The sequence below is a fragment of the Jaculus jaculus genome, chromosome 3 (genome assembly GCF_020740685.1).
Source record: "Jaculus jaculus isolate mJacJac1 chromosome 3, mJacJac1.mat.Y.cur, whole genome shotgun sequence".
Lineage (NCBI taxonomy): Eukaryota > Metazoa > Chordata > Mammalia > Rodentia > Dipodidae > Jaculus > Jaculus jaculus.
In genome coordinates this window covers 73,501,016-73,645,194 of record NC_059104.1, presented here as the reverse complement: position 1 = coordinate 73,645,194, position 144,179 = coordinate 73,501,016, and the positions used below count along the sequence as shown (strand labels likewise).

Genomic DNA, 144,179 nt, shown 5'->3' with positions numbered 1-144,179 from the left:
GTAAGAACATTTCCCATTCTATACTAACAGAGAATTCATAGTTCTAGAAGCTGAATATCTGCTAAGAACTTTTACCATTGCAAAGTAACAGTGAATTCAAAGTAGTATAATCTGATCATCTCCTAAGAATATTTCCCATTGTAAGCTAGCTGTGAATACAATGATCTAGAAGGTGATTGTCTACTAAGAACATTTCCCTTTGCAAAGTAACAGTGAATTCAAAGTAGTGTAATCTGATTATCTACTAAAAACATTTCTCATTGTAAACTAACCATGAATATAAGGATCTATAAGCTGATTGTCTACTAAGAGCATTTCCCATTATAAGCTAACAGAGAATTCATAGTGCTATAAGCTGATTGTGTGATAAGAACAGTTAAAATTGTAAACTAACAGGGAATATAATGATCTATAAGCTGATTGTCTACTAAGTACATTTCCTATTGTAAACTAACACTGAATTCAATGATCTATAAGCTGATTGTCTACTAAGAACATTTCCCATTGTAAACTAGCATAGAATACACAGTTCTATAAGCTTATTGTCTTCTAGGCACATTTCCCATTTTTAAATAGCACTTAATACATAATTCTATAAGCTGATTGACTGCAAACAACTTTTCTCATTGTTAACTAACCGTGAACTAAATGATCTATTAGCTGATTGTTGACAAAGAATAATTCTGATTGTAAGCTAACAGAGAATTCATAGTGCTATAATCTTATTATCAGTTAAGAACATTTCACATTGTAAACTAACAGTGAATTAAATGATGTATATGGTGATTGTCTACTAAGAACCTTTCCCATTGTAAACTAACAGTAAATTCAAAGTTGTATAAGCGTATTCTGTTTATGAACATTTCCCATTGCAAACTAACAGGGAATTCAATGATCTATAAGCTGATTGTCTACTAGGAACATTTCCCATTGTAAAATAACAGTGAATTCATAGTTTTATAAGCTGATTGTCTGTTAAGAAAACCTCTCTTTGCAAAGAAACTGAGCATTCTTAGTTCGGTAATCTGATTGTCTGCTAAGCACATTTCCCATTGTATACAAACACTGTATATAATGTTGTATAGGCAGATTGTCTGCAAAGAACATTTCATGTTTTAGACTACCAGAGAATTCAAAGTTTTATAAACTGATTGTCTGCTCAGTATATTTCCACATGTAAACTCTGAGTGAATTCTTAGTTTCATAAACTGATTGTCTGCTAAGACCATTTGCCATTGTAAACTAACTGAGCAGTCATAGTTCTATAAGCTGATTGTCTGTTAAGATCATTTCCCATTGTAAACTAACAGAGTTCATACTTCTATATGCTGATTGTCTGCTAAGTGCACTGCCAGTTGCCTATTAACAGTAAATTAATAGTCCTCGAAGCTAACTGCATACTAGGAACATTTTCCATCATAAAGTAACAGTGAATACATAGTTCTATAAGCTGATTGTCTGCAGAAAAAAAAAAAACTCCCATTGCAAATTAACACTGAATTCTAACTTCTATAAGCTGATTATCTGCTAACAACATTTCCCATTGCAAACTGACAGTGAATTAGTAGTTCTCTTAGCTGATTGTCTACTAGGAACATTTCCCTTTGTAAACTAACAGTAAATTCATAGTTCTGTAAGCGGACTGTCTGGTAAGAACATTCCCCATTGCATAATAACAATGAATTCGTAGTTCTATAAGCTGATTGGCTGCTAAGAACTTTCCCCATTGTATACTAACAGTGAATTCTATGTTCTATAAACTGATCATGTACTAAGAACACTTCCCATTGGAAACTAATAATGAGTTTGTAGTTCTATGAGCTGATTGTCTGCTAAGAACAATTCCAATTGTAAACTAACTGAGAATTCATAGTTCTATTAGCTACATATCTGCTAAGAACAGTCCCTATTGCAAACTAACAGTGAATTCAAATCTCTATAAGCAGATCTGTACTACGAGCATTTTCCATTGTAAACTAACAGTGAATTAATAGTTCTCTAAGCTGTTTGTCTACTAGGAACATTTCTGTTAGTAAACTAACAGTTAATTCATATTCATATAAGCTGATTTTCTGCTACAAACATTCCCAATTGCATACTAACAGTGAATTCAAAGTTCTATACGCTGATCGTGTTACTAAGAACATTTCCCTTTGTAAAGTAACAGTGAATTAATAGTTGTCTAAGCTGATTATCTACTAGGAACATTTCCCTTTGTAAACTAACAGTGAATTCATAGTTCTATACATTTATTGTCTGTTAAGAACATTTGCCTTTGCAAAGAAACAGGGCATTCAAAGTTCTATAAGCTGATTGTCTGCTATGCACTTTTCCTTTTTGTAAACTGCTAGAGAATTCAAAGTTTATAAGCTGATTGTCTGCTAAGAACATTTCCCTTTCCAAACTAACAGTGAATTCATAGTTCTATAAGTTCATTGTCTGCTAAGAACATTTCCCTTTCCAAACTAACAGTGAATTCATAGTTCTATAAGTTCATTGTCTGCTAAGAACATTTCCCATTGCAAACTAACAGTGAATTAATAGTTCTCTAAGCAGATTGTCTACTTGGAACATTTCCCATTGTAAACTAAAAGTGAATTTACAGTGCTGTAACCTGATTGTCTGCTAAGAACATTTCCTATTGTAAACTAACTGAGAATTCATAGTTCTATAAGCTGAGTGTCTGCTAAGAACATTCCCCATTGCAAACTAATAGTTAATTCAAAGTTCTATAAACTGATCATGTACTTTGAACATTTCCCAATATAATCTAACAGTAAATTCATAGTTCTATAAGCTAATTGATTGTTAAGATATAAAGGGAAGAGAATGGAAGGGAGGAGGGTACTTAATAAGTTGGAATTGTATATATGCAAGTAGAAGAATAGATTAACGGGGGTAAAAAGGCCCAAAGTGAAGTCAGGGGAAGAGATTGAGTAAAGGAATGGTGAATGGAGGGTTAATCAAATTCTAGGAGTATGCAAATAAATCATATGGAATCCTCCAGTTTCAGACAATGGAACATTCAGGAGCCATAGACTGTTGTTAGAAAATTTTCAGTGCCGGGGATGGGATACCTCCAGTGAGTTGGCCAGGGAGGTCCCTGATGCCCCCAGAACATTGTAAGCTATTGAGGAGGTCCTTGGTTTCCCACCAAGAATAGATTGTAAGACCCTATTGTTGAAGACTTCACATACTTGGGCTGCAAGGCCACTGAGAAATCCTGATGGAACTGCACTGATAACCTCCTCCATGTACACCAGCTGACAGAAACCTGAAAGAAGCCATTCTACATGTAGTTCAATGGGAGAAAGTGATATAACCAGTGAAGATACCCAATAGTGGACACTGCAATTCTTATAATTGGCCAGCCAGGAAAAATGAACCAATGGGTGCAATAGTGGCACGTCTGTCATGGTGGAAACCAACTGCCCTCCAATTGGACTGGAGGCCCGTTCCATGGGGGGAAATACATCCCTGATACTGAAAACTTAAAACAGGGGCATTCATGAGCCTTAGGGGTGTAACATCTGCTGATGTCTGGAAAAATATATATCGTATGCTTATCAAACTGCCCAGTAGGCATTTCTCTTAATATTTATACCCTTATATTTATGCTACTCTCACTTTGGGTAGAGAATCTTCTCTTTTCAGATGGCAGTGACTTTGGGATGACTCAGAAGGTATCATAGTGCTGAAAAGAAGTGGCTGGAGTACTGAGAAACATCTCGATCACACCTTCCAAGGCTCAGGGTGTAATTCATAAGAGGTGGCAGAAAAAAATGTAAGAGCCAAAGGAAGGGTAGGACTCCATACAACATGCTCCCTCCACACATAAAATGGCCTGGATATCCATGACCTCATAGTGCCTGACACTACCTAAACAAGGCCATCATAAGAGGAGGAAAAGACCATGACACAAAAATAAGAGAGAGACTGACTGAGATGGGGAGAGGATATGATGGAGAATAGAATTTCAAAGGGGAAAGTGGGGGGAGGCAGGGAGGGTATTAACATGGGATACATTTTATAATCATGGAAAATGTTAATAAAAATTGAGAAAAATAAATAAATAAATCATTGTTAATACTGTAAAAAGAAAAGAATATTTCCTGTTGTAAACTGAAAAGAATTTATAGTTCTATAAGCTGAGTGTAAGATGAGCACTTTTCCCTTTGTAAACTAACAGTGAATTCATAGTTCTATAAGCTGATCATGTACTATGAACATTTCCAATTCTAAACTATCAGTGAATTTGTAGTTCTATAAGCTGATTGTCTGTAAGAACATTTCCACTTGTAAACTAAGAGTGAATTCTTAGTTCTATAAGGTAATTGTATGGTAAGAACACTTCTCATTGTAAACTAATGGAGAATTCATAGTCTATAAGCTGATTGTCTGCTAAGAACTTTTCCCTTTACAAATTAACAGTGAATTCATATTTCTATAAGCTTATTCTCTGCTAAGAACATTCCCCATTTTAAACCGCCAGAGAATTCATAGTTTTATAAGCTGATTGTCTGCAATGAACATTCCGTGTTGCATACAAACAGTGAATTCAAAGTTCTGTAAGCTGATCATGTACAATGAACATTTCCCATTGTAAACTAACAGTGAATTCATATTTCTATTCGAAGATTACCTGCTAAGAACATTTCCCATTGTAAACTAACAGTGTTTAATAGTTGTATCAGCAGATTTTCTACTAAGAACATTCCCCATTGCAAACTAACAGTGAGTTCAAAGTTGTATTAACTGACTATGAATTAAGAGCATTTCCCATTTTAAACTAACAGTGAATTCACAGTTCGATAAGCCCAATGACTGCTATGAACATTCCCCATTGCATACTAACAGTGAATTCAAAGTTCTATAAGCTGATCATGTATGATTAACATTTCCCTTTGTAAACTACAGTGAATTTGTAGTTCTATGAACTGATTGTCATCTCAGAACATTTCCTGTTGTAAACTAACTAAGAATTCACAGTTAACCTGTGTGTCTCCTAAGAACATTCCCTTATTGCAAACTAACGGCGAATTCAAAGTTCTATAAACTGATCATGTACTATGAACATTTCCCATTGGAAACTAACAGGGAATTCAATGATCTATAATCTGATTGTCTACTAAGAAAATTTGGCCTTGTAATCTAAAAGAGAATTCACAGATCTATAAGCTTATGGTCTGACAAGAACACTTCCCATTGCAAACTAACAGAAAATTCATAGTTCTATAAGCTGATTGTCTGACAAGAACATTTCCCATTTTAAGCTAACAGTAAATTCAAAGTTGAATAAGCTGATTGCTTTTAAGAACATTTTCCATTTCAAACAGGGAAGTCCTAATTATTTAAGCTGATTGTCTGATAAGAACATTTCAAAGTTGTATAAGTTGATTGTGTTTATGAACATTTCCCATTGTGAATAACAGGGAATTAAGTGATCTATAAGCTGATTGTCTACTAAGAACTGTTCTCATTGTAAAGAAACAGAGAGTTGATAGTTCTCTAAGCTGATTGGCTGATAAGAACATTTCCCATTGCAAACTAACAGTGAATTCAAAGTAGTATAATCTGATAATGTACTAAGAATATTTACCAGTGTAAAGGAACTGTGAATTCAATGATCTGTAATCTGATTGTCTACTAAGAAACATTCTCATTGTAAACAAACAGAGACTTCATAGTTCTCTAAGCTAATTGCCTGGTAAGAACACTGACCACTGCAAACTACCTGTGAATTCAATGATCTATAAGGTGAAGGTCTATTAAGAATATTCTCCACTGTAAACTAACAGTGAATTCTTAGTTGTATAAGCTGATTTTCTGCTAAAAACTTTTCCCATTGTAAACCGACACAGAATTCATAATTCTCTAAGCTAATAGCCTGTGAAGAAATTTCCCTTTGTAAACTAACAGTGAACTCAAAGTACTCTAAACTGATCATCTACTAAGAATATTTCCATTGTAACCTACAATATATTTATAGTCCTATAAGGAAGTTGATGCAAAGAGCATTTTCCATTGAAAACTAACAGTGAATTCTTAGTCCTATAGGCTGATTGTCTACTAAAAACATTTCCTATTTTAAACGAACAGAGACTTCATAGTTTTCTAAGCTGAGTGTCTGGTAAGGACATTTCCTATTGCAAACTAACAGTTAATTCAAAGTAATATAATTGGATCATTTACTCAGAACACTTCTTATTATAAACTAACCCACAATTCAATGATCCACAAGCACATTGTCTACTAAGAACATTTCCCATTGTAATTTAACAGAGAATTCCCAGTTGTATAAGCTGATTGTTTGACAAGAACTTTTCCCATTCTAAACTAACAGTAAATTCAAAGTATAAGCTGGTTGTGTTTAGGAACATTTTTCATTGAAAACTAACAGTTCATTCAATGACATATAAGTTGAATGTCTACTAAGAACATTTCCAATTGTAACTAACAGAGAATTCACAGTCCTATAAGCTGATTGCCAGACATGAACATATCTCATTTTAAACTAAGAGTTAATTCAATGATGTATAAGCTGATTATCTACTAAGATCATTTGTCATTGTAAAAGAACAGGGAATTCATAATTCTATAAGCTGATTGTCTGATAAGAACATTTCCCATTGTAAATTACAGGGAATTCAATGACCTATAATCTAATTGTCTACTAAGGCCATTTCACATTGTAAACTAACATAGAATTCATAGTTATTTTTGGTGAGTGTCTGATAAGAACATTTCCCATTGAAAAGTAATAGAGAATTCATAGTACTGTAAGCTGATTGTCTGCTAAGCACATTTCCCATTGTTAACTAACAGTAAATACATTAATGTATAAGCTGATTGACTGTGAAAACCATTCCCCATTGTAAACTAACCTTGAATTCAATGATGTATAAGCTGATTGTCTACTAAGGATATTTCCTATTTTAGGCTAACAGATAATTCATAGTTCTATAATATGATTGATTGATAAGAACATTTCACATTGTAAAATAACAGTAAAGTCAAAGTTGTATAAGATGATTGTGTTTATGAACACTTCTCATTGCACACTAACAGGGAGTTCAATGATGTATAAGCTGATTGTCTACTAAGAAGTTTCCCATTGTAAACTAACAGAGAATTCACAGTTCTAAAAGATGATTGTCTGTCAATAATATTGCCCAGTGTAAAGTAACAGAGAATTCATAGTTCTATAAGCTCATTGTCTGACAGGAACATTTCCCATTGTAAACTAACAGTTAATTCAAAATTCTACGATCTGATTGTGTTTATGAACATTTCCCATTGCCAACTGACAGGGAATTCAATGATCTATAAGTTGATTGTCTACTAAGATCATATCCCATTGTAAACTAACAGAGAATTCATAATTCTATAAGCTGATTGTCTGATAAGAACATTTCCCATTGCAACCTAACAGTATATTCAATGTTGCATAAGCTGATTGTTTTCATAAACATTTCCCATTGAAAACAAACAGGGAATTCAATGATCTATAAGCTCATTGTCTACTACAATACTTCCCATTGTAAACTAACAGTAATTTCAAAGTTGCATAGGCTGATTGTTTTTATAAACATTTCCCATTGTAAACTAAGTCAATTCAGTGATGTATAAGCTATTAAGAACATTTCCCATTGTAAGCTATGAATGAGTTAATAGTTCTCTTAGCTGATTGTCTACTAGGAACATTTCGTGTTGTAAATTAATAGTGAATTCACAGTTCTACAAGCTGATTGTCTGCTAAGAACATTCACAATTGAAAAGTAACAGTAAATTAATGGTTGTATAAGCTGATAATCTGTGAAGAAATTTTCCATTGTAAACTAACAATGAATTGAAATTTCTATAAGGTGATTGTCTTCTAAGAACATTTCCCCTTGTAAATAGTGAATTCAATGATCTATAAGCTGATTTTCTACTATGAACATTTCCAATGGTAAACTCACAGTGAATTGAAGGTTCTATTAGATGGTAGTCTTCTATGAACCTATTCCATTGCAAACTGTCTGCGAATTCAATGATGTATAACCTTATTGTATAACCAAGAACATTTCTCATTGTAAACTAACAGAGAATTCATAGTTCTGTTGAGTGAGTGTCTAACAAGAACATTTCCCATTGTAAACTAACAGTAAATTCAAAGTTGTGTAAGCTTATTATGTTTATGAATGTTTACCATTGACAAATAACAAGGAATACAATGATCTACAAGCTGACTGTCTACTAAGAATTTTTACTATCGTAAACTAAGAGAGAATTCATAGTTCTATAAGCTGATTATCTGATAAGAACATTTCCCATTCAAAGTAACATTGAATTCAAAGTAGTATAATCTGATCATCTACTAAGAACATTTCTCACTGCAAACTACCTGTGAATTCAATGATCTGTAAGGTGATGGCCTAATGAGAGCATTATCCATTGTAAACTAACAATGAGTTCTTAGTTGTATAAGGTGATTGTCTGCTAAGAACTTTTCCCATTGTAAACCAACACAGAATTCATAGTTCTCTAAGCTAATAGCCTGTGAAGAAATTTCCCTTTGTAAACTAACAGTGAACTCAAAGTACTCTAAACTGATCATCTACTAAGAATATTTCCATTGTAACCTACAATATATTCATAGTCCTATAAGGAAGTTGATGCAAAGAGCGTTTTCCATTGAAAACTAACAGTGAATTCTTAGTCCTATAGGCTGATTGTCTACTAAAAACATTTCCTATTTTATTTTATTTTATTTTTATTTTTTGCTTTCCATATTTTATTTAAAAAAAATACAGAATGGATCAAAAAGAATCAAGGATATAGGTGCCAGACACCGGCCAAGAGGGTAGCAAGCAAATATACCTCAGCAACACGAGGGACTTCATCATGCCTTATTTTAAAGGCTATCCCTAACACAGCTAGCTCAGTTTTTCACTGACTTAGCTGCTTATAACCCACAACCATTGCCCCACAAGGCAGCAGCTAAAGGACCCCATGTTCACAAAGGCTTTTCTTTACAGCAGTACTCTTGGCCAAAAGGACTGCCATATGGTTTCATTCACTGTCCAATGCAGACTACCTTCATGGTGTTGTGAAAACTGTTTTCATTCTTATTAAAATGTAGCCACTTGAGCACAAACCATATATTTTTATAATGATTGGTAAATAATCTGACCCCAACCCCTTACATGCAACTGAAAAATAGGTTAGGGACTGAACATTGTGAACTTGCTACTGCTGGCTTTACCGACCATTAAATGAGTTAGTTAATTGTCACTAAATTTACATATTAAGGAAATTATATATAGAATACTGCAAAAATACAGTAAAAAGACTGAAGTTTGCCCCTTTCTGCTCAGGAAGTCCCTTCACTCCCAAGCTATTTCATAGTATCTTGACCTTTCATCGTATAACGTTCTATAATAAACTACTGTTTCTCCTCTTTCTGATCTTCCTTTTGTTCACCACTGCCAGAACTTCCAGACCCTTCTCGTTCAGATGCCATCTTTTTATATGCCATTTCTAAGAGCTTCAATGATGCCTGCTGAAGGGATGATGCTGCCTGCCTAATGTTTTCTCCTATTTCATTGTCTTTTTGAGCCAGGAGATTCATCATTGTGGAAATCTCTTTTAGCTTGTTGCACTCATCAGTAGGCAACTGGTCTTTGAATTCTTCCATCTTCATTTCTGTGTCATGAATAATTCCTTCAGCCATATTAACTGCTTCAACTCGTTCCTTCTTTCTTCTATCTTCTTCAGCATACTTTTCTGCATTTTTAACCATATTTTCAATATCATCTTTGCTTAGTCCACCAGAAGACTGGATTACAATCTGTTGTTCACATCCCGTGCCCTTATCTTTAGCAGAAACATGTACAATCCCATTGGCATCAATATCAAATGTAACTTCAATCTGAGGGACTCCACAAGGGGCTGGGGGAATTCCAATCAAAGTAAACTGTCCAAGAAGTTTGTTGTCTCCAGCCATCTCTCTCTCACCCAGACACACCTTAATTTCTACTTGAGTCTGTCCATCAGCTGCAGTAGAAAATATCTGGCTCTTTTTGGTTGGAATAGTGGTGTTCCTGTTAATAAGCTTGGTAAACACACCTCCCAGAGTCTCAATACCCAGAGACAGTGGAGTGACATCTAACAGCAGAACATCTGTGATATCACCAGCCAACACGCCTCCCTGAATGGCAGCTCCAATGGCTACAGCCTCATCAGGATTAACAGCTTTACTTGGTGCTCTGCCAAAAAGTTCTTGCACAGTCTGTTGAACCTTGGGCATCCTTGTCATGCCACCAACAAGAATCACTTCTCCAATGTCACTCTTGCTGACTTCTGCATCTTGCATAGCTTTCTGACATGGAGCAATAGTCCTGTTGATTAAATCAGTAACAATACCTTCAAACTGAGATCTAGTCAGCTTCATATTCAAATGTTTGGGTCCAGAAGCATCCATTGTAAGATACGGCAAGTTGATATCAGTCTGTGCAGATGAGGAGAGTTTGCATTTAGCCTTCTCAGCAGCTTCCTGCACCCTCTGCAGGGCCATGTTGTCTTTGGTCAAATCAACCCCTGTCTCTCTCTTGAATTCCTTCACAATGTGCCGTAATAAGGCTTGGTCAAAGTCTTCACCGCCTAAGAAAGTGTCCCCATTTGTGGATTTCACCTCAAACACACCTTTCTGAATTTCCAGGATAGAAATATAAAAAGTTCCACCACCTAAATCATACACAGCAATAATCTTATCTTCAGATTTGTCTAGACCGTAGGTGAGAGCAGCAGCTGTGGGTTCATTAATAACCCGAAGTACATTCAGTCCAGATATTTGACCAGCATCCTTAGTGGCCTGTCTCTGTGAGTCATTGAAATAAGCAGGAACTGTTATCACAGCATTTTTTGCTGTGTGTCCCAAGTAATTTTCTGCAGTCTCCTTCATCTTCATCAACACAAATGCTCCAATCTGACTTGGAGAATAGAGTTTTCCATGAGCTTCAACCCATGCATCACCACTGGAGGCACGAACAATTTTAAATGGAACGTTCTTAATGTCTTTCTGTATTTCAGGGTCATCATAACCGTGGCCAATGAGACGCTTAGTAGCATAGAATGTATTATTTGGGTTGGTGACAGCCTGTCGCTTTGCTGGCATGCCAACAAGCCGTTCTCCATCTGCTGTAAAGGCAACAACAGAAGGGGTGGTTCTGGCACCTTTGGCATTCTCCAGCACCTTTGCTTGTTTGCCCTCCATAACTGCAACACAGGAGTTCGTAGTACCCAAGTCAATACCAACAACTGCACCCTTGATTGCTTCTGATGCATAATCCCTCCTTGAAACAAATCTAAATGCCTCATGACTAAGGCCATTCCAGCCATCCTGATGACGGGCGGCCATGGGGCTCTGGGACCCGGCAGCGCCCAAGAGCCGGGCGGCTGCAGCACAACTGGCGCTTATCATGGCGGCTGGGAAGAGAGAGGACGAGACAGCAGACAGGCACTACGCAGGGCTGGAGCTCACATTTCCTATTTTAAACGAACAGAGGCTTCATAGTTCTCTAAGCTGAGTGTCTGGTAAGGACATTTCTTATTGCAAACTAACAATTAATTCAAAGTACTATAATTGGATCATTTACTCAGAACACTTCTTATTATAAACTAACCCACAATTCAATGATCCACAAGCACATTGTCTACTAAGAACATTTCCCATTGTAAATGAACAGAGAATTCATAGTTCTCTAAGGTGATATTCTGGTGAGAACATTTTCAATTGCCAACTACTAAAACCATTTTCTATTTTAAATTACAGTGAATTCAATGACCTATAAGCTGATTGTCTACTAAGAACATTTCCCAAGGTAAACTAACAGTGAATTGAAAGTTCCATTAGATGATAGTCTTCCATGAATGTTTTCCATTGCAAACTTACAGTGAATTCAATGATCTATATGCTTATTGTCTACCAAGAACATTTTCCATTGTAATCTAACAGAGAATTCATAGTTCTATAAGCTGATTGTTTGAGAATAACATTTCCTATTGTTAACTAACAGATAATTCACAGTTGTATGAGCTGATTGTGTTTATGAACATTTCCCATTGCAAACTAACAGGGAATTCAATGATCTATAAGCTGATTGTCTACTATGATCATTTCCCACGGTAACCTAACAGAGAATTCATAGTTCTATTACATGAGTGTCTGACAAGAACATTTCCCATTGTTAATAACAGTAAATTCAAAGTTGTATTTACTGATTGTGTTTATGAACATTACCCATTGCAACTAACAGGGATTTCAAAGGTCTCTAAGTTGATTGCCTACTAAGAACATTTCCCATTGTAACCTAACAGAGAATTCATAGTTCTGTGAGGTGAGTGTCTGAAAAGAACATATCCCATTGTTAACTAACAGTAAATTCAATGTTGCATAAGTTCATTGTGTTTATGAACATTTCCCGTTGCAAAATAGCAGGTAATTCAATGATCTAAAAGCTGAATGTCTACTATGATCATTTGCCATTGTAAACTACCATAGAATTCATAGTTCTATAAGCTGATTGATTGTCTGATAAGAACATTTCCCATTGTAAACTAACATGGAATTCAAAGTTGTATAAGCTGATTGTGTTTATAAACATTTCCTATTGGAAGATAACAGGGAATACAATGATCTTTAAGCTGATTGACTACTAAGAACATTTCTCATTGTAAATTAAGAGTTAATTCCATTATCTATAAGCTGATTGTCTACTAAGATCATTTACTACGGAATCCTAACATAGAATTCATAGTTCTGTAAGGTGATTATCTGATAAGAACATTTCCCATTGTAAAGTAACAGAGAATTCATAGTTCTATAAGCTGATTGTTTGCTAAGCACATTTCCCATAGTTAAATAACAGTAAATACATAATCGTATAAGCAGATTGATTGTGAAGAATGTTTGCCATTATAGACTAACCATGAATTAACTGATCTATAAGCTGACTGTCTACTAAGGACATTTCATATTGTAGGCTAACAGAGAATTCATAGTTCTATAAGCTGATTTTCTGATAAGAACATTGCCCATTGTAAACTAACATTAAATTCAAAGTTGTATAAACTGATTGTGTTTATGAACATTTCCCATTGCAAAATAACAGGGAATTCAAGTATCTATAAGCTGATTGTCTACTAAGAACATTTGCAATTGCAAAGTAACAGTTTATTCAAAGTAGTATATACTGATCATCTACTAAGCATATTTCCCATTGCAATCTAGCTGTGAATTAAATGTTCTATATGGTGATGGTCTATTAAGAACATTCTCCATTGTATACTCAAATTGAGTTCTTAGTTTTATAAGCTGATTGTCTGGTAAGAACATTTTCCACTGCAAACTAATGGTGAATTTAGAGTTCTATAAGCAGGTAATCTACAAATAACATTTACCATTGTTAACTAATGGTGAATTCATAGTTGTATAAGCTGATATTGATGGGCTCCTCTGGTGGGTAGGTAGTGCTGAGGAAGGACCAGGCCCCCTGGTCACTCCCAAGGGTTTGAGAAGAAGGTAAACGTTGGATGACTCAGAACTTCTCCTAGTCACCAGAGAAAAACCACACCGAGTTGGGACTCCTGAGTAGAGAGCCTATAATAACATATTTCGACCTGATGAAGTTTTATTGCCTCTATCCATTGTTGAATAAATAGTGTAATCTTGTTAATTATACAAGGCCCAACAGTGAGGAGGAGAAGGAGAAGAAAAGGCCCAAGTAGAGGGAGAAGGTAGAGTAAGAAGTCATGTAAGCCCATCCACAGTGGGCTGTCCTGGTGGTCCTGCTGCCTCCTCTCCAAGCCTTCCAGGAGCCTCTTAATCTTGTCCTGGAAAATTCCCAATTTACTGGCTTAGAAGCAGCATTTTTCCTGTAAAAACAAGCATATGCCTCCCTTTTAGACCATTAGTAGGTCTAGTCCCCTCCTGTTTTGTAGGACTACCTCAGCCAGGGAATCTAGCTGTTGTTGGAGATAGGTCTCCCTCCAATATGTTCAAAAGAGGGAATAGGGAGGGCCTCATCTCCAGGAATGCAATCTACATCTGGGATTAAGTTGGCTGGAACACAAAGGCCCATCCAATTGGTGGGTAGAAAGTCATAGGCCACCCCGCCTCCACAAACATAAACCATTCCAGAAGGCAGGCAGTGTTGAGCATTGGGCTCAGTTGTGTTAAAAGTATAGAAGGAAGGATCAATGTATCCCACATCTAAACCAGAATTATTAGGGGAAGGCAGGGCCCAAATGCAAGTATCCTGAGGAAAAGCTGGATGGGGATGAGGAAGATGGCTGAGCAATTTTTTAAGGTCATATGGTCAACTGTACTGCAAGCAGCCGGGGAGGCCCATATCCAGACCCCAGTCAATGGATCCCTCCATCTTACCCAGAAAGAACTGTAGGTAATGGAAGAGGACCATTGTTTTTGAAAAGGGGATAATCATTTATTTTCTTTAGAAAAATGTAAAATATTTAGGGTAAATAATACCTTTTTTAGTTGGTTGTGTGGGGGTAAGGATTCCCCTTTTGTTTTTGTAATTGAGAGTTGAAAATCTGATTATCCTATCTTTAAAATTTTAGTTGTACTATGGTAGTATAATCCTTATATATGAGGTATAGAAAGTAGATGTATCTTATATTTTAAATATCTAATACTTATAAATATCTCACATTTTAAATATTTAACATTTATAAACACAGGTAGAACCTGTCACCAGTCTTGAAACAGTACCAATTTATTTATAGACTAACTCATTTAACCTAGAAATTTTTAGTACCTGTGTTTGAAAATATCTCTGATTAGTTTACATACTTGTGTTGGTACAAATTACCCAGAGAACACTGGAAACAGAACCATAGAGTTTAATATTTAAAAAAAAAAAAATCAAAACAGCTAGCTAAATTTTAATATAACCCTTGATAAAGCTTTTTTGAAAGAGAAAACATTCTTTGACAACTCATGATTTTGGCTTAAGCTTGATAGTTATTGATTTCATGTACCACGGAAACTTTTGTTAATAATTTTATGTTTTACCCATGACTTAAGTTTGGAAGATGAAAGTTATCATTACTGAAATTAAATCACTTAAACCTAAGTGATTAAACCTTGTTATGACAATTTAATAGAATTAGCATAAATAAGACAGAAGCTATTTTTAAATTTGCTATGTCTTTAGATATGAGTACTCCATCTTTGGAAAATAACCACTTCTATATGAGCCTCTATCTTAGAATAGTTAAAGCCTTGATGAAAAGAGGAACCTAATTTATTTTACTGAGAGAGTCTTAAAGCCAGTTTTATAATGCTTAAATCATAACAAATAAGCATCAGTAACCTGTTATTGAGTGAGGTGTTATCATAAGACTCAGTTTCTCCACTGATTAAAACCTTGGCATCAGGGAAACATCAGACTTAATCCAATTAAATATTGTAATGAAGGGGCCCTTCCCCTGATATACACATTAGGTAAGTCTGATGCTTATCTTGTGTAAGGAGTTTGTAACCTGGTCAAATACTTTGTTAAATAGGTCAAATAGTTGACCTATTTAACATTTTGTCTAGTGAGAAATTTTATCTAACAGATGTGTCTTTAGGTGTTTAAAAGAGAAGAACTAAAGAGTACCACAGTTATAAGCTGTACTCCTTTTTCTTTATCAGAGGCAATGGCCATTTTGTCTCTAGTCAGAATCTGGGGGACACATGGCTTAAACTTTTTGGGGGTCTGAGATAAAGGGGGTTTTATCCATTGTTTTAGAATCCAGCTTTCCATGTGTTTAGTAGCATATGTTGGAGAGCAAGAGCAAAATGAAATTACAGAGCAGAGAGACATTTCTTATCCTATGCTGAAGTTGTTTGTTTTTACATAGAAAGTTTACCCATTTGGAAAACACAAGGTTATAGACTCTTGTCTATGTTTAACCTGGTTAAACCTCCAATTACATGTGTACTTATGACTTTGTGACCCACCTAGCATAGACATCACCTGTGTAATAAAAGATGAATTTAGATTAAGACTATGTCCCTATATAAAACTTTCAGAGTATCCTTAAGGGTCTGTAAACAGTTGAAAAATCTCTAGCTTTAGTCATGGCATTTAGGTTTAGCCTGAATTTTTTTCCCTACATACTCACATCAGTGCATATAAATTATAAATTTAACCTTGATTAAACTCTCTGGGCTGGGCAGCAGGATGCAGCCAGCCCTTATGCCAGTAGTCCAGTTCCAACCAAGTCCTCTGCAGTCTTTCCTTTCCCTTAGAAAGCTCATAAACCAAGTTTATTATTGTTTGTACTTAGCATTTTTAGACTCTCATTAAAATAGTCCATAAAATTTGGTTTACCACTCCAGAACACACCTTCAGTTGTAAGCACCAAGTCCATGCTTATTTCTCCAAAACAAATTTTCCAGAAGATCAACATCCACATGGTCAGGTTTATCTCAGTCCACTCCTTGGTATCAAGTTCTGTATCAGACAGCTTCAGGTTTGCTGAGATAAACTTCCAGACCAGGTACAGTTATGGAGGAAGGGATATTTATTGAAGCCTACAGATCCAAGGGAAGTTCCATAATGGCAGAAAACGCTGGCCTGCCTTCCCAGGCCCAAGGAGAGAGAGAGAGAGAAGCACAAGCCTAAAAGTCAAAAGATACACAATGTGTCCACTAGGGACATATGACCCATTTAGAAAAAAAGATGCAGCTTGCCAGTACCCATTCAGAAATATAAAAGCCACAGATGCAGCTTACCAGTGAATCAAAAGTGAAAGGAAAGAGAAAGATAACTAAGAGATGTTGACAAGCAAGTACAGGTTATAGAAGCAAAGTTTAGCACATGAAATATGAAGACTGCCTCATAACGTATGAGGATATGCTCGCCCGCACACTGATTGACCTCCTCAACAAATGCCTCTCAAAGGGCACTAGTCTGCCGGGTTCTCAGAGCCCCACGTTAGGCACCAGATACCGGGTACCTTTCTGGTGGAAGGACCAGGCCTGCTAGTTCCTCCCAAGGGGTTGAGAAAGAGGATGAATATCAGATGACTCAGAACCTCTCCTAGTCACTGGAGAAAAACCACGCTGAGTCAGGTGTCTTTTTGAAACAGGAGCTCGCTTTAATGTTACAGGTGGTTGCCTATGTAATGTTGGGAATGAAGGTGGGGATTCTAGGATGGGGGGAGAGGTAAGGGCCAATAGTAAACTGTGATTATTGAAATGATAATTCCAACTCCAGAGCAGAAGTAGCAGGCAAGAAGCCATTAGGCATCTTGCTGATTCCTACTTGGCCAGTGACAGATCACCAAACTTTAGCTAGGTTCAAGAAGTTCCACTAGGACTTGCGTCTGGTCCTCTCAAGGCCCAACAGATAGTGTGGAAGAAATTCCCATTGTAAACTAACAGTGATCTCAAAGTATTATAAACTGATCATCTACTAAGACTGTATCCCATGGGAAGGTAAAATTGAATTCAATGATGTATGAGCTGATTATCTGCTAGGAACATTTCCCATTGTAAACTAAGCATCAAGTCTTAGTTCTGTAAGCTGATTGTCTCCTAAGAACATTCCCTTTTGTAAACTAACAGAGAATTTATGTTTCTATAACATGATTGTCTGCTAAGAATATTTCCCATTTGAAACTAACACTGAATTCAAAGTAATATAAGCTTATTGTTTTCTATGAACATTTCGCATTGCAAAATAACAGTGAATTCAAAGTTCTGCAAGGTGATCATCTACTAAGAACATTTCCCATTATAAGCTAACAATAAATTCATAGTTCTGTAAGCTGATTGATGCAAAGGACATTACCCATTGTAAACTAACAGTCAATTCAAAGTTCTATAAACTGATTGTCTGCTATGAACATTTCCCATTGCTAACTAAAAGTGAATTCAAAGGAGTGTAATCTGATCATCTACTAAGAACTTTTCCCATTGAAAACTAACACTGAATTCAATGATCTATAAGGTGATTGTCTAATAAGAACTTGTCCCAGTGTAAACTAAACATGACTTCTTAGTTGTATAAGGAGATTGTCTGCTAGGAATATAAACCATTGTATACGAACAGAGGATTCATAGTTCTACAAGCTGATTGTCTGCTAAGATAATTTCTGATTGCAAACTAACAGTGAATTCAATGTATGATAAGCTGATCATCTACTAACAACATTTCCCTTTATAAACTAGTAGTGAATACAATGTTCTATTTGCTGATATCTGCTAAGAACATTTCCCATTGCAAACTAACAGTGACTTCAAAGAAGTATAATCTGATCATGTACTAAGAATATTTCCCAGTGTAACCTAACCATGAATTCAATGATCTATAAGCTGATTGACTACTAAGAACCGTTATCATTGTAAATGAACAGAGAATTCATAGTTCTCTATGCTGATTGTCTGGTAAGAACATTTACCTTTGCAAAGTAACAGTGAATTCAAAGTAGTATAAACTGATCATCTACTAGGAACATTTCTCATTGTAAACTAACTGTGAATTTAATGATGTGTAAGCTGATTTTCTACTAAGAACATTTCCCATTGTAAGCTAACAGAGAATCCATAGTTCTATAAGTTGATTGTCTGATAAGAACATTTCACATTGTAAACTAGCAGAGCATTCACAGTTATATAGGCTGATTGTCTTCTATGCACATTTCTGATTGTTAAATTATAGTGAATACACAAATCTGTATGTTGATTGAGTACAAAGAACTTTTCTTGTTGTAAACTAACCATGAATTAAATGATATATTAACTGATTGTCTACTGATAACATTTCTCATTGTAAACTAACAGTGATTTCAATGATCTGCAAGCTGATTGTCTACTAAGAACATTTCCCATTGTAAACTAACATTAAATTCAAAGTTGTATAAACTGATTGTGTTTATGAACATTTCCCCTTGCAAACTAACAGGGAATTCAATGATCTATAAGCTGATTCTCTACTTGGAACAGTTCCCATTGCAAAGTAACAGTGAATCAAAGTAGTATAATCTCATCATCTACTAAGAACATTTCCCATTTCAAACTTGAATTAAAACATGAATTAAATGATCTATATGGTGATGGTATGCTAAGAACATACTCCATTGTAAACTAACAGTGAAGTCTTAGTTCTATAAGCAGATTGGCTGCTAAGTACATTTCCCATTGTAAACTAACAGAGATTTCATAGTTCTATCTGCTTATTGTTGGCTAAGAATATTCCCCATTGCAAAGTAATAGTGAATTAAAAGCTGTATAACCTGCTATCAAATAAGAACATATCCCATTGTAAAATAACTGTGAATTCAATGATCGGTAAGCTGATTGACAACTAAGAACATTTCTCATTGTAAACAAACAGTGAATTCCATTATCTATAAGCTGATTGTCTACTAAGAACATTTCACATGTTTAACTAACAGGAAATTCAAAGTTGTATAAGCTAATTGTGTTTATGAACATTTCCCATTGCAAACTAACAGAGAATTCAATGATCTATAAGCTGATTGTCAACTAAGAACATTTCCCATTGTAAGCTAACAAAGAATTCATAGTTCTATAAGCTGACTGTCTGACAGCTGATTGTCTGACAAGAACATTTCCCATTGCAAACGAATAGTAAATTCAAAGTTGTATGAGCTGATTGTGTTTAGGAACATTTCCCATTGCAAAATAACAGTGAATTCAAAGAAGTATTATTTGATCATCTACTATGAACATTTCCCATTTTAATCTAACTGTGAATTCAATGACCTATAAGCTGATTGTCTACTAAGTACCTTTCTCATTGTAAGCTAACATTGAATTCAATGACCTATAAACTGATTGCCTACTAAGAATTTTTCTCATTGTAAAATAGCAGAGAATTCACAGTTCTATAAGCTGATTGTATGCTGAAAACATTTTGCATTGTTCAGTAACCATGAATACAGAATTTTATAGGCTCATTGGGTGTGTAGAACTTTTCCATTGTAAAATAAACATGAATTCAATGATCTATAAGCTAATTGTCTACTAAGAACATTTCCTATTGTAAGCTAAAGGAGAATTCATAAATCTCTAAGTTGATTGTCATATAAGAAATTTTCACATTGTGAAATAACAGGGAATTCAATGATCTATAAGCTGAGTGTCTATTAAAAACATTTCCCATTGTAACCTAACAGAGAATTCATAGTTCCATTAGGTAAGTGTCTGCTAAGCACATTCCCCATTGAAAAATAAAAGTGAATTCAAAGTTCTATAAGCTGATCAAGTACTATGAACATTTCCCATTGTAAACTAACAGTGAATTAATAGTCCTCTAAACTAATTGTCTATTAGGAACATTTCCCCTTGTAAACTAACAGTGAATACATTTCCCTTTGCAAACAAACAGAATTCACAGTTCAATAAGGTGATTCTCTGCTAAGCACATTTCCCATAGTAAATCAACAGTGAATATAAAGTTGTATAAGCAGATTTTCTGCTAAGATTTCCTATTCAAAACTGCAAGAGAATTCATAGTTTTATATGCTGAATGTCTGCTAAGAACATTTACACTTGTAAACTAACAGTGAATTCTTTCTTCTATAAGCTGATTATTTGCTGAGAATATTTCCAATTGTAAACTGCCAGAGAATTCATAGTTCTGCAGACTGATTGTCTGCTAAAAACATTTCCCATTGTAAACTAACAGTGTTTAATAGTTCTATCAGCTTATTTTCTACTAAGAACATTCTCCATTGCAAACTGACAGTGCATTCAAAGTTGTATCAATTGATCATGAGCTAACAACATTTCCCATTGTATACTAACAGTGAATTCATAGTTCTATAAGCTTATCATGTTCTATGAACATTTCCCATTATAAACTAACAGTGAATTCATAGTTCTATAAGCTGATTGTCTTCTTTTAAGAACATTTCCCTTTGAAAACAAGCAGAGAATTCATGGTTCTATAAGCTGATCATGTACTATGGACATTTCCCATTGTAAACTAACAGTGAATTCGTAGTTCTGTAAGCTGATTGTCTAATAAGAACATTTCCTTTTGGAAACAAACAGAGAATTCGTAGTTCTATAGCTGATTTTCCAGTAAGCACATTTCCCATTGTAAACCAACAGTGAAAATAAAGTTGTATAAGCAGATTTTCTGCTAAGAAGATTTCCTGTGGTAAACTGCCAGAGAATTCATAGCTTTATATGATGACTGTCTGCTAAGAACATTTCCACTTGTAAACTAAGAGTGAATTCTTAGTTCTATAAGCTAATAACATTTCCCATTGCAAATTGACAGTGAATTCATAGTTCCATAAGTGGATTATCAGCTAAAAACATTCCCCATTGCATACTAACAGTGAATTCAAAATTGTATAAGCTGATCATGTACTATGAACATTTCCCATTGTAAACTAACAGTGAATTCATAGTTCTATGAGCAGATTATCTGCTAAGAACATTTCCCATTGTAAACTAACAGCATTTAATCATTCTATCAGCTGATTGTCTACTAAGAACACTCCCCATTGCAAACTTACAGTGAATTCAAAGTTGTATAAGCTGATTATGAACTAATAACCTTTACCATTGTAAACTAACCATGAATTTACAGTTCTATAAGTTGAGTGAATGCTAAGAACATTTACTGTTGTAAACTGTCAGAGAATTCACAGTTTTATACGATGATTGTCTTCTAAGTACATTTCCATTGGAAAACTAAGAGTGAACTCTTAGTTCTATAAGTTGATTGACAGCTAAAAACATTCCCCACTGTAAATTGACGGTGAATTCATAGATCTATAAGCAGATTGTCTGCTAAGAACATTCCCCATTGCAAACTAACAGTGAATTCAAAGTTGGATAAGCTGATTATGAACTAAGAACATTTCCTATTGGAAACTAACAGTGAATTCACAGTTATATAAACTGAGTGAATGCTAAGAACATTTCCTGTTGTAAGCTGCAAGAGAATTCATAGTTTTGTAAGATAATAGTCTTCTAAGAACATTTCCACTTGTAAACTAAGAGTGAATTCTTAGTTCTATAAGTTGAATGACTGCTAAGAACATTTCCCATTGTAAACTAACAGTGAATTCATAGTTCTATAAGTTGATCATGTACTATGAACATTTTCCATTGTGAATTCATAGTTCTATAACAGTGAATTCATAGTTCTATAAGCTGCTTGTCTGTTAGAACATTTCCCTTTACAAATTAACAGTGAATTCATAGTTCTATAATCTTATTTTCTGCTAAGAACATTTAATATTATAAACAAACAAGAAATTAATAGTTCTCTAAGCTACTAGGAACATTTTTTCTTGTAAAATATCACTGAATTTATAGTTTTTTAAGCTGATTGTCTGCTAAGAACATTCCCCATTGCAAAATAACAGTGAATTTATAGTTCTATAAATTTATTGTCAGCTAAGAACATTTCCTATTGCAAATTAACAGTGAATTAGTAGTTCTCTAAGCTCATTGCCTAATAGGAATATTTCACTTTGTAACCTAATTGTGAATTCATAGTTGTCTAAGCTTATTGTCTGCTAAGAACATTCCCCATTGCATGCTAACAGTGAATTCAAAGTTCTATAGGCTGTTCAATATTAAGATCATTTCCCATTTTGAACTGACAGTGAATTTGTAGTTATATGAGCTGATTGTCTGGTAAGAACATTTCCCATTGCTAGCTAACTGAAAGTTCATTGTTTTATAAGGTCAATGCTAACTAAAAACATTCTCCATTTCAAACTAACAGTGAATTCAAAGTTCTATAGGTTGATTGTCTGCTGAAACATTTCTGATTGCAAAGAATAGTGAATTAATAGTTATCTAAGCTGATTGTCTATTAGGAATATTTCCCGTTGTAAGCTAACAGTGAATTCATACTTCTTTAAGATTAGTGTCTGTTTAGGAAATTCCCCATTGCAAACCAAGAGTGAATTCAAAGATCTATAAGTTTATCATGTACTACAAATATTTCCCATTATAAACTAAGAGTGAATTTGTAGTTCTAAGAGCTGATTGTCTGCTAAGAATATTTCTAATTAAAAATGCACAGATAATTCATAGTTCTATAAGCTGAGTGTCAGCTAAGCACATTTCCAGTTGAAAAACCAACAGTGAATATGAAGGGTTATAAGCAGATTTTCTGCTAAGAACATTTCCTGTTGTAAACTGCCAGAGAATTCATAATGTTATAAGCTGATTGTCCTCTATGAACATTTCCATTGTAAACTAACAGTGAATTCTTAGATCTATAAGCTGATTGTATGCTAATAACATTTTGCATTATAAACTAACCGAGAATTCAGAGTTCTATAACCTCATTATCTGCTAAGAACATTTCCCATTGCAAAATAACAGTGTATTAATAGTTCCATAAGCTGATTTTCTGCTAAGAACATTTATAATTGCAAACAACAGTGAATTAATAGTTATCTAAGCTGATTGTCTGCTAAGTACATTTCCCATTGTAAACTATCTGAGAACTCATAATTCTATAAGGTTAATGTCTGGTAAGTACATTCCCCATTGCAAACTAACTGTGAATTCAAAGATCTATAACCTTATCATGTACTATGAATATTTTCCATTGTAAACTTATAGTGAATTCATAGTTTCATACTTAGCAACAAAGAGTGAATTCTTAGTTCTATAAGCTGATTGTCAGCTAAGGACACTTCCCATTGTAAACTAACTTAGAATTCAGTTCTATGTGCTGATTGTCAGCTAAATACATTTCCCTTTGGAAACTAACAGTGAATTCATAGTTTTATAAGCTGATTGTCTGCTGTGAACCTTTCCTATTGCAAACTAACAGTGACTTAATAGTTCTCTAAGATGATTGTCTGTTATGAACATTCCAGATTGCATACTAAAAGTGAATTCAAGTTCTATAAACTGATCATGGACTAAGGACAATTCCCATTGTGAACTACAGTGAATTCATAGTTCTATGAGCTGATTGTCTGGTAAGAATATTTCCCAATGTAAACTAACTGAGAATTCATAAGTCTATAAGGTCATTGTCTGATAAGAACATTCCCCATTGTAAACTAACAGTGAATTCAAAGTACTAAAACTGATCATGTACTACAAACATTTCCCATTTTAAACTATCACTGAAATTGTAGTTCTATAACCTGGTTGTCTGCTAAGAACATTTCCCATTGCAAACTAGCAGTGAGTTAATAGTTCTCCAAGCTGAATATCTAATAGGAACATTTCCCTTTGTAAAGTAACAGTGAATTCATAGTTCTATAAGCTGATTGTCTGCTTAGAATATTTACCATTGCAAACTGACAGTGAACTAATAGTTGTCTAAGTTGGTTGTCCACTAGGAACATTTCCCCTTGTAAAACAACAGTGAATTCAAAGTTCTATGAGCTGATTGTCTGTGAAGAACATAGCCCATATCAAAATAACAGTGAAACTAATTGCCTGTTAATAACATTTTGCCTTGTAAACTAACAGAGACCTCATAGATCTATAAGCTGATTGTCTGCTAAGAAAATTTCTCATTGTAAACTAACTAAGAATTCATAGTTCTATAAGCTTAGTGTCTGCTAAGAACATTCCCCATTGCAAAGTAACTGTGACTTCAAACTTCTATAACCTGATCATGTACTATGAACATTTCCCACTATAAACTTATAGTGAATTCATAGTTGTATAAGCTGATTGTCTGTTAAGAACATTTCCCTTTGCAATCAAACAGAGAGTTCATAGTTCTATAACCTGATTATCCATTAAACACATTTGCCATTGAAAACTAAATGAGAATTCATTGTTCTATAAGCTGATATTCTGCTAAGAACATTTTCAGATGTATACTGCCAGGGAATTTATAGTTTTATAAACTGATTGTCTGCTCAGAACATTTCCAGTAGTAAACTAAGAGTGAATTTTTGTTCTATAAGCTGATTGTCTGCTAAGAACATTTCCCATTGTAAACTAACAGTGAATTCATAGTTCTACAAGCTGATTGACTGCTAAGAACATTTCCTTTTGCAAATTAACAGTGAATTCAAAGTTCTATATGCCAATTATCTCTTGAGAAGATTTCCCTTTGCAAACAGTGAATTCATAGCTCTATAAGCTCATTGTATGCTAAGAACATTTCCCATTGTAAACAAACAGAGAATTAATAGTTCTATAAGCTGATTGTCTGCTATGAACATTTTAATTTGCAAATTAACAGTGAATTCATAGTTCTATAAGCTGATTGTCTGCTAAGAACATTTCCCATACCAAACTAACAGTGAATTAATAGTTCTCTATGCTGATTGTCTACTAGGAATATTTCCAGTTGTAAACTAACAGTGAATTTATAGTTCTATAAGCTGATTGCTAAAAACATTCCCCATTGCATACTAACAGGGAATGCATAGTTCTAGAATCTGATTGTCTGTTATGAACAGTACCCATTGTGTAATAACAGTGAATTCAAAGTTCTATAAGGGGATCACGTAATAAGAACATTTCCCATTGTAAACTAACAATGGATTCCTAGTTCTATGAGCTGATTGTCTGTTAAGAGCATTCCCTTTGCAAAAACAGAGAATTCATAGTTGTATAAGCTGATTTTCTGCTAATCACATTTCCAATTATAAACCAACAGTGAAGATAAAGTTGTATAAGCAGATTTTCTTCTAAGAAAATTTCCTGCCTTAACATGCCACAGAATTCATTATTTCATAAGCTGACTATTTGCTAGGAACGTTTCCACTTGTAAACTAAGAGCGAATTTGTAGTTCTAGAAGCTGATTGTCTGCTAAGAACTTTTCCCATTGTAAACTAACAGTGAATTAATAGTTCTCTAAGCTGATTGTCTACTAGGAACATTTCCCATTTAAAACAAAAATGAATTCCTACTTCTACAAGCTGATTTTCTGCTAAGAACATTCCCCATTGTATAGTAACAGTGAATTCAAAGTTCTATAACCTGATTATCTGCTAAGAACATTTCCCCCTGCAAATTAACAATGAATTAATAGTTCTTTAAGCAGATTGTCTACTAAGAACATTTCCCATTGTGCACTAACAGTGAATTCACAGTTCTATAAACTTATTGTCTGGTAAGGACATTCCCCATTGCATACTAATAGTGAATTCAAAGATGTATAAACTGATCTTGTACTAAGAACATTTCCCATTGTGAACTAACAGTGAATTTGTATTTCTATGAGCTAAATGTCTGGTAAGAACATTTCCCATTGTAAACTAACTGAGAATTCATAGTTTTATAAGGTCAGTGTCTGCTAAGAACATTCCCCTTGTATACTAACAGTGAATTGAAAGTGGTATAAGATGATTTTGTACTAAGAACATTTCCCATTGTGATCTAACAGTGAATTTGTAGTTCTATAACCTGAATGTCTGCTAAGAACATTTCCCATTGTAAACCAACAGTGAATTCATAGTTCTACAGGCTCATTGTCTGCTAAGAACACTTCCTGTTGTAAACAAACAGAGAATTAATAGTTCTATAAGCTGATTGTCTGCTAAGAACATTTCCCATTACAATCCTACTGAGAATTCATAGTTCTATAAGTTGATTTTCTGCTAAGAACATTTCCCTTTGAAAATTAACAGTGAATTCATAGTTGTATAAGCTGATTGTCTCCTAAGAACATTACCCATTGCCTACTAACAGTGAATTCAAATTTCTTTAAGGGCATCATGTCCTAACAACATTTCCCATTGCAAACTAACAAAGAATTTATAGCTCTATGAGCTGATTTTCTGTTAAGAACATATCCCTTTGCAAAAAACAGAGAATTCATAGCTGTATAAGCTGATTTTCTGCTAAGCACATTTCCCTTTTTAATTTTTTTATTTTTATTTTTGGTTTTTCGAGGTAGGGTCTCACTCTGGTCCAGGCTGACCTGGAATTAACTCTGTAGTCTCAGGGTGGCCTTGAACTCTCGGCAATCCTCCTACCTCTGCCTCTCGAGTGCTGGGATTAAAGGCATGCGCCACCACACCCAACTTCACATTTCCCATTTTAAACCAACAGTGCATATAAATTTTATAAGCATATTTTCTACTAAGAATGGATGCTGGGCTCCTTCCCAGTGGGCAGGTAATGCTGAGGAGGGACCAGGCCAGCTGGTTCCCCCCAAGGGGTTGAGGAGAATGGTGGACATCAGACAACTCAGAAACCTCTCCTAGTCACTGGAGAAAAACCACAGTGAGTCAAGTCTTGTGGAAGCAGGAACTCTCTTTATTGTTACAAGCAATTGAGTATAAGATGTTTGGGTCGAAGGCTGGGATATACAATGGGGGGAAAGGTGATGGCCAATAGTAAACTGTGACTATTGAAATGATAATTCCAACTCCTGCGTAGAAGTAGCAGGCCAGAAGCTATTAGGTGTCTTGCTGAGACTGAGGCAGATCACCAATATTTGGCTATGCTCAGGAAGTTCCACTAGGCCTCATGCGAGAGCCTTACAGGGCCCAACATCTCCCCCTTTTGTTTTTGTAAGAGCATTAGTCACCATGGCCCCTGTCTTAGGTTGTCCCCCTCTGGGGATCTTACCCGTCACTGGTTACCAGGTGTTTAGCACACTGAGAACCCACTCCATGGCCTGTCTTAGGATGCCTCAGTCAGTCTGAGATCTTACCCGTCATTGGTCACATGGAGGGCAGAGGAGGTGGCAGTGGGTCATCTGAGGAACTTAATTCCTGAGTTTCCAGCCAGTGGTAATGTATCTCAACCTGATGGCGTTTTATTGTCTCTAGCTGCTGGTGAATGATATATGTAATTTTAATTACAGAAGGCCCAACAGTGAGGATCAGGAGGAGGGGAAGGAGGGGCCTAAGATAAGGGAAGAGGTAGGGTAAGAAGCCATGTAAGCCTATCCAAAGTGGGCTGTCCTGGGCGTCCTGTCGCCTCCTCTCCAAGTCTTCCTGGGGCCTCTTAATCTTGGAGTTCATTTGCAGTGGCTGGAAGCCCTGGCATGCCCATTCTCTGTCTCTCTCCCTCTATCTGTCTTTCTCCTTGTGTCTGTCACTCTCAAATAAATAAATAAAAGTTGAACAAAAAAAAGGAAAGAAAAATGGTTTAATTCTTTGTTTGAGTAGGGAACGAGCTTGAATTATCAGAGGAGATATAGGGTTGGAGTCCATTCTAATATGGGCCTCAACCAGGTTGGGTAATAAATTAGCAACATAAAGGCTGTCAGAAAACAAGTTAAATGGCTCTTGAATAGTGTCCAAAGCTAGAACAACAGCAAATAGTTCTTTGAATTGTGCTGACCCCTCAAACTCATGGGAGACTGACTTTATGGGCATAGACTCTTTTTCCTGTTTAAGGGAGGGTAAATGACGAGGGGAGCCCCCAGGTGCCCTCCATCGGTAAACATGGTAAGAAAGTCAGGGTCAGGTTGAGACAGACAAAGCCTGGGGGGCTTCCATTTTAACCTGGAGAAAGAACTCATCCATTTGTGGGGGCCATAATGGCAATCAATTTTACCTAGAAACCCCTCAAGAGCCATAGTAACTCTGTTATTATTTCTCTGAAGCCAGGTGAAATCTGTTATCTTAAAAGGAGTGATAATAAGGTGAGGCTCTGTGCCAAACAACTGGACAGAGGTGTCTCTGCCCTTAATAATGCAATCATCAACCTGGTTGGTTATAGAATAAGCTCTGGGGACCCCACTGATTGAGAGGTGGACCCATTGGATGTGCTCACCTTCCTGGACCAACAGTGCAGTGCATAATGTTTCTCCAGAGAAAATGTAGAGGGAGATGGGCAAATCAGGATTGAACCACTTTAGGGTCACAGCATTTATAGCCTGTTGTACCTTATGAAAAATTTGTTGATGACAAGGGGACAAGATTACCTGAGAGGAGAAGGTAAGATCCTTTAAGAGGTCAAACAAAGGGGACAGCTCTTCAATAGTTATGGGTATCCAAGGCCTCATACCATTAATTTCTCTCAAGAGCTTCTGGAGTTGAGGCAAGGTGTAAGAATCCTGATTTTAAAGTTGTGGTTTAACAGGTAAAACTGTATCTAGGGTAAGAATTGAGCCCAAGATCATAAAGGGAGGCACAGTTGGAACTTTGTCAGGAGCTACTTTAAAGCTGTGAGTATGAAGGATACTTAGACATTGGTGGGTAAGGTCCTGGAGTGTGGAGGAATTTTTGCACCCAAGAATAATATCATCTATGTAAACATAAAACAGGGTACTGGGGAGATTGATAAGAGAAGAGAAAATGGATGACAGGTAATATTGACAAATGGATGGGCTATTAGCCATGCCCTGAGGTAAGACAGTCTACTCAAATCTCCTATCTGGGCCACAAAAATTAACAGTGTGTACAGGTAATGCAAATTTTTCCATGTCTCCTGGATGGAGAGGGACAGAGAAGAAGCAATCTTTAATGTCAATGATAGTAATATGGTATATATTGGGAATAGCTGGGATCCATGGGAGTCCCCTCTGGGGGATTCCGAAGGGGATTATGTGTTCATTGATCTTCCTTTAATCACGTAAAAAATATCCAGGACATATTAAGCTTTTTTATGACAAACACAGGAGAGTTCCAGGGACTAGTGGAGGAACGGATATGTCCAGCCTCCAACTGTTGATCAATAAGTATGTGGAGTTGGTTCAACTTAGAAGAAGGGAGAGGCCACTGCTCAACCCATATAGGCTCCCCAGACTCCACTGGATTTTAAATGGGGGGCCTGGGCAGTGGCCCTTAGAATTGGGGGTGTTCATTGGAGTAATTGGGTTAACATTCCCTCCCTTCCTCAAACTATTGTTGATATTCTTTTTTATCTAAAAAATCATTATACAAGGCCTATGGTCAGTAGTGACAAAAGCCTCAGTATCTCCAAGGTTGTCTTGCCCCAGTAAGTTGACAGTGAGTCCCATCACCATGAGAGGGTGGAATTTTCCCCTGTCCCTACCTGGGTCAGTCCAAGGGAGCCACATGGCAGTCTCCCAGGAGGTGGACTGCCTGCCAAATCCCATCAGGGGAGGGCCAGGCACAAGCTCCCAGGAGGGGGGCACTTCCTCCTTTCTCTGGACCATTCAGTCCACTCCAGTGTTTGAATTTTTTATTGCCACTATTTAAAATACTTTTGGGTCTAAGGCCGGGGACAAGAGGGATGATAAAATGGGCATTGATGGTCTCATTCCCCTTACTTAACAGGGCTGGGGCGACACAATAGTAAACTATGACTATTGAAATGATAATTCCAACTCCTGCGTGGAAGTATCAGGACAGAAGCCATTAGGTGTCTTGCTGAGTCTGAGGTAGATAACCAAAAGTTAGCTAGGCTCTGGAAGTGCCACTAGGCCTCATGCCCAGGGCTTTCAGGGCCCAAGAAACATTTCCTGCAGGAACCTACCAGAGAATTCATTATTTATAAGCTGTTTGTCTGCTATGAATGTTTCCACATGTAAACTAAGAGTGACTTCTTAGTTCTATAAGCTGATTGTCTGCTAAGAACATTTCCCTTTGCAAATTAACAGTGAATTTATAGTTCTATAAGCTCATTACCTGCTAACAATATTTCCCATTGCTAACTAACAGTGAATTAATAGTTGTCTAAGATGATTTTCTACTGGGAACATTTCCCATTGTAAACTAATAGAATTCATAGTTCTACAAGCTGATTGTCTGGTAAGAACATCCCCCATTGCATACTAATAGTGAATTCAAAGTTCTATAAGCTGATAATGTACAAAAAACATTTCCCATTGTGAACTAACAGTGGATTCGTAGTTGTATGAGCTGATTGTCTGGGAAGAACATTTCTCATTGTAAACTAACAGAGAATTCATACTTTTATAAGGTCAGTGTCTGCTAAGAACATTCCCTTTGTGTACTAACAGTGAATTCAAAGTTGTATAAAATTATTTTGTAATAAGAACATTTACCATTGTGATATAACAGTGAATTTGTTTTTCTATAACCTGAATGTCTGCTAAGAACATTTCTGTTTGGAAACTAACAGTGAATTCATCATTCTATAAGCTGATTGTCCACTAAAAACATTTCCCATTGCAAACTAACAGTAAAATAATAATTCTCTAAGCTTATTGTCTACAGGAACATTTCCTTTTGTAAACTAACACTTTATTCATAGTCCTATAAGTTGATTATCTGCTAAGAACATTCCCCAGTGCACAATAACAGTGAATTCAAAGTTCCATAAGCTGGTTGTCTGCTAAGAACATTCCCCAATGCAAACTAACAGTGAATTCAAAGTTCTACAAACAGATCATGTACTAAGAACATTTCCCATTGTAAAGTAACAGTGAATTCATAGTTGTATGAGCTGATTATCTGTTAAGAACATTTCCTTTTGCAAAGAAACAGATAATTCATAGTTCTCTAAACTGATTGTCTACTAGGAACATTTCTCATTGTAAACTAACAGTAAATTCATAGTTCTGTAAGATGATTGTCTGCTAAGAACATTCCCTATTGCAGAATAATAGTGAACTTCTATTTTGCAAAGTGGAATTTTCTTAGCAAACAATCAGCTTATAGAACTATGACTTCTCAATTAGTTTACAATGGGAAAGGTTCTTAGCAGAAAATCAATCTGAATTCACTGTTAGTTTACAGTGGTAAATGTTGTTAGTAGATGATCAACTTATAGAACATTGAATTCACTGTTAGTTTACAATGTGGAATGTCATTAGCAGACATTCAGCTTATATAACCATGAATCCTCAGTTAATTTATAATGGGAAATGTTCTTAGCAGACAATCAACTCATAGAATTACGAATTCACTGTTAGCTCACAACAGGAAATGTTCTTAGTACATGATCACATTATAGGACATTGAATTCACTGTTAGTATGCAATGGGGAATGTTCTTAGCTGACAATCAGCTTAGAGAACTAGGAAATCACTGTTAATTTCCAAAGGAAAATGATCTTAACAGACAATCAGCTTATAGAACTGTGAATTCTCAATTAATTTACAAGTGGAAATGTTCTTAGACAATCAGCTCATAGAACTACCCCAGGGCCCCAGGATAATCCCTGGACAGAACCCTGAGGCTGCCAGGTTAGTCCCCCAGTCTACCCAAAATGCAACATCTCTGCCCTCTTTGGGCAAGAGCTGGCAGTGCAGGACTGGACCTCTGTCCCACCTCCAGATCAATACTAACTCCAGGGATGGGAACTCAGGTCCTTGACACAGGAGTTTTTGGTCCCTTGCTAAAAAACACTTTTGGTCTTATCTTGGGATGTGCCAGTTCAACCATTCAGGGCCTCCCCATTTCTCCAGTAGTCATTGATAATGACTATACTTGGGAAATTAAACTTATCACCACCGCCTTTCAGGGGCCTATTATCTTACTTCCTGGCCAAGGAATTGCTCAATTAATACTATTGCCCCTCAATGATAAGACACCTGCCAAAAAGAAAAGAGAGACCCCCATGGGTTTGGGTCATCAGACATTTACTGGGCAGAAGAGGTCCCTCAAACAAGACCCCTCCTTAAAGTTAAAAGGAAAAACTTTTGAAGGTCTTATAGACACTGGTGAAGATGCCACAATTATTTCCAGTAAAAATTGGCCTGTATCTTGGCCTCTCACCACTTCCATGACCCATCTCAAAGGAATTGGACATGCTTCTAACCCCTTACAAAATTTTGAAGTTACTCAGTGGGAAGATGAGGAGGGCAATCAGGGCACCATTCACCCTTATGTGGTCACAGGCCTGCCCATTAATCTCTGGGGCCAAGACATCCTCTCTCAAATGAAACTCATTATGTGCAGCCCTAATAAGTTGGTAGCCCACCAAATGCTTAATCAAGGCTTCCACCCAGGACAAGGATTAGGCAGACATTCTCAGGGAACGAAGGAGCCAATCTCCTTTACTATAAAAACTGATTGTGCTTGATGACCCACCAAAGGCCAGTTGTAAGACCCTATTGCTGAAGACTCCATACGCACCTGATGTGTAAAATGGAATGACATGGCTGGAAGCCAGGAGAGAGTCAGTCCCCAGACAGTCAGCGTGTCTAGTGCCAGAAGGCGCTACATAGGCGACTGGGGGAAATGACCAAGATCTGTCCAAGCAACACATTATTTAACCTAATTAGCAACAAATAACTGGATGTGATGCCCACACAAGTGCAATAGTGGTACACAGCCATGGTGAGGAATCAATTGCTCTTGATTTGGCTAACTGATCCACTCAGTGGTACTAGACCCATAGCTGGAGCTGGGAAACAAGTCAGAACCATACCCAAACACAAGCCCACTTTACAAAATCAATCACGGGGTATAAGAGGGCCTACACCTATCAAACTGTCTATCAAAAAAGTGTTATCTCAATTTTCCAGGTGCTAACTTACTCTCCGTTGGAGAATCTGCTTCTCTTTTCCAGATAGATGCAGATCCTAAGAAGAGAGCTGCCCCAACATACCTCAAAAGGGGCCCAACTGAAACTAAGGACAACTGACGAAATAAGCAAGGGTGATGTTTTCCTGTGAACCGGATACCAGCACAAAGAGGAAGGAGATCGACGTAGAGAAAAATCAACTCCTACCAAATCAGAGAGCCAGAGCCTCAGAGACCCCCAACACCTCAGCACTGAAGCAGACCAAAATAGAACCCAACATGGCTCAGGGAAATTTTGCGGAAGAGGGGGCGGAAAGAATGTCAGAGTCACATGTTGGGTCATGATTTGTAGAGACATTTATCATACCAATAACTGGGGGCTAACTCCACAATGCACGACCCATTTTCATTAACAAGGAGGGTCTAATGGGAGGGGGTAGATCACAGATGAGCCTAAATAATGGTACCAAACTGCCTGTATTTACTGAAAAGAAAACTAATAAAGTAAATTAAAAAAAAAACTGATTGTGCTGGAATAGGCTATAAAAATTTATCCTAATTGCTGTTGACATGACTGTAATCCATGCAGATAAGATATCCTTGAAAACAACAAAACCTGTGTGGGTTGATCAATGGCCCTTCTGAAAAATTAGCTGCAGCCATGATGTTAGTGCAGGAACAACTTGCTGCAGGCCATATTGAACCTATTACCACTCCTTGGAATACTCATTATCTTTGTTAAAAAGAAAAAGTCTGGAAAATGGAGATTGCTCCAGGACCTTAGAGAAATTAATAAAGCCATGGTACCTATGGGAGCCCTACAACCAGGCCTCCCCTCTCCAGTGGCAATTCCTGCAGGATATTGTAAAATCATTATTGGCCTAAAGGATTGCCTTTAGAATTCCCTTACACCCTGAGGATCATAAGCATTTTGCATTTAGTTTACCTGTGCTAAATTTTAGAGGCTGTATGCCAAGATTCCAATGGAAAGTCTTGTCCCAAGGGATGGCCAACAGCCCTACGCTGTGTCAAAAATTTGTGGCCCAAGTTATAGATCCATTTCGACATAGATGGGCCTCCTTGTATATCATTCATTATATGGATGACATTCTCCTGGCTGGACCTGATCCTACTGAACTCCTTATTTGCTCTCAAGAGCTTTCTAGGGTCCTTAGCAGAGCTGGTCTTTAGATAGCTCCTGATAAAATTCAATTAAAATCCCCTTACTTATTCTTAGGCTTTGAACATTTTCATAACAAAGTTCTTTCACAAAAGATTCAACTTAGAACTGATAATCTAAAAACTTTAAATGATTTTCAAAAACTCACAGGAGATACCAACTGGCTCAGGCATTATCTTAAGCTAAATATTGGAGAGCTTAAACCCTTGTTTGACAACCTGAAAGGAGACCCAGACCCTGCCTCAGGCCCCTCATTAACAGCCCCCACCCTAGAGGACCTGAGGATAGTAGAGGCCGCAATTCTGAGCCAAAGGGTCACTTTTATCTCTTATGAGAAGCTTCTTCTCCTGGTCATTCATTCCACTGACTTTACACCCACCAGGGTATTCTGGCAGGAGGAGCCCCTCTTCTGGGTCCATTTACCCATCTTGTCACCCAAAGTCCCTACCCCTTACACCTCGTGGGTGGCAGAATTAATAAAAATTGGACATGACCATAGCAGAAAAATATTTAGTAAGGACCCTGATAAAATCTTTCTACCCTATTCCACTAGCCAAATCCAGTGGTTAATACAAAATGATGACGACTTGGCAATATCTTGCACCTCCTTTCATATATCCCTTGATAATAACTACCCTGCTGACAAGCTTCTCCAATTGCTGAGAATTCAACCATTTGTTTTGCCCACATTGACTTCTCCCTGACCCCTTCCCCACGTCCCCCTAGTTTTTCACTGATGGCTCCTCTAATGGAGTGGCAGCCTTCCCTGTAGACAATCAAACCACTTATCTACAATCCCCATTCCACTATGCTCAACTGGTGGAACTTTTTGCTGTTTTACAGGTTTTTCAACAACTTCCAAATACTTTCTTTAATCTGTATACTGATAGTGCTTATATTGTTCAATCCATCCCCCTGTTAGAAACTGCCATACATAAAAGCCACTACAAATGCTATCTCTCTGTTTTTCTCCATCCAGCAATGCATACATTCTAGGCAACACCCTTTTTATATAGGTCATATTTGTTCTCATTCTGGACTCCCTGGGCCTCTAGCCACATGCAATGTAATAACTGACAAAGCCACCCAGTTTGCCTTCCTTGTTAAGCTCAATCCTGTGAACCAGGCCAAAGCAGCCCACTCTTTACATCACCTTAATGCCAAACCTTGCATCTTCTTTTTAAAATCACTAGGGAACAAGCTAGCCAGATAGTCAACCAATGCACAAAACTGTCACCCTCCTACCCGTCCCCCACTTGGGCATAAACCCTAGAGGTTTAATTCCCAATAAGGTCTGGCAATTGGATGTAACACATGTTCCCTCTTTTGGTAATCTTAAGTACCTCCATGTTACTGTGAATACCTTTAGTGGATTCATCTTGTCCAGTCTCCATGCTGGAGAAGCTTCAAAAAATGTCATTGCTCATGTGCTCACTTGCCTTGGTGTCAAGGGAATGCCCCAAATTATTAAAAGTGATAATGGTCCTGGATATACTGGAAAAATATTCCAAAATTTCGTGTCATCAACTACAAATTAAACATATTGCAGGCATACCATACAATCCCCAGGGTCAAGGAATTGTTGAGTAAGCCCATCAAACTATTAAACATACCTTCCAAAAATTGAAAATGGGGGATTTATATCCTATAAAAGGCTCTCCAAGAAACATCCTTCATCATATCTTGTTTGTCCTAAACTTTTTATCCCTTGATACTCAGGGAAATTCAGTTGCTGATCGCTTTTGGGATACAAACACAAAAAATACCTTTGCCAAAGCTATGTGGAAAGATCCTTTGATTCTAAAATGGAAATGCCCAGACCCAGTACTTATTTGGGGTCATGGATCAGTTTGTGTGTTCGATACTAAAAATGATGCTGCATGATGGCTACCAGAATGTTTGGTCAAACAAATCAACTAGCCTATAAGTTCCCAGTAATATATGCCCAAGAACACCCTGTTCCTGAGGCAACTCCCTCTTTTCTCTTCCAGGTTTCCAATACCCAAGATTCAAGATGAAAACAACTGACCCCTGACACCTTCTACACCTCTGCTCCTTGTTGCCCTTCATTCCCCTAACTATTGCTCTACTTCTTCATTGGGAATTTCAAGTAAAGGAGGTCCCCATCAAACACAATTCCATCACACTTATCAGTTCAGGGTGCTGCCCTTTTACAGGATGCCCATCAGCCTTCACCATTAAAATCACTCCCAAAACAATTACTGCTACATATAGGCCTTATGACTGCTTTTCCTATAACAATAAGGGCAGTTGTTTAGGACATGAATCCACCTATGGAGATTGTAGATATTGGAGCTTCAATATTCATGAAGGCTTTAGAAAATATGGTATCCATCACTTCCAAGGAAAAGAGTTTATTCTTGTTATTTCTGACCCTTGGGATGAGCACTGGCAAATAGGAGTCACAGGAAAACTCTATAATGATGGCTGGTCCTCCTTCCCTATGGGAAATACACACACACACACACACACACACATATAAATATATAGACAATTAGTCCCTGCAGACTCCAAGGATCGAGTAAACCAAATGATTTTAGAAAATGAACACCTACACTCTGTCTTCCAAGATAACAAAGTAAAATGGGACTCTTGGCCAATATATATCCAATATGCCATCCATCTACTTAATGCCTCCTAGGTAAATGCCTCCTCTTGTTTTCTTTGTGCTTCCCTTTCATGCCTAATCCTTGCTGCAACTCCCCTAAATGCTTCCTATACCCTCAACCTTTCCTTTAACCAATCTCACTATAAGACCACTCTTCCTGTTTCCCCAGCCCCACTACTCTCTCACCATCTAAATAACATTTTCATGTTGTGCTGCTTCCTTACTAACAAATCACTACCTACTGACCTAACATCTACACAAACCACCTCTGTAACTATGGAGCTTACATCCCTCACCCACTGATTTATTTCTGGTACAATGAAACCCTGTTTACTCACATTAATAACACCACCCTGGGACCCTGTATTCTGGTAGCTGTGGTCCTCCAGCTCAACATGTATAGCCCCAATGAATTTGCATGGCTCCTCCACACCACTCATAAGAGAGCAGGTTTCCTTTCATTAGTGGTAGGTACAAGCCTGGTCACATCAGTTGTTTCTGAAGGGGTGGCAGGTGGAGCATTGGAGCACTCTTTGTATTCTGCCAGTGAATTTTCTGAAAAACTACAACAGATGATTGACTCCACCACTAATAGTCTTGAATCCCTCCAGAGACAGATCACCACCCTAGTCAAGGTTGCCCTACAAAACCAATGCACTCTTGACCTCCTTACAGCAGAAAAAGGAGGAACATGTATGGCTCTCCAAGAGGAGTTCTGCTTCTATGTCAATGAATCTTGAATCATTGAGATAAACATAAAAAAATTTATGAAAACTTAGTCGAGAGTTGCATTCTTGATATGGTCCCTACTCCTCTCAACTTTGAGCCAATTCCCCTTTCTTCTCCTCTTTGCCATTAGTACTAGAACTTTTACTTATAATAATCCTCTTATTTACATTTGGACCTGTTATTATAAATAAAATCATGTCTTTTATACCTCAACAGATTGAAGCCATTAAAATGCAGCCCTTGAAGGTCCATTATCACAGACTGGAGCTGGAGGATCAAGGCATTGCCAATGAAGACCTACCACCTGCAGCTGCCACTCTCACTTGATCATACATTCTGTACTCACTTACTATGCTACTGTCCTCTACACCTCTGCTATCACTAAGGTCTACTTGTCTTATGGCCAAATAGCTACCCCTCCTTTATGAGCTGAATATGATCCAGACCTATGCATATCAGCTCACAATAAAGTGGGTGTGATATGGGCACCAACGTGGGTGCGAGGCAAAGCACTGCAGGGGAAGGTCCCTTTCTGACTGCTTCTGGATTCCCTGAGAGAAAAACCTGACTTGCATGGAGGTTGGTACCATAACTGTTATCACATAAGCCCTGCCTCCCCTCCCCAAAAGGTACCAATGTCAAGATTGTGGAAAAAAGACATCCCACAGGAAGAGTCAGGACACTACTACCAGGGTTGGTTCATGCCCACTGCTGCATAGTGGGCCTCCCCCTCTTTTTGTATAAAAGAACAAAGGAGATGTTGGGAGCTATGAGCCTAACCTTGGCCATGTTAACAGAAATCGCCATATAGCAAGTTCATTTTCTATCTCCTCATTTAAATGCTCAGTTACCAGAAATGAAGAAATAGTACACTTGGGTGATAACCCCCCCAACCCCCGTGATGCAGGTAACTGATAAAGAAACAGAGGCATTGCAGTTTAGCCAGTAACTCTGTGATCTTTGGCCTGATTACGTCCCCTTCCCCCTACAACCTTATATAAACCTACATGTAAAAATAAAGTCTTGAGGCCTTGCCAGAAACACAGCTTTGTCCCCTTCCTTGTGTCTGTTTGCCTCTTTCCATTCAGGTTAACTTCCCCTGGGGTCCTTGTTTGACTCCCCGCTGGCCTGGCAATAAACTAACAGTGAGTTTGTAGCTGTATGGGCTGACTGTTTGATAAGAACATTTCCCATTGTAAACTAAATGAGAATTCATACTTCTATATGCTGAGTGTCTGCTAAGAGCATTCCCCATTGCAAACTAACAGTGAATTCAAGGTTCTATAAGCTTATCATGTACTAAGAGAAATTCCCATTGTGAACTAACATTGAATTTGTAGTTCTTTTTTTTTTTTTTTTTTTTGGTTTTGCGAGGTAGGGTCTCACTCTGGTCCAGGCTGACCTGGAATTCACTCTGTAGTCTCAGGGTGGCCTTGAACTCACGGCAATCTTCCTACCTCTGCCTCCCGAGTGCTGGGATTAAAGGCATGCACCACCATGCCCGGCTTGAATTTGTAGTTCTATGAGCTGATTGTCAGCTAAGAACATTTCCTGTTGTAACCAAACTGAGAATTCATCAGTCTATAATTGGATAATATGCTAAGAACATTACCCTTTGCAAAAAAACAGAAAATTCATAGGTCTATAAGCTGATTGCTGCTAAGCACATTTCCCATTGTAAACCAACAGTGAATATAAAGTAGTATAAACCAATTTTCTGCTGAGAACATTTTCTGTTATAAACTGCCAGAGAATTTGTTGTTTTATAAGCTGATTATCTGCTAAAACCATTTCCAAAGGTAAACTAAGAGTGAATTCTAAGTTCTATAAGGTGATTGTCTGCTAAGAACATATCCCTTTGGAAATTAACAGAGAATTCATAGTTCTATAAGCTGATCATCTACTCAGAACATTTCCCATTGTAAACTAATTGGACATTCATACTTCCATAAGCTGATATTGTGCTAAGAACATTCCCCATTGCATACTAACAGTGAATTCAAATTTCTATTACCTGATCATGTGATTTTTGTCCTTCAACCCTTTTATATAATGTATTACATTTAAAGATTTGCGTATATTGAACCATCCCTACATCTCTGGTCAGGGTGGATGACATATTTCTCATGCTTCGACAAGTCTCCTGACTCATTGTGGTTTTTGTCTAGTGCCTAGGAGAGGTACTGGGTCGTCAACACTCACCATCCCGCTCAGCCCCATGAAGAGACCATTACCCCCACAGTCCTATCTCCTGGTCAGCCCAGCAGATGCACATTTCTTTTTTTCAAAACAGGCCCCATAATTGTGGACAGGTTGAAGCAACACCGGCCAGAGACCTGTAATCCCAGCAGGCTGTAATATCCAGAGGGTCAGGCAACAGAGCCTCATGTTAGAAGCCAACTTGTAATGCACTGAGTCCCTGTCTCACGACCACAAACCACCTGCCTTTCTGGCATTTTTAGGTCTTTCCCTTCTTTATCATATAAACTTTATTCATTACCAGAGATATCAGTGAGTGTCATTCTTATTGTCTGTTGGTTGTAAATACTCTGCAGAGACCTGTTAGCCCTCAGTGGCAGCTGCTTCTGTCCATGCATCAATTTCCTTTATTCAGTTTTAATGTATGTATTTAATATAAGATGTAATGAGTGTAAAATAATATTTTAAAAAATGATTATCAAAATGCTTTAAAAGATGTTAGAGAGGGTAATTGGGTCTAGTTAACAACATCTGAGCATGAGGACCTGACTTTGGATCTGCAGTATACATGTAAAAATGCTACTTGTGGTGTTGGCAAAATTTCATAGTGATTAAGGCACTTTCCTGCACAGCACAGTGGTTGATACAGATAGAGTGTGTCAGATGGATTTGGAATTTGTTTGCAGTAGGTAGAGGCCTTGTATACCTCCTCTCTGTGTCTTTATCCTTACAAATAAAAAAAATAACTTAAGTTATTAAAGAACATTTCTCTATCAAACAAAAACAGGGAATTCAAAGTTCTATAAGATGAGTGTCTTAAAAGAACATTTCCCGTGTGGAATTAACAGAGAATTCACTGTTCTATAAACTGACTGGGACAAAGAATGTTTCCCTATGTAACCTAAAAGTGAATTCAAAGAGCCATTACCTGAATGTGTGTTAAGAACATTTCCCATTGAAAACTAACAGGGAAATCAAAGTTCTATAAGGTGAGTATCTAAAAAGATCATTTTCCAAGTGAAAATAAGAGAGAATTCAATGTTACATAGGCTGAATGTCTACAAGGAATGTTTTGCTTTGTATCCTAACAGTGAATTCAAGGAAGCATTACCTGAATGTGTGCTAAGAACATTTCCCATGGAAAATTATCAGTGAATTCAGAGTTCTACAAGCTGAGTGTCTAAAAAGAACATTTCCCATGTGGAAATAACAAAGAATTCACTGTTGTATAAGCTGAGTGTCCAAAAAGAACGTTTCCCTTTGTAACCTAACAGTGACTTCAAAGAACCATTACCTGAATGTGTGTTAAAAATCTTTCCCTTTGAAAAAAAAAAAAAAAAAAAAAAAACCAGGGAATTCAAAGTCCTATAACATGAGTGTCTAAAAAGAACATTTACTCTGTGGAAGTAACAGAGAATTCACAGTTGTATAAGCTGAGTGTCCAGAGAGAACATTTCCCTTTGTAACCTAACAGTGACTTCAAAGAAACATTACCTGAATGTTTGTTAAAAATATTGCCCTTAGAAAAAAAAAACAAAACAGGGAATTCAACATTCTATAGGATGAGTGTCTAAAAAGAAATTCCTGTTGTATAAGCTGAGTGCCCAGACAGAACGTTTCCCTTTGTAACCAAACAGTGAATTCAAAGATCCATTACCTGACTGTGTGTTAAGAACATTTCCTGTTGAAAACTAACAGGGATTTCAAAGATGTATAAGCTGAATGTCTAAAAAGATCATTTCCCATGTGGAACTAAGAGAGAATTCCATGTTGTATAGGCTGAGTGTCCACAAAGAATTTTTTCCTATGTAACCTAAAGGAGAATAAAAAGAACCATTACCTGAATGTGTGCTAAGAACATTTTCTGTTGAAAACTAACAGGGAATTCAAAGCTCTATAAGCTGAGTGTCTAAAAAGAACACTTCCCGTGTGGAAATAACAGAGAATTCACTGTTGTATAAGCTGAGTGTCCACAAAGGACGTTTCCCTTTGTAACATAACAGTGAGTTCAAAGAACCATTTCCAGAATGTGTGTTAAGAATATTTCCTTTTGGAAAAAAAAAACAAAAAACAAAAAACAGGGAATTCAAACTTCTATAAGACGAATGTCTAAAAAGAACATTTTCCTTGTGTAACTAACAGAGAACTCACTGTTGTATAAGCTGAATGTCCAAAAAGAACATTTCCACTTGTAACATAACAGTGAATTCAAAGAAACATTATCTGTATTTGTGCTAAAAACATTTCCTGTCTAGTGCCAGAAGGTGCTACATAGGCAACTGGGGGAAATGACCAAGATCTGTCCAAGCAACGCATTGTTTAACCTAATTAGCAACAAATAACCTGATGTGATGCCCACACAAGTGCAATAGTGGTACACAGCCATGGTGAGGAATCAATTGCTCTTGATTTGGCTAACTGATCCACTCAGTGGTACTAGACCCATAGCTGGAGCTGGGAAACAAGTCAGAACCATACCCAAACACAAGCCCAGTCTACAATATCAAGCTACCATCAATCATGGGGTATAAGAAGGCCTACACCTATCATACTGTCTATCAAAAAAGTAAGTGTTATCTCAATTCTCCGGGTGCTAACTTACTCTCTGTTGGAGAATCTGCTTCTCTTTTCCAGATAGATGCAGATCCTAAGAAGAGAGCTGCCCCAACATACCTCAAAAGGGGCCCAACTGAAACTAAGGACAACTGGCAAAACAAGCAAGGGTGACATTTTCCTATGAACCAGACACCAGCACAAAGGGGAAGGAGACCAACGCAGAGAAAACTCAACTCCTACCAAATCAGAGAGCCAGAGCCTCAGAGGCCCTGAACAGCTCAGCACTGAAGCAGACCAAAAATGAACCCAACATGGCTCAGGGAATTTTTGCAGAAGAGGGGGCAGAAAGAATGTCAGAGTCACATGTTGGGTCATGATTTGCAGAGACATTTATCATACCAATAACTGGGGCTAACTCCACAATGCACGACCCATTTTCATCAACAAGGAGGTCCAATGGGAGGGGCTAGATCACAGATGAGCCTAAACAATGGTACCAAACTGCCTATATTTACTGAAAAGAAAACTAATAAATTAAAATAAAAAAAAAAAGTATTTCCCTTTGGGAAAAAAAAAAACAGGGAATTCAAACTTGTATAAGATGAATGTCTAAAAAGAACATTTTCCTTGTGTAACTAACAGAGAACTCACTGTTGTATAAGCTGAATGTCCAAAAAGAACGTTTCCACTTGTAACATAACAGTGAATTCAAAGAAACATTATCTGTATTTGTGCTAACAACATTTCCTGTGGAAAACTAAGAGGGAATTCAAAGATCTATGACATGAGTATCTAAAAAGAACATTTCCTGTGTGTATATAACAGACAATTCACAGTTGGATAAGCTGAGTGTCCACACAGAACATTTCCCTTGGTAACCTAACAGTGAATTTGAAGAACCATTAGCTAAGTGTGTGTTAAGAATATTTCCTGTTGATATGTAACAGGGAATTGAAAGTTCTATAACATGAGGGTCTAAAAGGAACATTTCCCATGTGGAAATAACACAAAATTCACTGTTGTATAAGCTGATTGTCCACAAAGAACTTCTCCCTTTGTAACCTAACAGGGAATTTAAAGAACCATTAGCTGCATGTGTGCTAAGAACAGTTCCTGTTGAAAACTAACAGGAAATCCATAGGTCTATAAGCTGAGTGTCTAAAAAGAACATTTCCCGTGTGCATATAATAGAGAATTCATGGTTGTATAAACTTAGTGTCACAAAGAATGTTTCCCTTTATAACCTACCAGGGAATTCAAAGAACCATTAGCTGAATGTGTGTTAAGAACATTTCTCTTTCAAACATAAAGAGGGAAGTCAAAGTTCTATAAGATGAGTGTCCAAAAAGAACATTTCCTATGTGGAATTAAAAGAGAATTCACTGTTGTATAATCTGAGTGCCCAGAAAGAACGTTTCCCTTTGTAACCTAACAGTGACTTCGAAGAACCATTACCTGAATGTGTGTTAAAAATATTTCCCTTTGAAAAAAACAAAACAAAACAGTGAATTAAACCTGCTGTATGGTTAGTGTCTAAAGAGAACATGTACTGTGTGGAACCAACATAGAATTCACTGTTGTATAAACTGAGTGTCCACAAAGAACGTTTCCCTTTGTAACCTAACAGTGACTTCAAAGAAGCATTACCTGAATGTTTGTTAAGACTATTTCCATTTGAAAAAAAGACCAGGGATTTCAACGTTCTATAGGATGGGTGTCTAAAAAGAACGTTTCCCATGTGGAACTAACAGAGAATTCCTATTGTATAAGCTGAGTGTCCAGAAAGAATGTTTCCCTTTGTAACCTAACAGTGAATTCAAAGAACCATTACCTTTTTGTGTGCTGACAACATTCCCTGTTGATATCTAACGGGGAAATTCAAAGTTCTATGAGCCTAGTGTCTTAAAAGAACATTTCCATTGTGGATATGACAGAGAATTCACATTTGTATAAGATGAGTGTCCATAAAGAACTTTCCCTTTGGAACAGAACAGGGAATTGAAAGAACCGTTAGCTGAATGTGTGTTAAGAACTTTTCTCTTTCAAACAAAACAGGGAATTCAAAGTTCTATAATATGAGTGTTTAAAAAGAACATTTCCAATGTGGAATTAAAAGAGAATTCACAGTTGTATAAGATGAGTTCTCAGAAAGAACATTTCAAAGAACCTGAATGTGTGTTAAGAACACTTTCTATTGAAAACTAACAGGGAATTCAAAGTTCTATAAGGTGAGTGAAAAGATCATATCCCATGCGGAAATCAGAGAGAATTCAATGTTGTATAGGCTGTGTGTCCACAAAGAACCTTTCCCTTTGTAAGCTAAAATTAAATTCAAAGAACCATTACCTGAATGTGGGCTAAGAACATTTCCCTTTGGAAAAAAACCAGTTAAATGTACACAAAGAATGTTTCCCTTTGTAACCTAAATGATTTCAAAAACCATTACCTGAATATGTGCTAAGAACATTTCCCATTGAAAATAACAGGGAATTCAAAGTTCTATAAGCTGAGTGTCTAAAAAGAACATTTCCTGTTTAGATCTAACAGAGAAATCACCACTGCATAAGTTGAGTGTTCACCAAGAACGTATCTTTTGTAACCTAACAGTGAATTCCAAGAATCATTACATGAATGTGTGTTAAGAACATATCCCTTTGAAAGAAAAAAGCAGGGAATTCAAAGTTCTATAAGATGAGTGTCTACTATAAAGAACATTTCCCGTGCGGAACTAACAGGGAATTCACTGTTGTATAAGCTGAGTGTCCACCAAAAATGCTTCCCTTTGTAAACTAAAAGTGAATTCAAAGAACCATTACCTGAATGTGTGCTAGGAACATTTCCTGTTGATATCTAACAGGGAATTCAAAGATGTATAAGATGAGTGTCTAAGAAGAACATTTCCCATGTGGAACTAACAGAGAATTCACAGTTGTATAAGCTGAATGGCCACAAAGAACGTTTCCCTTTGTAACCTACCAGGGAATTCAAAGAACCATTAGCTGAATGTGTGTTAAGAATATTTCTCTTTCAAACATAAACAGGGAATTCAAAGTTCTTTAAGATGAGTGTCCAAAAAGTACATTTCCTATGTGGAATTAAAAGAGAATTCACTGTTGTATAATCTGAGTGCCCAGAAAGAACGTTTCCCTTTGTACCATAACAGTGCATTCAAAGAACCATTACCTGAATGTGTGTTAAAAATATTTCCCTTAAAAAAAAAACAAAAAACAGGGAATTCAACGTTCTGTAAGATGAGTGTCTAAAAAGAACATTTACTCTGTGAAACTAACAAAGAATTCACTCTTGTATAAGCTGAGTGTCCACAAACAACATTTCCCTTCATAACCAACAGTGACTTTAAGGAACCATTACCTGAATGTTTGTTAAGAATATTTCCCTTTGAAAAAAAGTCCAGGGAATTCAAAGTTCCATAGGATGAGTGTCTAAAAAGAACATTTCCCATGTGAAACTAACAGATAATTCCTGTTGTATAAGCGGAGTGTTCAGAAAGAACATTTCCCTTTATAACCTAACAGTGAATTCAAAGAACATTTCCCATGTGGATATAACTGAGAATTCATGGTTGTATAAGCTAAGTGTCCACAAAGAACTTTTCCCTTTGGAATCTAACAGGAATTGAAAGAACTGTTACCTGAATGTGTGTTAAGAACATTTCTATTTCAAACTAAACAAGGAATTCAAAGTTCTGTAAGATGAGTGTCTAAAAAGAACATTTCCGATGTGGAATTTAAAGAGAATTCACTGTTGTATAATCTGCGTGCCCAGAAAGAATGTTTCCCTATGTAACCTAAGAGTGAATTCAAAGAACCATTATCCGAATGTGCGTTAAGAATATGTCCCATTGAAAACTAACAGGGAATTCAAAGTTCTATAAGGTGAGTGTCTGAAAACATCATATCCCATGTGGAAATAAGAGAGAATTCAATGTTGTATAGGCTGTGTGTCCACAAAGAACCTTTCCCTTTGTAAGCTAACACTGTTGTATAAGCTGAATGGCCACAAAGAACGTTTCCCTTTGTAACCTACCAGAGAATTCAAAGAACCATTAGCTGAATGTGGGTTAAGAACATTTCTCTTTGAAACATAAACATGGAATTCAATGTTCTTTAAGATGAGTGTCCAAAAAGTACATTTCCTATGGAATTAAAAGAGAATTCACTATTGTATAATCTGAGTGCCCAGAAAGAACGTTTCCTTTGTAATGTAACAGTGCATTTAAAGTACCATTACCTGAATGTGTGTTAAGAACATTTGCATTTGAAAAAAAGAGGGAATGAAAAATTCTATAATCTGAGTGTCTAAAAAGAATATTTCCCATGTTGATCTAACAGAGAATTGACTGTTGTATAAGTTGAGTGTCCAAAAAGAATGTTTCCCTTTGTAACCTAACAGTGAATTCAAAGAGCCATTACTTGAATGTGTGTTAAGAACATTTCCCTTTGGAAAAAAAAAAAAATTCAAAGCTCTATAATATAAGTGTCTAAGAACAACATTTCCCTTATGGAACTAACACAGAACTCACTGTTGTATAAGCTGATTGTCCAAAAAGAACATTTCCCTTTGTAAGCTAACAGTGAATTCAAAAAGCCATTACCGGAATCTGAATGTGTGCTAAGAACATTTCCCCTTGAAAATAACAGGGACCACCCAGCAGCACTACAGATAACAAGGAAAAAAAAAAAAGGCAAGTATTAGAGGGAAATTAGGAACTTTTTGAAAGAGGGAGGGCACAGATTGGGGTAAAACAGGGAAACACACACCCCCAAGACCCATGCCCCACACAACCGCCCGCCGCGACCCACCGCATTGGGCACTGCCCGGCGCCCCAGCAGACCACGCGCACGGAGCCCCACATGCCCCCCCAGCATTCCCTACCCCCCTGGGCACCCCACGCCCACTATCCCCACACAGTCTGCATGCCCCGCGCGTCCTGAGCAACCCGCAGCATCTTGCGCTCCGGAGTGCCCAGGCATGCCCCTTGCCCCCTGCACCCCTCCCGTACCCCCTGCACCCCCCACAACCCCCATGGACTCCAAGCCCCACGCACCCCACCCCCGCGCGCACCGCGGCATCCCACATGTCCTGCACCTCCCGCATGCTCCCACACACACCCCCCCAGCGCCCACCACGCACCCCTCCCCACCCCCAACCGACCGGCGTGCCCCCCCCCGAGGCCCCACCCCCACTCCTCTTGCGGCCCACAGCCTCCCACACACCCCGCCCTGATCGCCTGGTGCCCTGGCATGCCCTGCGGCCCCCCCGCCCCCTGCTGGGTGCCCCACTTGCTCCTAACACTTACCTTATGGAACTAATGCAGAACTCACTGTTGTATAAGCTGATTCTCCACAAGGAATGTTTCCGTTTGTAAGCTAACAGTGAATTAAAAAAGCCATTACCTGAATGTGTGCTGAAAACATTTCCTGTTGAAAATAACAGGGAGTTTATAGTTCTATAAGCTGAGTGTCTAAAAAGAACGTTTCTTGTGTAGATATAACAGAGAATTCATGGCTGCATAAGCTGAGTGTTCACCGACAACTTATCCTTCATAACCTAACAGTGAATCCAAAGAACCATTACCTGAATGTGTGTTAAGAACATTTCCATATAAAAAAAAAAAACCACAGTTTTCAAAGTTCTATAAGGTTAGTGTCTAAGAAGAACATTTCAGGTGTGGATATAACAGAGAATTCCCTGTTGTATAAGCTGAGTGTCCACAAAGAACCTTTCCTTATGTAACCTAAGAGTGAATTCAAAGAACCATTACCTGAATGTGTGTTAAGAACATTTCCCATTGAAAGAAAACAGGAAATCCAATGTACTATAAGATGTGTCTAAAAAGAACATTTCCTGTGTGCTAACAACAGAGAATTCACTGTTGGATAAGCTGAGTGTCCACAAAGAACATTTCCATTTGTAACCTAACAGTGACTTCAAAGAACCATTACCTGAATGTGTGGTAAGAATATTTCCCTTTGGGGAAAAAAAAAAAAAAAAAAAACAAGGAATTTAACATTCTATAAGATGAGTGTCTAAAAAGAATGTTTTCTGTGTGAAACTAAAGGAGAATTCACTGTTGTATAAGTTGAGTGTCCAGAAAGAATGTTTCCCTTTGTAACCTAACATTGAATTCAAACAACCATTACCTTTGAGTGTGCTAAGAACATTTCCTGTTGATATCTAACAGGGAATTCAACCTTTTATAAGATGAGTGTCTACAAAGAACATTTCCCATGTGGAAATAACAATTATAAGCTGAATGTCTACCAAGAAAGTTTCCCCTTATAACCTAAAAGTGAACTCAAAAAACCTTTACCCTAATGTGTGCTAAGAATATTTCCCGAAGAAAACTAACAGGGAATTCAAAGTTCTATAAAGTAAATGTCTAAAAAGATCATTTCCCATGTGGATCGATGTATAAGCTGAGTGTTCACCAAGAACGTTTCCTGTGTTACTTAACAGTGAATTCAAATAACCATTACCTGAATGTGTGTTAAGAACCTTTCCATTTGAAAAACAACAAACAAACAATAACAAAAAAACCAACAACAACAGGGAATTAAAGGTTCTATAAGCTGAGTATCTAAAAAGAATATTTCCCATGTGGAACTAACAGAGAATTTACTGTTGTATAAGCTGCATGTCCACAAAGAATGTTTCCCTTTTTAACCTAATAGTGACTTCAAAGAACCATTACTGGAATGTGTGTTAAGAATATTTCCCTTTGGAAAAAGGACCAGGGAATTCAAAGTTCTATAGGATGAGTGACTACAGAGAACATTTCCCATGTGGACCTAACATAGAATTCCTGTTTTATAAGCTGAGTGTTCACAAAGAACGTTTCCCTATGTAACCTAACAGTGAATTCAAAGAACCATTATCTGAATGTGTGCTAAGAACATTTCCTGTTGAAAACTAACAGGGAATTCAAAGTTCTGTATGCTGATTGTCTAAAAAGAACACTCCCTGTGTGGAAATAACAGGGAAATCACTGTTGGATAAGCTGAGTGTCCACAAAGAACGTTTCCCTTTATAGCCTAACAGAGACTTCAAAGAACCATTACCTGAATGTGTGTTAAGAAGATTTCCCATTGAATAATAACAGGGAATTCAAAGTTCTATAAGCTGAGTATCAAACAAGAACATTTCCTATGTGGAAATAACTGAGAATTCACTGTTGGATAAGTTGAGTGTCCAGAAAGAATGTTTCCCTTTGTAACCTAACATTGAATTCAAACAGTCACTACCTTTGTGTGTGCTAAGAATATTTCCTGTTGATATCTAACAGGGAATTCAACCTTTTATTAGATGAGTGTCTGCAAAGAACATTTCCTGTGTGGAAATAACAGAGAATTCACTGTTGTATAAGCTGAATGTCTACCAAGAAAGTTTCCCCTTATAACCTAAAAGTGAACTCAAAGAACCTTTAACCTAATGTGTGCTAAGATATTTCCTGTGGAAAAATAACAGGGAATTCAAAGTTCTATAAGGTGAGTGTCTAAAAAGAACATTTCCCATGTGGATATAACAGAGAATTCACGGTTGTATAAGCTGAGTGTTCACGAAGAAAATTTTCTTTGTAACCTAACAGTGAATTCAAATAACCATTACTGAATGTGTGTTAAGAACCTTTCCATTTCAAAAAAAAAAAAAAAAAAAACCCAGGAATTAAAGGTTCTATAAGCTGAGTATCAAAAAAGAATATTTCCAGACTTCCAGCCAAGATGGTGACCACCTAGCTGTGCTGCAGATACCGGGTAAGAAAGGCAATAAATCAGGGGTTATCAGGGTCTTCTTGCCAGTGGGAGGGCACAGAGTGGGGAAAAAACAGGGAAACACGGATCCCCCCTCAGGTGGGTAGTCTACATCCCCCAAACAGCTGCCACACCCCACGCCTCAAGCATCTTTTCTGATTGTGCACCCGCCAGCCCATCATGTGCCCGCCAGCCCACTGCACTGACGCGGGGACCTCCACCATTGTGCTCTGATCTTGTAGACTGGCTCGCCATGCTGTGCTCAATTTGCACACCCACGGGGGCCACTTCTGCCATGATTAGGCGGCTGCCAGACCCCATGCTACTGTGCTCTGCTCTCTTGACCACCGGCCAGCCTCTGCTGTGTCCCAATCCCGTGTCTGCATCAGCTGCTCTGCACTACAATTGCAAGTGCTGTGGACCCAGTCCCACAGCAAGGGCCACACAAGCCCACACTGAGTCACTAGTACCAGCTCAGGTGCCATCCCCTACCTGTCCGTCGCCACCCATCCCCCATTCCCCTGAGGCAGGAGAGCGCAGACTGTTTGCAGGTCCCAGTGTTCCCAGCCAGAGTTTGGGAAGCTTCAGGGCTTGGTACCTTAGTCCCCTTTAAAGATCTAAGGCAGGCAGCTTTGGTGCATTACTGGGTGAGAATTCAGGGAACATTGGGGCCCCTGTAAAAGCTGAGTGCTCACCAAAAGTCTTTACTTTGTAACCTAACAGTGAATTCAAAGAAGCATTACCTGAATGTGTGCTAAGAACATTTCCCTTTGAAAAAATAAAACGACACAGGGAATTCAAAGTTGCAAAGGATGAGTGTTTAAACAGAATATTTCCCATCTGGAATTGCAGAGAATTCACTCTCCTGTAAGCTGATTGTCCACAAAGAACCTTTCACTTTGTAAACTAACAGGGAATTGAAAGAACCATTACCTGAATGTATGCTAAGAACATTTGCAGTTGCAAACTACAGTGAATTCAAGGCTCTATAAGCTGAGTGTCTAAAAAGGACATTTCCCTTGTGAATATAACAGAGAATTCATGTATTTACAAGATGAGTGTGCAGAAAGAAAGTTTCACGTTGGAACCTAACAAAGAATTCAAAGAACCATTACCTGAATGTGTTCTAAGAACATTTCCTGTTGATATCTAACAGGGAATTCAAAGCTCTAAAAGCTGAGTGTCTAAAAGGAACATTTCCCATGTGGTAATAAGAGAGAATTCACTGTTGTATAGGCTGAATGTCCACAAAGTACATTTCCCTTTGTAACCTAACAGTGAATTCAAGGAAACATTAGCTGAATGTGTGCTAAGAACATTTCCTGTTGATATCTAACAGAAAATTCAAAGTTCTATAAGCTGAATGTCTAAAAAGAACATTTTCTGTGTGGAAATAACAGAGAATTCACTGTTGTATAAACTGAATGTACACAAAGAACGTTTCCCTTTGTAACCTAACTTTGAATTCAAAGAACCATTACCTGAATGTGTATTAAGAACATTTCCCTTTGGAAAAAAACAGGGAATTCAAATCTCTATAAGATGAGTGCCTAAAAAGTACAGTTCCCGTGGGTAAGTAACAGAGAATTCACTGTAGTATGAGCTTATTGTTCACAAATAACTTGTCCCTTTGCAACCTAACCTTGAATTCAAAGAACCATTACCTGAAAGAGTGCTATGAACATTTCCAATTGAAAACTAACAGGGAATTCAAAGTTTTATAAGCTGAATGTCCAAAATGAACATTTCCTGTGTGGAACTAACAGAGAATTCACTGTTGGTTATACCGAGTGTCCACAATGAATGTTTCCCTTTGTAACTCACCATTGAATACAAAGAACCATTTAGTTGAATGTCTGCTAAGAACATTTCCCCTTTAAAAATAACCGGGAATTCAAGGTTTGATAAGGTGTCTAAAAAGAACATTTCCCGTGTGGATATCAGAGAGAATTCACTGTTGGATAAGCTGAGTGTCCACAAAGAAGGTTTCCCTTTGTAACCTAACATTGAACTCAAAGAACCATTAGCTGAATGTGTGCTACAAACATTACCTATTGATATCTAACAGAGAATTCAAAGTTGTTTAAGATGAGTGTCTAAAAGGAACATTTCCTGTGTGGGAATAAGACAGAATTCACTGTTGTATAAGCTGAGTGTCCACAAAGAACGTTTCTCTTTGTAACCTAACAGTGAATTCAAAGAAAAATTACCTGAATGTGTGCTAAAATCATTTCCCTTTGAAACGTAATAGGGAATTCAAAGTTTTATAAGCTGAGTGTCTAAAAAGGACATTGTGTGTATAACAGAGAATTTACGGTTGTAAAAGCTGAGTGTCCACAAATAACGTTTCCCTTTGTAACCTAACACTGAATTCAAAGAAGCATTACCTGAATGTGTGCTAAGAACATTTCCTGTTGAAAACTAACAGGGAATTCAATGTTATATAAGCTGAGTGTCTAAAAAGTATATTTCCCATTTGGAAATCAGAGAGAATTCACTGTTGTATAAGCTGAGTGTCCTCAAAGAACATTTCCCGTTGTATTGTAACAGTGAATTCAAAGTAACATTACAAGAATGTGTGCTAAGAGCATTTTGTTTATATCTAACAGGAAATTCAAAGTTCTATGACCTGAGTGTCTACAAAGAACATTTCCCGTGTGTGTATAACAGAGAATTCACGGTTGTATAAGCTGAGTATCCACATAGAACATTTCCCTTTGTAACTTAACAGTGACTTAAAAGAACCATTACCTGAATGTGTGCTAAGAGCTTTCCCAATTGAAAACTAACATGGAATTCAAAGTTCTAAAAGCTTAGTTTCTAAACAGAACATTTCCTGTGTGGCAATAACAGAGAATTCACTGTTGTATAAGCTGAGTGTCCACAAAGAATGTTTCCCTTTGTAACCTAACAATGAATTCAAAGAACCAGTACATGAATGTGTGCTAAGAACATTTCCTTTAGATATCTAACATAGAACCCAAAGTTCTATAACCTGAGTTTTCAAAAAGAACATTTTTCCTGTGGAAATAACAGGGAATTCACTGTTGTATAAGCTGAGTGTCCACAAAGAATGTTTTGCTTTATAATCTAATAGTGAATTCAAAGAACCGTTACATGAATGTGTGCTAAGAACATTTCCTGTTGTTATGTAACAGTGAATTCAAAGTTCTATTAGCTAAGTGTCTAAAAAGAACATTACCCATGTGGAAATAACAGAGAATTCACTGTTGTATAAACTGATTGTCCACAACCTAACACTGAATTCAAAGAACCATTACCTGAATGTGTGTTTAGAGCATTTCCCTTTTTGGGAAAAAAAAAAACAAAACAAAACTGGGAATTCATCATTCTATAATCTGAGTGTCTAAAATGAACATTTCCTCTGTGGAAATAACAGAGAATTCACTATTGTATAAGCTGTGTGTCCACAAAGTATGTCTCACTGTGTAACCTAATACTGAATTCAAAGAATCATGAACAGAATGCACGTTCAGAACATAACCCTTTGATAAACGAAAACATGGAATCCAAAGTTCTATAAGCTGAATGTCGAAAAAGAATATTTCTTCTGTGGAAATAACAGAGAATTCACTGATGTATAGGCTGGATGTCCACAAAGAATGTTTCCCTTTATAACCTAACAGTGAATTCAAAAAACCATTACATGAATGTGTGCTGAAACATTTCCCACATGTTCTCTCTCATATGTGGATCCTAGCTACAGATAATGGGGCTTCTGCATGAGAAGGAAGATACTTGGTAGCATAGGCCAGTAAGTTAAAAAGAAGACATAAAGGGAAGAGAAAGGAGGGGAAGAGGATACTTAATAGGTTGATATTGTATATATGTAAGTACAATGATTATAATGTGGAGGTAATATGATGGAGAATGTAATTTTAAAGGGAAAGTGTTGGGGTAGGGTGGAAGGGAATTACCATGGGATTTTTTTTTATAATCATGGAAAATGTCAATAAAAATTTAAAAATTAATAAAAAAAGAACATTTCCTGTTAACAAGTAACAGTGACGTTAACTTTCCTTAAGCTGAGTTTCTAAAAAGAACATTTCCCATGAGGTACTAAAAGAGAATTCACGGTTTCATAAGGTGAGTGTGTACAATGTTTCCCATTGCAACCTAACAGTGAATTATAAGAACCATTAGCTGCATGTGTGTTAAGAATATTTCCATTTGGATACTAACATGGAATTCAAAGTTCTACAAGATGAGATTCTAAAAAGAACATTTCCCATGTAGAACTAACAGAGAACTCAATTTGTATAAGCTGAGTGTCCACATAGAAAGTTTCCCTTTGTAATCTACAGTGAATTGAAAGAACCATTAGCTGCATGTGTGTTAAGAATATTTAGCATTGAAAACGAACAGGGATTTCAAAGTTGTATAAGATGAGTGTCTAAAAAGTACATTTCTCATTCAGAACTAACAGAGAATTTTCTCTTGTATAAGCTGAGTGTCCACAAAGAATGTTTTCCATTGTAAGGTAACAGAGAATTCACACAACTGTAAACTGATAGTGCATTAAAAACGTTTCCTGTTAAAAACTAACAGTGAGGTTAACTTTCCTTAAGCTTAGTTTCTAAAAAGAACATTTCCCATGTGGTACTGGCAGAGAATTCATGGTTTTATAAGGTGAATGTTTACAAACAACGTTTCCCATTGTAAAGTAACAGTGAATTCAAAGAACCAATAGCTGAATGTGTGTCAAGAACATTTCCTTTTGAAAACTAACATGGAACTCAAAGTTCTACAAGATGAGGGTCAAAAAAGGAACATTTCCAGTGTGGAATGAACAGAGACTCATTTTGTGTCACCTGAGAGTCCACAGAAATGTTTCCCTTTGAAACCTAACAGTGAATTCAAAGATGCATCATTTGAATGTGTGTTAAGAATGTTTCCTTTTGAAAACTAACATGGAATTCAAAGTTCTACAAGATGAGGGTCTAAAAAGAACATTTTCTGAATGGAACGAACAGAAAAGTCACTTTTGTGACAGCTGAGTGTCCCCATAGAAAGTTTCCCTTTGTAACCTAACAGTGAGTTCAATGAACCATTAGCTCCATGTGTGTTAAGAACATTTCCTGTTGAAAACTAACAGGGAATTTAATGTTGTATAAGATGAGTGTCTTGGGCTGGATAGATGGCTTAGTGGTTAAGTGCTTGCCTGTGAAGCCTAAGGATCCCGGTTTGAAGCTAGGTTCCCCAGGTTCCATGTTAGCCAGATGCACAAGGGGGCACATGTGTCTGGAGTTCCTTTGCAGAGGCTGGAATCCCTGGAATGCCCATTCTCTCTCTATCCCTCTATCTGTCTTTCTCTCTGTCTGTCGCTCTCAAATAAATAAATAAATTTTTTTTTTTTAAAAAGATGAGTGTGTACAAACAACGTTTCCCATTGTAAAGTAACAGTGAATTCTACAAAATTATTAGCTGAATGTGTGTTAAGAACATTTCCTTTTGAAAACTAACAGTGAATTCAAAGAACCATTAGCTGAGTGAGTGTTATGAACATTTCCTTTTGACAACTAACATGGAATTCAAACTTCTACAAGATGAGGGTCTAAAAAGAACATTTCCAATGTGGAACAAACAGTGAACTAACTTTTGTGTAAGCTGAGTGTCCACATAGAAAGTTTCCCTTTGTAACCATATCCCATTGAAAACTAACAGGGCCTTCAAAGTTCTATAAGCTGAGTGCCCAAAAGGAACATTTCCTGTGTGGAAATATGAGAATTCACTGGGTATGCTAAATGTCCGCACAGAACTTTTTTTCCCTTTGCAAACTAACAGAGAATTAAAAGAACCATTACCTGAAGGTATGATAACATTTCCCATTCTCAACTAACAGGGAATTCAAAGTACTATAAGCTGAGAGTCTAAAAAGAACATTTCCCATGTGGAAATATGATAGAATTCACTGTTGTATAAGGTGAGCGTCCACAAAGAGAGTTTCTCTTTGTATCCTAACATTGAATTCAAAGAACCAAAAGTTGACTGTGTGTTTGATCATTTCCTGTTGATATCTAACAGGGAATTCAAAGTTCTATAAGATAAGTGTCTAAAAAGAACACTTCCTGTGTGGACATAACTGAGAATTCACTGTTGTATAAGCTGATTTTCCACAAAGAGTGTTTACCTTTGCAACATAACAGTTAATTAAAAGGACCATTAGCTGAAGGGGTGCTAAGAACATTTCCTGTTGATATCTAACAGGAAATTAAAATTTTATAAGCTGAATGTCTAAAAAGAACATTTCTCCTGTGGAAATTACAGAGAATTCACTGTTTTATACGCTTAGTGTCCACAAAGAAAGGTTCCCTTTGTAACATAACAGTGAATTGAAAGAACCATCACCTGAATGTGTGCTAAGAACATTTCCTGTTAATATCTAACATGGAATTCAAAGTTGTATAACCTGAGTGTCTAAAAAGAACATTTCCCATGTGGAAATAACAGTGAATTCACTTTTGTATAAGGTGATTGTCCACAAAGAAAGTTTTCCTTTGTAACCTAAAAGAAAATTGAATGAACCATTATCTGAATGTGAGTTAAAGACATTGCCTTAAAAAAAAAAAAAACAGAGAATTCGAAGTTCTATCAGACAAGTGTCTAAAAAGAACATTTCCAATCGGGGGGAAATAAGTGAGAATTCACTGGTGTATAAGCTGAGTGTCCACAAAGAACATTTCCATTTGTAACCGAACAGTGAATTCAAAGAACCATTACCTGAATGCATGCTAACAACATTTCCCATTGAAAACTAGCAGGGAATTCAAAGTTCTATAAGATGAGTGTTTAAAAAGAACATTTTGCGTGGGGAATTAAGAGAGAATTCACTGGTGCATAAGCTGAGTGTCCACAAAGAACATTTCCCTTTGTAACCTAACAGTGAATTCAAAAACCATTACCTGAATGTATGCTCACAATATTTCTAGTTGAAAACTAGCATTGAATTCAAAGTTATATAAGCTGTTTGTCTAAAAAGAACATTTCCTGTGTGGAACTAAAAGAATTCACAGTTGTATATGCTGAGTGTTCGCAAAGAACGTTTCCCTTTGTAACCTAACAGTGAACCAATAGAACCATTACCTGAATGTGTGTTAAGGACATTTCGCTTTAAAAAAACAAAAACAAAAAATAAAAAACAAAAAACAGGGAATTCAAAGTTGTATAAACTGACTGTCTAAAAAGAACATTTCCCCTGTGAAATAACAGAGAATCCTATGTTCTATAAGCTAAGTGTCCACACAGAATGTTTTCATTGTAACCAGCAGTGAATTGAAAGAATCATCATGTGAATGTGTGCTAAGAATATTTCCCATTGAAAACTAACAAGAAATTCAAAATTCTATAACTTCAGTGTATAAAAAAATATTTCTATGTGGAAATACAGAGAATTCATAGTTTTATAAGCTGAATATCTACAAATAACATTTCCCTTTGTAACGTAACAGTCAATTTGCAGAACCATTACTTGAATGTGTACTAAGAACATTTCCTGTGGATATCTAACAGGGAATTCAAAGCTCTACAAGCTGAGTGTCTAAAAAGAACATTTCCCATGTGGAAATAACAGAGAATTCACTGTTTTATACGGTTAGTGTCCACAAACAACATTTCCCTTTGTAACCTAATCATGAATTCAAAAAACCATTATCTGAATGTGTGTTATGAATATTTCTCTTTGAAAAAAAAAAAAAACCAAGGAATTCATAGTTCTATAAGATGAGTGTCTAAAAAGAACATTTCCTACGTGGAAAAAAAAAAAGAGTTATTGTGGTATAAGCTGATTGTCCTGAAAACACATTTCCTTTTGCAACCTAACAGTGAATTCAAAGAACCATTAGCTGAATGTGTGATAAGAACATTTCCTGTTAATTTCTAACATGGAATTCAATGTTATATACAATGAGTGTAGAAAAAGAGAGAATTAGGTGTTGTATAAGCTCAGTGTCCACAAAGAACATTTTCCTTTGTAACCTAATAGTGAATTCAAAGTACCATTACCTGAATGAGTGTTAAGAACATTTCCCATTGAAAACTAACAGGGAATTCATAGATCTGTAAACTGAGTGTCTAAAATGAACATTTTCCATGTGACTAAGAGAGAATTCACTGTTGTATAATCTGAATGTCCACAAAGAATGTTTCCCTTTGCAACATAAAAGTGAATTAAAAGGACCATTAGCTGAATTTGTGCTAAGAACATTTCCTGTTGATATCTAAGAGGAAATTAAAGATCTATAAGCTGAATGTCTAAAAAGAACATTTCCCCTGTGGAAATAGCAGAGTATTCACTGTTGTATAAGCTGAGTGTCCACAAAGAACGTTTCCCTTTGCAACCTAAGAATGAATTAAAAGAACCATTAACTGCATGTGTGTTAAGAGCATTTCCTGCTGAAAACTAAAAAGGAATTCAAAGTTCTATCACATGAGTGTCTAAAGAGAACATTTACCGTGTGGACATAACAGAGAATTCACTGTTGTATAAACTGAATGTCTACAAAGAATGTTTCCCTTTGTAACCTGACAGTGAATTTGAAGAATCATTACCTGAAGGTGTGGTAACAACATTTCCCATTGAAAACTAGCAGAGAATTCAAAGTTCTATTAGCTGAGTGTCCAAAAATACATTTTCCATGCAGAAATAACAGAGAATTCAGAGTTGTATAAGCTCAATGTACACAAATAACATTTCCCTTTGTAACCTAACCGTGAATTCGAAGAACAATTTCCTGAATGTGTGCTAAGAACATTTCCCATTGAAAACTAACAGGGAATTCAAAGTTCTATACGCTCAGTGTCTGGAGAAAAATATTTCAAGTGTGGAAATAAGAGAAAATTCACAGTTGTGTAAGCTGAATATTCCAAAGGAACGTTTACCTTTGTGACCTAACAGTGAATTGAAAGAACCATTACCTTGATGTGTACTAAGAACATTTCCTGTTGATATCTAACGGAATTCAAAGCTCTATAAGATGAGTATCTAAAAACGACATTTCCCATGTGGAAATAACAGAGAATTCACTGTTGTATAAGCTGAGAGTGCAAAAAGAATGTTTCCCTTTATATCGTAACCGTGAATTCAAAGAATCCTTATCTGAATGTGTGTTATGAACATTTTCCTTTGAAAAACAAAACAAAACAGGGAATTCATAGTTCTATAAGATGACTGTCTTTAAAGTACATTTCCCATGTGGACCTAACAGAGATTTCACTGTTGCATAAGTAGAGTGTCCACAAAGAATGTTTCCCTTTGCAACATATGAGTTAATGCAAAGAACCATTACCTGAGTGTTTGCTAAGAACATTTCCTGTTGATATCTAGCAGGGAATTCCAAGTTATATAAGATGAGTGTGTAAAAAGAACATTTCCCATGTGGAAATAGCAGAAAATTCACTGTTGTATAAGCTCAATGTCTACAAAGCATATTTCCCTTTGTAACCTAACAGTGAATTCAAAGTACCATTACCCTAATGTGTGCTAAATATATTTCCCATTGAAAACTAACAGGGAATTCAAAGTTCATTGAGGTGAGTGTCTGTAAAGGACAAATCCTGTGTGGATATAATAGAGAATTCACGATTGTACAAGCTGAGTGTTCACCAAGAACGTATCTTTTGTAATGTAACAGTGAATTCAAAGGACCATTACCTGAAAGTGTGCTAAGAACATTTCACATTGAAAAGTAAGGGGGGAATTCAGAGTTCTATAAGCTGAGTGTCTAAAAAGAACATTTACCCCATGGAAGTAAGAGAGAATTCACTGTTCTATAAGCTGAGTGTCCACAAAGAACTTTTCCCTTTATATCCTAAAAGTTAATTCAAAGAATCATTACCTGAATTTGTGCTAAGAACATATCCTGCTGATATCTAACATTGAATTCCAAGTTGTATAAGCTGAGTGTCTGAATAGAACATTTCTCGTGTTGAAATAACAGAGAATTCACTGTTGTATCAGCTGAGTGTCCACAAAGAACTTTTCCCTTTGTAACCTAACAGTGAATTCAAAGAACAATTACCTGAATGTGTGCTATGAACATTTCCCATTGAAAACTAACAGCGAAATCAAAGTTCTATAAGCTGAGTGTCTAAAAAGAACATTTGTCATGTGGAATTAACTGAGAATTCACTTTTGTATAAGCTGATTGTTCACAAAAAATGTTTCCCTTTGTAACCTGAGAGTGAATTCAAACAACCATTACCTGAATAGGTGATAAGAACATATCCCATTGAAAACTAACAGGTAATTCAAAGTTCTATAAGATGAGTATCTAAAGAGAACATTTTTCATGTGCATCTAACAGTATAATCCCGGTTGTATAATCTGAGCGTCCAGAAAGAAGGTTTCCCTTTCAAATCTAACAGGGAATTAAAAGAACCATTACCTCAATGTGTGCTAAGAACATTTCCTGTTTAAAACTAACAGGGAATTCAAAGTGCTATAAGCTGAGTGTCTAAAGAGAACATTTCCAGTTTGGAATTGACAGAGAATTCACTTTTGTATAAACTGAGTGTCTATAAAGAACATTTCCTATGTGGAGATAACAGAGAGTTCACTGTTGTATAAACTGAGTATCACAAAGAACATTTCCCTTTGAAACCTAACAGTGAATTCAAAGAACCATTACCTGAATATTCCCCAAGTCGAAATAAGAGAGAATTCAGTGTTGTATCAGCCGAGTTTCCACAAAGAATGTTTCCCTTTGTAACCTAAGTGTGAATTCAAAGAACCATTACCTGAACATTGCCCAAGTCGAAATAAGAGAGAATTCAGTGTTGTATCAGCCGAGTTTCCACAAAGAATGTTTCCCTTTGTAACCTAAGTGTGAATTCAAAGAACCATTACCTAAAGGTGTGCTGAGAACATTTCCCATAGAAATTTAACAGGGAATTCAAGGTTCTATAAGCTGAGTGTCTAAAAAGAACATTTCCCAAGTAGAGATAATAGAGAATTCACTGTTGTATAAGCTGATTTTCCACACAGAACATTTCCCTTTGTAACTTAACATTGAATTCAAAGAACCATAACCTGGATGTGTATTAGGAACATTTACATTTGAAAAAAAAAAACAGGGAATTACAGGTTATATAAGAAGAGTGTCTAAATAGAATATTTCCCATATGGAACTAACAGAAAATTCACTGTTGTATAAGCTGAATGTCCACAAAGAACGTTTCCCTTTGTAACCTAACAGTGAATTCAAAGAAGCATTATCTGAGTGTGTGCTAAGAACATTTCCTACTAATATCTGACAGGGAATGTAACGTTCTATAAGGTGAGCGTATAAAAAGAACATTTCCCATGTGGAGATAACACAGAATTCACTGTTGTATAAGCTGAGTGTCCACAAAGAACGTTTCCCTTTGTAACCTAACTGAGTATTCAAGGATTGATTACCTGAATGTGTGCTGAGAATATTTCCCATTGAAAACTAAGAGAGAATTAAGAGTACTATAAGCAGAGTGTGTAAAAAGAACATTTGCCATGTGGAAATAACAGAGAATTCACTGCTGTATAACTGAGTGTCCACAAAGAACTTTTCCCTAAATAACCTAACAGTGTATTCAAAGAATGATTACGAGAATGTGTGTTAAGAACTTTTCCAGATGAAAACTAACAGGTATTTCAAAGTTTGTTGGAGATGAGGCGATGAGCCCTGAACAGATCTTTGCCCTGAGATAACCTCTGCCCTGAGATAACTTCTTCCCTGAGCAACTTCCGACCTTTCCTCATCCCCCCACCCTGCCACACCTAACTGATTCCATCCCCTCACCCCGCCACACCTAACTAATTAACATCCTGCCTGGCGACTGCAGAGACGTGAGAACTATACCGTGAATTCTTGGAATAACTGCACACTGTCCTAGGCCAAAGGCCAAGAAGATTCTGTAACTTTCCACCACCTGCCTCCTCCAGCCCCCCCCCACCCAAGACCCTAACCCTAACCCTTAAAAAGGCCGCTGTAGCTCAATAAAATTGGACTCTTGACAAGTGTACATTTGCTTGAGTCTCTTCCTCTCTCTCGCCCATCTTATTTCAGGTTAGGGTCCCCCTCGCCCCCACGAATAACGAGGTCCCACGGGGCGGGACAAGTGGCGCCCAACGTGGCAGCTCGAGGCACGGACCCCTGCTGGACGGAGAGCCCCCAGCACACGAGCTCCGGAGTGTTCCTGAATGGTCACCGCTTCTCCGCCCAAGAAGACGGCAAGACCTGGTAAGTTTTCCCTCTTCATTCCGTCCCATCAAGATGGGCCATTCATTGTCTAAAGAGGCTTCTTTCATAAAGGATTTAAAAGCCTCTCTCAGAGAGCGAGGAATACGGGTAAAGAAAAAGGACCTTATACAGTTTTTTATTTTTGTTGATAAGACATGTCCATGGTTTATGATTGATGGACCTAACATTCATCCCAAGAAATGGCAAAGAGTTGACACCTCTGTCTCCTGCGTGAGATATGTGTTGACCCCAGAGCTCTGGTTTCCTGAATAAAGCCTCATGCTTTTGCAGCAAGTTGGGTCTCCTGTGTGTCTTTGGGTGCATGCTATCTCGAGACTTGAGTGAAGGTCTCCCTCTGGGGGTCTTTCAATTGAGGACTCGTCCAGGGATTTGCATGTCTACCCCGGACTCCAGAGACCCCCTGGGAGGTAAACAATGTAAATGTCTGCAGCGCTGCTTGTCTGAGTGTTTGAGTGATTTCTGTGATTTCTGTTGCTCTGATCTGTTTTAATTTCAGTTTGGGCAGCTGTTGTTCAGGACCGTGAGGACCTAACAATGGTGATTGGCAGGACCACAGGCTGCAATCCTGGGGGACACCCCAGGATCTGAGGAGAGTCAGGGTGGCTGACAGTCTCCTATCTGGTAAAGGAAGATTGTGTATTTCTCCTTCAGGAGAAACCACAGAGGCATCTTCCATCTGAAACTGCATTTGGTTTTCTGTTCTGGACGCATCGGAGGTGTCACGGTTTTTGGTTTCTTTTTGTCAGTATCTATTTTTGTGTTTGTTTGTGGACTCTTGTTTCTAATTATGGTACAGACTGTGATGACCCCCCTGACTCTGACGGTATCTCATTTCTCTGAAGTTAGAAGTAAGGCTCATGACTTATCTGTAAAAATTAAAAAAGGCAAATAACAGACTTTATGCTCCTTTGAGTGGCTGCCAGAGGGAGCATTTGATCTAACCATTATTTCTGCTCTTAAGAATATTGTTTTTCAGAATGGACCCATTCTCACCCAGATCAACAGCCATACATCCTGGTCTGGGAGAGCCTAGTGATGGATCCCCCGGCATGGGTCAAGCCCTGGATCCACCCCTGCCATGGTCAGGCTCCCGAGTCCTGGCAGTGGCCCAACAAGCCACGAGAAAACCAAGCCGAATGGCCACAGAACCCTCGGCTCAGCCCAAAATATATCCTGAAATAGAAAACCCTCCTGAGTGGCCCTCTGCCCCGATTCCATCTCCCCCACCTTAGCCCCCTGCTCTCCCCGCTCCAGCTTTGGCTGAGGGAGGAGGAGATGGGCCCACTGCAGGGACTAGAAACTGAAGGACCTGATTCCACCGTATGAGCCTTTGGTCCTCCCCCTGACCCTAGCATGTCTCAGGCCCAAATGAGCAGCCTACCTAGCTCCCAAATGAGATTGATGTGGGATTCCCTCTCACCCAACCTGAATGGAATTACAACTCAGCAGAAGGTAGGGAGCAACTGACAGTCTATCGCCAGGCTCTGATGGCAGGTCTCAGGGGGGCTGCTCCCCCCCCTGCGAATCTGGCTAAGGTAACCTCCCTCTATTTTTTTAGAATGCTTGATGGAGGCTTCCCGGAGATATACTCCTTTTGGCCTTACTTCTCCGGGTCAACAGGCAGCGATAACAATGACATAGATAAGGCAGTCCGCTCCAGACATTAAAAAGAAATTACAACATCTGGAGGGTTTACAAGATCTAGCTTTGACAGACATAATTAAGGAAGCTGAAAAGGTTTATCATAAGAGAGAGAGAAAAAGAAAAAAAAAGGAAGCAAAAGAGAGAAAAAATAATGGGAAAAGGAGACAAGAAAGGAACTGAAATAGGATATTGGCTGCAGTGATAGAAAAAAAAAAATCAGGCTTAAGTATGTTGGGATAGTTTGCTTGAGCTTTATCAAATTTAAGTCATGGGTAAAACATAAAATTGTTTTATGTTAATAAAAAATTTCTGTGGTGCATGAAATCAATAGTTATCAAGTTTAAGCCAAAATCATTGGTTGTCAAATAATGTTTTTTTCTTTCAAAAAGATTTATCAAGGGTTATATTAATATTTAGCTAGCTGTTTGGGCTCAGAAAAGACAAGATTCTACTCTGTTATATGTAAAGTAACTGTCTCAATTTTGGCATCTTAAGTCCAGTGCTTATAACAAAATTAACCCTTAAGACATATTCCCTACTTTAGGGCACAGCCTCATGCTCAAACAATGGTCCTCATATGAAAAAAAAAAAAAAAATCAAGCTCCATGGTTCTGTTTCCAATGTTCTCTGGGTAATTTGTACCCATACAGGTATCTGAACTAATCAAAGATGTTTTCACACAGGTGCTAAGACCTTATACTGTCTTACTTGTTTTCTAGGTTAAATAAGTTAAGTTTGTAAATCAACTGGTACTGTTTTCAAGACTGGTAACAGGTTCTGCCTATACTTATAAATGTTAGATATTTAAAATGGGAGATGTGCCTACTTTCTATACCTCAGATATATATATGACTTATGCTACCACAGTACAACAAAAATTTTAAAGATAGGACAAAATGATTTTAGAAGCCCTGTGCCATTCTTTAGTTAAGTCTATTTCAGTAATTAAATGTGCTCTATATGTACGTACATCCAAGCTGGTGTAACTTCCTTTCTAAGTGTGTTAATCACCTATGTTGAAGCCAAAGCCAACTGGAATCATCGGAGTAAAAAGTGTCAATATTTTGGCCTGTGCTCCCATGTCATGAGGCCACTGGAGATGATGGGACACTTCTACACTGGCCCCCTGGTAAGTCACCTGTCTTCCTGAGCAGGGTGGATATGGAGACCCAAACAAAAGTGGTGTACAATATAAAACAGGAGAGTCACACTTGAGAAGCAATCAGTCCTCCTGACTTCCCAAAGATGGGAAAACTACTTGGCCAGCATGGCATGACTCATCCTAACAGGCAAAAGACACCAGTAAGCTATGGGGCTACTCCCGTGTCCCTAAAGTCTCTTTGGAGAGCCATTAATGACCTCCAAAATTAATCCTTAATTAACTTTTGGCTATCTACAAGGTCTTAAACACTCAGAGAGAAATGTATAACCAAAGATAAAAAAATAGCTCTTTATTATTAAGATTAAATGTTATGTATATGTTTCTGATAACTCTGCTAGCATCTCATCTGTTTTACAAGCCATGTTAAATACTACTGTGCCATTTAATGAACAGTTGTGAAAGAAAATCTCAGCCAGCTCATCCTCAGATGGTCCTGAGATGATCCAAGCCTGTCTACCTGGATTCCCTCGACCTACAAAAAGACCAGTTTGCTGTGTGTTCACTTCTCAGTAACTCCTTACTTTTATTCTTTCTTTCCAAAGTTATCTTTCAAGATTATCTTCCTACACTATGGGGTACATTAAAATAGTTCCCCTCTCTAGGAGAGATTCTCTAACTGCAACAAGTCTCCACTTCGTGTCCCGTTCAGCAGGAAGTAGTAAATGATCTGATGTCTTTGACCCAGTCCCCTAAAGCAGTTAGAGTGTCTTCTCATGAGAGGGAGAAATTAAAGGGAAATAGACTGTCTATACCATACGTTCCTGTTTTCATAGATAAAGTTTACTTAAAATAAGTTTATTTAAAGTTCCTCAAATAAAATTATAGAGCTTGATTGAAATGCCATACAGATTAAAAGTTCTAGGACCTCCCTTTTATGAGGGAATTGCCATCCTTACATCTCCTGTGTCTACTAACAGTGCAGAGGGATTATTCTGGCACTCTGCCCCAGAGGGGGGTATTACTCTTGCATCCATTTCCAGCCTTGGACTGTGTCTATTAGGCCCTGATATGCTCCCTCCTCTGACTCTTGAACCAGTATGCAAACAAACTGCTATTATCAATGACTCCTTTATATATACTAAAGCCCCTAGTAACTCCTATCTTGCTTGTTCCACGGGGCTGACTCCCTTTATTGTCAACAAGGACTTTTTACAGACTAAGGACTCTTGTGTTGTAGTTATAGTTTTGCCATGATTTTTCATTCATGATTCTGATTGTTTTACAACTACCATAGATCAAGGCATTGCCATTAGACCAAAAAGAGACCCTTTAACCGCCCTCATCCTGACTGTGCTCCTGGGACTTAGTGCTGCAGGGGCCGGGACAGGTATTGCCTCGCCAGTAACCTCCCAAAAGCATTTTTCACAACTCAGTGCCTTAGTGGACAGAGATCTTAACCTCATACATGAGGGGATACAAGATCTCAAAGATTCTTTGGCCTCACTCTCTGAGGTTGTACTTCAAAACTGGAGAGGGCTAGATTTGGTGTTCTTAAAGGAAGGGGGACTGTTGCAGTCCGGTTCACATTGCTGGTAGAAATCACCCAACAAAGAGCTGCTTCTGGGAAAAAGAGATTTATTTTGGCTTACAGGCTCAAGGGGAAGCTCCACGATGGCAGGGGAAAATGATGGCATGAGAAGAGGGTGGACATCACCCCCTGGCCAACATAAGGTGGGACACAGCAACAGGAGGGTGTGCCAAACACTGGCAAGGGGAAAATGGCTTTAATACCCATAAGCCCACCCCCAACAATACACTCTCTCCAGGAGGCATTAATTCCCAAATATCCATCAGCTGGGAACCTAGCATTCAGAACACCTAAGTTTATGGGGGACACCTGAATCAAACCACCACATTCCGCCCCTGGCCCCCATAAACTGATATCCATACATGATGTAAAATAAAATGCATTCAGTCTGACTTTAAAAGTCCCCATAGTTTTTATCAATCTCAATGATGTTCATACATCCCCATAGTTTAAGATCTTTTAATTGAGCCATAATACCAAAATATAACCTCAAAAAACCCATAATGGCACAGAACAAATATTCACACTGTAATAGATGGCATTGGGCATAGCAAAGAAACATTCAACCAATACAAGATTTAAAACAAGCAGGGCAAACATCAAACTTTGTAGCTTCAAGACCAGCAACTCTAGCCAGTGACAAATCTTCAAGTCCGATAATTCTAACCAGCAACATGTCTCTGGCATTCCAATTCCGCCCCTCCTGCTAGGCTACTCACAGTCCTGGGAAACTTCACCGGGGCCAGCAGCTCCTCGGCAGCCATCTCATGGTCCCGGCATCTCCACTGGGTCTCCACTGCAAGCCACGGTTCATCCTCATGGCCCCATGGGGTCTCTATGCAGGCAACCAGCAAACCTGCTTCACACTGCCCATGGCCATTTCCAAAACACAAGACCGTGTTGCAAACTCAATGACCCTCTTTCCAGCATTTCTTATACTCCACGATACCAGGTAGGTACCAATTTGTTAATCCAGGGGGGAATAAAGCAGACTTTGAAGAACAGGACACTCATTGAGCACTCAGGGTCCTTCAAAAGAGTTGACATTCTTTTTGTTGCCCCAGCGCAGGTCAGCTAGCCCAGTCTCAAAGGTTGTAATCTCTCAGTTGCAGCTGAATTGGCAGCAGTTCACCCAAAGATTTTTCTTTCTGTGCCATATCCCTCTGCACACACCAGTTCATTTCTATGCAAAGCAACCCTGCACAACTTCTCAGGACATGGGCATAAGAGCAAGCTTCTCACACAAACTGCTAGCCCCGTCCAAGCAAAGCTCTTTCTCACCCTCATAAGCCAAACCTCACAGTCCATAGTTCTTACTGCCTTCAGGTCTTGCAGCTCAGACCAGAATAGTCCATCAGGCTGTACTTACAGCACTGCAAGGCATCTCTTAGGCCAAGGTTTCAACTCCTTCCACTTTCCTCTTGAAAATCAGCTACAAAAGGCTGAAGCCACATAGTCAGGTGTCTAGCAGCAATCCCACTCCTTGGTACCACTTTACTGTTGCAGTCCAGTTCACATTGCTGGTAGAAATCACCCAACAAAGAGCTGCTTCTGAGAAAAAGAGATTTATTTTGGCTTACAGGCTCGAGGGGAAGCTCCACGATGGCAGGGGAAAATGATGGCATGAGCAGAGGGTGGACATCACCCCCTGGCCAACATAAGGTGGGACACAGCAACAGGAGGGTGTGCCAAACACTGGCAAGGGGAAACTGGCTTTAATACCCATAAGCCCACCCCCAACAATACACTCCCTCCAGGAAGCATTAATTCCCAAATATCCATCAGCTGGGAACCTAGCATTCAGAACACCTACATTTATGGGGGACACCTGAATCAAACCACCACAGGGACTCTGTGTAGCCCTCAAAAAAGAATGTTGTTTTACTTAGATAAGACTGGGCTAATACAAAATAGCCTTGATAAAGTTGAAAGAAATCTAGAGGATAGAAAAAGGACTCGAGAACAACAAGAATCTTGGTATAAAAATTGGTTTTCCACATCTCCCTGGCTAACTACTTTGCTTCCCAGTCTTTTAGGCCCTTTTGTTGGATTCCTTTTGCTTATCTCCTTTGGCCCCTGGGCCTTCAGGTGACTAACCAGTTTCATTAAGAGTAAGGTAGATTCTGCAATCAAGCCGGTGGAAGTCCACTACCTCGCCTCGCCACAGAAGAAACATCTGCCGCTGACCTGCCAAAAGAACAAGACAACCCCCCATCTCGACCCTTAGACTCTACCTCCCTGCAAAAACCCACCCTGGGGTGGAAATTTTGGTCCTGCCCCTCCGAATAATAACTCAGGTCTCCACGACCCCTCATACTAATTGGCTACCAAACATATTTCCTCCAGGATCCTTATGTGGCATTGACGGTCTTGTTGAGAACAAAATGCGTTACATTTCCACAAAGTGAGTGGTCTGGTAAGTCAGCGACGGAACGGGTGGCTAAGTCTCGACCCGCCTAAGACAGGACGACCTCGCCGAGAGGAGGCCAATCCAATGACGGGTAAGGGTCCAGCACTGCCCTTCTAACAGGCTCAGACCATTTGTGCCCCTTGTTCTAAGGTCAATCCAAATGACTTTATTGAAATCAATGACCTATGAGTAACAGCGCTCAACCTACTCTGGGGAACGCTCACCTCTCTGATGTCAGGTTGCTGTCAGGTTGCTCCTCTGGATACATTTCTACTCTTAAACAAAAATAATCAGCCACCAAAACAAGCCCTTCTTTGGGACATCATCAAGGGGTCGCGGTAACCTCCCTATCCTGGTCCTTGTATACAGAAGAGGGGGAGATGTTGGAGACGAGGAGATGAGCCCTGAACAGATCTTTGCCCTGAGATAACCTCTGCCCTGAGATAACTTCTGCCCTGAGCAACTTCCGACCTTTCCTCATCCCCCCACCCTGCCACACCTAACTGATTCCATCCCCTCACCCCGCCACACCTAACTAATTAACATCCTACCTGGCGACTGCAGAGATGTGAGAACTATACCGTGAATTCTTGGAATAACTGCAAACTGTCCTAGGCCCAAGGCCAAGAAGATTCTGTAACTTTCCACCACCTGCCTCCTCCAGTCCCCCGCCACCCAAGACCCTAACCCTAGCCCTTAAAAAGGCCACTGTGGCTCAATAAAATTGGACTCTTGACAAGTGTACATTTGCTTGAGTCTCTTCCTCTCTCTCGCCCATCTTATTTCAGGTTAGGGTCCCCTCGCCCCCACGAATAACGAGGTCCCGCGGGTCGGGACAAAAGTTCTATAAGCTGAGTGTCTAAAAAGAACATTTCCCGTGTGGAAATAACAGAGAATTCACTGTTGTGTAATCTGAGTGTCCACAAAGAACGTTTCTCTTTATAACCTAAAAGTGATTTCAAAGAACCACTAGATGAATGTGTATTAAGAACATTTCCAGTTGATATCTAACAGGGAATTCAAAGTTTTATGAGTGTCTAAAATGAACATTTCCCATTTGTAAATAAGAGAGAATTCACTGTTGTATAAGCTGAATATACACAAAGAACGTTTCCTTTTGTAACCTAATAGTGAATGCAAAGAGCCATTTTCTGAATGTGTGTTAAGAACATTTCCCATTGAAAACTTACATGGAATTCAAAGTTCTATAAGCTGAGTGTCTATAAAGAACATTTCCCATGTGGAGATAACAGAGAGTTCACTGTTGTATAAGCTGAGTGTCACAAAGAACATTTCCCTTTGAATCCTAACAGTGAATTCAAAGAACCATTACCTGAATGTGTGTTAAGAACATTTCACGTTGAAAACTAACAATGAAGTCAAAGTCCTACAAAGTGAGTATCTAAAAAGGAAATTTCCCATGTGGATATAAGAGAATATTCACTGTTGTATAAGCTGAATGTCACAAAGAACGTGTCCCTGTATAACCTAACAGTGAATTCGAAGAACCATTACCTGAATGTGTGTTAAGAACATTTCCTGTTGAAAACTAATAGGGAATTCAAAGTTCTATAAGGAGAGTATCTAAGAAGAACATTTCCCATGTGGAAATGTTAGACAATTCACTGTTGAATAAGCTGAGTGTCCACGAAGAACGTTTCCCTTTGTAACCTAACCGTGTATTCAAAGATTGATTACCTAAATGTGTGCTGAGAATATTTCCCATTGAAAACTAAGAGGGAATCAAATTTCTATAAGCTGACTGTCTATCAACAACTTTTCTCACATGGAAATAACAGAGAGTTAACTGTTGTATAAGTTGAGTGTCCACACAAAACGTTTCCCTTTGTAATCTAACCTTGAATTCAAAGAACCTGAATGTGTGTTAAGAACATTTTCATTTAAAAACAAAACAAAACAGGGAATTCGAAGTTCCATAATCTGAGTGTTTAAAAGCAACATAACCCCTGTGGAAATAACAGAATTCACTGTTGTATAAGCTGAGTGACAAAAAAGAATGTTTCCCTTTTCAACCTAACAGTGAATGCAAAGAACCATTTTCTGAATGTGTGCTGAGATCATTTCCTGTTGAAAACTAACAGTGATTACAAAGTTCTGTAAGTTGAATGTCTAAAAAGAACATTTGCCATGTGGAAATAACAGAGAATTCATTGTTGTATAGCCTGAGAGTCCATAAAGAATGTTTCCTTTTGTAAGCTGACAGTGAATTCAAAGAATCAATACCTTAATATGTGTTATGAAAATTTCATATTGAAAAGTAACAGGGAATTCAAAGTTCTATAACCTGAGTGTCTAAAAAGAACAACCCCCATCTCGAAATAAGAGAGAATTCAGTGTTGTATAAGCTCAATGTCCACAAAGAATGTTTCCCTTTGTAACCTAAGAGTGAATTCAAAGAATCATTACCTGAAGGTGTGCTGAGAACATTTCCTATAGTAACCTAACAGGGAATTCAAAGTTCTATAAGCTCAGTGTCCTAAAAGAACATTTCCCAAGTGGAGACAACAGAGAATTCACTGTTGTATAAGCTGATTGTCCTCACAGAACGTTTCCCTTTGTAATTTAACCTTGAATTCAAAGAACCATTACCTGAATGTGTGTTAAGAACATTTTCATTTAAAAAAAAAAAAACCAGGGAATTCGAAGTTTCATAATCTGAGTGTCTAAAAAGAACATTTGCCATGTGGAAATTACAGAGAATTCACTGTTGTATAGCCTGAGAGTCCATAAAGAATGTTTCCTTTTGGGCTGGAGAGATGGCTTAGCAGTTTAGCGCTTGCCTGTGAAGCCTAAGGACCCCGGTTCGAAGCTTGATTCCCCAGGACCCACGTTAGGCAGATGCACAAGGGGGCACACGCGTCTGGAGTTCGTTTGCAGTGGGTGGAAGCCCTGGCGCACCCATTCTCTCTCTATCTGTCTCTCTCTCTCTCCCTCTCTCTGTCACTCTCAAATAAATAAATAAAAATGAACAAAAAAAATTTTAAAAAAAGAATGTTTCCTTTTGTAAGCTGACAGTGCATTCAAAGAATCAATACCTGAATATGTCTTAAGAAAATTTCACCTTGAAAAGTAATAGGGAATTCAAAGTTCTATAACCTGAGTGTCTAAAAAGAACAATCCCCATCTCTAAATAAGAGAGAATTCAGTGTTGTATAAGCTCAGTGTCCACAAAGAATGTTTCCCTTTGTAACCTAAGAGTGAATTCAAAGAATCATTACCTGAAGGTGTGCTGAGAACATTTCCTATAGTAATATAATGGAATTCAAAGTTCTATACGCTCAGTGTCCTAAAAGAACATTTCCCAAGTGGAGATAACAGAGAATTCACTGTTGTATAAACTGATTATCCTCACAGAACATTTCCCTTTGTAACCTAACATTGAATTCAAAGAACTATTACCTGAATGTGTATTAAAAGCATTTAAATTTGAAAAAAAAAAACAACTAGGGAATTAAAAGTTCTACAAGCAGAGTGTCTAAAATGAACTTTTCCCATGTGGAACTAACAGAGAATTCACTGTTGTATAATCTGAGTGTTCACTGTTGTATAATCTGAGTGTCCCTTTGTAACCTAACATTGATTTCAAAGAACCATTACCTGAATGTGTGTTAAGAACATTTTGTGTTGAAAACAAACAAGGAATTCAAAGTCCATTTGAAAAAAAGAAAGAGGGGATTAAAACTTTTATAAGCAGAGTGTGTAAAAAGAACATTTCCCATGTGGAAATAACAGAGAATTCACTGTTGTATAAGCTGAGAGTCCATAAAGAACGTTTTCCTATATATCCTAACAGTGAATTCAAAGAACCATTAGGTGAATGTGTGTTAAGAACATTTCCCATTTAAAACTAGCAGGGAATTCAATGTTATATAAGCTGAGTGTCTAAAAAGAACACTTCCCACGTGGACCTAACACAGAATTCATGGTTGTATAATCTGAGTGTCCACAAAGAACGTTTCCCTTTGTACCTAACAGTGAATTCAAAGAACCATTACATGAATGTGTGCTAAGAACATTTCCTATTAATATCTAACAGGGAATGCAAAGTTCTATAAGCTGAGTGTCTAAAAACAACATATCCCATGTGGTAATAAGAGAGAATTCACTATTGTATAGGCTGAGAGTCCATAAAGAAAGTTTCTTTTGTAAGCTGACAGAGAATTCAAAGAACCAAAATATCTGAATGTGTGCTGAGAACATTTCCCATTGAAAACTAACAGGGAATTTAAAGTGCTATAAGCCAAGTGTCTAAAAAGAACACTCCTCATGTCAAAATATGAGAGAATTCACTGTTGCATCAGCTGAGTGTCCACAAAGAATGCTTCCCTTTGTAGCCTAACAGTGCATTCAAAGAACCATTACATGAATGTGTGCTAAGAACATTTTCAATTAATATCTAACAGGGAATGCAAAGTTATATAAGCTGAGGGTCTTAAAAGAACATATCCTGTGTGGTAATAACAGAGAATTCACTGTTGCATAGACTGAGAGTCTATAAAGAAAGTTTCCTTTTGAAAACTCACAGTGAATTCAAAGAACCAATACCTGAATGTGTGCTAAGAACATTTCCTGTTGAAATCTAACAGGTAATTCAAAGTTCTATAAGCTGAGTGTCTAAAAAAAAACATTTCCCATGTGGAAATAACAGAGAATTCACTGTTGTATAATATGAGCGTCCACAAAGAACGTTTCCCTTTGTAACCTAACAGTGAATTCAATGAACCATTAGCTGAATGTGTGCTAAGGTCATTTCCCGTTGAAAACTAACAGGGAAGTCAAAGTTATGTAAACTGAGTGTCTGAAAAGAACATTCCCCGTGCAGTAAATTCAAAGAACCATTAGCTGAAAGTGTGCTAAGACCATTTCCTGTTGGTATCTAACAGGGATTTAGAGGTTCTATAATATGAGTGTCAAAAAGAACATTTCCCATGTGTATTTAACAGAGAATTCAAGGTGGTAGAAGATGAATGTCGACAAAGAACGTTTCCCTTTGTAACCACCAGTGAATTCAAATAACCATTTCCTGAATTTCTGCTAAGAACATTCCCAGTTGGAAACTATCAGGGAATTCAAAGTTCTATATGCTGAGTGTCTATAAAGAACATTTCCTGTGTGGAAATAACAGAGAATTCAGTGTTATATAAGCTGAGTGTCCACAAAGAACATTTCCCTTTGGAACCTAACAGTGAATTCAAGGAACCATTAGCTGAATGTGTGCTAAGAACATTTCCCAATGAAAACTAACAGGGAATTCAAAGTTCTATAAGCTGTGTTACCAAAATGAACATTTCCCATGTGGAACTTACACAGATTTCACTGTTGTATAAGGTGAGTGTCCAAAAAGAACATTTCCCTTTTTAATGTAACAGTGGATTCAAAGAACCATTAGCTGAATGTGTGGTAAGAACATTTCCCATTGAAAACTAACAGGGAATTCAAAGTTCTATTAGCTGAGTGTCCAAAAAGAACATTTCCCATGTTTAAATAACAGAGAATTCACTGTTGTATAGGCTGAGTGTCCACAAAGAAATTTTCCCTGTATAACTTAAGAGTGAATTCAAAGAACCATTGGCTGAATGTGTGTTAAGAACATTTCCTGTTGAAAACTAACAGGGAATTCAATGTTCTATAAGCTGAGTGTCTAAAAAGAACATTTCCTGTGTGGAAATAACAGAGAATTCACTTTTGTGTAAGGTGAGTGTCCACAATGAACGTTTCCCATTGTAACCTGTCAGTGAATTCAACAAACCATTAGGAGAATGTGTGCCATGAACATTTCCTGTTGATATCTATCAGGGAAATCAAATTTCTATAAGATGAGGGTCTAAAAGAAACATTTCCCTTGTGGAAATTAGAGAGAATTCACTGTTGTATCAGCCGAGTGTCCACAAAGAATGTTTCCCTTTGTAACCTAATATTGAATTCAAAGAACCATTAATGAATGTGTGCTAAGAACATATCCTGTTAATTTGTAACAGCGATTTTGAAATTCTATAATCTTAGTGTCAAAAAAGATCATTTCCCGTGTGTATATAACACAGAACTCATGGTTGTAGAAAATGAATGTCCACAAAGAATGATTCCCTTTGTAGCCTAACAGGGAATTCATAGATCCTTTAGCTGGATGTGTGTTTAGAACATTTATCCTTCAAACAAAAACAGGGAATTTAACGTTCTATAAGATGAGTGTCTAAAAAGAACATTCCCCCTGTGGAACTAATAGAGTTCCCTGTTTTATAAGCTGGGTGTCCACAAAGCACATTTCCCTCTGTACCCTAACAGTGATTCAAAGAACCATTACCTGAATGTTTGTTAAGAATATTTCCCAATGAAAACTACAGCTAATTCAATGTTCTATAAGCTGAATGTCTAAAAAGATCAGTTCCTGTTTGGAAATTAAAGAGAATTCAATGTTGTATAGGATGAGTATCTACAAAGAACGTTTTGCTTTGTAACCTAACAGTGAATTCAAGGAACCATTACATGAATGTGTGCTAAGAACATTTCCCATACAAAAATATCAGGGAATTCAAAGTTCTATAAACTGAGTGTCTAAAAAGAACATTTCCAATGTCAAACAAGCAGAGAATTCACTGTTGTATAAGCTGAGTGTCCACAAAGAACATTTCCCTTTGTAACATGAGAGTGAAGTCAAAGAACCATTACCTGAAAGTGTGCTAAGAACATTTCCTGTTGAAAACTAACAGGGAATTCAAAGTTCTATAAGCTGTGTGTCTAACTGTTGTATAACCTGAGTGTCAACAAAGAACTTTCCCTTTTTTACCTAATAGTGAATTTAAAGAACCATTAGCTGAAAGTTTGTTAAGAACATTTCTTATTGATATCTAACAGGGAATACAAAGTTCTGTAATATGATTGTCTAAAAAGAACATTTTCTGTGTGGATTTAAGAGAGCATACACTGCTGTATAAGCTGATTGTCCACAAAGAACTTTTCCCTTTGTAACCTGACCATGTATTCAAAGATCCATAACATGAATGTGTGGTAAGAACAGTTCCTGTTGAAAACTTACAGGGAATTCAAAGTTTTATGAGCTGAGTGTCTAAAAAGAACATTTTCAGTGAGAGTAGAAAAGAGAATTCAGAGTTGTATAAGCTGAGTGTCCACAAAGAACGTTTCCATTTGTATCCTAACAGGGAATTCATAGTTCCTTTAGCTGAATGTGTGTTTAGAACATTTATCTTTCAAACAAAAACAGGGAATTTAATGTTCTATAAGATGAGTGTCTAAAAAGAATATTTCCCGTGTGGAACTAACAGAGCATTCCATGTTTTATAAGCTGAGTGTCCAAAAAGCACGTTTCCCTATATAACCTTTCAGTAAATTCAAAGAAGAATTCCCTGAATGAGTGTTACAAACATTTCCTGTTGAAAAAAAAAAAAAACAGTGAATTCAACGTACTATAATGTGAGTGTCTAAAAAAAATATTTCTCATTTGGAAATAAGAGAGAATTCACAGTTGCATAAGCTGGATATCGACAAAGAACGTTTCCCGTTTAAACTAACAGTGAATTCAAGAGAACCATTACTTGAATGTGTGTTAAGATAATTTTTTTAATGTGTGCTAAGAACATTTGCTTTTTTTTTTTTTTTAATCTAACAGGGAATTCAAACTTCTATAGGATTCGTGTCTAAAACAAACATTTCCCGTGTGGAAATAACACAGAATTCACTGTTGTATAAGCTGAGTGTCCACAAAGAACGTTTCCATTTGTAACCTAACACTGAATTCAAAGACCCATTACATGGATGTGTGCTAAGAACATCTCCTGTTGAAAACTAACAGGGAATTCAATGTTCTATGAGCTGAATGTCTAAAATGAACCTTTCTTGTGTGGAATAAACACAGAATTCACTGTTGTGTAAGCAAAGGTGTACAAAGAACATTTTCTTTTGTAACCTAACAGTGACTTCAAAGAACCATAACCTTAATGTGTGTTAAGAACATTTCCCTATGATAAAAAAAAGGAAAAACAAAACAAAACAAGGTATTCAATGTTCTACAAGATGAGTGTCTACAAAGATCATTTCCTGTGTGGAAATAAGAGAGAATTCAATGTTGTATGGGCTGAGTGTCCAAAAAGAACGTTTTGCTTTGTAACCTGTAGGTGAATTCAAAGAACCATTTTCTGAATGTGTGCTGAGAATATTTCCTGTTGATATCTAACAGGGAATTCAAAGTTCTATATGATGAGTGTCTAAAAAGAACATTTCCCATATGGAAATAGCAGAGAATTCATTGTTGTATAAGCAAATGTCTACAAAGAACATTTCCATTTGTAACCTAACAGTGAATTCAAAGAACTATTACATGAATATGTGCTAAGAACATTTCATATTGATATCTAACAGGGAATTCAATGTTTTATAAGATTAGTGTCTAAAAGGAATATTTCCGGTGTGGAAATAAGACAGAATTCACTATTTTATAAGCTGAGTGTCCACAAAGAACGTTTCCCTTTGTTACATAACAGTGAATTCAAAAAAAATTACAGGAGGTGATTAATCTGCTCTGAGTTTAGATTTGCATCCAGGAATTTATCCATCTCCTCCCATTTTCCAGTTTTGTAGAGTAGAGGTTTCTGAAATAAGTCCTGATGTTTCTGCCAATTTCACTTATGTCTGTAGTCATCTCTCCTTTTTCATTGTGAATTTTGTTAATTTGGAGTCTCTCCTTTTTTTGCTTGATCAAATTGGCCAGAGGTTTGTCAATCTTGTTTATTTTTTCAAAGAACCAGCTCTTTGTTTTGTCAATTGCCTTAAATGTTTCCTTGGTTTCCAATTCATTAATTTATGCTCTGATTTTAAATATTTCTTTCCTTCTGGAGCTCTTTGGGTTGGATTTTTCTTGTTTTTCCAGTGACTGTAGGTGGATGGTTAGGCTATTGATTTGGGATCTTTCTGTCTTTTTTATGAAGGCATTGAGTGCTATGAATTTTCCCCTGAGGACTGCCTTCATTGTGTCCCATAAGTTTTGATATGATGTGTTCTCATTGTCATTCAATTTCAAGAATTTTGCAATTTCATTTTTTATTTCATCCACCATCCATTTATTATTTAAGAGTGTGCTATTCAGTTTCCAGTTGCTGCTTGGATTCTTGGTGGTTTTCTTATTGTTGATTTCTAGGAATATAGCATTATGACCTGATATCATGCAGGGAATTATGTTGATTTCCCTAAATATGTTGAGGCAGTCTTGTGACACAGTATATGGCCTATTTTAGAGAATGTATCATGGGCTGCTGAGAAGAATGTGTAGTCTGTGAATTTGGGATGGAAAGTTCTGTAAATGTCCGTTAGGTCTAAGTGTTCCATGATTTAGTTGAGCTGTCTTACTTCCCTGTTGAGTTTTTGTTTGGAATATTTTCCATTGGGATATAACAGAGTAATCACGATTGTGTAAGCTGAATGTCCACAAAGTATGTTTCTCTTTGTAACCTAGCAGTAAATAACCATTACCTGAATGTGTACTAAGAAAATTCCTGTTGATATCAAACAGGGAATTCAAAGCTCTATAAGATGACTATCTAAAAACAACATTTCCCATGTGGAAGTAACAGAGAATTCACTGTTATATAAGCTGAGTGTCCACAAAGAAAATGTCGCTTTGTAACCTATCAGGGAATTCAAAGAACCATTACCTGAATGTGTGCTAAGAATATTTCCTGTTGATATCTAACACAGATTTCAAAGTTCTATAAAGTCAGTGTCTAAATAGAACATTTCACCTGTGGACGTAAGAGAGAATTCACAGTTGTATAAGCTGAATGTCCACAAAGAATGTTTATCTTTGTAATCTAACAGTGAATTCAAAGATCCATTACCTGGATGTGTGCTATGAACATTTCCTGTTGATATCTAACATTTAATTCAAAGTTGTATAAGCTGAGTGTTTAAAAAGGACATTTTCTGTGTGGAACTAACAAAGAATTCACTGTTGTATAAGCTGGTTGTCCACAAAGAACATTTCCCTTTGTAACCTAACAGGGAATTTAAAGAACCATTAGCTGCATGTTTGCTCAGAACATTTCTTGTTGAAAACTAACAGGAAATTCAAAAGTTCTATAAGCTCAGTATCTAAAAAGAACATTTCCCATGTGGAAATAACAGGGAATTCATGTTTATAAAAGCTGAGTGTCCACAAAGAATAGTTCCCTTTGTAACCTAACAGTGAATTCACAGAAACATTAGATGAATGTGTGCTAAGAACATTTCCTGATGTTACCTAACAAGGTATTCAAAGTTCTATACTGTGAGTGTGTATAAAGAACAATTCCCTTGTAGATGTAAAAGAGAATTCACAGTTGTATAAGCTGAGTGTCCACCAGAAGGTTTTGCTTTGAAACCTAACAGTGAATTCAAAGAACCATTACCTAAATGTGTGTTAAGAACATTTTCCTTTGAAAAAAAAATACAGGGAATTCAAAGCTGTATAAGATGAGTGTCGAAAAAGAACATTTTCCATGTAGAAATAATAGAGAGTTCACTGTTGTATAAGCTGACTGTCCACAAAGAATGTTTCCCTTTGTAACCGAACAGTGAATTCAAAGACAATGTGTGTTAAGAACATTTCCTGTTGAAAACTAACAGGAAATTCAAAGTTCTAAGAGCTGAGTTTCTAAAAAGAACATTTCCCATGTGGAAATAACATATTATTCACTGTTGTATAAGCTGTGTGTCCACAAAGAATGTTTCCCTTTGTAACCTAACAGTGAATTCAAAGAACCATTACCTGAATGTGTGCTAAGAACATTTCCCACATCAAACTAACAGGGAATTCAAAGTTCTATAAGCTGAGTGTCTAAAAAGAACATTTCCCTTATGGATATCAGAGAGAATTTACTGTTTGATAAGCTGAGTGTCTACAAGGACATTCCACTTTGTAACCTAACAGTGAATTCAAAGAACCATAAGCTGAATGTGTGCTAAGAACATTTCCCATTGAAACATAACAGAGAATTTAAAGTTACATAAGCTGAGTGTCTAAAACGAACATTTCCCATGTCAAAATAAGATAGAATTCACTGTTGTATAAGCTGAGTGTCCACAAAGAACATTTCCCTTTGCAACCTAACAATGAATTCAAGAAAACATTACCTGAATGTGTGCTAAGGACATTTCCTGTTGAAAACTAACAGGCAATTCAAAGTTCTATAAGATGAGTGTCTAAAAAGAACATTTCCCATGTCGAACTAATAGAGAATTCACTGTTGTATAAGCCTAGTGTCCACAAAGAACATTTCCATTTATAACGTAAGAGTGAATTGATAGAGCCATCACCTGAATGTGGGTTAAGAACATGTCCCATTGAAACCAAACTGGGATTTCAAAGTTCTATAAGGTGAGTGTCTAAAAAGAACATTTCGGGTGGTTACGCGCTTGCCTGTGAAGCCTAAGGACCCTGGTTCGAAGCTCGGTTCCCCAGGACCCACGTTAGCCAGATACACAAGGGGGCGCACGCATCTGGAGTTCATTTGCAGTGGCTGTAAGCCCTGGCACGCCCATTCTCTCTCTCTCTCTCTCTTCCTCTTTCTCTCTCTGTCTGTTGCTCTCTAATAAATAAATATAAACAACAATAAAAAGAACTTTTCCCATGTGAAAATAAAAAAGAATTCAGTGGTGTATAACCTGAGTGTCCAGAAAGAATGTTTCCCTTTGTAACCAGCAATGAACTACAAGAACCATTACCTGAATGTGTGTTAAGAACATGTCCCTTTGAAACAAACAAACAAAGAATTCAAAGTCTACAAGATGATTATCTAAAAAGTATATTGCTGGAGTGGAAATAATAGAGAACTCACTGTTGTATAATCTGAGTTTCCACAATAATTATTTCCCTTGGTAACCTAACAGTGAATTCAAAGAACCATTACCTGAAGGATATTCCATGACAAAAGCAGGTTAAAAGAGTATTTGAAGACAAAACTAGCACTACAGAAAATACTTGATAGAATCCTCCATGCTGAAGAAAAGAAAAAGCACACATATAAGGAATCTAGAAAAAACAAGCAATAGTCAAATACTAGTTAACACAAGAGAGCACAGGTAGAACCGGAACCACACACACACACAAAAAATGGCAAACATAAATACACACATTTCAGTAATATCTCTTAATATCAACGACCTCAATGCCCCAAAGAAAAGACATAGGTTTGCAGACTGGGTTAAAAAGCAGGATCCTGCAATTTGTTGTCTCCAAGAAACTCACCTTTCTACAAAGGATAGACATGATTAGGGTGAAATGTCGGAAGACGGTGTTTCAAGCAAATGGGCCTAGAAAACAAGCAGGGGTTGCTATCCTAATATCTGACAAGGTAGAAGTCAGTCCAATGTTAGTCAAGAAAGATAAGGAAAGTCACTTTATATTGATTAAGGGCACACTCCAACATGAGGACATTACAATCCTAAACATATATGCACCTAACATGGGGGCTCCCAAATTCATCAAACAAACACTATTAGAACTAAGGTCACAGATAACAGGAAACACAGTGGTAGTGGGTGACTTTAACACCCCATTCTCATCAATTCACAGGTCATCCTGGGAAAAAATAAACAGAGAGGCATCTGGACTAAATGAGGTCATAGAAGGAATGGAATTAACAGATATATACAGGACATTTTATACAAAGGCTTCAGAATATACATTCTTTTCAGAAACACATGGAACATTCTCTAAAATAGACCATATATTAGGACACAAAGCAAATATTAACAAATTCAGGAAAATTGAAATAATTCCTTTCATTCTATCTGACCACAAAGGAATTAAACTACAAATCAGTAGCAAGAAAGGCTATAGAGCATACACAAAATCATGGAAACTAAACAATAACTACTAACTGATGAATGGGTCAATGAAGAAATCAAGAAGGAAATCAAAAAAATTTATAGAGTCAAACGATAATGAGAACACAAAATATCAAAATCTCTGGGACACAATGAAGGCATTTCTAAGAGCTATTTTTATAGCCTTAGGAGCCTATATTAAGAAATTAGAAAGGTCGCAAGTAAATGACCTAATACTTCACCTTAAAGCCTTGGAAAAAGAAGAATAAGGCAAACCAACAATTAGTAGGTGGGAAGAAATAATAAAGATTAGGGCAGAAATTAATGAAATACAAACAACAACAAAAACAATTCAAGGAATTAATGAAACAAAGAGTTGGTTCTTTGAAAGCATAAACAAGATTGATAAACCCTTAGCAAAGCTTCTTCAGCTTTTCCAGGAAATAGAAAAAGAAGGAATTCTACAAAACTCCTCCTATAAAGCTAGTATCACCCTGGTACCAAAACAAGGCAAAGATACAACAACAACAAAAAATTAAAGACCAATCTCCCACATGAACATAGATGCAAAAATTCTCAACAAAATATTGGCAAACAGAATACAAGAGTATATCAAAAAGATCATTCACCCTGACCAAGTAGGCTTTATCCCAGAGATGCAGGGATGGTTCAACATACGCAAATCTATAAATGTAATACATTACATAAACGGGTTGAAGGATAAAAATCACATGATCATCTCATTAGATGCAGAGAAAGCATTTGACAAAATCCAACATCCCTTCATGATAAAAGTCCTACAGAGACTGGGAATAGAAGGAACATATCTCAATATAATAAAGGCTATTTATGACAAGCCTACAGCCAACATATTACTAAATGGGGAAAAACTGGAAGCTTTTCCACTAAAATCAGGAACAAGACAAGGGTGTCCACTGTCTCCACTTCTATTTAATATAGTTTTGGAAGTCTTAGCCATAGCAATAAGGCAAGAGACACACATAAAAGGGATACAAATTGGAAAGGAAGAAATCAAGTTATCATTATTTGCAGATGACATGATTCTATACATAAAGGACCCTAAAGACTCTACTAGCAAGCTGTTAGAGCTGATCAAAACCTACAGCAATGTAGCAGGATACAAAATAAATACACAGAAATCAGTAGCCTTCATATATGCTAACAACAAATACACAGAGGATGAAATCAGAGAATCACTCCCATTCACAATTGCATCAAAAAAAATAAAATACCTTGGAATAAACCTAACCAAGGAAGTAAAGAATCTATACAATGAGAACTTTAAAACACTCAAGCGAGAAATTGCAGAAGGCACTAGAAAGTGGAGAAACATCCCTTGTTCCTGGATTGGAAGAATCAATATCGTGAAAATGGCAATCTTACCTAAAGCAATCTACACATTTAATGCAATCCCTATCAAAATTCCAAAGGCTTTCTTCATGGAAATAGAAAAAACAATCCAAAAATTCATTTGGAATCACAAAAAACCTCGAATATCTAAAATAATACTGAGCAACAAAAAAGAGGCTGGTGGTATCACCATACCTGATTTTAACCTATACTACAGAGCCATAGTAACAAAAACAGCATGGTACTGGCACAAAAACAGACATGTAGATCAGTGGAACAGAATAGAGGACCCAGATGTAAGCCCAAGTAGCTATAGCCACCTGATATTCAATAAAAATGCCCAAAATACTCATTGGAGAAAAGAGAGCCTCTTGAGCAAATGGTGTTGGGAAAACTGGATATATATCCGCAGAAGGATGAAAATACATACTTATCTCTCTCCATGCACAAGAATTAAGTCCATATGGATTAAAGACGTTAACATCAGACCTGAAACTCTGAATCTGCTACAGGAAAAAGTAGGGGAAACTCTTCAACTCATTGGTCTTGGCAAAGACTTTCTGAATACAACCCCATTGCTCAGGCAATAAAACAACAGATTAATCACTGGGACCTCATGAAATTACAAAGATTTTTCACTGAAAGGACACAGTGAATAAAGCAAAGAGGCAACCTAAAGAATGGGAAAAAATCTTTGCCAGCTATATATCTGATAGAGGATTAATATCTAGGATATACAAAGAACTCAAAAAGTCAAATAACAAGGAATCAAAGAAGCCAATCCAAAAAGGGGCTATGGAGCTAAATAGAGCATTCTCAAAGGAAGAAATATGAATGGCATATAAGCATCTAAAGAATGTTCTACGTCACTAGCAATGAGGGAAATGCAGATTAAAACTACATTGAGATTCCAACTCACTCCTATCAGATTGGCCACCATCATGAAAACAAATGATCATAAATGTTGGTGGGGATGTGGAAAAAGAGGAACTCTTCTACACTGCTGGTGGGAATGCAATCTGGTCCAGCCATTGTGGAAATCAGTGTGGAGGTTCCTAAAACAGCTAAAGATTGATCTACCATATGACCCAGCTATAGCACTCCTAGGCATATATCCGAAGGACTCATCACATTTCCTTAGAAGTATGTGCTCAACCATGTTTATTGCTGCTCAATTTGTAATAGCTGGGAAATGTAACCAGCCTCGATGTCCCTCAAGTGATGAGTGGATAATGAAAGGGTGGCACATTTATACAATGGAGTTCTACTCAGCGGTAAAGAAATATGAAGTTATGAAAATTTCAGAAAAATGGATGGACCTGGAAAGGATTATACTAAGTGAGGTAACCTAGGCCCAGAAAACCAAATGCCACATGTTCTCTCTCATATGTGGATCCTAGCTACAGATGATTGAGATTCTGTGTGAGAATGAAAATACTTAGTAGCAGAGGCCAGTAAGTTAAAAAGGAGACATAAAGGGAAGTGAAAGGAAGGGAGGAGGGTACTTAACATGTTGATTTTGTATATATGTAAGTACAATGAGTGTGATGGGGAGTTAATATGATGGAGAATGGAATTTCAAAGGGGAATGTGGGGGAGGAAGGAGGGAGGGAATTACCATGGGATGTTTTTATAATCAGGGAAAATGCTAACAAAAAGTTTAAAAAAAAAAAACTAAAAAAAATATAAACAAATAAATAAAAAAAAAAAAACAGAAAAAGAAAGTTTCTGTTTGTAACCAAACAGTGAATTCAAAGAACCATTACTGAATGTGTGTGCTAAGACCATTTCCAGTTGAAAACTAACAGGGAATTCAAAGTAGTATAAGCTGAGGGTCTAAAAACAACATTTCCAGTGTAGAAATAACAGAGAATTCACTGTTGTATAAGCTAAATCTCCACAAAGACTGTTTTCCATTTTAACCTCACAGTGAACTCAAAGAACCATTACCTGAATGTTTGCTAAGAACATTTTCCTTTAAAAATTAACAGGGAATTCAAGGTTCTATAAGCTGTGCGTCTCAAAAGAATATTTCCCATGTGGAAATAACAAACAATTCACTGTTGTATAAGCTCACTCTCCTCAAAGAATGTTTCCCTTTGTAACCTAACAGCGAATTCAAAGAACCATTACATGAATGTGTGTTAACAACATTTCCCATTGAAAACTAACAGGAAATTCAATGTTCTATAAGATGATTGTCTAAAGAGAACATTTCCATTCAGGAATAAGAGATTTCACTGTAGAAGTGGAGTGTCCACAAAGAACATTTCCCTTTGTAACCTCACAGTGAATGCAAATAACCATTACATGAATGTGTGTGAAGAGCATTTCCCATTGAAAACTAACAGGGAATTCAAAGTTCCATAAGGTGAATGCCTAAAAACAACATTTACAATGTGGAACTAACAGAGAATTCACTGTTGTATGATCTGAATGTTCACAAAGAATGTTTCCCTTTGTAACCGAACAGTGAATTCAACGAAACATTACCTGAATGTGTGTTAAGAACATTTTCCAATGAAAACAAACAGGTAATTCAAATTTCTATATGATCAGTGTGTAAAAGGAACATTTCCAATATGGAACTAACAGAGAATTCACTGCTGTATAAGCTAGATGTCCAGAATGAATGTTTCCCTTTGAAACCTAACATGAATTCAAAGAACCATTACCCAAATGTGTCCTAAGAACATTTCTGTTAAACACTAACAGGGAATTCAAAGTTTTATAAGCTGAGTGTCTAAAAAGAACATTTCCCTTATGGAACTAAAAAAGAATTCATTGTTTTATAAACTGAATGTCCACAAAGAACATTTCTTTTGTAACTTAACAGTGAATTCAAAGAACCATTATCTGAATGTATGTTAAGAAAATTTCCCTTTGAAGAAAAAAAAAAAAAACCAGAAAATTCAAAGTTCTATAACGTGAGTGCCTAAAAAGAACATTTCCTGTGTGGATATAACAGAAAATTCCTGGTTCTATAGCTGAGTGTCCAACAAGAACATTTCATTTGTAACCTAACAATGAATTCAAGCAACCATTACGTGAATGTGTGTTAACAACATTTCCCTTCGAAAAAAAACAAAACAACAACTGGGAATTCAATGTTTTGTAAGGAGAGTGTCTTAAAGGAACATTTCCCATGTGGAAATAACAAAGAATTCATTGGTGTATATGCTGAGTGTCCAGAAAGAACATTTCCCTCTTCAACGTAATAGTGAATTAGAAGATCCAATACCTGAATGTGTGTTAAGAACATTTCTCTTTTGTAAACAAACAAACAAACAGAGAATTCATACTCAACAAGATGAGTGTGTAAAAAGAATAGTACCGGTGTGGAAATAACAGAGAACTTACTGTTGTATAAGCTGGGTGTCCACAATTAATGTTTCCCTTGGTAACCTAACAATGAATTCAATGAGCCATTACCTGAATGTGTGCTAAAAGCATTTCCCATTGAAAACGAACAGGCAATAAAAAGTTCTACTACCTCAGTGTAAAAAATGAACATGACACTGGAGAGGGTAGGATCAAGACTGACCTAAATCTACTACATCTTCCCTCCCTCCCTCTCCCCCCTCCCCTCTATCTCTCTCCTCTATAACTCTTGTATATTAGTTATCTTTTTCCTCAATTTCTTAGTGGACACTGACCTGAAACCCCCACTTCCAGCTTGGACCTACCATTCACAATGAGCTTTTGATCAGAGAAACCTACAAGGTTTCCCAAAACACTGACAGACTTCTGTCAGAGTACTTGATGACCCACCAAAGGCCAGTGGTAAGACCCTATTGCTGAAGACTCCATACACAGCTGACGCGTAAAATGGAATGACATGGCTGGAAGCCAGGAGAGAGTCAGTCCCCAGACAGTCAGCGTGTCTAGTGCCAGAAGGCGCTACATAGGCAACTGGGGGAAATGACCAAGATCTGTCCAAGCAACACATTATTTAACCTAATTAGCAACAAATAACTGGATGTGATGCCCACACAAGTGCAATAGTGGTACACAGCCATGGTGAGGAATCAATTGCTCTTGATTTGGCTAACTGATCCACTCAGTGGTACTAGACCCATAGCTGGAGCTGGGAAACAAGTCAGAACCATACCCAAACACAAGCCCACTTTACAAAATCAATCACGGGGTATAAGAGGGCCTACACCTATCAAACTGTCTATCAAAAAAGTGTTATCTCAATTTTCCAGGTGCTAACTTACTCTCCGTTGGAGAATCTGCTTCTCTTTTCCAGATAGATGCAGATCCTAAGAAGAGAGCTGCCCCAACATACCTCAAAAGGGGCCCAACTGAAACTAAGGACAACTGGCGAAATAAGCAAGGGTGATGTTTTCCTATGAACCGGATACCAGCACAAAGGGGAAGGAGATCAATGGAGAGAAAAATCAACTCCTACCAAATCAGAGAGCCAAAGCCTCAGAGGCCCCCAACACCTCAGCACTGAAGCAGACCAAAAATGAACCCAACATGGCTCAGGGAAATCTTGCAGAAGAGGGGTCGGAAAGAATGTCAGAGTTACATGTTAGGTCATGATTTGCAGAGACATTTATCATACTAATAACTGGGGGCTAACTCCACAATGCACGACCCATTTTCATTAACAAGGAGGGTCTAATGGGAGGGGTACATCACAGATGAGCCTAAATAATGGTACCAAACTGCCTGTATTCACTGAAATGAAAACTAATAAATTAAATTAAAAAAAAAAAGAACATTTCGTCTTCCAGTCAAGATGGCGACCGCCTAGCTGCACTACAGACAACAAGGAAAAAAAAAGGCAAGTATTCAAGGGAAATTAGGAACGTTTTGCAAGAGGGAGGACACAGATTGGAGTAAAAGAGGGAAACACACACCCACGTGACCCAGGCCCTGCCACCTCGCCTGCCGCGCCCCAGCGCACACAAAGCCCCACTCGCCCTGGCGGCACTGCGTACCCCACAACCCCTGCACCCCACACCCACGCACCCCCAGCCCTTCCCCCCCAGAATGCCCCAAGCTCCCTACCCACACGCAGCAGGCATGGCCTGAGTGCCCCGCGACATCCCGCGCACCGGGCACCAAGGCGTGCCCCGCGCCCCGGCACCCCCGTGAGCCCCAGATCCCACGCCCCACACCCGCGCGCCTCAGGCACCCCCCCCCCGCGTGTCCAGAGCACCCCGTGTCGTCCCGCGGCATCCCAAGGCATCCCACAGTGTCGCACGCCCCGTCTTACCTCAGCGTGCTCCGTGCCCCCCCACGTCACCCGAGAGCCCCTCCCCCTCCACGCCCTGTGCTCCTAGCCACCGCCCTGCGCCACTGCCCCCACGGGCCCCAGCACATCCAGGGTGCCCCAAGCCCCGTGCGCCCCGTGGCGCCCCTGCCCCCCCGTGCCCTGCCCTGGTGCCTCCCATCCCCCCAACCTCGTGTGCCACTCATCCTCCCACCACACATGGCCCACACGCCCCCGCACCTCCCAAGCATGCCCCGTGCCCCTGTACCCCCCCGCATGACCCGTGATCCCCGCACCCCACCCCCATGTGCCTCGCACCCGCCCCAGCGCCCCGACCCCCCGCATGTCCAGTGCCCTGACTTGCCTCAGCATGCCCCACCCCCCTTCCATGCCCTGTGCCCCCTGCAAGAACCCCACGACCACCCCAACACACCCCACCCCCCTGCATTTCCACAGCACCCGGTGGCATCCCGTGGCATCCTGCACCATGGTGTGCCTGGCGCCCCCTCTCTCCCCCGCACAGCCTGCGCACCCCCACACGCCCCATGCCCCTAGTCCCCCACTCACTGCTGCGTCCCATGCGTCCCACGCCTCCTGCACCTCCCTGCATGCCCCATGCCCCCCCCCACGTGCCCCGCGCACCGCGCCCCCCCCATGCCCTGCACACCCCACCAGCGCATGCACACCACCTCGCCCACGGCACGACCCTCACCCCCCCACCAGACCAGAGCACCCCATGCCCCCTGCCCCTCCAGGGCACCCCAACCCGCGCCCCCTGAGCACTTCCACCTCCTGCACGCCCCACCCTGATTGCCCAATGCCCTGGCGCACCCGGCGCCCCCCCCGCCACATGCCCCACTCGCTCCACACACCCCGTCACACCCTGCACCCCCCCGTCCGCCCACTTGCCCACGCACCTTCCGCACATCCCAAGTGGCTGTGCTCTGATCATGCACCCACCAGTCATGCCTGCCATCCTGCTGCACTGAAGCTGAGACATCCTACCTTACCCTTGTTCTCTTATCCTGCGAGTAGACCAGCCACGTGGTGCTTGGTTCGGAGGCCTGTGGGGGCCACCCCTGCCATGAATAGGTGGCTGCCAGATCCCCTGCTGCTGTGCTCACATCACTTGCCACCAGTCAGCCTCTGCTGTGTCCTGATTCCATACCCACATCATCTGCCTCTGTACTACAATTGCACGTGAAGCAGGCCCACTCCCACAGCAAGGGCCACACAAGTCCACACTGAGTCACTAGCACCAGCACAGGTGCCATCCCCTACCTGTACATTGCCACCCATCCCCCACTCCCCTGAGGCAGGAGAGCACAGACTGTTTACAGACCCCAGTGTACCCAACCAGAGTCTGGGCACCTTCAGGGCTTGCTACCTCAGTCCCCTTTCAAGCTCAAAGGCAGGCAGCTTAGGTGCATTACTGGGTGAGAATTCAGGCAACAGCACACCACTTTCAAAGGAAACCCCATCAGAATTACTTCAGACTTCTCAATGGAAATCCTGAAAGGTAGAAGGGCCTGGAATGAAACTCTCCAAACTCTAAGAAACTATGGCTTCCAACCCAAACTACTCTACCTGGCAAAAGTCTCCCTTATAATAGATGGGGAAAGGAAAACTTTCCATGACAAAACTCAGCTTTACAATTATATGAACACAAAACCAAACCTTGGCTTGGCGGTTAAGCGCTTGTCTGTGAAGCCTAAGGACCCCGGTTCGAGGCTCGGTTCCCCAGGTCCCACGTTAGCCAGATGCACAAGGGGGCGCACGCTTCTGGAGTTCGTTTGCAGAGGCTGGAAAAAAGAGGCCAAAGGGGAAGGAGATCAATGCAGAGAAAAATCAACTCCTAGCAAATCAGAGAGCCAGAGCTTCAGAGGACCCCAACACCTCAGCACTGAAGCAGATGAAAAATGAACCCAACATGGCTCAGGGAAATTTTGCACAAGAGGGGACGGAAAGACTGTTAGAGTTTCATGTTGGGTCATGATTTGCAGAGACATTTATCATACCAATAACTGGGGGCTAACTCCACAATGCACGACCCATTTTCATTAACAAGGAGGGTCTAATGGGAGGGGGTACATCACAGATGAGCCTAAATAATGGTACCAAACTGCCTGTATTTACTGAAAAGAAAACTAATAAATTAAATTTAAAAAAAAATGAACATTTCCCATGTGGAACTAACAGGGAATTCATGTTGTATAAGCTGAATGTCCACAATGAATATTTGCCTTTGTAACCTAAGAGTGAACTCAAAGAACCATTACCTGAATGTTTGCTAAGAACATTTCCCATTGAAAACTAACAGGGAATTCAAAGTTCCATAAGCTGAGAGTGTAAAGAGAACATTTTCCATGTGGAAGTAACAGAGAATTCACTGTTTTATAAGCTGAATGCCCACAATGAATATTTCCCTTTGTAACCTAACAACTAATTCAAAGAACCATTACCTGAACATGTGCTAAGAATATTTCCTGTTGACATCTCACAGGGAATTCTAAGTTCTATAAGCTGAGTGTTCTATAAGCTCTATAAGTTCCATAAGCTCTATAAGTTCTATAAGCTGAACATTTCCTTCATTTGACTTTTTGATGTTGGCTATCCTTATTGTGGTAAGGTAGAATCTCATAGTTGTTTTAATTTGCATTTCTTTGATGATTAGGGATGATGAACATTTTCTTCAGTGTGTGTTTGCCATTTGTATATCTTCCTCTGTGAACTGCCTGTTCAACTCTGGGCCTCATTTTGTGAGTGGGGTATTTGTCTTCTTATTGTTTAGACTTTTGAGTTCTTTGTAGATTCTAGAGATTAGGCCTCTATCAGTTGGATAACCCGCAAATATTTTCTCCCATTCTGTGGGTATTCTATTGGCTTTGCTTATTATAGGCTTGTCTTTAAAAAACTCTACAGCTTCATATGATCCCATTGGTTGAGTGACTGTTTAAGAATTTGAGCCACTGGGGTTTTATTCAGGAAGTCTTTTTCCATTCCTATATCATGGAAAGTACTTCCTAAATTTTCTTCCAGTAGTTTTTGAGTTTCTGTTCTTATGTTGAGGTCTTTGATCCATTTAGATTTGAGTGTTATGCATGGTGAAATGTGTGGATCAAGTTTTACTTTCCTGCATGTAGTTATCCAGTTTGTCCAGCACCATTTGTTGAAGATGCTATCTTTTTTCCAGCCTATATTGTTTGGGCCTTTGTCAAATATCAAGTAGCTATAGTTGCTTGACCCAAAATCTGGGTCCTCAAGTCTATTCCATTGGTCTACACTCCTGTTTTTACTGCCAGTACCATGCTGTTTTTATTACTATGGCTTTGTAGTATAGCTTTAGATCAGGTATGGTGATGCCAATAGAGGTACTTCTTTTGCTGAGGATATGTTTGCATATGTGAGGCCTTCTGTTTTTCCATATGAAATTTGAGATCATTTTTTGTATCTCTGTGGAGAACAGTGTAGGGATTTTCATTGGAATTGTGTTAAATCTAAATATTGCCTTTGGTAGGATTGTCATCTTCACAATGTTAATTCTGCCTATCCAGGAGCATGGGAGGTCTTTCCATCTTCTCAAGTCCTCCTCAATTCCTTTTTTGAGAGTTTTTATATTTTCATTGTATAGATGTTTTACTTCCTTGGTTAACATTATACCAAGGTATTTTTTTGTTGTTGTTGCTATTGAAAATGGGACTATGTCTTTTTTTTAATTTTTATTTATTGTTCATTTTTATTTATTTATTTGAGAGTGACAGAGAGAAATAGGAAGAGAGAGAGAAAAAGAGAGAGAGAGAGAGAGAGAGAGAGAGGGAGAGAGAGAGAGAGAGAGAATGGGCGCGCCAGGGCTTCCAACCACTGCAAACATACTCCAGACACGTGCACCCCCTTGTGCATCTGGCTAATGTGGGACCTGGGGAACCGAGCCTTGAACTGGGGTTCTTAGGCTTCACAGGCAAGTGCTTAACCACTAAGCCATCTCTCCAGCCCGGGACTATGTCTTTTATTTCTTTTTCTGTATTTTGTCATTTGCATACAGGAATGCTACCGATTTTTGTGTATTGATTTTGTATCCTGGTACTTTGCTGAATTGAAAATAAATGCTGGTTAGGATGTGGTGGATCAGGAACACTCCTTCACTGTTGGTGGGAATGTAGGATGGTACAACCACTTTGGAAAGCAATATGGAGAAGCCTGAAAAATCTGACTATAGAAATACCAAGAGACCCAGTTATATCCTTACTGGGCATCTACCCTAAAACCTTCAAACCACAAGCCAGAGAGATTTGCTCAACCATGTTTGTAGCAGCTCAATTCGTAATAGCTAAAAGCTGGAATCAACCCAGATGTCCATCATTAGAAGAATGGATATCAAAGTTGTTGTATATATACAGAATGGATTTCTATACATCAGTAAGAAAAAATGACACAAAGAAATTTGAGTAAAAATGGCTGAACCTGGAACAGATCATTCTTAGTGAACTTAACCAATCACAGAAAAAATATTGACACATAATCTAACTCATCTACAACACCTAACCTGAATCTACCAAAGATACCTTACATACCTAGCAAGCACCTCATGGATTAGACAATAGGATGGATGGGGAGGGCGGGGAGAGCATCGAAGGGTGGAAAAAAGTAATCAGGACCAAAACAGCAATGGTACCATTAAATTCTACTTCCTAAAAGACAGACCAAATGGCTGAACCTTCACTAGACACTTACAGGAAACACCAGAACCACAAGACATTGGAGAGGATAGGATCAAAACTAACCTAAACCTTCTACATCTTCCCTTCTTCCCTCTCCCCCTCTCCCCTCTCTCTTTTTCCTCTTTAACTCTTGCATATTAGTTATGTTTCCTCAATTTCTTAGTGAGCACTGACCTGTAATCCCCACTACCAGCTTGGAGCTACCATCTACAATGAGCTTTTGATCAGAGAAACCTACAAGGTTTCCCAAAACACTGACAGACTTCTATCAGAGTACTAGATTATCCAACAAAGGCCAGCAGTGAGACCCTATTGCTGAAGACTCCATATGCAGCTGACACATAAAATTGAATGATATGGCTGGAAGCCAGAAGAGAGTCAGTCCCCAGACAGTCAGTGTGTCTAGTGTTAGAAGGTGCTACATGGGACACTGGGGGAAATGACCAATATCTGTCTAAGCAACTCATTGTCTAACCTAATTAGCAACAAATAACCTGATGTGATGCCCACACAAGTGCAATAGTGGTACACAGCCATGGTGAGGAATCAATTGCTCTTGATTTGGCTAACTGATCCCCTCAGTGGTACTAGACCCATAGCTGGAGCTGGGAAACAAGTCAGAACCATACCCAAACACAAGCCCAGTCTACAATATCAAGCTACCATCAATCACGGGGTATAAGAGGGCCTACACCTATCATACTGTCTATCAAAAAAGTAAGTGTTATCTCAATTCTCCAGGTGCTAACTTACACTCCATTGCAGAATCTGTTTCTCTTTTTCAGATAAATGCAGATCCTAAGGAGAGAGCTGCCCCAACATACCTGAGAAGGGGCCCAACTGAAACTAAGGACAACTGGAGAAATAAGCAAGGGTGATGTTTTCCTGATGAACCAGATACCAGCACAAAGGGGAAGGAGACCAACACTGAGAAAAATCAATTCCTACCAAATCAGAGAGCCAGAGCTTCAGAGGCCCCCAACACCTCAACACTGAAGCAGACCAAAAATGAACCCAACATGGCTCAGGGAAATTTTGCGGAAGAGGGGGCAGAAAGAATGTCAGAGTCACATGTTGGGTCATGATATGCAGAGACATTTATCGTGCCAATAACTGTGGGCTAACTCCAAAATACACGACCAATTTATATCAACAAGCAGGGTCCAGGGGGAACGGGTAGATCATTGATGAGCCTAAACAATGGTACCAAATTGCCTCCATTTGCTGAAAAGAAAACTAATAAATTAAATTTTAAAAAAAGAAAAGAACATTTCCTGAGTGAAATTACAAAAAATTTGCTGTCCTATAAGCTGAGTGTCCACAAAGAATGTTTCTCATTGTAACCTAACATTGAATTCGAAGAACTATTACCTGAATGTGTGTTAAGAACATTTCCCATTGAAAACTAACAGAGATTTTAAAATTCTATATGATGTGCCTCTGCAAAGAACATTTCCCATGTGGAAATAAGAGAAAATTCTCTGTTGTTTATGCGGAGTGTCCAGAAAGAATGTTTCCCTTTATAACCTAAACGTGAATTCAAAGTCCCATTTCTTGAATGTGTTCTAAGAACATTTCCTGTTGATATCTAACAGGAAATTCAAAGTTCTATAAGATGAGTGTCTAAAAAGAACATTTCCCATGTGGAAATAACAGAGAATTCACTGTTGTATAAGCTGAGTGTCCACAAATAACGTTTCGCTCTGTAACCTAACAGTGAATTCAAAGGACCAATACATGTATTGTGCTAAGATCATTTCCCGTTGATATCTAACATTGAATTCAAAATTGCATAAGCTGAGTGTCAAAAAGGACATTTCCCATGTGAAAATTACAGGGAATTCACTGTTTATCAGCTGACTGTCCACAAAGAACGTTTCCCTTTCCAACCTAGTAGTGAATTCAAAGAACCATTATTTGAATATGTGCTAAGAACATTTCCCATTGAAAACTAACAAGGAATTCAAAGTTCTCTGAGCTGAGTGTCCAAAACGATCATTTCCCGTGTGGATATAACAGAAAATTCACTGTTGAATAAGCTGAGTGTCAACAAAGGAAGGTTCCCGTTGCAACCTAACAGTGAATTCAAAGAACCATTAGCTGAATGTGTGCTAAGAACATTTCCTTTTGAAAAAAACAAAAACAAAAACAAAAAACAGGGAATTCAAATTTCTATGAAATGAGTGTCTAAAAAGCATATTCTCCAAGTGGAACTATCAAAGAATTCATTGTTGTATAAGCTGATTGCCCACAAAGAACATTTCCCTTTGCAACCTCACAGTGAATTCAAAGAACCATTAGCTGAATGTGTGCTAAGAACATTTCCCTTTGAAAAAGGAAACAGGGATTTCAAAGTTCTATAAGCTGAGTGTCTCAAGAGAACATTTCCCATGTTTACATAACAGAATTCACGGTTGTATAACCTGAGTGTCCAAAAAGAACGTTTTCTTTGTAACCTAACAGTGACTTCAAAGAACTATTACCTGAATGTGTGTTTAGAACATGTCCTGTTAAAAAAAAAAAAAAAAAAAAAAACCCAGGGAATTCAAAGTTCTATAAGCTGAGTGTCTAAAAACATCATTTCAAATGTGGTAATAAGACAGAATTCAATGTTGTATAGGCTGATTGTCCACAAGAACGTTTCCATTTGTAACCTTATAGTGATTTCAAAAAACCATAACCTGAATGTGTGCTAAGAACATTTCCCGTGGAAAACTAACAGGGAGTTCAAAATTCTATAAGCTGAGTGTCTAAAGAGAACATTTCCCATGTGTATATAACAGAGAATTTATGGTTGTATAACCTCAGTGTCCATACCAAACTTTAACCCTCTGTAACCTAACATGGAATGCAAAGAACCATAGCTGAATTTGTGTTAATAACATTTCTCTTTCAAACAAAAACAGGGAATTCTAAGTTCTCTAAAATAAGTGTTTAAAAAGAACATTTCCCATGTGGAACTAACAGAGAATTCACTGTTTAATAAGCTGAATTATCACAAAAAAAGTTTCCCTTGGTAACCTAACAGTGACTTCAAAGAACCATTAACTGAATGTGTGCTAAGAACGTTTCCTTTTGGGAAAAAAAAAAAAACAACAACAACAACAGGGTATTCAAAGTTCTATAAGATGAGTGTGTAAAAATAACATTTCCTGGGTAGAAATAACAGAGAATTCACTGTTGTATAAGCTAAGTGTCCACAAAGAACTTTTCCCCTTGTAACCAAACAGTGAATGCAAATAACCATTACCTGAATGTGTGTTAAGAACATTTCCCATTGAAAACTAACAGGGAATTCAAAGTTCTATAAGTGAGTGTCAAAAAGCATATTTCTTGTGTGGAACTAACAAAGAATTCACTGTTGTATAATCTGAGTGTCCACAAAGTATGTTTCACTGTGTAACCTAACAGTGAATTCAAAGAACCATTGCCGGAATGTGTGCTAAGAACATTTCCTGTTGATATCTAACTTTGAATTCAAAGTTGTATAAGCTGTGTGTCTAAAAGGAATATTTCCCATGTGGAAATAAGAGAGAATTCTCTGTTGTGTAAGCTGAGTGTCCACAAAGAACGTTTCCGTTTGTAACCTAACAGTGAATTCAAAGAAGCATTACCTGAATTGTGTTAACAACATTTCCCATTGACATCTTACAGGGAATTCAACGTTACATAAGCTGGGTGTCTAAAGAGAACATTTCCAATGTGTATATAACAGAGAATTCAATGTTGTATAACAATAGTGTCGACAAAGAATGTTTCCCTTTGTAACCTAACATTGAATTCAAAGAACCATTAGCAGAATGTGTGGTAAGAACATTTCCCTTTGAATAAGGAAATAGGGATTTCAAAGTTCTGTAAGCTGAGTGTCTAAACAGAACATTTCACATGTGTATATAATAGAGAATTCACAGTTGTATAACCCGTGTGCCCACAAAGAACGTTTCCCCTTGTAACCTAACAGTGAATTCAAATAACCATTACCTGTATATGTGCTAAGAACATTTCCCATTGAAAACTAACAGGGAATTCAAAGTTTCATACATGAATGTTTGAAAAGAAATTTTTCAATTGGAACTAACAGAGACTTCACTATAGTATAAGCTGAGTGTTCACAAAGAACGTTTTGCTTTGTAATCTAACAGTGAATTCAAAGATCTATTACCTAAATGTGTGCTAAGAACATTTCCTGTTGACATATAACATTGAATTCAAAATTGTATAAGCTGATTTTTTATAAAGGACATTTCCGGTGTGGAAATAACAGAGAATTCACTGTTGTATCATCTGAGTGTCCACAAAGAACGTTTCCATTTGTAACCTAACAGTGAATTCAAAGAACCATTAGCTGAGTGTGTGCTAAGAACATTTCCTGTTGATATCTAACATTAAATTGAAAGTTCTATAAGCTGAGTGTCTAAAAGGAATATTTTCTGTGTGGTAGTAAAAGATAATTCACTGTTTTATAAGCTGAATGTTCACAAAGAACGTTTCCCTTTGTACCCTAACAGTGAATTCAAAGAAACATTATCTTAATTGTGTTAACAACATTTCCTGTTGCTAACTAAGAGGGAATTCAACATTCTATAAGCTGAGTGTCTAAAGAGAACATTTCCCATGTGTATATAACAGAGAATTCACAGTTCTATAACCTGACTGTCCACAAAGAACATTTCCCCTTTTAACCTAACAGTGCATGCAAATAACCATTACCTCAATGTTTCCTAAGAACATTTCCTGTTGAAAACTAACAGGAAATTCAAAGTTCTATATGCTGAATGTCTAAAAAGAACCTTTCCCGTGTGGAAATAACAGAGTATTCAGTGTTGTATAAGCTGCATGTCCACAAAATGTTTCCCTTTGTAACTTAACAGTGAATTCAAAGAACCATTTGCTGAATATGTTAAGAACATTTCATGTAGATATTTAACAGGGAATTCCATGCTCTATAAGATGAGTGTCTATAAAGAACATTTCCCTTGTCGAAATAACAGAGAATTCACTGTTGTAGAAACTGAGCGTCCCTTTGTAACCTAAGACTGAATACAAAGAACCATTACATTAATGTATCCTAAGAATATTTCCCATTGAAAAATAACAGGGAATTCAAAGTTCTATAAGCTGAGTGTCCAAAAGACCCTTTCCAGTGTGGAAATAACAGAGAATTCACTGTTTTAGAAGCTGAGTGTACACAAAGAACATTTCCCTTTGTAAACTAACAGTGAATTCAAAGAAACATTAACCGAATGTCCGTTTAGAACATTTCCCTTCAGAAAAAAATCAGGGAATTCATAGCTCTACAAGACGAGTGTTAAAAAGAACATCTCCTGTGTGAAACTAAGCAAGAATTCATTGTTGTTTAAGCTGATTGTTCACAAAGATAGTTTCCCTTTGTAACCTAACAGTGAATTCAAAGAACCATTAGGTGAGTGTGTGCTAAGAACATTTCCAGTTGACAACTAACAGGAAATTCAAACTTCTATAAGCTCAGTGTCTAATAAGAACATTTCCTTGTGGAATAAGAGAGCATTCACTGTTGTGTAAATTGAGTGTCCATAAAGAACATTTCCCTTTGTAACCTAACAGTGAATTCAAAGAACCATCACCTGAATGTTTCCTAAGTACATTTCCTGTTGATATCTAACAAGGAGTTCAAAGTTCTATAAGCTGAGTGTCTAAAAAGAATATATCCCTTGTGGAAATAACAGAGAATTCAGTCATATAAGGTGACTGTGCACAAAAAACATTTCCCTTTTTAATCTAACAGTGAATTCAAAGAACCATTACATGAATGTGTGCTAAGAACATTTCCCTTTCAAAAAAAAAAAAAAAATCAGGGAAATCCAAGTTTTGTAAGCTGAGTGTCTAAAAAGGACATTTCCTATATGGAACTAACAATGAATTCACTGTTGTATAAGCTGATTGTCCACAAAGAACATTTCCCTTTGCCACCTTACAGTGAATTCAAAGAACCATTAGCTGAATGTGTGTTAAAAACATTTTCTGTTGATATCTAATGGGGAATTCAAACTTCTATAAGATGAGTGTCCAAATATAACATCTCCTGTGTGGTAATATGGGATAATTCACTGTTGTACAATGTGAGTGTCCACAAAGAAAGTTTCCCTTTGTAACCTAACAGTGAATTCAAAGAACCATCACCTGAATGTTTGCTATGTACATTTCCTATTGATACGTAATAGGGAATTCAAAGTTCTATAAGCTGAGTGTCCAAAAAGAACATATCCTGTGTGGAAATGAAAGGGAATTCAATGTCGTATAAGTGAGTGTAGACAAAATACCATTTCCCTTTGTAACCTAACAGTGAATTCAAAGAACCATCACCTGAATGTTTGCTTAGTACATTTCAGTTGATACCTAACAGGGAATTCAATATTCTATGAGCTGATTGTCTAAAGTGAACATTTCCCATGTGAAACTAACAGAGAATCCACTGTTGTATAAGCTGCATGTCCACAAAGAATGTTTCAATTTGTAACCTAACAGTGAATTCAAAGAACCATTACCTGAATGTGTGTTAAGAACATTTCCCATTGAAAAGTAGCAGGGAATTCAATGTTGTATATGCTGAGTGTGTGTAAAGCACATTTGCTGTGTGGAAATAACGGAGAATGCACTGTTGTATACCCTGAGTGTCCACAAAGAAAGTTTCCTTTGTAACCTAACAGTGCATTGAAAGAGCCATCACCTGAATGTGTGTTATGAACATTTCCAGTTGAAACCTAACAGGAAATTCAAAGAACCATTACCTAAATGTGTGCTAATGATATTTCCCATTAAAAAAACAAACAGGGAATTCAAAGTTCTATAACATGTGTGTCTATAGAGAATATTTCCCATGTGGAAATAAGAGAGAATTCACTGTTGCATAAACTGATTGCCCACATTTGCCTTTGCAACCTAACAGTGAATTCAAAGAACCATTAGCTGAATGTGTGTTAACATTTATTTTTGATATCTAACCAGGAATTCAAAGTTGTATAAGTGTCAAAAGAACATCTCCTTTGTGGAAACAAGAGAGAATTCACTGTTGTAATAGGTGAGTGTCCACAAAGAATGTTTCCCTTTGAAAACTAACAGTGAATTCAAAGAACCCTTTGCTGAATGTGTGCTAAGAACATTTCCTATTTTAAAACTAGCAGGGAATTCAAACTTCTGTGAGCTGAGTGTATAAAAAGATCATTTCCCATGTGGATATAACAGAGAATTCACAATGTATAACCTGAGTGTCCACAAAGAACATTTCCCCTTGTAAGCTAACAGTGAATGAACTATTACCTGAATGTGTGCTAAGAATATTTCCCGTGGAAAACTAACAGGGAATTCAAAGTTCTATAAGCTGAATGTCTAAAAATATCTCTCTTGTGGATATAACAGAATAAGCGTGGTTGTATAAGCTGAGTGTCCACACAGTATGTTTCTCTTTGTAACCTAGCAGTAAATTCAAAGAACCATTATCTGAAAGTGTACTAAGAACATTTCCTATTGATATGGAAGAGGGAATTCAAAGTTCTATAAGAGGAGTGTCTAAAAAGAACATTTCCCATGTGGTACTGACAGAGAATTCACTGCTGTATAAGCTGAGTGTCCACAAAGAATGTTTCCCTATGTAACCTAACAGTGAATTCAAAGAATCATTACCTGAATGTATGTTAAGAACATTTCCCATTTAAAACAAACCAGGGAATTCAAAGTACTATAACATGAGTGTCTACAAATAACATTTACTGTGTGCAAATAAGAGAGAATTCACTGTTATATAAGCTGGATATCCACCAAGAATGTTTCCCTGTATAAAGTAACAGTGAATTCAAAGAACCATTACCTGAATGTGTGTTAAGAACATTTCCCGTTGATAACTAACAGAGAATTCAAAGTTCTATAAGATGAGTATCTAAAAAGAACATTTCCTGTGTGGAAATAACAGACAATTCACTGTTGTAAAAGCTGAGTGTCCACCAAGAACGTTTCCCTTTCCATGCTAACAGTGACTTCAATGAACCCTTAAATGAATGGGTGTTAAGAACATTTCCCTTTGAAAAAAAAAACAAAAAATAAAAAACAGGGTATTCAATGTTCTATAAGATGAGTTTCTAAAACTGTTTGTAAAAAGATATAAAAATGAATGCTGTGAAACAAACCATGTCTTCAGTACTGGCTTCAGCTCTGGACTGGGGTCCATGCTTTAAAAAAAAAAAAAAAAAAAAAAGAGTTTCTAAAAAGATCATTTCCAGTGTGGAAATAAGAGAGAATTCAATGTTGAAAAAGCTGAGTGTCCAAAAAAAAAAAAGTTTCTCCTTTTAACCTAACAATGAATTAAAAGAACCATTACCTGAATGTGTATTGAGAACATTTCCTGTTGATATCTAACAGGGAATTCAAAGTTCTATAAACTGGTTGCCAAAAAAGACCATTTCCCATGAGGAAATAAGCTAGAAATCACAGGTGTATAAGCTGAGTGTCCACAAAGAAATTTTCCCTTTGTAACCTAACAGTGAATTCAAAGTACCATATCCTGAATGTGTGCTAACAACATTTCCCATTGAAAAATAACAGGAAATTCAAAGTTCTATAAGCTGAGTATCTAAAAAGATTATTTTCCATGTGTGTAATAAGGGAGAATTCACTGTTGTGCAAGCTGAGTGTCCACAAAGAACATATCCCTTTTTAACCTAACAGTGAATTCAAAGAATGATTACCGGAATGTGGGCTAAGAACATTTATCTTTCAAATAAAAAAAAAAAAACCAGGTAAATCATAGTTTTATAAGGTGAGTGTCTAAAAAGAACATTTCCCATGTGGAACTAACAGAGAATTAACTGTTGTGTAATCTGAATATCAACAAAGAACATTTCAATTTGTAACCTAAGAGTGAATTCAAAGTACCATTACCTGAATGTGTGCTAAGAACATTTCCCATTGACAACAAACTGGGAATTCAAAGTTCTATAAGCTGAGTGTCTTAAATGAACATTTCTCATGTGAAACTGTTGTATAACCCGAATGACCACAAAGAACGTTTCCCTTTGCAACCTAACAGTGAATTAAAAGAACTATTAACTGAATGTGTGTTAAGAACATTTCCTGTTGATATCTAACAGGGAATTCAAAGTTATATAAGATGAATGTCTAAAAAGAACATTTCCTGTGGGGAAATAAGAGAGAATTCACTGGTGAAATAGCTGAGGGTCCACAAAGAACATTTCCCTTTGTAACATAACAGTGAATTAAAAGGACCATTACCTGAATGTTTGTCAAGAACATTTCCTGTTGAAAACTAACAGGGAAATCAAAGTTTTATAAGCTGAGTGTCTAAACAGAACATTTCCCATGTGGAAAGAAGGGAGAATTCACTGTTGTATAAGCTGAGTGTCCACAAAGTTTGTTTCCCTTTGTAATCTAACAGTGACTTCAAAGAACCAGTACCTGAATATGTCCTAGGAACATTTCCTCTTGATACCTAACAATTAATTCAAAGTTCTATAAACTGGTATGTAAATAGAACATTTCCCATGTGGAGCTAACAGAGAATTCACTGTTGTATAAGCTGAGTGTCCACGAAAAACGTTTCCCTTTGTAACCTCACAGTGAATTCACAGAGCCATTACCTGAATGTGTGCTAACAACATTTCCTGTTGAAAATTAACAGGGAAATCAAAGTTCTATATGCTGAGTGTCTAAAAAGAATATTTACCCTGTGTGAAATAAGGGAGAATTCACTGTTGCATAAGCTGAGTGTCCAGAAAGAACATTTCCCTTTGTAATATGACAGTGAATTCAATGAACCAGTACCTGAATGTGTGCTAAGAACATTTCTTTTGATATCTAACAAGGAATTCAAAGTTCTATAAGCTGAGTACGTAAAAACAACATGTCCCGTGTGTAAATAAGAGAGAATTCAATGTTGTATAGGCTGTATGTCCACAAAGAACCTTTCCCTTTGTAAACTAAAAGTAAATTCAAAGAACCATTAACTGAATGTGTGCTAAGAACACTTCCCTTTCAAAAAAAAAAAAACAGTTGAATGCACACAAAGAACGTTTCCCATTGTAACCTAAATGAAATCAAAAACCATTGCCTGAATATGTGCTAAGAACACTTCCCATTGAAAATAACAGAGAATTCAAAGTTCTATAAGCTGAGTGTCAAAAAGAACATTTCCTGTGTGGATCTAACAGAGAAATCACCATTGTATAAGAACATATCTTTTGTAACCTAACAGTGAATTCCAAGAATCATTACATGAATATGTGTTAATAACATATCCCTTTGAAAGAAAAAAGCAGGGAATTCAAAGTTCAATAAGATGAGTGTCTAAAAAGGACATTTCCTGTGTGGAACTAACAGAGAATTCACTCATATATAAGCTGAGTGCCCATAAAGAACGTTTCCCTTTGTAACCTAACAGTGAGTTCAAAGAACCATTACCCTAATGTGTGCTAAGAACATTTCCCATTGAAAAATAAGAGGGAATTAAAAGTTCTATAAGATGAGTGTCTGAAAAGGACATTTCCTGTGTGCATATAACAGAGAATTCACGGTTGTATAAGCTGAGTGTCCACCAGGAAAGTTTCCTTTGAAACCTAACCGTGAATTCAAATAACCATTACCTGAATGTGTGCTAAGAACATTTGCATTTGGGAAAAAAGGACGGAATTAAAAGTTCTATAAGCTGAGTGTCTAAAAAGAACATTTCTCATGTGGAACTAACAGAGCATTGACTGTTGTATAAGTTGAGTATACACAAAGAATATTTCCCTTTTTTTTTAATTTTTTTTATTTATTTATTTGAGAGCGACATACACAGAGAGAAAGACAGATAGAGGGAGAGAGAGAGAATGGGTGCACCAGGGCTTCCAGCCTCTGCAAACGAAGTCCAGACGCATGCGCCCCCTTGTGCATCTGGCTAACGTGGGACCTGGGGAACTGAGCCTCGAACCAGGGTCCTTAGGCATCACAGGCAAGCGCTTAACCGCTACGCCATCTCTCCAGCCCGAATATTTCCCTTTTTAAGCTAACAGTGAATTCAAAGAACCATTACCTGAATGTTTGTTAAGAACATTTCCCTTTGGAAAAAAAAACAGGGAATTCAAAGCTCTATAAGATGAGTGTCTAAGAAGAACATTTCCCTTATGGAACTAACACAGAACTCACTGTTGTATAAGCTGATTATCCACAAGGAACATTTCTGTTTGGAAGCTAACAGAGAATTCAAAAAGCCATTACCTGAATGTGTGCTAAGAACATTTCCCATTGTAAATAACAGGTAGTTCATAGTTCTATGAGCTGAGTGTCTAAAAAGAACGTTTCTCGTGTGGATATAACAGAGAATTCACGGTTGTATAAGCTGAGTGTTTACCCACAAGGAACGTTCCCTGTTATAACCTAACAGTGAATTCAAAGAACCATTACCTGAATGTGTGTTAAGAACATATCAGTTTGTATGAAATAAGCAGGGAATTCAAAGTTCTATAATATGAGTGTCAAAAAGAACTTTTCCCATGTGGAATTAACAGGGAATTCACTGTTGTATAATCTGAGTGTCCACAAATAATGTTTTCCTTTGCAACATAACAGTTAATTCAAAGAACCATTACCTGAATGTGTGCTAAGAACATTTCCTGTTGATATCTAATAGGACTCAAAGTTCAATAAGGTGAGTGTGTAAAAAGTACATTTCATATGTGGAAATAACAGAGAACTCACTGTTGTGTAAGCTGAGTGTCTACCAAGAACGATTCCCTTTGTAACATATCAGTGAATTCAAAGAATCATTACACTAATGTGTGTTAAGAACTTTTCCATATGGAAAAAAAAAAACAAACCCACGGTTTTCAAAGTTCTATAAGGTGAGTGTCTAAAAAGAACATTTCAGGTGTGGATATAACAGAGAATTGCCTGTTGTATAAGCTGAGTGTAGACAAAGAACCTTTCCCTATGTAACCTAAAAGTGAATTCAAAGAACCATTACCTGAATGTGTGTTAAGAACATTTCCTATTGAAAGAAAACAGGAAATCCAATGTACTATAAGTGTCTAAAAAGAACATTTCCCATGTGCTAACAACAGAGAATTCACTGTTGGATAAGCTGAGTGTCCACAAAGAACGTTTCCATTTGTAACCTAAAAGTGACTTCAAAGAACCATTACCTGAAGGTGTGGTAAGAATATTTCCCTTTGGGGAAAAAAAACAAAAAAACCACAGGGAATTCAAAGTTCTATAAGATGAGTTTCTAAAAAGAATGTTTTCTGTGTGGAACTAAAGGAGAATTCACTGTTGTATAAGTTGAGTGTCCAGAGAGAATGTTTCCCTTTGTAACCTAACATTGAATTCAAACAAACATTAACTTTGAGTGTGCTAAGAACATTTCTGTTGATATCTAACAGGGAATTTAACCTTTTATAAGATGAGTGTCTACAAAGAATACTTCCCATGTGGAAATAATGGAGAATTCATTGTTGTATAAGCTGAATGTCAACCAAGATATTTCTCTTTATAACCTAATAGTGAACTCAAAGAACCATTACCCTAATATGTGCTAAGAATATTTCCCATGGAAAACTAACAGAGAATTCAAAGTTCTATAAGGTGAGTGTCTAAAAAGCTCATTTCCCATGTGGATAATTCAGAGAATTCATGATGTATAAGCTGAGTGTTCGCCAAGAAAGTCTCCTGTGTACTTAACAGTGAATTCAAATGACCATTACCTGGATGTGTGTTAAGAACATTTCCATTTGAAAAAAAAACAAACAAACAGGGAATTAAAGGTTCTATAAGCTGAGTATCTAAAAAGAATATTTCCCATGTGGAACTAACAGAGAATTCACTGCTGTATAAGCTGCATGTAGACAAAGAATGTTTCCCTTTTTAACCTAACAGTGACTTCAAAGAACCAGAATGTGTGTTAAGAATATTTCCCTTTGAAAAAAGGACCAAGGAATTCAATGTTCTATTGGATGAGTGTCTGAAAAGAACATTTCCCATGTGGACCTAACAGAGAATTTCTGTTTTGTAAGCTGAGTGCTTACAAAGAACATTTCCCTATGTAACCTAACAGTGAATTCAAAGAACCATTATCTGAATGTGTGCTAAGAACATTTCCCGTTGAAAATTAACAGGGAATTCAAAGTTCTGTAAGCTGATTGTCTAAAAAAAACACTTCCTGTATGGAAATGACAGGGAATTCACTGTGTGTCCAAAAAGAACGTTTGCCTTTGTAACCTAACTGATTTCCAAAAAATTACCTGAATTTGTGCTAAGAGCATTTCCCGTTGAAAACTAACAGGGAAATCAAAGTTATATAAGCTGAGTGTCTAAAACAAACATGTCCCATGTGTATATAATGGAGAATTCACGGTTGTATAAGCTGAGTGATCACAAAGAACGTTTTCCTTTGTAACCTAACAGTGAATTCAAAGAACCACTATGTGAATGTTTGCTAAGAACATTTCCCATTGAAATCTCACAGTGAATTCACAGAACCATTATGTGTATGTACGCAAAGAAGATTTCCTGTTGAAAACTAACAGGGAATTCAATGTTTTATGATCTGAGTGTCTAAAATAAAATTTTCCCACGTGGATATAAGAGAATTCACTGTTTATAAGCCGAGTGTCCACAAAGAATGTTTCCCTTTGTAACCTAACAGTGAAATAAAAGAACCATTATCTGAATGTGTGCTAAGAATATTTCCTGGTGATATCTAACAGGGAATTCAAAGTTTTATGATGTAAGTTTCTAAAATGAACATTTACCATGGCATATAACGGAGAATGCACTGTTGTTTAAGCTGAGTGTCCACACAGAACATTTCCCTTTGTAACATAAGAGTGAAAGAACCATTACCTGAACGTTTGTTAAGAACATTTCACTTTGAAAAAAAAACAAAAACAAAACCAGGAATTCAAAGTTATAAAAGCTGAGTTTTTAAAAAGAACATTTCCCATTTGTATAAAACAAAGAATTGATGGTTTTATAAGATGAGTGTCCACAAAGAACATTTCCCATTGTAACCTAACAGTGAATTCAAAGAACCATTACATGAATGTGTGCTAACAACATTTCCTGTTGATAACTAACAGGGAATTCAAAGTTTTATGATCTGAGTGTCTAAAAGAATATTTCCCATGTGGAAATAATGGAGAATTCACTGCTGTATAGCTGAGAGTCCACAAAGAACATTTCCCTTTGTAACATAACAGTGAATTGAAATAACCATTACCTGAATGTCTGTTACAAACATTTCCCATTGGAAAAAAAAAAGAAAAAAAAAAAACAGGAGTTTAAAGTTCTATAAGCTGAGTGTTTATAAAGACCATTTCCCACTTGGAAATAACAGAGAATTCAATGTTGTATAAGCTGATTGTTCACAAAGAACTTTTCCCTTTGTAACATATGAGTTAAATGAAAAAAAAAAAAAAACATTAACTGAATGTCTGTTAAGAACATTTCCCTTTGAGAAAAAACAACAACAACAGGGAATTTGAAGTTCTATAAGCCAAGTGTCGAAAAGAACATTTCCTTTTGGGCAATAACAGAGAAAATTCAAAGAACCATACACTGAATGTGTACTAACAATATTTCCTGTTGATACTTAACAGGGAATTCAAATTTCTATGAGCTTAATGTCTAAAATGAACATTTCCCCTTGGGAAAGAACAGAGAATTCACTGTTGTATAAGCTGAGTGTCCACAAAGTAGGTTTCCCTTTGTGACCTAACAGTGAATTCAAAGAACCATTACATGAATGTGTGCTAAGAACATTTCCTGTTCATATCTAACAGTGAATTCAAAGTTTTATGATCTGAGTGTCTAAAGAGAATATTTTCTGTGTGGAAATAATAGAGTATTCATTGTTGAATAAGCTGAGTGTCCACAAAGCACGTTTCCTTTGTAACCTAAAGTGATTTAAAGAAACATTACATGAATGCATGCTGAGAACATTTCCCATAGAAAACTAACAAGGAATTCAAAGTTATATAAGCTGAGTGTCTGAAAAGAACATTTCCCATGTTTAAATAACAGAGAATTCACTGTTGTATAAGCTGAGTGTCCACTAAGAAATTTTCGTTTTGTAACTTAACAGTGAATTCAAAGAACCATTGGCTGAATGTGTATTAAGAACGTTTTCTGTTGAAAACTATCAGGGAATTCAATGTTCTATAAGATGAGTGTCTAAAAAGAACATTTCCCATGCAGAAGTAACAGATAATTTACTGTTGGATAATCTTACTGTCCACAAACAACGTTTCCCTTTGTAACCTAACAGTGATTTCAAAGAACTATTGGCTAATTGTGGGTTAAGATCATTTGCTGTTGAAAAGTAACATGGAATTAAAAGTTCTATAAGATGGGTTTCTAAAAAGAACATTTCCCCGTGGAAATAACAGAGAATTCAAAGTTATATAAGCTGAGTGTCTAAAAAGAACATTTTTGATGTGGAAACATCAGAGAATTCAGTGATGTATAAGCTGTGTGTCCAAAAAGAACTTTTCCCTTTGTAACCAAACAGTGAATTTAATATACCAACATGAATGTGTACTATGAACTTTACCTTATTATATGTAACAGGTAATTCGAACTTCTACAGTCTGAGTGTCTAAAAAGAACATTTCCCATGTGGAAGTAAGAGAGAATTTACTGTTGTATAAACTGAGTGTACAGAAAGAATGTTTCCCTTTGTAACCTAACATTGAATTCAAAGAACCTAAAGCTGAGACTGTGTTAAGAATATTACCTGTTGATATCTAACAGGGAAATGAAAGTTCTAAAAGTTGAGTGATAAAAAGAACATTTCCAGTGTGGAATTAAGAGAGAATTCAGTGTTGCAAAAGCTGAATGTCCACAAAGAACCTTTCCCTTTGTAACCTAACAATGAAATCAAACAAGCATTACGGGAATGTGCATTAAGAACATTTCCCGTGTAAAACTAACAGGGAATTCAAAGTTCTATAAGATGAGTGTTTTAAAGAACTTTTCCCGTGTGGAACTAACAGAGAATTCACTGTTGTATAAACTGTCCCTAAAATACATTTCCTTTTGTCACATAACAGTGACTGTAGAAATACCAACAGACCCAGTTATACCCTTACTGGGCATCTACCCTAAAACCTTCAAACCACAGGCCAGAGAGATTTGGTCAACCATGTTTGTAGCAACTCAATTTGTAATAGCTAAAAGCTGGAATCAACCCAGATGTCCCTCATTAGAAGAATGGATAACAAAGATGTGGTATATCTACACAATGGAATTCTATACAGAAGTAAGAAAAAAACGACACAAAGAAATTTGAGGAAAAATGGTTGAACCTGGAACAGATCATTCTCAGTGAACTTACCCAATCACAGAAAGAAAAAAAAAATCGACACATAGTCTCACTCATCTACAACACCTAACCTGAATCCACCCAAGATACCTTACATACCCAACAAGCACCTCATGGAGTAGACAATAGGATGGATGGGGAGGGCAGAGAGGGCATTGAAGGGTGGAAAACAGTAATCTGGACCCAAACGGCAATGGTACCATAAAATTCAACTTCCTAGAATACAGACCAAATGGCTGAACCTTCACTAGACCCTTACAGGAAACACCTGAACCACAAGACACTGGAGAGGGTAGGATCAAGACTAACCTAAATCTTCTACATCTTCCCTACCTCTCCCCTCTCTCTCTCTTCTATAACTCTTGTATATTAGGTATGATTTTCCTCAATTTCTTAGTGGGCACTGACCTGTAACCCCCACTTCCAGCTTGGGGCTACCATCCACAATGAGCTTGATCAGAGAAACCTACAAGGTTTCTACATGGGAAATATTCTTCTTAGATACTCAGCTTATAGAACCTTTAATTCCCTGGGTTTTTTGTTTGTTTGTTTGTTTTTTTGTTGTTGTAGTTTGTTTGTTGTTTTTCAAACAGAAAGGTTCTTAACACACGTTCAGGTAATGGTTATTTGAATTCACTGTTAGGTAACACAGGAAACTTTCTTGGTGAATACTCAGCTTATACATTGTGAATTCTCTGTTTTATACACAAGGGAAATGATCTTTTTAGACACTCACCTTATAGAACTTTGAATGCCCTGTTCATTTTCCACAGGAAATATTCTTAGCACACATTAGGGTAATGGTTCTTTGAGTTCACCGTTAGGTTATAAAGAGAAATGCTCTTGGTAGACATTCAGCTTATACAACAGTGAATTCTCTGCTATTTCCACATGGGAAATGTTCTTTGTAGACACTCATCTTATAAAACGTTGAATGCCCTGTTAGACATCAACAGGAAATATTCTTAGCACACTCAAGGGTAATGGTTGTTTGAATTCAATGTTAGGTTACAAAGGGAAACTTTCTTTCTGGACACTCAACTTATACAACAGTGAATTCTCCTTTAGTTCCACATGGAAAACATTCTTTTTAGACACTCATCTTATAGAACAGTGTTTTTTTTTGTTGTTTTTTTTTCCCCCACAGGAAAAATTCTTGCCACACATTCAGGTAATGGTTCTTTGAAGTCACTGCTAGGTTACAAATGGAAAGGTTCTTTGTGGACAGTCAGCTTATACAACAGTGAATTCTCTGTTATATCCACACCTGAAATGTTCTTTTTAGACACTCACCTTATAGAACTTTGAAAACCGTGGTTTTTTTTTTTTTTAATATGGAAATGTTCTTAACACACATTAGGGTAATGATTCTTTGAATTCACTGCTATGTTACAAAGGGAAATGTTCTTGGAAGATACTCAGCTTACACAACAGTGAATTCTCTGTAATTTCCACATAGGAAATGTACTTTTTACACACTCACCTTATAGAACTTTGAGTCCTGTCAGATATCAACAGGAAATATTCTTAGCACACATTCAGGTAATGGTTCTTTGAATTCACTGTTATGTTACAAAGGAAAATGTTATTGGTGGACACTCAGATTATACAACAGTGTATTCTCTGTTAATTCCAAAAGGGAAATGTTCTTTTTCACACTCATATTATAGAACTTTGAATTCCCTGCTTATTTCATACAAAGGGATATGTTCTTAACACATATTCAGGTAATGGTTCTTTGAATTCACTGTTAGGTTGTAGAGGATATGTTGTGGGTGAACACTCAGCTTATACAACCGTGAATTCTCTGTTATATCCAAACGAGAAATGTTCTTTTTAGACACTCAGCTTATAGAACCATGAACTCCCTGTTATTTTCAATGGGAAATGTTCTTAGCACACATTCAGGTAATAGCTTTTTGAATTCACTGTTAGCTTACGAACAGAAACGTTCTTTGTGGACAACCAGCTTATACAACAGTGAGTTCTGTGTTAGTTCCATAAGCGAAATGTTCTTCTTAGACACTCATATGATAGAGCCTTGAATTCCTTTTATCCAAAGGGAAATGTTCTTAACACACATTCAGGTAATGGTTCTTTGAATTCACTGTTAGGTTACAAAGGGAAACATTCTTTGTGGACACTCAACTTATGCAACAGTCAATTCTAAGTTAGATCTACATGGGAAATATTCTTTTTAGACACTCAGATTATAGAACTTTTAATTCCCTCTTTTTTTTCAAATGCAAATGTTATTCACACACATTCAGGTAATGGTTCTTTGAATGCACTGTTACGCTACAAAGGAAAACGTTCTTTCTGGGCACTCAAATTATACAACAGTGAATTCACTTTTAATTCCACATAGGAAATGTGCTTTTTGGACACTCATCTTAAAGAGCATTGAATTCCCTGTTTATGTTTCAAACAGAAATGTTCTTAACATACATTCAGCTAATGGTTCTTTGAATTCTCTGGTAGGTTACAAAGGGAAACGTTCTTTGTGGCTATTCAGCTGTGATTTCTCTGTTAGTTCCACACGGGAAATGTTCTTCTTAGACACTCATCTTATACATCTTTGAATTCCCTGTTAGATATCAAAAGGAAATGTTCCTAGCACACATTCTGGTAATGATTCTTTGAATTCACTTTTAGTTTACAAAGGGAATCTATTTTTGTGGACACTCAGCTTATACAACAGTGAATTCTCTGTCAGTTTCACACCAGAAATGTTCTTTTTAGACACTCATCTTATACAACTTTGAATTCCCTGCTTTTTTTTCTTTCAAAGGGATATGTTATTAAAACACATTCAGGTAATCATTCTTGGAATTCACTGTGAGGTTACAAAGGATATGTTCCTGGTGAATACTGAGCTTATACAATGGTGAATTCTCTGTTAGACCCACACGGGAACCATTCCTTTTAGGCACTAAGCTTATAGAACTTTGAATTCCCTGTTATTTTCAATGGGAAATGTTCTTAGTACACATTCAGGTAATGGTTTTTTAATTCATTTAGGTTACAAAGGGAAAAGTTCTTTATGTATATTCAACTTATAAACAGTGAAATCTCTGTTAGTTCCACATTTTAAATGTTCATTTAAGACACTCAGCTTATAGGACTTTGAAATTCCTGTTAGTTTATAGATGGAAATGTTCATAGCACACATTTAGCTAATGCTTCTTTGAATTCAATTATAGCTTACAAAGGGAAAGGCTCTTTGTGGACAATCAGCTTATACAACAGTGAATTCAGTGTTAGTTCCACAGGGGAAATTTTCATTTTAGACACTAATCTTATTGAGCTTTGAATTCCCTGGTTTCCTTTCAAAGGGAAATGTTCTTAACACACATTCAGGTAATGGTTCTTTGAATTCATTGTTAGCTTAGAAAGGTAGAACTTTGTGGGCCTTGTGCTTATACAATAGTGAATTCTCTGTTATTTCCACAGAGGAAATGTTCTTTTCAGACACTCAGCTTATAGAACTATGAATTCCCAGATAGTTGTCATTGGAAAATGTTCTTAGCACACATTCAGGTAATGGTTCTTTGTATTTACTTTAAGCTTACAAAGGGAAAGGTTCTTTGTGGACACACAGCCTATACAACATTGAATTCTCTCTTATTTCCAAATGGGTTATGAACTTTTCAGACACTCACCTTATAGAACTTTGAATTCCCTGTTAGTTTTCAGTGGGAAATGTTCTAAATGCACATTCAGGTAATGTTTCTTTGAATTCACTCTTAGGTTACATAGGGAAATGTTCTTTCTGGGCACTCAGATCATATAACAGTGAATTCTGTTTAAATTCCACATCGGAAATGTTCTTTTTAGACACTCTTCTTACAGAACTTTGAATTCCCTGTTTTTGTTTGAAATAGAAATGTTCCTAACACAGATTCAGCTAACGGTTCTTTCAATTCCCTGTTAGGTTCCAAAGGGCAAAGTTCTTTGTGGACACTCAGCTTATACAACCATGAATTCTCAGTTATATCCACATGGGAAATGTTCTTTTTAGACATTAGGCTCATAGAACTTTGAATTCCCCTTTAGATATCAACAGGAAATGTTGTTAGCATGCGCAAAGGTAATGGTTCTTTGAATTCACTCTTAGTTTACAAAGGGAAACGTTCCTTCTGAACACTCAACTTATACAACAGGAAATCTCTGTTAGTTTCACACGGGAAATGTTCTTTTTAGACACTCATTGTATAGAACTTTGAATTCCCTGGTCTTTTTTTCAAAGGGAAATATTCTTAACAAACATTCAGGTAATTGTTCTTTAAAGTCACTGTTAGGTTATAAAGGGAAACGTTCTTTGTGGACACTCAGCTTATACAACAGTGAATTCTCTGTTAGTTCCACACAGTATATGTTCTTTTTAGACACTCATCTTATATAACGTTGAATTCCCTGTTTTGTTTTTTTAAGGGAAATATTTTTACAGACATTCAGGTAATGGTTCTTTGAATGCACTGTTACAGTACAAAGGAAACGTTCTTTCTGGGCACTCAGATTATACAACAGTGAATTCTCTTTTAATTCCACATAAGAAATGTACTTTTTGGACACTCATCTTATAGAACTTTGAATTCCCTTTTATGTTTGAAAGAGAACTGTTCTTAACACACATTCTGCTAATGGTTCTTTGAATTCCCTGGTAGGTTACAAAGGGAAACGTTCTTTGTGGCCATTCAGCTTATACAACAGTGAATTCTCTGTTAGTTCCACATGGGAAATGTTCTTCTTAGACACTCATCATATACATCTTTGAAATCCCTGTTAGATATCAACAGGAAATGTGCCTAGCACACAATCAGGTAATGGTTCTTTGAATTCACTTTTAGTTTACAAAGGGAAACTTTTTTTGTGGACATTCAGCTTATACAACAGTGAATTCTCTGTTAGTTCCACACGGGAAATGTTCTTTTTAGACACTCATCTTATAGAACTTTCAATTCCCTGCTTACTTCTTACAAAGGGAAATGTTCTTAACACACATTCAGGTAATGATTCTTTGACTTCACTGGTTGGTTATGAAGGATAAGTTCTGGGTGAACACTCACCTTATACAACCATGAATTCTCGGTTATATCCACATGAGAAACATTCTTTTTAGACACTCAGTTTATAGAACTATGAACTCCCTGTTATTTTCAACGGGAAATGTTCATAGCATACATTCAGGTAATGGCTTTTTTAATTCATTTAAATTACCAAGGGAAATGTTCTTTGTGTATATTCAACTTATATAACACTGAATTGTCTGTTAGTTTCACATGGTAAATGTTTATGTTAGACACTCAGCTTCTAGGACTTTGAATTTCCTGTTAGTTTTTAGCTGGAAATGTTCCTAGCACACATTCAGCTAATGGTTCTTTGAATTCACTGTTAGCTTACAAAGGGAAACATTCTTTGTGTCCAATCAGCTTACACAACAGTGAGTTCTGTGTTAGTTCCATATGGGAAATGTTCTTTTTAGACACTCGTCTTATAGAGCTTTGAATTCCCTGGTTTTTTTCCAAGGGAAATGTTCTTAACACACATTCAGGTAATGGTTCTTTGAATTCACTGTTAGGTTACCAAGGGAAACATTCTTTGTGTATACTCAACTTATACAACAGTCAATTCTCTGTTAGTTCCACATGGGAAATGTTCTTTTTAGACACTCAGCTTATAGAACTTTTAATTCCCTCTTTTTTTCAAATGCAAATGTTCTTAGCACACATTCAGGTAATGGTTATTTGAATTCACTGTTAGGTTACAAAGGAAACAATCCTGGTGAACACTCAGCTTATACAACCATGAATTCTCTGTTATATGCACCCAGGAAATGTTCTTTTCAGACACTCACATTATAGAACTCTGAATTCCCTGTTATTTATCAATAGGAAGTGTTCTTAGCACACATTAGGGTAATGGTTCTTTGAACTCACTGTTAGGTTACAAAGGGAAACATTCTTTATGGGCACTCAGCTTATATATGAGTGAATTCGCTATTAGTTCCACACAGCAAATGTCTTTTTAGACACTCATCTTATAGAACTTTGAATTCCCTGCTTTTTTCTTTCAAAGGGATATGTTATTAACACATATTCATGTGATGATTCTTGGAATTCACTGTTAGGTTACAAAAGATATGTTCTTGGTGAACACTCAACTTATACAATGGTGATTCCTCTGTTAGAACCACACAGGAAACGTTCTTTTTAGACACTCAGATTATAGAACTTTGAATTCCCTGTTATTTTCAATGGGAAATGTTCTTAGCACACATTCAGGTAATGGTTTTTGAATTCATTTAGGTTACAAAGGGAAACATTCTTTATGTACGTTCAACTGTTTTTCCCCCCCTCCCCCCCAAGGGAAATGTTCTTAGCCCACATTCAGGTGATGGTTCTTTGAAATTTCTTTTATCTTACAAAGGGAAAGGTTCTTTGTGGACACACAGCCTATACAACATTGAATTCTCTCTTATTTCCACATGGGATATGATCTTTTCACTCACCTTATAGAACTTTGAATTCCCTGTTAGTTTTCAACAGAAAGTGTTCTCAATGCACATTCAGGTAATGGTTCTTTGAATTCACTATTAGGTTACATAGGGAAATGTTCTTTCTGAGAACTCAGCTTATATAACTGTGAATTCTCTTTTAATTCCACATCGGAAATGTTATTTTTAGACACTCATGTTATAGAACTTTGAATTCCCTGTTTTGTTTGAAAGAGAAAAGTTCTTAACACACATTCAGCTAATGGTTCTTTCTATTCCCTGTTCGATTCCAAAGGGAAAAGTTATTTGTGGACACTCATCTTATAGAACCGTGAATTCTCTGTTGTATCCACATGAAAATGTTCTTTTTAGACACTAGGCTCATAGAACTTTGAATTTCCCCAAGATATCAATAGGAAATGTTGTCAGCACACACCAAAGTAATGGTTCTTTGAATTCACTGTTAGGTAACAAAGGGAAACGTTCTTTCTGGACACTCAGCTTATACAATAGGAATTCTCTTTTAGTTCCACATGGGGAATGTTCTTTTAAGACACCCATCCTATAGAATGTTGAATTCCCTGGTCTTTTTTTCAAAGGGAAATATTCTTAACAAACATTCAGGTAATACTTCTTTGAAGTCACTGTTAGGTTACAAAGGGAAATGTTCTTTGTGGACACTCAGCTTATGGAACAGTGAATTCTCTGTTAGTTCCACCCAGTACATGTTCTTTTTAGACACTCACCTTATAGAAGGTTGAATTCACTGTTTTGTTTTGTTTTTTCAAAGGGAAATATTTTTAACACACATTCCGGTAATGGTTCTTTGAAGTCACTGTTAGGTTACAAAGGGAAAGGTTCTTTCTGGGCACTCAGATTATACAACAGTGAATTCTCTTTCAATTCCACATAGGAAATGTTCTTTTTGGACACTCATCTTATAGAACTTTGACTTCCCTGTTTATGTTTGAAAGAGAAATGTTCTTAACACACATTCAGCTAATGGTTCTTTGAATTCCCTGGTAGGTTACAAAGGGAAACGTTCTTTGTCGCCATTAAGCTTATACAACAGTGAATTCTCTACTAGTTTCACACGGGAAATATTCTTTTTAGACACTCATCTTATACATCTTTGAATTCCCTGTTGCATATCAACAGAAATATTCGTAGCAAACATTCAGGTAATGATTCTTTGAATTCACTGTTAGTTTACAAAGGGAAACGTTCGTTGTGGACACTCAACTTATACAACCATAAATGCTCTGTCAGTTCCACATGAGAAACGTTCTTTTTAGACACTCATCTTAAAGACCTTTGAATTCCCTGTTTTTTATTTGAAAGCGAAATGTTCTTAACATACATTCAGGTAATGGTTCTTTGAATTCCCTGGTAGGTTTAAAGGGAAACGTTCTTTGTGACACTAAGTTTATACAACCATGAATTCTCTATAATATGCATGCGGGAAATATTCTTTTTAGACAGTCAGCTTAAAGAACTATGGATTTCCTGTTAGTTTTCAACAGGAAATGTTCTTAGCACACATGCAGCTAATGATTCTTTAAATTCCCTGTTAGGTTACAAAGGGAAAAGTTCTTTGTGGAAAATCAGCTTATACAACAGTGAATTCTGTGTTATTTCCAGATGGGCAATGTTCCTTTTAGACCCTCATGTTATAGAACTTTCAATTCCCTGTTACATATCAACAGGAAATGTTCTTAGCACACACTTAGCTAATGGTTCTTCGAATTCACTGTTAGGTTACCAAGGGAAATGTTCTGTGTGGACACTCAGCTTATCCAACTGTGAATTGTCTGTTATATATACACAGGAAATGTTCTTTTTAGACACTCATGTCATAGATCTTTGAATTCCCTGTTACTTTTCAACAGGAAATGTTCTTAGCACAAATACAGATAATGTTTCTTTGAATTCACTGTTATGTTACAAGTGGAAACGTTCTTTTTGGACATTCAACTTGTACAACAGTGAATTCTCTGTTAGTTACACAAGGAAAATGTTCTTTTTAGACATTCGTCTTATAGAAGTTTGAATTCCCTGTTTTTTTTTTTTTTTTTTCTCAAAGGGAAATATTCTTAACACACATTCTGGAACTGGTTCTTTGAACTCACTGTTATGTTAGAAAGGGAAACATTCTTTGTGGACACTCAGCTTATACAACAGTGAATTCTCTGTTATTTCCACACGGGAAGTGTTCTTTTTAGAAACTCAGCTTATAGAGCTTTGAATTCCCTGTTAGTTTTCAACAGAAAATGTTCTTAGCACACATTCAGGTAATGGTTCTATTTATTCTCCTTTAGGTTACAAAGCGAAAAATTCTTTGTGGACACTTCGCCTATACAACATTGAATTCTCTCTTAGTTCCATATGGGAAATGATCTTTTTAGACATTCAGCTTATACAACTGAAATCCCTGTTAGTTTTCAATGAGAAATGTTCTTAACACACATTCAGGTAATGGATCTTTGAATTCACTGTTAAGTTACAAAGGGAAACGTTCTCTCTGGACACTTAGCTTATACAACAGGAATTCTCTGTTAGTTCCACATGGGAAATGTTGTTTTTAGACACTCATCCTATAGAACGTTGAATTCCCTGGTCCTTTTTTCCAAGGGCAATATTTTTAACAAACATGCAGGTAATGGTTCTTTGAAGTCATGTTATGTTACAAAGTAAAACATTCTTTGTAGACACTCAGGATATACAACTGTGAATTCTCTGTTAGTTCCACACAGTAAATGTTCTTTTTAGACACTCATCTTATAGGACGTTGAATTCCCTGTTTGTTTGTTTGTTTTCAAAGGGAAATATTTTTAATACACATTCAGGTAATGGTTCCTTGAAGTCACTGTTAGGTTACAAAGGGAAACGTTCTTTTTGGACACTCAGCTTATACAACAGTGAATTCTTTGTTATTTCCACATGGGAAATGTTCTTTTTAGACACTCAGCTTGTAGAACTCTGAATTCACTGATAGTTTTCCATGGGAAATGTTCTTAGCACACATTCAGGTAATGCTTCCTTGAATTCCCTGTTAGGATACAAAGCAAAACATTCCTTGTAGACACTCAGCCTATATAACATTGAATTCTCTCTTATTTTCACTTGGAAAATGATCTTTTTAGACACCTTATAGAACTTTGATTTCCCTGTTACTTTTCAATGGGAAATGTTCTTAACACACATTCAGGTAATGGTTCTTTGAATTCACTGTTAGGTTACATAGGGAAACGTTCCTTGTGCCAGTCAGCTTATACAACAGTGAATTCTCTGTTAATTCCACATGGGAAATGTTCTTTTTAGACACTCATCTTATAGAACTTTGAATTCCCTGTTTTTGTTTGAAAGAGAAATGTTCTTTTTTTTAAGTTATTTTTTTATTTGTAAGGATAGAGAGACAGAGAAGAAGTATACAAGGCCTCTACCTACTGCAAACAAATTCCAGATCCATCTGACACACTGCATTTGTATCAACCACTGTGCTGTGCAGGAAAGTGCCTTAATCACTATGAAATTTTGCCAACACCACAAGTAGCATTTTTACATGTATACTGCAGATCCAAAGTCAGGTCCTCATGCTCAGATGTTGTTAACTAGACCCAATTACCCTCTCTAACGTCTTTTAAAGCATTTTGATAATCATTTTTAAAAATATTATTTTACACTCATTACATCTTATATTAAATACATACATTAAAACTGAATAAAGGAAACTGATGCATGGATAGAAGCAGCTGCCACTGAGGGGTAACAGGGCTCTACATAGTATTTACAACCAACAGGCAATAAGAATGACACTCACCGAAATCTCTGGTAATGAATAAAGTTTATATGATAAAGAAGGGAAAGACCTAAAAATGCCAGAAAGGCAGGTGGTTTGTGGTCGTGAGACAGGGTCTCAGTGCATTACAGGTTGCTACTAACATGAGGCTCTGTTGCCTGACAGCCTGCTGGGTTTACAGGTATCTGGCCAGTGTTGCTTCAAAATGTCCACAATCATGGGGCCTTTTTTGAGAAAAAGAAATATGCATCTGCCAGGCTGACCAGGAGGTAGGACTGTGGGGGTAATGGTCTCTTCAAGGGGCTGAGTGGGATGGTGAGTGTTGACGACCCAGTACTTCTCCTAGGCACCGGAGAAAAACCACAATGAGTCAGGAGACTTGTCGAAGCAGGATCTCTCTTTATTGTAACAGGCAGGTGTTTATATAGCATTGAGAATGAAAGTGGGGATCTCAGGAGGGGATGAGGTGTAAGGGCCAATAGCATATTGTTACTTTTAAAATGATTGGTTCTAAGCACACATGGGAACTATAACTTCTTTTGCTGAAGTAGAAGGCCAGAGGCAATTTGGCACCATGCTGTGTCATAGCTGGCCAGAGACAGGTCACCAAACTTTAGCTATGCTCAGGACGTTCCACTAGGCCTCATGTCTGGGACACTCAAGGCCCAACATGTATCCTCATGGTGGGCCTGGATGCTGCAGGGTGGACAATTCTGTACAAACTGAAGGTGGGTAAAAGTGTGACCACCATTCCCATTATAGGTTTCAATATGGAGACCACTGAGTATAAGAATGTCTGTTTTACCATGTGGGACATGGATGGCCAGGAAAAGATCAGGCCATTGTGGCACCACTACTTCCAGAATACTCAAGGTTTTATTTTTGTACTGGACAGAAATTACAGACAGCAGGTATGAGGCATGCATGGAGCTCATTAGGATTCTGGCTGAGGATGAGCTCTAAGATGCTGTTCTTCTGGAGTTTGCCAATAACCAGCACCTTCTAATGCCATGAAAGTGGCCAAACTAACAGAAAAGCTGGGGCTGTACTCACTACACCACAGGAACTGGTATATTCAGGCTACTTGTGTGACCAGCAGAGATGGTATCTATGAAGGACTGGACTGGCTGTCCAATTAGCTATGTAAATGGAAGTGAACAAGACCTCTCTTTCCCTCTCATTTCTTCCTGTCTACACTCTGCTTTCTCCTCATGCAGCAAACATGCGACTATGTGGTCTTGAATGCCAATAGCTGTCTCCATGGGTTGGTCAGTGTGCATCGCAACATAAGTACATGTGTAGACACAGCCTGCAGCCAGGGTTTTATTTAATGTAAACAGTTTCTGTTTCCACTGAAGCAGTTTCTGGTACTTCTCTGCAATATTACTTAGATTTTTTAAAAATACTTTTTGGTATTTTTATTTATTTGAGAGTAACAGACAGAAAGAGGCAGAGAGAGAAAGAGAGAGAATGAGAATGGGTGGGCCAGGACCTCCAGCCACCACAAACAAACTCTATACATGTGTGCCCACTTGTGCATCTGGATAACGTTGGTCCTGGGAAATTGAGCTTCAAACCAGGGTCCTTATGCTTCATAGGGAAGAGTTTAACCACTAAGCCATCTCATGCAAGCTGGGAGGGGCCAATTCACTGCAGACACCAATCCAAGTACACCCCTATCTCCATGTGTGAAGTAGTTTCCTCGTTCAGTCTGAAAGGGTCTGATTTGCCATCAAGAAAGATGACATCTAATTTTTTATTTGGTATTTTGATAAACACTGAAGAAGCTGGAGCTATTAAATTTATCTTGGGGAAACCTCAGAACTGGTTTATTTGGTGTTGTGGAACCTCTTACTGCTTTCAATACACAATTGGTAATCACCTGTTTTGAATACTTTTTTCAGGTTTCATTTTCACAAACACTGTAATGATAGCTATTAGAATAAAGTCTCGTAACTATTTAAAAAAAGAAATGAATGAAAGCTGGGCATAATAGCACAGGCCTTCAATTCCAGCTCTCAGGAGGCAGACCACAACAGAACTCTGATTTAGAGACCATCCTGAGACAACATAGTGAATTCCAGGTCAGCTTGAACTGAGAAAAAATATGAGGATAGAGGAGAAACTCTGCATTCAAATATCTAAAATTTTCCCCTGGTCCACATAAACCCATTGTTGCAGTCCGGTTCGCATTGCTGGTAGAAATCACCCAACCAAGAGTAGCTTCTGGGAAAAAGAGGTTTATTTTGGCTCACAGGCTTGAGGGGAAGCATCATGATGGCAGGGGAAAATGATGGCATGAGCAGAGGGTGGACATCACCCCCTGGCCAACAGAAGATGGACCACAGCAACAGGAGGGTGTGCCAAACACTGGCAAAGGGAAACTGGCTTTAATTCCCATAAGCCTGCCACCAACAATACACTCCCTCCAGGAGGCATTAATTCCCAAATATCCATCAGCTGGGAACCTAGCATTCAGAACACCTAAGTTTATGGGGGACACCTGAATCAAACCACCACATTCTGCCCCTGGCCCCCATAAACTGATATCCATACATGATGTAAAATACAATGCATTCAGTCTGACTTTAATAGTCCCATAGTTTTATCAATCCCAATGATGTTGAAACATCTCCATAGACCAAGATGTTTTAACTGAGCCATAATACCAAAAAATAACCTCAAAAAACCCATAATGGCACAGAATAAATATTCACACTGCAGTAGATGGCATTGGGCATAGCAAAGGAACATTCAACCAATATAAGATTTAAAACAACCAGGGCAATCATCAAACTCTGTAGCTTCAAGTCCAGCAACTCTAACCAGTGACACATCTCCAAGTCTGGTAATTCTAACTAGCAACAAGTTTCTGGCATTCCAATTCCACCCCTCCAGCTAGGCTACTCATAGTCCTGGGAAACTTCATTGGGGCTGGCAGCTCCTTGGCAGCCATCTCATGGTCCCAGCATCTCCACTAGGTCTCCACTGCAAGCCACGGTTCATCCTCATGGCCCCATGGTGTCTCTATGCAGGCAACCAGCAAACCCACTTCACACTGCCCATGGCCATTTCCAAAACACAAGACCGTGTTGCAAACTCAATGACCCTCTTTCCAGCATTTCTCATACTCCACAATACCAGGTAGGGTGCCAATTTGTTAATCCTGGGGAAATAAAGCAGACTTTGAAGAACAGTACACTCCTTGAGCACTCAGGCCCCTTCAAAAGAGTCTACATTCTTCTTGTTGCCCCAGCGCAGGTCAGCTAGCCCAGTTTCAAAGGCTGTGATCTCTCAGTTGCAGCTGAATGGGCAACAATTTACCCAAAGATTTTTCTTTCTGTGCCATATTCCTCTGCTCACACCAGTTCATTTCTACGCAAAGCAACCCTGCACAACTTCTCAGGACATGGGCATAAAAGCAAGCTTCTCACACAAACTGCTAGCCCAGTCCAAGCAAAGCTCTTTCTTGCCCTCTTAAGCCAAACCTCACAGTCCATAGTTCTTACTGCCTTCAGGTCTTTCAGCTCTGACCAGGATAGACCATCAAGCTGTACTTACAGCACTACAAAGCATCTCTTATGCCAAGGTTTCAAATCCTGCCACTTTCCTCTTGAAAACCAGCTCCAAAATGCCAAAGCCACAGTCAGGTGTCTAGCAGCAATCCCACTCCTCGGTACAACTTTACTGTTGCAGTCTGGTTTGCATTGCTGGTAGATATCACCCAACCAAGAGTAGCTTCTGGGAAAAAGAGGTTTATTATGGCTCACAGGCTGGAGGGAAGCATCACTATGGCAGGGGAAAACGATGGCAGGGGAAAACAATGGCATGAGCAGAGGGTGGACATCACCCCCTGGCCAACATAAGGTGGACCACAGTAACAGGAGGGTGTGCCAAACACTGGTAAGGGGAACTGGCTTTAATACCCATAAGCCCGCCCCCAACAATACACTCCCTCCAGGAGGCATTAATTCCCAAATATCCATCAGCTGGGAACCTAGCATTCAGAACACCTAAGTTTATGGGGGACACCTGAATCAAACCACCACACCCATGAACACTTTGTGACTACATATCTCTGATGTAAGTGTTTCCATAGTCTTTCAGAAATACAATACATCTCAAAGCTCAAAAACACAACATTTTAACTGAGATGCCAGAAAATCTATTAATTTTGAGCCTTGTTCTTACAGACCTCTCCTACTCTCAGAATGACCATTGCTACTCCTACTATTCTAAAATGTGTCAGGATTACCATCTTCAGACATTTATTACATTGATATGTCTCTTCTCACCTGTATGAGTTCTACAATGTATAGTGAGCTATAACTTGCATATGAAGGATTTGCAACATTCAGTGCATTTAAATGGATTCTCACCTGCATGAGTTCTCAGATGGTGAGTGAGCTGTGACTTACAGGTGAACACTTTCCCACATTTAAGTATATTCATATGGCTTCACAACTTTGTGAGTTCTCGGATGTGTGTTGAGATGTTACTTGCCTTGACTTGATTTGATTTGGACAGGAAGGTTTTCACTTATTCAGTACATTCATGTTACTCTTCACCTTTATGAATTCTTTGATATATGGGGATATTTGACTAGGACATGAAGGCTTTACCACATTCACTACATTCATATGCCTTCTCATCTTGACACGAATATGAAGGCTTTCCTACAGTCAGTACATTCATATGGTCTCTCACCTGTGGAAGTTCTCTGATGCTCAATGTGACTTGGACATGGAGGACTTCCTAGTCAGTATATTCATATGGTTTCTCACATGTATGAATTCTCTGATGTGTACTGAGATTTGACTTACAGATAAAGGCTTTTCCATATTCAGTGCAGTCATATGGATTTTCACCTATATGAGTTCTCTGATAGTTAGTGAGATTTGATTTGGAAATGAGGGCTTTCCCACATTCAGTGCATTCATATGGCTACCCACCTGTGTGAGTTCCATGTGGTGCATAGTGAGTTGTGTCATGAACATGAAGGTTTTCCTACATTCATTTTATTCACATGACTTTTCACCTCTGTTTGTTCTGATGAATAGTGATTTGTGACTTATACATGATGGTTTTTTCCATATTCAGTAAACTTATGTGGCTTTTCACCTGTGTGCGTTCTACGATGCTTAGTGAGATATGACTTGCGTATAAAGGCTTTCCCACATACAATACATTTATATGGCTCTTTGCCTGTGTGAGTTCTCTGATGTGTGGAAAGATTTGACTTGTACATAAAGGCCTTCCCACATTCAGTACAATTGTATGACTTCTCACCTGTGTGAGTCCTCTGATGCATAGCCAGTTAGGACTTATACAAAAATGTTTTCCTACATTCAATACATTCATATGGCTTTTCAGCTGTGTGAGTTCTCTGATGCTCCCTGAGATGTGACTTGGACATAAAGGCTTTCCCACATTCAGTACATTCAAATGGCTTTTCACCTGTGTGAGTTTTCTGATGCTTAGGGATATTTGACTTGAACATGAAAGCTTTCCCACATTTACTACATTCATGTGGCTTTTCACCAGTGTGAGTTCTGTGATGTTTAATGAGATGTGACTTGCACATAAAGGCTTTCCCACATTCAGTACATTCAAATGGCTTTTCACCTGTGTGAGTTTTCTGATGCTTAGAGATATTTGACTTGGACATGAAGGCTTTCCCACATTCACTACATTCATATGTCTTTTCACCAGTGTGAGTTCTGTGATTTTTAATGTGATATGACTTGCACATAAAGGATTTCCCACATTCAGTACATTCAAATGGCTTTGCACCTGTGTGAGTTCTCTAATGTGTACTGAGATTTGACTTGCACATAAAGGTTTTCCCACATTCAGTACATTTGTATGGCTTCTCACCTGTGTGAGTTCTCTGATGCTTAGTAAGTTGTGACTTGTACATGAAGGCATTCCCACCGTCAGTACATTTATATGGCTTTTTACCAGTGTGAGTTCTGTGATGCTTCATGAGATATGACTTGCAAATATAGGCTTTCCCACATTCATTACATTCATATGGTTTATCAACTATGTGAGTTTGATGACAGGCAGTGATATGTGACTTGATAATGTAAGCTTTTCCACATTTATAAGTTTCTCAACTGCATGAGTTCTCTGATGCACAGTGAAATGTGACTTGGAGATCAAGGTTGTCCCACATTCATGCAGCTTCTCACATGTATTTGTTCCTTGATTCCAAGTTTGGTGCATGTTGTGGTAAACAGCATTCTGGAATTGCTTAAAATCATCAATCTTTGTCCAGTGCAATTTCTGTTGACTTTTTAATTCTGGAAGCCTCTGAACTGAGCCTTCTACTACACTCCATGGTGCAAATCCATGCTCCAACTTGAAGATCAAATCTGGTTTGGTCATATATTTCTGGGAGTTTCATGCACCCAAGAACATCAGGCTGCTGTAGTTCTCTAGCATCACATCTCTATAGAGGTTTCGCTGAACAATATCCAAGTGCTGCCATTCTTGCCAGGTGAAGTCCACAGCTATGTCTTCAAATGACACCAACTCCTGCAGGGGAGCGCTCTCACTCATGCACAGACCCACCATGGCTGCCTCATCCACCGTGCTGCAGGGTAGTCTCAGGAAAAGGAACTCTGCCACTTCCTCCACACTGCTCATGCGCCCGCCTTTCAATTTACTGTTTGCTGAGCACTTCCCTGGACCTCAGACACGCCACTGCCACCTCCTTTGCTGCTCCATGCTGCCAGAGAAAGGCCAGGACAAAGAACTCTGGGCTCCCGCCTTTTTAAAGTTTACAATTTCCCTAAGAGGTTGCTGCTATCTGCGCTGCATTGAGAAATGTTCTTAACACACATTCAGCTAATGGTTCTTTGCATTCCCTGTTAGGTTTCAAAGGGAAATGTTCTTTGTGGACACTCAGCTTATACAACTGTGAATCTCTATTAGTTGCACATGGGAAATGTTCTTTTTAGACACTCATCTTAAAGAACTTTGAATTCCGTGTTATTGTTTGAAAGAGAAATGTTCTTAACACACATTCAGCTAATGGTTCTTTGAATTCTTTGGTAGGCTACAACGGGAAACATTCATTGTGGACATTCAGCTTATACAACAGTGAATTCTCTGTTAGTTCCACATGCTAAATGTTTATTTCAGACACTCAGCTTATAGAACTTTCAATTTCTTTTTAGTTTTCAACAGGATGTTGTTGTTAGCACACATTCAGCTAATGGCTCTTTGAATTCCCTGGTAGGCTACAAAGGGAAACATTCTTTGTGTACACTCAGCTCATACATTGAATTCTCTGTTATTTCCACACAGGAAATTTACTTTTTAGACACTCATCTTATAGAACTTTGAATTCCCTGGTAGATATCAACAGGAAATGTTCTTAGCACACATTCAGGTAATGGTTCCTTGAATTCACTGTTAGGTTACAAAGGTAAAGGTTTGTTGTAGACATTCTGCATATAGAACAGTGAATTCACTGCTAGTTCCACATAGTAAATGTTCATTTTAGACACTCAGCATATAGAAGTTTGAATAACTTTTTAGTTTAGATGGGAAATGTTCTTAACACACATTCAGGTAATTGTATCTCTTTTATTTCCTTCTCCTGCCTTATTGCTTGGGCTAGGACTTCCAGTACTATATTGAAAAGCAGAGGTGAGAGACGACATCCCTGTCTAGTTCCTAATCTCAATGGGAATTCCTCCAGTCTCTCTTCATTAAGTATTATTTGGGCCTTTGGAGCTTTGTTTATTGCCTTTATAATGGTAAGATGTGAACCGGCCATGCCGATTCTCTCCAGTGTTTTAATCATGAAGTGATGTTGTATCTTGTCAAAGGGCTTTTCTGCATCTATCGAAATGATCATGTGATTTTTATGTTTAAGCTTGTTTATGTGGTAAATTACATTGGTAGATTTTCGTATGTTGAACCACCCTTGTGTTCCTGGGATAAATCCCACTTGGTCAAGGTGGATAATGCATTTGATGTGTTGTTGGATTTGGTTTGCGAGTATTTTGTTGAGGATCTTTGCGACTATGTTCATTAGGGAAATAGGCCAATAGTTTTCTTTTCTTGTGGCATCTCTGCCTGGTTTTGGGATTAGGGTGATACTAGCTTCATAGAAGGAGTTGGGTAGCTCTCCCTGTTCTTCAATTGTGTGGCACAGTTCTAGGAAGATTGGTTTGAGTTCTTCCATGAAGGTTTAATAAAATTGGCTGGGAATCCATCTGGTCCTGGACTCTTCTTTTTTGGGAGGTTTTTCATTACTTTTACAATCTCCATGAGTGTGATGGGTTCATTGAGGTGCTTAATCTGTTCTGAGTTTATCTTTGGTAGATGATATGCATCCAGGAATTCATCCATCTCCTCCACATTTTCCAGTTTTGTGGAGTACAGGGTTTTAAAATAAGTCCTGATGATTCTGTCAATTTCACTGATGTCTGTTGTGATCTCTCCTTTTTCATTTTGAATTTTGTTGATTTGGAGTCTCTCCTTTTTTTGCTTGATCAAATTGGCCAGAGGTTTGTCAATCTTGTTTATTTTTTCAAAGAACCAGCTCTTTGTTTTGTCAATTGCCTTAATTGTTTCCTTGGTTTCCAATTCATTAATTTCTGCTCTGATTTTAATTATTTCTTTCCTTCTGGAGCTCTTTGGGTTGGATTTTTCTTGTTTTTCCAAAGCCTTTATGTGGATGGTTAGGCTATTGATTTGGGATCTTTCTGTTTTTGTTTTTGTTTTTTTTTTATGAAGACATTGAGTGCTATGAATTTTCCCCTGAGTACTGCCTTCATTGTGTCCCATAAGTTTTGGTATGATGTGTTCTCATTGTCATTCAATTCCAGGAATTTTGCAATTTCATTTTTTATTTCATCCACTATCCATTTATTGTTTAAGAGTGTGCTATTCAGTTTCCAGTTGCCGTTGGGGTTCTTGTTGGTTTTTTTGTTGTTGATTTCTAGGAATATAGCATTATGATCTGATATCATGCAGGGAATTATGTCAATTTTCCTAAATATATGGAGGCTATCTTTGTGACCCAGTATATGGTCTATTTTAGAGAATGTTCCATGGGCTGCTGAGAAGAATGTGTAGTCTGTGGATTTGGGATGGAAAGTTCTGTAGATGTCTGTTAGGTCTAAGTGCTCTATGGTTTTGTTGAGCTCTCTTACTTCCCTGTTGAGCTTCTGTTTGGATGATCTGTCTATTACTGATAATGGTGTGTTAAAGTCCCCAGCTATGATGGTGTTGATGGTTATTTCTGTTTTATTGTCAAGTTTGTTTTGTTTTATGAACAGTGGGGCTCCTGTGTTTAGTGCATACAGATTTATGATTGTAATATCCTCTTGATGGATTGTTCCCTTGATAAGTAGGAAGTAGCCTTCTTTGTCTTGTTTGATTGTTTTTGGTTTGAAGTCAACTTTATCTGATATTAATATAGCTACACCTGCTTGTTTCTTATTCCCATTTGCTTGCAATATTATTTTCCACCCTTTCACCCTGAGGAGGTTTCTGTCTTTAGTGGTAAGGTGGGTTTCTTGAAGGCAGCAGATTGAGGGGTCCAATTTTTTGATCCACCCTGTTAGCCTGTGTCTCTTGATGGGTGAATTTAGGCCATTAATGTTTAGGTCGATAACTGTGAGATTTGATTGATCCCTGTCATGTTGTGGTGGTAGAGGTGTGTTGGCATTTCCATGGAATTTAATTTTTCTTTTTTTTTTCTATCTACTCTGGGTTTGGTTGCTGTGATCTGCTTCTTGTAGGCATTTGTGTTTGGTTATTTGTTTCTTCTCTGTGGAGAATTTCCTGGAGTACTGTCTGTAGGTTTGGTTTTGTGTTCATATAATTGTAAAGCTGAGTTTTGTCATGGAAAGTTTTCCTTTCCCCATCTATTATAAGGGAGACTTTTGCCGTGTAGAGTATTTTCAGTTGGAAGATGTTGTTTCTTAGAGTTTGGAGAGTTTCATGCCAGTCTCTTCTACCTTTTATGGTTTCTATTGAGAAGTTTGAAGTAATTCTGATGGGGTTTCCTTTGAAAGTGGTGTGCTGATTTCCGTAGCTGGTTTTAGGATTTTTTTCCTTGGTGTCAATGTTTAGAGTCTTAATGATAATATGTCTTGGGGAGTTTCTCCTTTGTTCTAGTCAGTTAGGAGTTCTGTTTGCTTCTTGAATCTTGATGGGCCTTTCTTTTAAGTGATGGGTTAAGTTTTCTTCAATTATTGTGTTTAATAGGTTCTCCATGCCTTTGGTCTGAAATTCTTCTCCTTCTGGTATTCCAATGATTTGGATATTAGGACATTTAAGTGTATCCCAGAATTCTCTCATGTTCTATTCACAGGAACTTTTGAACTTACTGAAATTGTTGGACTCTCGAACTGTTTCTTCCATCCTGTCTTCCAAATCAGATTTTCTATCTTTCACTTCGCTGACTCTATTCTTGAGAGCCTCTAGTGAGTTTTGGACTTGTTCGATTAAGTTTGCATTTTCTTCTACTTTCAATGTATCACTTCCATCACTTTGTCCAGCTCCTTTTTTGTCTCATTTTCTGATTTTCTTGATGATTCTTGGAAATCATCCTAGCATTTCTTTATGTTTTCATTTAGTCTGGCCAGATGATTTTTAAGCTCCTATTTTTTTCACTCTCCCTCATCCCTCTTAGCTCTCTTTGAATTCCTTCCAGTGTCTTATCATATTTCTCTAGCTTAGTGAAGGTAGCATCCATATGATTATCTATCCTTTGTAGCTTTCCTGTCAGTTCTAGCAGTAGTTTGGTCAGGGTGCATTGTTCATTGCTTCCACTTGTTGTTCTGATCCCAAACACTCTTCTATGTTTTGGTTAGTTGTGATGCTTGTTGGACTTGGTGATCTGTCTGGATTTTCTTGCATTTCATTTTTTGTGTTATTTCTTTTGCGTTGTGGTCTACCTATGTCAGCATCTGGGCAGGTAGGTGGGTGGAGCAGCCTTGGATCTAGCTTAATGTGAATCCAAGGCTTCCTGGGGCAATTGCAAGCAGCCAGGTTTTTTGCTCACTCTTGCCAAAGACGCCTATCTATAGCCTGACAGGGGCGCCAAAGTTGCCTGAATTCTCACCCTGTAATGCACCTAAGCTGCCTGCCTTTCAGCTTGAAAGGGGACTGAGGTAGCAAGCACTGAATGTTCCCAGACTCTCGCTGGGTACACTGGGGTCTGTAAACAGTCTGTGCTCTCCTGCCTCAGGGGAGTGGGGGATGGGTGGCGATGTACAGGTAGGAGATGGCACCTGCGCTTGTGCTAGTGACTCAGTGTGGACTTGTGTGGCTCTTGCTGTGGGAGTGGGCCCGTTGCATGTGCAATTGTAGTGCAGAGGCAGATGATGTGGGTACAGAATCAGGACACAGCAGAGGCTGACTGGTGGCAAGTGATGTGAGCACAGCAGCAGGGCATCTGGCAGCCACCTATTCATGGCACAGGTGGCCCCCACAGGCCTGCGAACTGAGCACCACGTGGCTGGTCTACTCCCTGGATCAGAGAACAAGGGCGAGGTAGGAGGTCTCACCTTCAGTTCAGCAGGCTGGCAGGCTGACTGGTGGGTGCCTGATCAGAGTACAGCCACGCAGGATGTGTGGACGGTGCGTGGGCAGGTGGGCAGACAGGGGGTGCAGGGTGTGACGGGGTGTATGGAGCGAGTGGGGCACGTGGTGGGGGGGCAAGGGGCACACCGGGGCACCAGGCAATCAGGGTGGGGCGTGCGGGAGGCGGCAGGGCTTAGGGGTTGCAGGGTGGGGTGCCCTGGAGTGGCGGGGGGCGTGGGACCCTCTGTTCAGTCGGGGGGGCGAGGGGTGCGCCGTGGGCGTGGGGGGGCACGCACACAGGGGTGGTGTGCGGGGTGCGGGGGGGGGGCGTGGGGCATGGCGAGCGCGGGGGGCAGGGGGCACACAGGGAGGCACAGGGGAGCATGCGGGAGGAGCAGAATGCGTGGGACACTGTGGTGCATGGGGGGATTGGATCACGGGGTGCATAAGGGGGGTGTGGGGGGGAGGGGGCGTGGGGCACACTGGGATGTGGGACACCACGGGATGCCGCAGGGTGCTCTCGATGCGCAGCGGGGCAGGGGGGTCGCGGGGTTCATGCGGTGGGCGCAGAGGTGTGGCGGGGTATGCTGAGGCATGCATGTGGCGTGAGGGGGAGCGTGGGGGGCATGGGGTATGCCTGGGCATGCAGGGGCACGCTCGGGCCATGTGTGGAGGTGGGATGAGGGGTGCATGGGTTGGGGGTCGGGAGGAGCCCCGGGGGTGGCAGGGGGCTCCACGTGGTGCATGGGGCTCGGGGCACGCTGGATGTGCCGGGGCGCATGGGGGTGGGGGCGTGTGGCGCATGGGGGGGGTGGCGCGCAGGGGGGCGGCTAGGAGTTTGGGGTGCGTGGGGGGAGCAGGGCGCTCATTTGGGCATGGGGTGCTTTGGACTCACAAGGGGGTGGGGCATGGAGCACACTGAGGTAAGTTAGGGCGCCGGATGCTGCGGGGCACCGCTGGACGCTGTGGGGCACTCTGGTCCCACTGGGGGGCGGGGCGCGTTGGGGGGCTCAAGACACATGGGGGTTGTTCGCGGGTGTCTCGGGGCACACGGGGGGCACAGGGGCATGGGGCATGCCTGGGCGCCCGGGAAGTGGAATGCTGCGGGGCACTAGGGGCGCCCCTGCTGTGTGTGGATAGGGAGCAAGGTGCGCGCAGGGTGGGGGGGCTAGGATTGCGCTGGCGTGGGGCGCGGGGTTCGTGGGGTGTGTGGGGCTCAGTGCGCCCCAGGCCGCTGGGGCGCCGGGCACACCAGATGCGACATGTCGTGGTGTGTCTCGGCAGGTGGGTTGGCGGGGTGCGGGGCGTGGGGTTATGTGCTTCCCTCTTTTTTTTTTTTTTTTTAATATTTTTTGTTCATTTTTATTTATTATTTATTTGAGAGTGACAGATAGAGAGAGAGGGAGAGAGAGACACAGATAGACAGAGAATGAGCACACCAGGGCCTCCAGCCACTGCAAACAACTCCAGATGTGTGCGCCCCTTGTGCATCTGGCTAACATGGGTCCTGGGGAATTGAGCCTTGAACTGGGGTCCTTAGGCTTCACAGGCAAGTGCTTAACCGCTAAGCCATCTCTCCAGCCCATGTGCTTCCCTCTTTTATCCCAATCTGTGCCCTCCCTCTTGCAAAGTTCCTATTTTCCCTTGAATACTTGCCTTTTTTTTTTCCTTGTTGACTGTAGTGCAGCTAGGTGGTCGCCATCTTGGAAATGTTCCTTTTAGACACTCAGCTTATATAACTTTGAATTCCCTGCTAGTTTTCAAAGGGAAATGGTCTTAGCACATATTCACGTAATTTTTCTTTAAATTCACTGCTAGGTTACAAAGGCAAACATTCTTTCTGTTCACTCAGGGTATACAACAGTGAATTCTCTCTTATTTCCCCAAGGGAAATGTTTCTTTTAGACCCTCATATTTAAACTTTTAATTCCCTGTTAGGCATCAACAGGAAATGTTCTTAGCACACATTCAGCTAATTGTTCTTTGAATTCACTGTTAGGTACAAAGGGAAATGTTCTTTGTTGACATTCACCTCATACAACAGTGAATTATCTATTATTTGCACAAGGGAAATGTCCTTTTTAGACACTCAGCTTATAGAGCTTTGATTTCCCAGTTACTTTTCCATGGGAAATGTTGTTAGCAGACATTCTGGTAATGGTTCTTTGAATTTTGTTAGGTTACAAATGGAAACGTTCTTTGTGGACACTCATCTTATACAACAGTGAATTCTGTGTTAGTTCCACATGGGAAATGTTCTTCTTAGACACTCAGCCTATAGAACTTTGAATTCCCTGTTAGATATCAACAGGAAATGTTCTTAATGCCCATTCAGCTAATGGTTCATTGAATTCACTGTTAGGTTACAAAGGGAAAAGTTCTTTGTCGAAATTCAGCTTATACAGCAGTGAATTCTCTCCTATTTCCACACAGGAAATGTTCTTTTTAGACACTGAGGTTATACAACTTTGAATTCTCTGTTAGTTTTCAACCGGAAATGTTCTTAGCACACATTCAGATAATGGTTCTTTGAATTCACTGTAAGTTTACAAAGGAAAAAGTTCTTTCTGGAAACTCAGCTTATACAACCGTGAATTCTCTGTTATTTCCACACAAGAATTGTTCTTTTGAGGCACTCATATTATACAGGTTTGAATAATTCCCTGTTTTTTTTTTTTTTTTTTTGCCAATGGGAAATGTTCTTAGCACACATAGGAAATTGTTCTTTGAATTTACTGTTAGGTTACAAATGGAAACGTTCTATGTGGACACTCATCTTACACAACAGTGAACTCTGTGTTAGTTCCACATGGGATATGTTCATTTTAGACACTCAGCTTATATAACTTTGAATTCCCTGTTAGTTTTCAATGGGAAATGGTCTTAGCACATATTCAATTAGTTTTCATTTAATTCACTGTTAGGCTACAAAGAGAAATGTTCTTTGTGGACACTCAGTGCATATAACAGTGAATTCACTCTTATTTCCACAAGGTAAGTGTTCCTTTTACATTCTCATCTTAAAGAACTTTTAATTCCCTGTTATATATCAACAGGAAATGTTCTTAGCACACCATCAGCTAAAATTTCTTTGAATTAACTGTTATGTTAAAAAGGGAATTGTTCTTTGTGGACACTCATCTTATACAACAGTGACTTCTCTGTTATGTCCACACAGGAATTGTTTTTTTCAGAGACTCAGTTATTGAACTTTAAATTCCCTCTTAGTTTGCAATGGGTAATGTTCTTAGCTCACAGTCAGCTAATGGTTCTTTGAATTCACTGTTAGGTTATAAAGGGAAACGTCTTTGTGGACACTCAGCTTATACAACTGTGAATTCGCTGTTAGTTCCACATGGGAATTATTCTTTTTAGACACTCACCTTATATAGGTTTAAATTCCCTGTTGTTGTTGTTTTTTCCAATGGAAAATGTTCTTACCACACATAGGTAATTGTTCTTTGTATTCACTGTTAGTTCCACACAGGAAATGTTCTTTTTAGACACTCATCTTATAAAACTTTGAATTCCCTCTTAGTTTTCAATGGGAAATGTTCTTAGCACACATTGAGCTAATGGTTGTTTGAATTCACTTTTAGGGTACAAAAGAAAACTTTCTTTGTGGACACTCAGCTTATATAACAGTGAATTCTCTCTTATTTCCACAAGGGAAATGTTCCTTTTAGACACTCATCTTATAAAACTTTGAATTCCCTGTGAATTATCAAAAGGAAATGTTCTTGGCACACAATCTCCTAAAGCTTTGTTGAATTCACTGTTAGGTTACAAAGGGAAATATTCTTTGTGGACATTCACCTTATACAACCATGACTTCTTTGTTACATACACATGGAAAGTATTCTTTTTATACTCTCAGCTTATAGAAGTTTGAATTCCCTGTTAGTTTTGAACGGGAAATGCTCTTAGGACACATTCAGGTAATTTTTCTTTGAATTCACTGTTAGGTTAAAAAGACAAACGTTCTTTGTGGACACTCAGCCTATGCAACAGTGAATTCTCTCTTATTTCCACAAGGGAAATGTTCCTTTGAAACACTCATCTTAAAGAACTCTGAATTCCCTGTTAGATATGAACAGGAAATGTTCTTAGCACACATTAAGCTAATGGTTATTTGAATTCACTGTTAGGTTACAAAGGGAAATGTTCTTTTTCGACAGTCAAGTTACACAACTTTGAATTCCTTGTTTGTTTTCAATGGGAAATGTTCTTAGCACACATTCAGGTAATAGTTCTTTGAATTCACTATTGAGTTACAAAGGGAAAAGTTCTTTCTGGACACACAGCTTATACAACCGTGAATTCTCTGTTAGTTCCACATGGGAAATTTTCTTTTTAGACACTTATACAGCTTTGAATTCCCTGGGTTTTTTTTTGTTTTTTTTTTTTTTTTTTTCTGACGGGAAATGTTCTTAGCACCACAGGTAATTCTTCTTGGAATTCACTGTTAGGTAACAAAGGTAAATGTTCTTTGTGGACACTCAGGTTATACAACAGAGAATTCACTGTTATTTCTACATGGCAATTCTTGTTTTTAGACATTCAGGTTATAGAACATTGAATTCCTTGTTAGTTTTCAATGGGAAATATTCTTAGCACACATTCATCTAATGCTTCTTTGAATTCACGATATTGTTACAAAGGGAAAAGTTCTTTGTGGAAATTCATCTTATACTACACTGAATTCTCTGTTATATACACACAGGAAATGTACATTTTAGACAATCAGCTTATGTACCTTTGAATTCATTGTTAGTTTTCAACGGGAAATGTTCTTAGCACACATGTTCTTTGTGGACACTCAGCTTATATAACACTGAATTGTCTGTTATTCCCACACAGGAAATGTTCTTTTTAGACACTCAGCTTATAGAACTTTGAATTCCCTATAAGTCTCAAACCAGAAATGTTCTTAGCAGACATTCAGGTAATGGCGATTTGAAATCACTGTTAGGTTACACAGGGATACATTCTTTGTGGACACTCAGCTTATACAACAATGAATTCTGTTATTTCCAACGTTAAAATGTTCTCTTTAGACCCTCAGCTTATAGAACTTTGTATTCTGTGTTAGATGTCAACAAGAAATGTTCTTAGCACCCATTCAGCTAAGTGTTCTTTGAATTCCCTGTTAGTTTTCAATGGAAAATGTTCTTACCAAACTTTCAGGTAATCATTCTTTGAATTCACTTTTACCTTACACAGGGAAACATTCTTTTTGGACATTCAGCTTATACAAAAGTGAATTATCTGTTATTTCCACATGGGAAATGTTCTTTTTAGACACTCATCCTATAAAACTTTGAATTCCCTGTTAGATATCAACAAGAAATGTTCTTAATACACATTCACCTAATGTGTTTTGAATTCGGTGTTAGGTTAGAAAAGGAAATGTTCTTTGTGGACACTCTGCTTATACAACAGTGAATTCTCTCTTATTTCCAAATGGGAAGTGTTGTTTTTAGACACTCAGCTTATATAACTTTGAATTCCCTGCTTTTTTCTTTCAAAAGTATATACTTTTCAATGGGAAATGTTCTTAATACACATTCAGGTAATGGTACTTTGAATTCACTGTTAGGTTACAAAGGGAAAAGTTCTTTGAGGACAGCTTATAAAACTCTGAATTCTCTGTTAGTTCCACACAGGAAATATTCTTTTTTACACACTCATGTTATAGAACTTTGAATTCCGTGTTTTTGTTTTTCAAAGAGAAATGTTCCTAAAGCACTTTAGGTAAAGGTTCTTTGAATTCACTGTTAAGTAAAAAAGGGAAGTGTTCTTTGTGGACACTCAGCTTACACATGAATGAATTCTGTGTGTGATATAACTAGGTGTTGTCAACTTGATCTATTTAGTAATCCACAGGCTGCTTCTAGGAAGGATTAACTAAAGGAGGAAGTCTTTCTCCCAGGGTGAGCCCTTCCCCCAGAGTGGGTAGCCCCGCTCACTGAGGGACTTGATATAAGGAAGCTCTGGGTAGAAGAGTTCCCTTTTTTTCCATCCATCCTTCCACTTGGGTGCCGGAGCTGCTCCATATCTTCTAGCATGGATTGAAGACCAGTACGGACCAACATCAACTGAAGACCCACATGGATTGAAACCCAGTGGCTCCTCAGGAAGTCTCCAGGCTTTCCAGCACCATCTGCTGTGCCAGGTCGGTACTGCTGAGGCATCCAGCCATGTGGACTGAGCAGCTACCAGGTTCGGTGATTCTCAGGCCTGCAGCTGCTATTGGACTATTGACTAAAAACCAACATCAACTGAAGACCCACGTGGATCGAAACCCAGCGGCTCCTCAGGAAGCCTCCAGGCTTTCTGGCACCATCTGCAGTGCCAAGTCGGGACTGCGGAGGCATCTGGCCATGTGGACTGAGCAGCTACCAGGTTCGGTGATTCTCGGGCCTGCAACTGCTATTGGACTACTGTAAGCTAATCCAATAAATTCCCTTTTTAAAAATAACTCATTCTAATAATTCTGTTCCTCTAGAGAACCCTGACTAATACAGATTTTGGTACCAGGAGTGGTTCTAGAGAAACAGAATTGTAAGGATGGATTTTTCTAGTGGGCTTAGTGCTATCTGGGGTTGGCTCTCCAATTTCAGTGCTACTAAAGGCTCTACTGGTGATAAGGAGGGCACTAATAATCCATGGTGTGCACTATTTAAAGAACTCCATGATATAGATGTGTTTGCTGACCCTGAGTCATGTCTTGTGAAGAGCAAGGAATTTAGTGACTCTGTATTTAAAACATTTGAATATTTGTGGAAAAGTAAGACCAATGATGAGGCTAGTTGGTTGCTTTTAGCATCTCTGTACAAACTACTGAGGGAACAGCAGAAGCTCAAAAAGGAAAATTCCAAGCTTAAGACCCGCATACATGATCTGAAGGTTTCTAAGGGAGCCCTGGAGGAGAGTCTCCTCTCTAACCAGAACAGGGCTCAAATTGCAGAAAACCAAACCCAAGCTCTCATTGTGAGATTTTCTAACTTGCAACATAAACTTAAATCCCAGCCTTACCAACTATCAGAAGTTAAAGTGAGGGCACTGATTGGAAAAGAGTGGGATCCTGTGACTTGGGATGGTGATTTGTGGGAAGACCTTGAAGAACCTGGGGACATTGAAGTATTAGATTCTGAAGAAGGTGTTTTGGGTGAAAATATGACCTGCCCTCCCTTAGCACTAGTTGTATACCCACCCCCACACCCTGAAGTATTATCCTCCCCACCCTTGCCTGGGGGAATTCATCCCCCTTTGTCTGAGGAATCAGCAGAAAATGCTGGTGATCCTAAGTTCCCACCCATCTTTGCCTCTAGGCCTATAACTAGAGGAAAGCGTAGGCAGGCTCCTAAAGGTGAGATAGAAAGTGTGACACAGGAGGAGGTGAGGTACACTCCTAAAGACCTTCAGGAGTTTTCTAACTTGTACAAGCAGAAGCATGGGGAATATGTGTGGGGATGGATTTTAAGGGTGTGGGATGATGGAGGAAGGAACATAAGATTAGATGAGGCTAATTTACTGAAATGGGCCCATTGATCAGAGATTTTAGATTTAACAATGCAGCTCGTGCAGTTGGAAGGGGTGCCAAGAGTTTATTTGATTGGTTGACTGAAGTATGGCTCCAAAGATGGCCTACTGTGAATGAGCTTGAGCTGCCTGATATCCCTTGGCTTAATGTCGATGAAGGGACTAAAAAGCTCAGAGAACTTGGAATGCTGGAGTGGATTTGCCATGTAAACTCATCTTTGCCCCCACAATGGGAGCAACCAGAAGATGTGCCCTTCACTAAGACCATAAGAAACAGATTTGTGAGGGGAGTGCCAGCATACTTAAAGTCCCCTATCATTGGTCTTTTATGTAAAGAAGACCTCATAGTGGGAGCTGCAGTTGCTGCATTAGGTGATTTAGATGCAATGGGCATAACTGGATCTCGGGGTAACAAGGGCCAAGTGGCAGCGCTGAATCGCCAAAGGTGGGGTGAACGTGTTTTTCATAATAGACAGCGTAGGCAAAATTATGCACATAAAGGTATGACTTGTATGGACCTTTGGCGTTGGCTGATTAATCATGGTGTTCCCAGAAGTCAAATAGATAAGAAGCCTACTGAGTTTCTTCTTGATCTGTATAAGCAGAAAAGTTCCACAGCAAGGGGACATAAAGCCACTTTGAATTATAGCAACAGAGAATCAAGACCTCTTAATCAGTTTCCAGACTTGAGCCAGTTTACAGATCCTGAGGCCCTTGATTGAAGGGTTGGCCGGGTTCCCTTGGGGAAGGACCCTCCTACAACTGCCAAAAGTTTCAATATTAAACTTACACCTATCCTTCCTCAGAGGGACCTGAGGCCTTTTGCTAGAGTAACTGTACACTGGGGGAAAGAAAATAGTCAGACCTTTCGGGGCCTACTGGACACTGGCTCTGAATTGACATTGATTCCAGGAGACCCCAAAAAGAACCATGGCCCTTCATTTAAAGTAGTTGCTTACGGAGGTCATGTGATCAATGGAGTTTTGGCAAATGTTAGACTGACAGTGGGTCCAGTGGGTCCCTGAACGCACCCTGTGGTTATTTCCCCAGTCCCAGAATGCATAATTGGGATAGATATACTTAGGAGTTGGCAGAACCCCCACATTGGTTCCCTGACTTGTGGAGTAAGGGCTATTATGGTTGGAAAGGCCAAATGGAAGCCATTGAGGCTCCCACAACCAGGGAAAATAGTGAATCAAAAACAATATTGCATCACTGGAGGGATTTTAGAAATTAATGCCACTATAAAGGACTTGAAGGATGCAGGGGTGGTGGTTCCCACCACATCTCCCTTTAACTTTCCTATTTGGCCTGTTCAGAAGACAGATGGATCCTGGAGAATGACAGTGGATTATCAGATACTTAATCAGGTGGTGACTCCAATTGCAGCTGCTGTACCAGATGTGGTTTCTTTACTTGAGCAGATTAACACATCTCCTGGTACCTGGTATGCAGCTATTGATCTTGCAAATGCTTTCTTCTCCATACCTGTCCATAGGGACCACCAGAAGCAATTTGCCTTCAGCTGGCAAGGTCAGCAGTACACATTTACTGTTTTACCTCAAGGTTATATTAACTCTCCAGTCCTGTGTCATAGCTTAGTTCACAGGGATCTTGATCACCTGTCCCTTCCACAGGGTGTCACGTTGGTCCATTATATTGATGACATAATGCTAATTGGATCAAATGAACAGGAGGTGGCAACCACTCTAGAGTTGCTGTTACAGCATATGCGCATCAGAGGATGGGAAATAAATCCATCCAAAATTCAAGGACCTTCCACCTCAGTGAAATTTCTAGGAGTTCAGTGGTGTGGGGCATGCAGGGATATTCCTTCTAAGGTGAAGGACAAGTTGTTGCATTTGGCCCCTCCTACCACTAAGAAAGAAGCACAACGTCTAGTGGGTCTATTTGGATTTTGGAGACAGCACATTCCTCACTCGGGTGTCTTACTCCGCCCTATATACCAAGTGACTCAGAAAGCTACTAGTTTTCATTGGGGCCCTGTTGCAGTCCGGTTTGCATTGCTGGTATAAATCACCCAACCAAGAGTAGCTTCTGGGAAAAAGAGGTTTATTATGGCTCACGGGCTTGAGAGGAAGCATCATGGTGGCAGGGGAAAATGAGGGCATTTGCAGAGGGTGACATCACCCCCTGGCCAACATAAGGTGGACCATAGCAACAGGAGAGTGTGCCAAACACTGGCATGGGGAAACTGGCTATAAAGCCTATAAGCCCGCCCCCAACAATACACTCCCTCCAGGAGGCATTAATCCCAAATACCCATCAGCTGGGAACCTAGCATTCAGAACACCTAAGTTTATGGGGGACACCTGAATCAAACCACCACAGACCCAGAACAAGAGAAGGTTCTTTGACAGGTCCAGGCTGCTGTGCAGGCTGCTCTACCCCTTGGGCCATATGATCCAGCAGATCCGATGGTACTTGAGGTTTCAGTGGCAAACAGGGATGCTGTTTGGAGCCTTTGGCAGGCCCCCATAGGTGAATCACAGCGGAGGCCCTTGGGATTTTGGAGCAAGGCCCTGCCATCATCTGACGACAATTATTCTCCCTTTGAGAGACAGCTTTGGCATACTATTGGGCCTTAGTGGAAACTGAACATTTGACAATGGGCCATCAAGTTACTATGCTATACTATAAAGGGAAGTCTTCACAATGGGCAGAACTTCGGGCAGTGCATATGGTTGTGCATTTTTCTTGGAAGAAAAAAATGGCCAGATGTGTGGTTATACACTGACTCATGGGCTGTGGCCAATGGTTTGGCTGGATGGTCTGTGACTTGGAAGTTGCACAATTGGAAAATTGGTGAAAAGGACATTTGGGGAAGGTGTATGTGGATAGACCTCTCTGAATGGGCAAAGGATATAAGGATATTGTGTCCCATGTCAGTGCTCATCAGAAGGTGACCTCACTGGAGGATGACTTTAATAATCAAGTAGATAAGCTGACCCGTTCTGTGGATAGTGGTCAACCTCCTTCCTCAGCGACCCCTGTCATTGCCCAATGGGCCCAAGAACAAAGTTGACTATATTGGACCTCTTCCATCATGGAAAGGGCAGCGTTTTGTCCTTCCTGGAATAGAGACTTATTCTGGGTATGTATTTGCCTTTCCTGCACATAGTGCTTCTGCCAAAACTACCATCCATGGGCTTACAGAATGCCTCATCCACCGTCATGGCATTCCACACAGCATTGCTTCTGACCAAGGAACTCACTTCACCGCCAAGGAAGTACGGCAGTGGGCTCATGACCATGGAATTCACTGGTCTTACCATGTGCCCCACCATCCTGAAGCAGCTGGCTTGATAGAATGGTGGAATGGCCTTTTGAAGAAACAGCTACAGCACCAACTAGGTGGCAACAGCTTGGAGGGCTGGGGGAGTGTCCTCCAGCAGGCTGTATATGCTCTGAATCAGCGTCCTATATATGGTATTGTTTCTCCTATAGCCCGGATTCACGGGTCCAGGAATCAAGGGGTAGAAATGGGAATGGTCCCACTTACCATCACCCCAAGTGACCCGTTAGCTAGATTTTTGCTTCCTGTTCCTGCAACCTTACACTCTGCTGGACTACAAGTCTTGGTCCCAGAGAGGGGAGTGCTTTTGCCAGGAGACACAAAGAACATTCTATTGAACTGGAAGCTAAGACTTCCCCCTGGTCACTTTGGGCTCCTAATGCCCTTGAGTGAACAGGCTGAGAAAGGAGTTACAGTGATTGCAGAGGTGATTGATCCAGATTACCAGGGGGAAATTGGGCTGCTCCTCCACAACGGAGGTAAGGAAGAGTATGCCTGGAGTGCAGGAGATCCTTTACGGCGTCTGTTAGTGTTACCATGTCCTGTTGTCAAAGTCAATGGACGACTGCAACAACCCAATAGAAGTAGTGTGATAAATGGCCCAGATCCTTCAGGAATGAAGGTATGGGTTACCCCTCCAGGTAAAGAACCAAGACCTGCTAAGGTGCTTGCTGAAGGTGGAGGGAATACAGAATGGGTAGTAGAAGAAGGCAGTTACAAATATCAGCTAAGGCCACGTGATCAGTTACAGAAATGAGGACTGTGATTGCAATGTTTCTGTCCTGCCTTGATAACAGAGTGTTTGTATCTACACCAATATTAAGATTATATCATTAGCTAACTGTTGAATTTATATTAGACCCATTGTATTAGAGACTAAGCTTGTGTTGGGGGGAAGATTTTGCGGTTCCAGTTGTACGTGGGATACTTCTGAGATGTTAGGCAGAATTATGAGCTTGTTACTGTTTTCATTTGGGAATTAAGTATGATGTAAGGAGACATGATTTGATACCAAGTTGACAAGAGGTGGACTTATGATAGTTAAGGTGTTGTCAACTTGATCTGTTTAGTACTCCATAGGCTGCTTCTAGGAAGGATCAACTAAAGGAGGAGGTCTTTCTCCCAGGGTGAGCCCTTCCCCCAGAGTGGGCAGCCCCACTCACTGAGGGACTTGATATAAGGAAGCTCTGGGTAGAAGAGTTCCCTTTTTTCCTTCCTTCCTTCCACTTGGCTGCTGGAGCTTCTCCCTACCTTCTAGCGTGGATTGAAGACCAGTAGGGAAAAAGACCAACATCAACTGAAGACCCATGTGGATCGAAACCCAGCGGCTCCTCAGGAAGACTCCAGGCTTTCCGGCACCATCTGCAGTGCCGGGTCGGGACTGCTGAGGCATCTGGCCATGTGGCCTGAGCAGCTACCAGGTTCGGTGATTCTCAGGCCTGCAACTGCTATTGGACTACTGTAAGATAATCCAATAAAATCCCTTTTTGAAATAATTTATTCTAGTAATTCTGTTCCTCTAGAGAACCCTGACTAATACACTGTGTTATTTCCACATGGGAAATGGTCTTTTTAGAC

At 38.3% G+C, this 144,179-nt stretch overlaps 1 protein-coding gene and 1 pseudogene across 1 annotated transcript; one reads left to right on the top strand and one right to left on the bottom strand.

Moving 5' to 3' along the window:
• Positions 1 to 8,790: 8,790 nt before the first annotated feature.
• Positions 8,791 to 11,464, bottom strand: LOC123459575 (stress-70 protein, mitochondrial-like). Its single transcript, XM_045146614.1, has one exon. The coding sequence runs from the start codon at positions 11,462 to 11,464 to the stop codon at positions 9,428 to 9,430; it is 2,037 nt and encodes a 678-aa protein (XP_045002549.1). The 3' UTR covers positions 8,791 to 9,427.
• A 39,191-nt stretch (positions 11,465 to 50,655) lies between these two features.
• On the top strand, positions 50,656 to 121,326 carry LOC123459431 (annotated as a pseudogene).
• Positions 121,327 to 144,179: the final 22,853 nt, after the last annotated feature.

What these genes read in the sequence shown, in the direction of transcription:
- LOC123459575 (XM_045146614.1), bottom strand. Translation starts at nt 11,464, where the DNA reads ATGATAAGCGCCAGTTGTGCTGCAGCCGCCCGGCTCTTGGGCGCTGCC.